Source organism: Misgurnus anguillicaudatus, chromosome 7 (assembly GCF_027580225.2).
Source record: "Misgurnus anguillicaudatus chromosome 7, ASM2758022v2, whole genome shotgun sequence".
Taxonomy (NCBI): domain Eukaryota; kingdom Metazoa; phylum Chordata; class Actinopteri; order Cypriniformes; family Cobitidae; genus Misgurnus; species Misgurnus anguillicaudatus.
Window position 1 is genome coordinate 15,623,952 of NC_073343.2, and position 144,179 is coordinate 15,768,130.

The window sequence follows — 144,179 nt, forward strand, 5'->3', positions numbered from 1 at the left end:
CGCTAATCGATAATTATTAACATTTCTCTCTGTTTCATCTCCCAGGTTGGCTGCAGCAATACCATGGAGACCGGAGAAGAAGGAAGTGTCTAGACCCATTTACATCAAGTTGGGTCAAAGGGTATCACTCACACACACGCTCTGGAATGTGGGAGATGGGTATGGAAATATACAAAGAGGCCATCCACATTTTTCAGTACACTTTCAACTAGAAAACTAGTTACATGGCCTCCCGGAGTAGCTCCGGAACCAAATTGCGCAACAAAAATCTACTGTAAAATAGGCTCTGACCATCTCCCTATAGTAAACATTTCAGGTGACACACCGGCACCCACATTTTTCCACAACATAACAGCCTGGTATCAACTTAAAAAGAACCAGGAGCAAATTGGGAGCATGCGCACTCTCTATGAAAAAACCAACAATGGATTAGATCCTAAAATTTGTTACTTAACCAAAGATTTAGAGCCCGCAATATATAGGTGCACACACACTGAGACAATCAACAATACACATATGAGTTATACCGAATATAAATTCGATGTAACTTCATATGTACCTGATAACAATCAACCCGAAGCCTTTGTCTGGACTAGCCGGAGAGAAGGCATGTATTGCGTGGGAAAATGTGTCAATGACCCAGATAATTACACTGGGCCACAGAATTGCACATGGACAATGAATCATTGCTTTAATTTAACCACCTGTGGATATAGCAAACCAAAGAAATGTCCGAAACTGTATCCTATTCCTCCTGGTGGATTGATAAAAGGGAATGTTAACAAGACATTATTTCATGATGTAAATCTAGTAATGACACATGTATCATACAATATTTCCAACATTTTATCTGCTTATGTTAATCACTGTGATAACAATGACAAGACATATGCATGGCTACAGTCACGAATCGATGATTTAATTTCTGATTACAAAAACAGACTTGCCGTGCAAATCTCACCTGCACGCTCGAAACGAGATCTGCTCGGAAACATAGCAGGTCTCTTCGGCTCAGTTAATTCCATTGCCAACAACTACAAAATAACTGAACAATCACAATATTCAACATGGTTGGCAAACCAGGTGGCCACTGGTTTTCAGCATATCACAAATAGCAATGAGAATATCATAAAGGCGGTTCGATCCGAAGCGCAGGCGCTTCTTGCGATCAGCCACACATTATTCAATCAGACCCGTACCATCGAACGTGACTTAGCCTGTAGGACATATGCACAAGATCTATTTACTGCTGCTAGACAAGAAATCCTTGATCTTCGTCTGTACAAGACACCTAGACATGTTTTGAATGACCTTGTAGAGATCTTAGATCTACATAGGTGGTATGAATCGGAACAAATGAAAAATTTAAGATATTCTGAATTACTATCCACCATAATGATGTTTACAGGAAATGAATGTAATGGATGTATTGGGTTCTTCGTCAGTTTTCCTTTAATACACCCAGATCAGGTTTTTCCAAATTCCACTACCATACGCTCTATGGGCGTGGTAGTGAAGGATCAGGTAATTAAATGGGATCACCTCACTGGATACATGACACAAAAGGGTAATGAGACCTTGTTTACCAGTCGCACATGTTGCCATGAAACGCACAATTATGTTATCTGTACATGTAACACATTGCAACCTTTCTTCCTCAATGACACCAAACTTATAAATGTTCAGTCGCTGCATGGTTACTCTGATGTTATCCAGGTGTCACACTCACAGTGGTGCGTGGTCAGTGAGATGAACTCTTTTACCTACGGAGGACTGACCTGCTCTGCTAATCACTCGTTCTGCTTGGAAGTGACAGAAGACCTTTCGATAGGTCAAGTCAACATTTTAGGAAGAGTGCCACTGGACACAGAGACTTCACCATGGTGGGATGACACTTTCTATGAGCAAGGTACCCAAGCTGTGGTTGACACGATGGAGCTAACACAGAGACTGATCCTGCAAACTGAATACCACCTCAGCCAAGCGCAGGTTGAGATCAACCTGGCACGAAAGACTGCACAACTGTTATCCAGTTCATCCACCCGGTCGGCACAGTACACATACACCTGGTGGGACTGGGTGTTCCGGGGTTGTGCCATTGGCAGTGCCCTGATCTTCACCTTCACTATGTTCCAGTGCTGCTACTTCAGGCACCTCATCAGATCTACACAGGAATCCACACACGCTGCCCTTGCCCTCAGCCCACTGCAAATACCCGTGTTCCAAAGACTGTAAAAAAAAAAAAAAAAAAAAAACTTTGATTGTCTGACCCCGTAGGTACCCTATCACAATTCGCCCACGGGGCCAAGCGGGGAAATACTGTAAGAATTTTGATTGATCCTGACCAAAAGGTCAGCCCTTCCTGAGAAACAGCATGGACGCCCGAGAATGCAGTGTGTGTGCCCTGTAGGTGCCCGAGGCAGCAGAACATCAAAAGAGAACCTTTTGCAACACAACAACTTTCCTCCAGGACTCACGGCAGGGGACCAAGACCCCCAAAACACCCCTCTCGGGAACCAGTACTTTATCTCGATTACAGGAGGCTCCCTGGAGAGTTACACCTGATTTTCAAACACCACATCTCCATACAAATGATGGACCTGCAGACAAATGTCTGACCCCTCTTCCCCTCCTTTCCTTGTTACCTCCTCAACACAGGACAGTTTACAGCACACCAGATGATTATGTGTAAGAAAGGTCATATCAAATGTAAATAACAGTGGAAAATATTCATGTTTCACTTCATTACAAAGGTTTTATCGCGACTGGTACACAGGTCTCATTCTCACATCAATAAAACAAATAGTAAAAGGTTTAATAGAGTTAAGAAAACTTAACTCTACCCAAGGGGCGTACACCCCACTTCAAATGTATCCAGGACGAGGTGCCTCCCATAGGTCTGTAAGAACCAATCACTGCAAACTTCCATTGATAAATAATGTTTACATAATGTTTATTCTATCTGGGTATATAAGGAGAGCTGACAAACATTTCAGGGAATCTGTAACCAGATATCCCGCACAATTACTGTGTGTCGTCTTTACCAGGTATGAAAGGTTTTTATATTTCCTGTTCTAATGTAAATACTATTGGTTTGTATTTGTATTATATTTTATTGAATTTTGAATTGGCTTGAATTGTGATTTTCTTACCTGGTTAATAAATTGTTATGTTTGGATTTATTCTGTGGCTACGAAAGTTATTGACATGATTAGTAAATTACGATGTATCCTTGTTTCCGCAACGTCTGGAAATCAGGCTAGTTTTTTACGGACTAAAATCCCAGACTAGATGGCATAGTAGTACATCAGCGGAGGATTTTAGAGATCCGACTAGCACTTGGCGCTAGTTTAAGTTAAATTAGATGCGTGGAGGCTAATTTCCTGTTTAGAGTAACATGTAAATGTTGTCTGACCACTCTAAATCAGACGAGCCTCAACCTCTGGTTATTTCAATATTAATCTATCTAAGCTGCATATTAAGTTATGTCACGATTATACAAAGCTATCATTGGAGAAGACGGTCAGTTTGTTTTATGATAGTGGTCGTGAGCCTCTGGTTAGAAACAAATATTGTAATAATTAAGTTGCACCTCTATGGGGACTAAATAAAGTATGTTCAGAGATGAGCACGCATGAAAGGCGGCCTTCTGAACATATGGTCTAACCTCTAGCAGCGACCAAGCCTGATCCGGTTGTGATCGTGGGCCCGCATGATTATTAAATATTAATAAACGGCCGGTGCGTGAGTCCAAAGCGACATGAGTAGCCGAATGAACGGATGCAATAACAAGTAGGGCAAAACAAGAGTAACCAAACATCTGAACAAATTATGATTAAGATTAAAAGGATAATAAATTAAACAACAACAAACACACTTTATTAAATTGGAGTCAGATTAAACGAAGGGTTTGTTAACTAAATTGAATGAATGTTTAAATCTATATCTTATTATCCAATGTGAAAGGAAAGACTGAAACGCGCGAGAATCCTTCGCCACGCCTCTGGAGACCGCCATTGGACCAGTGGGTGGTGCCTACCTTACAACATCCATAGATAATGTAGTCCATCAGGGTGATATTCTGTGGTAATTGGTGTCAAATTATCTATCCTGAAACTTTCAATCTAAACATGGACTCCACAAAAGCTATGCTTCAAGAGTAATGCAACAGTTACTTATCATTTTAAGCAGTTGTATCAACTGATAGTTTGATCTTTGTAATGAAATGAATACACACTCAACTCAGATGTAATGTGTGAGTTGCATTTTGAAATAGTGATCTTTTGATGTTAAGTTGTGTCATTTTGATCTGGTGATTTTAGTTCATTGAACAAATGATCTTTGGCTTATATGTATTGTATCCAAGCATTTGAAAAAAGTGCATTTTGATCATTGGTTGTGAATTTTGTGTCTAGAGTTTAGAAAAATTATATAAAGGTTCTGTTATTAGTGCAAAAATGATTGTAAAAAACTGTATAAAACATAAGACACACATCTTCGCCACCTGCTCACGTATTTATGTAAAATAAAGAAATGGTCACTGTACGAATCCGTGAACGAATCTGAACAAATCATTTTGGTGAACGAACTGAAAATGAACGAGTCACTTAGAAGAACGAAAATTTCCATCAGTATTGCACTCAGCACTCTGCTGCCCCTCCCCAAAGAGTATAGAAGAACAAGAGGCGAAACTCTGATTAGTTTTTGGCAACAGCCACTAGGAGGCGCTTCAGTAGCGCGGCCGCCATTTTGAAATGAAAATTCTCACAGCCAATTCATTCTCATTTCATTCTCAGCGAAACTCACGCAATAGTAAGTTTCTTAACCCTTTAACTGGCGCAGCCCTTTTTGAGTGGGGGGTTAGTGAAAAGGTGATATACACCTTTAAATTAATATAACTCTGGCATTTTTTTTTTTGGTCTAGAAGCCTAATTGTGGTTTTTATTTTGGTAATTTTTGGTTTTAAAGAAGACACTTCAACGTTTTTTAGGGAAGTGTCTGGAGGTGAAAATATTTTTTTAAGCAGTTTACATTTATTTGTAATAAATAAAAATGCAATATAGTATAATTTTTATACATAAAATTGTCAAAAAACTGAGGTTTGTGCTGGTTTGCTTTGAGGTTTGCTGCATACTTGTGTCACAAATGAATAAATTACAGTTACTGCATTATTATTACTGCTAAAAGGTTTTGAAATATGAAAATTACATTCTTAGACCTTTCCAACAATATATAGTTTGTCGTGATAGATTAACATTTACATAGAAAATATTGAAATAAACCTAGGTGTCCCGCTCACGGGACAGCGCCAATTAACGGGTTAAATTAAAATTTTGTTCACTTGCTATACCTACACGAAACGCTGTATTGTCTTGTATGTATGTGTTGTGCTGTTGTTATTATCAGTTGCGGAATCCAATTATTAAATAGATACACATTTGAGGTAGTTTATTTCTTGCTTTATTATGTAATTCTAATTTATGCTACTTTACACATTTACTATTATTATTAGTTACCAACTCCACTAGAAATATATTTTGTACATATTAATCCCCTGGATCCCGCTACAAACATTATAATCTTATAGAACATGATACATTGCTCTGTCTGTTATCCTATAATTGTCACTTTTGGACAGAGGCTGTTTTTTTACTTAATATTTTGGCTCCATATACATACACACATATACATCAGAATTGCTCGAAATGGATTATGTGTGGATGAGTTTATGTCGGTATGCATGTATGTAAAATTAGCCTATATAAAAGTGGAAGACTTGTCTAAATATCTTAAAATAAGCTGTAAAAAGGGATTAATGATCACTGGTCTGATTGTATGTTATTCTGTGTTATCATCATTCAGTTTGAATTTGATCTTTTAATGTACAAAGTAGCTGATATTGCCATCACTTCTAGTTGACTCCCGAATCGCTCTCATTCCAAAATGTCGGATTCGTATGGCTGCTGCTGGGCGCTGGTGTTGCAATGGAACGTTCTATTGACTTTCACTTCTTGTCAATATAAGTTATTTGCCCTACCCCACTAACAGAGCCACACAGAGGGTTGCCCCTCCCCCACTCTGCCAGCAACACAGAACCACCTGTGGACACCTGTCTGTAAATAATGCTGGGAAAAAACTATAATGTTTTTTATGTTTTTCATCCCCACATAGGAGTCCCAAGTACATGTACAAAGTTTGGTTTCAATACATGAAACCGTTCCGGAGATATGAACTACTTCCTGTTTTGGAGGCTTCAACGCACATTTCGTTTGGGCTGTGATGGGCAAACGCTTCCGAAAATTAAAAATCCTTCTACTAACTTTCGTGAGGCTTGGTCCAAGGATCATGTATGTCCAGTTTTGTGAAGTCCGGACAAAATTTGTGACCTGTGAATCTTTTTTTCTGTTCAATCCAATATGGCGGAAGAACGACATGGATCCATGACGTCATGTCCTCAAGCAACTTAGACCGCCACTGCCCGAAAGTTTTAAAGTTTGAACTGGGTCTCTGGCCAGCTCCTGCGACTATAACTTTTGACACAAAGATTAGGGCGGAATAATAATTAGGAAATGCATTTCATGAGAAACTGCAAAAATGTGCTTGCTGTGGTGCGGTCACTAACGTGATTTGTGAAATGATTTAAAATTTTAGAATGTTTTTTATCTTGTGCATTCCCACATTGGAGTCCCAAGTTCATGTACAAAGTTTGATTTCAATACGTGAAAGCATTCCTGAGACACACACATGCACGCACGCAGAAACACACACAGACAGACACACAAACACACAGACACACAAACAGCCGACTCGACGGCTTTGAGCCCCATGGTCCCTAATGAAAAAGTCTTTTTGCAGAATTTACACATTGCCTCGTTGTTGTTTCTGCCGGTGCCAACCACCTCCTAAATACATCCTCGTACATCCACTTGTCGTTAAATTTGCACTTCCCCATATTTGCATGTTGAACCTCACCTCGACAACCGCGTTACGCGTAATGGCGGCACGCAGCCTGACGTCAGCGTCTGTAGCCGACGTACCATAAAACACCTAACTGCAGAGACTCTCATTTCACACCATACTAAATTAATCAACTAATAGATGTTTTACGGTGGGCCACTGTGTTTTCCCATCAACATTAAGTGCACCGGCTGAAAATGTAAAACCTACAGCAACTTTATGGTCAATTTAAGACAATTTAAGACCTTAATTTCCCAGATTTTAATTTAAGACTTTTTAAGGACGCGCAGGAACTCTGCCAATTACAAACAAAATCACTCAGAATACAAATATTTTATGATTTATTGATTTTTAAAGTCAGTTTAAAATAAAGGGACATCATGTGCCTCCGCAAATGAAAACATCACCCGGTTTACATTATAAGTATGCTTACTAATCATTATACATGTATTAAAATAATTATTAGTCTTACCTATAGTACCTATAGTGAAGTATTTTTGTCTCTAAATCAGACAAGCATTTAGCAAGTCTATGTTTAAATCCTGTAAATCTTCTACCCAACCTGTCAATTTTAAAACAACCCTGCTGAATATGTAACAATTATGTAACAATTTCTATGTAAAATGTACAGATCAAATGCTCATGCCTTAAAATGTAACTTTATACTCAAGTAAATGATAGACCTTTTGATTAAAAAGGATATACCCTTAAACAAAATAAGCTTTAAACTATTATCACTTTTCAGAGTGCTATTTTCAAAGAAACAAAGTAAAACCAGTTGTACATTACATGCATACATGAGGTCAACTCTATGGGGTGATTTCCCAGACAGGGATGTGCTTAAGCCAGGACTAGGCCTTAGTTTAATTAGGAAATACAACTTGGTTTAACAAACATGCCTTACTAAAAACATTACTTGTGTGCACTTTGAGGCAATACGAAGGGCACTGGTGTATTTTAAGGTATGTCAGTGCAAGTTGTTTTCATTTTGGACAGCTCTTACATTTAATTTAGTCTATGACTGTCCAGGAAACCGCCCCTGTCCAGAAAACCGCCCCTATATGATTAAAATCAACTACAAGCAAGATAAGATAAAAATTATTTTTTTAAAGATTAAAAAGAAAAGACCTGACAAAAATTCTAAATCAAATTACCACTTTCAAAGCAAACAAGCAATACAATTAAACCTCCCTGTATCCAAATATTTTTACTACTTAGCTCTGCTGCTGCTGAAAACAAATCAAGCAAAATCAGAAACAGGGAAATTATAAGGATTTAAGCAATCTTTTTAAGTACATGAATGAAATAACAAGGTGTCTCTTCTTGTCCTGGGGTGTATTCCTTAAAGTCACCAAATACGCTGTGCTCACATTTTTCAAAAAAGGATCCTCTTAAAATCTTCTTAAAACTTTCCAGACGATGGGGATAATATGACAGTCGGAATTTACTACAAGATAAAAAGAAAAATTATACATATAAACCAGTTCCTGAAAAATACACACGCAAGTACATTTAATGGTTAAGAGTTTCACAACAAAGTTAATGTGAGGTATTGATGGAAGGCTAATGGATATTTCACACGGTACGCGACAAGCGGCCAAATCGCCGCACGGCTACAGGTTTTTTTGTGTAGTGTTAGAGTTTTGTGCAGCATTTAGTGCAAATATGTTTATCTTTTACGGCGCCTGCTGTGAAGAGCCGTGTCCGCGAAAGGGGTTTCACTCCTTCACTTCTGTAACCGTCCCATTTTGCCGCTTTTCGCACGTCATGTATTGACAATGAAATAAACACTCGCGTCTGCCGTGTACTGTGTGAAACTGCCATAAGGAGGGGTCCGTGTACTTTTGCGACCATGCATTTTTCTTTTTAACAAATAAAAAACAAAAATGTGCGTTTCTCTCTTTTTGTTCTCAAACGCGTGAAGAGATAATCCAAGGTTATTTTACTTATTTAAATTATTTTACAATTGAAAATCAAATAATAGGTAAACAATTTTTTTTCAGTTTTACAAAAATGCTAATTTTGGCCTTGTATTTTATTTACTTTGACGCGGAACATTTAGATGACTACGTCCCCGCAGTTCAATTCTGCTGTAAAGATGGTTTTGCTGTTTCACATTCAGGCTTTCTTTGGCTGTGAATTTGCAGAGCGCACCTTTATGCATGTGAACATCATCACAATCTATTCATTATGATTTGTAAATGTATATGACGCTGGTCCTTTTGCCCAATATCCCCCTTGATTATATTAAAACGTGTAGACTAGGCCCAGTGGCGGTTCTGCATGGAATTACACCCTGAGCGAGACTTCCTTCGAGCCCCCCCCCCAAAAAAAACCCCAAACTTCATATTTTGAGAAGTAATATTTTTATTTGATTGAAACAACATAGGTGAAAGAGAAAAATATACTATTACAAAAATCCTTCATTGGAACATTTGAAAAACACACTTTAAAAAATCCAGTTATTTAACTACTGCAATTACAACGAAAACACACTTTTTAAGATGCACAATCTCCACCTTCAACATTGCCAAAAGACAATGAACACAATTCTGCACAAAATATGACACCATAAGTTATCAGAACTTAAATAAATACACTAAATGCATAAATGTGCCAAATATATGTACAATCAGATACATACCAATGTAACAAGAGCGTTGAGCAAAAATTATATAAAATATTAAGAATAATATACAAATATAATATAGAATAAATATTCTAAGTAGCACAACTCCTTTATCACACAAATGTGAAAACACACTAGAAAGAATCTAATTATTACACTATTGCACTAAGAACAGAAAACACAACTAATACCTGACCTTTAACCTTAACAGATCTCGTGTTTGTTTAGTTAAAACTGAATTATTGTTGTATAAGCATAGCAAACAAAAAGGCTTACAAACTTCAGAGTTATAAGTTACTCTCCAATAGACATTAGCACTTCATTCATGACATGGATACCGTAGTTATCATACATGGTTGCCTTTATGTTTTGCTCATTTTTTCTCTTATTTTCTTTCTGAATTAAGCACTTGATGATTTTGACATTTTCCTGTCCCTCTCTGTGTTTATTTGGCACTCGATAATCAACCAATTTCCCATCCCCTCAACACTGTCACTCACGAGCAGAAGTCAAGACAGAACCAATTCCCCTTGGTGACCACATAAACACAAAAGGTTGACCAGATCACGCTTGTAGCGCTCTTTAAGCATATCCTTAAAAAGGGCCTTTTTACACCTGGTCACTTCATGTGATTGGATAACTATCTGATTTGTTAAAACTGTACCATTTACATTTGGCCACATAAATGCCTATTGGCAAAATGGATATGAATCCGATGTTTTACCCCCGCCCAAAATGCAAATATACTTTTTATTACTCCGCCTTAAAAAACTTAAGATGACGTTTATGCAACAATAGGCAGCACTTACTGTATGTTGTGTATGTTGGGCAGGGGCACGCGTCTCCTTGCTCGGCATGAGCTGAAGTTTGCAGTACAGCGCAGCAGGAGAGACAGCGTGGTAATTTCACGTACAGGTCCATGACGGGGAAAGCATTAACAAAACTCTCTCTTAAAGTTTTATTTCTTTGTTTAATATCATTTGAGTTTGTCATTAGACTCTTTTATTGATTCTAGGAAGCTTTTTTACCCGCTGTTGTGGCTCCATAAAGCAACGAGCGTGTCGTCTTTCTTTGTTTGCCTCTTTGACGGCTAACTTCTGGGTGACGTGCTTATGTTTGGGAGGAGTTATGCGCTGATAGATGTGGTTTCATCAACCAGATGTATTTACACTTGTCCAGTTTCATCTGAAATGCGTCCCAGACCCAAGTGGTTTGAGCGATCGGATTTTAGTCTGGCTTGAAAACGTTTCGGAGGGCATTTACACCTGGTCTTTTTACGATCAGATAGCTATCTGATCAGAGAAAACGCATGAAGGGCCAGGTGTAAAAAGCCCCAAAGATCTGTACCATACACATACCCCATCTTGCCATAGCGAAGATTTTCAAGTGACCTTTGTGCAATCTTTTTCAAGAATTCACAGTGTCATAGCCACCTTCGCAGAGTGTTTGTCCACAAGATTGTTTTTGAGTTCAGTCAGTTTCACATTTTTCACATTTTTTAGTAAAAATAATGTTGTTTACATAATCTATTTAATGTAAGTACTTGGTTTTAATATTATGTAAAGGTACAACCTAGATGAATAGAAAAAGATGTTCAAAGAACTCTTTATCTGCTTTGTGAAGCACAGCAGACATAAAGACGCACACATGCAATTCATGCAATTCACCGGCTTGGAGAAGTTAGTTGGGATAGATGTTTTTTGCTTTGTTTGTAATTCTTAACATTTATAGAAGAGCACAATCATGTCGCTCGTCTAACAAGAATTTAACAATAACTTATCTAGAGCTACGGGGGCCTTGGGGTTATCTTTGTTTTACCATTTTTGATTAATAGGATTTACAAATACATAGTTGTTGTGTTGTGTACATTTGTTTACACATTGACCCCATAATATAAAGAGACAGTAAAAAAAATACAAACGTTTGTTCTTATACTTTGTTAAATATTTAAACTTGTCTAGTATAACTATTAACGTAGGAACCAAAATGTTTGCCCCAAAAATATCATTTGTCTGCTGCGTGCTGCTGCTAAATAAACAAATAATTATATAAAAACATTGTAAACCTTAAATATAAAATTAAATAATCATGTTATTTTTCTACACACACACCCACACACACCTGTGCATGTGTGCACACACAGAGCAACGAATATCTGTGTCTGTTTTAGAAACTGTAACAAAAAAAAAAAACTAAAACTTTATTCTCAACACGGAATGGTTCCTGTGATATCAGATATATTAGGGCTGACCATACACTCCTAAATGCTTGATACTTTGACTTTAAAGAAAGTTTTGATGTTACAAACAAAAGTTTAGATGCGAACATGAAAATATGCATGGGCGCTTCACCTCAAAACATGCCTAGTCCCGTTTTAATCAGAGACCTGTGTGAGGACAGTTCATAAAACCTTTACTTTTGTCAGAGCAGACAGAATTACATTTATTTTAACCATCAATGTTTTAGAGAGACATACTCATTTACAAACACCCCCCTGTTGATCTGGAAGGAATGCGGACTTGGGGGGGGAGAAAGGAAACCAGCCATAAAAATCTCTGTACATCTTTTTAACTCACACCAAAAAATACAAAATCTTTTGATTGACACATTAATAAAAATGACAAACAAATGCATGACAACTAACAGATACAAAAGGAAAACCACGCTTTGATTCACATGTTATAAAATGAAGTGCATCCGGACGGTCAACTAAAAACCATAAAAACGTCACTCAAAAATGTTCAATTAGGCCATTTTTAGGAATTGAGTCAATTGAATCGGTATTGCTAAATCGCCAAGAAAACTCAGTACAGACCCACTTGTAACCAGCTGATTCACGCAACTCGAGACTCTCAGAGCCGGAAACACCGCAGACTCGCAGACCATGGGACTCATGAGACCTCACTCGCTCTACAGATCCACCAACCGGCTGATTCGCGTGGATCTATAGAGCGACCGAAGACTCCTCAAAAGCAAATCCACAACAAAAGCCTTTCACTTCTGAAATAACATGCTTATAGGTTTTAGGTTTGGTGTGTATGGTCAACCATTTAAAAAAAAGGCCTAATAATAATAGTAGAATTATATAGAGAAAATATAGAAAACACTGTGTCCTGATTATGTAGCCACCCGAGCCGGAGAGTCTGGAGTCTGCAAGGTTTCTGGCAGATCCGCGAATCTGCAGTGTTTCCGGCCCCGATTCGAGAGACAGTTTGCGCGGATCAGCCGGTTACGAGTTGAGAGATTCTCGAGTCAGAGCAGATTCACATGTCTCTTGAATCCGCATTGTTTCCGGCTACGAGTGAGAATCTCAGGTCAGTTCGTGGCTCACGCGGATCAGCAGGTCTCTCGAGTTTGCAATGTTTCCGGCTCTAAGTGAGAATCTCGGGTCAGTTCTCGCGCAGATCAGCTGGTTACGAGCAGGCGCGGAGCTATGGGCGGGCCTGCAGATTGACAGCTGGCCCGCCCAATCAAAAATGTAAAAAATACTACTCTGTATAGTTAGACATATATACTACTTTATGTGGTGTAATTTATCTATTGCATGTTATGTTAATAACAGTAAAATTATAAGTAAGCCTGATAACTATTTAAAAACTATTAAAGCAGTTGAATGTTGCGTTATAATGAAATATTCAAAAGCAACTTTCAGCCATGATCACTTTGAGAACTTTTTTTGCAAGCAAGTAGAAAAAGTATTTTGAATAACAACACGTTATAAATATGTGCTGCGAGCTTTCCTCTCAATAACATAAACACACAACAAATATGACAGCGGGGTAAAAAATAGAAAGAAAACATCTGATCATAGTGATGTTGTTTGATATAGCGATATAGCAGCACTATAAGTCACGCCTCGTTTATTGCTACACTTTATACATTATAGCCTATTGCTTTTAAGCAACAAATAGCCTATCATAACAACCTATAAGCCTACTGTGTAATTGAGACATTAATTTAAGAAATGCATTAAAGCAGAAAGACGTATGGCTGCGGAAATATAGTGGGTTCACTTCAATCCACACCACAGACGTTCTTGGTTTGCTTCCTATTTATTAAATCGAGGCAATTGTTTGATCAAACATTGATTAATATTAAGATACAATTTATACAAAACGAAATTCACTTTAAAGAGAGTCTTTCTACAAAACAAACCTCGCAAAATCGCTTGCCCGACGTCCATTACGGGCTTTGGCGAATTCCTGTCGGGCTAAAAAAAATGATGCGCCTTGGCCGTCGGGCGGAGGAAAAAATATTGTAATGTGTTTGCATTCTCTCAGATTTAGTTAGGTAATTATGTTGTATGTAATTCGGCGTCATCTTGTTAGCCATTACTATCCTCACTAACAAGTGAAACTGCCAGGAAATGAAGTGAAAGCATTAAATCCATTATTCCTTTCGTTCACGTCTGATATGCGCGCTCCTCGGCTCCGCTCTTCACGAGTAGGCTTGCTCTTATGCTCATCAAAAAGTATATTAAATGTTTATTTATTTGTCATTTCGTTTAACCCCAAGAGTCTAACATTATTCTAGCAATTCCCTTTTTCTTTCTTTATTTAGTAAGTTAACTTAAATATGTGAGAACGAAAATATATTTTTAGTGATTTGCATGAAGAGAATATGATGTTAGAAGCTTCATTTTAAGCATTTAGTAGCCGTATTTATTTAAACACTTTAATAGGTTATTTAAAAAAGTATAAGGTTTTTTTGGGTTCATTTATATTTCCTGTCACTGTGTGCAGGTTCTTTTTGTAGGCTATGAGAGCCCAATATTTTTTTTACCAAAAAGGCTTAATAAATGTCAAGTTGCATTACAATTTAAAGTATCAATAATGTCAAAAATGTGACGTGCAGTTCGGGTGTGTGTGTATGCTGTTTAAATTAGTGTTCTGAAGTTTTGACGAATTTTATAGACTTGTTATAGTTTCTTATTCAAAAGTGACACCCATAGATTCAGGCCCACCCGGACTTAATCCATGCCCACCCATATGTCACGTTCTGCATCCGCCACTGGTTACGAGTGGATCTGTAGAGCGAGCGAAGTCTCATTAATAATGTTGAAAGAGGTTTGTGTGTGTGGTGGCGCCGTTTATGGTTTTACATTGAATTGTAGTAGGACTCAACTGATCCGGATTAATGATACTAGAGACTTGCGAGTGAGTCACGACTCAAACAGGTCTACAACGCATACAATTTTTGAAAGATAGGGATGGGACCACCTGTCAAAGTATGATTGACAGGGGGTCATAAATTATATTTTTACAGAATGTAGTCTGCTATAAATATTTGCCTTGTTTTAGCCAAATTTGCTTGCTGGAAAGCTGGTGAATGCGGAAGACAGATACATAGTTTTTATAATTAACAGCTATTTTAATGAACATGCGGTGTTGCCAGGGCCAGATTAACACTTTGTTATACCCTGGGCAACAATATTCTAGGGCCCCATCATCACGACCCCAGGATCACCATAATATGGTCATATACAGCATATATTACTGTAAAATACAGTAAACTCAATACTTCAAATTCTAACTGTCATCAGGTGTATTTTGATTTACAAATATTTAAATGCTCATACAAATGCACTACCATTGTCTAAAAATGAAAATAGGCTTTTACTTAATTATTATTACAAGACCATCATATAGCCTAATATTAGACACCCAAACCAAAGTGAGGAAAATGATCTTTAATTTGCATGTCTGAACTGAACATCAACGCAGACATGAATTTCCTCACAGAAGTTTAAGATCATATAGCCCTGCTGAAAAAAACAGCATCAAACCAGCATGGACCAGCATGGGAATTATGCTGGTCTATGCTGGTTTAGCTGGTGGTCACTAGCATACCAGCACCAAAACACAACATATGCTGGTATGACCAGCATGGGATGCTGGTGCTAATGCTGGTTTAGCTGGTACTAATGCTGGTTTGCTGCTGGTTTAGCTTGTGCTAATGCTGGTGCTGGTTTGATGCTGGTTTAGCTGGTGTTCACTAGCAAACCAGCACCAAAACACAACATATGCTGGTCTTACTGGTATGCTGAAAAAAACAGCAGGGAGGCTACATCTTGAACGTAGATATACAAATGACAGGAAGTTTAACACTGTGAAGCACAAGCAAACATGCTGGAAGGCAGCTAAAAACCATCAGGACATAAACACCGGCTTATTTTATTTTATAGGAGCCTTACCTCCAGATAAAGTAATAAACTGGATTGATGATTTAAATGTTGTTTACTCGCATGTGTGTTGTGAACTCTCCAGATTTTATGTTGTGCACTGCTCCACTCGTTCACTGCTCCCCATGGTCGGTTTGTTTACAGTGTCGCGTGAGCAGCTACACTGCAGGTTTGACTTCATTTGGCGCTAAGCAGACCTCTTGGTGATGTCAAAGTACCGCGAGAGCGATTCAAAACAAATTCTCCATGTGATTACTGCAATCGCTCTCGCAGTACTTTGCTGTCACTCGCTTGTGGGTTCTTGTGGGGCCACACCAGTCTGCTCCCCAGTCACTTTCACGCCGCTATAGTAATTTGATTTCATATGCCGATCGGATCGCACAGATGCCTGCGTATCACGTAGACTACACCACCGTTTATACTTTACATTTTCTGTGTTTCTGATGTCATTTTCCTTTTTTAATTTCCGCTTTGCGCTCCCACTTAGCTTCTCCATGTCTCGTGTTTTTCTGTTGTTCCAACGCCTTGCGTCACGTAACGCTCGGCGAACCTTTGACCCACCTCATGCGGACTGACCAATGAGGAGAGGGTCTTAACTTGAAGCCCTCTCTTCATTGGTCAGTCCCCATGAGACTGACTCTCAACCGCTCTCAAATCACGTTCAAAGTCATAGGCAGCGCAGCGTCTCTCTTTGCAGCGCAAAAGCCCGTGTTGACAGTTTGTTTAATATAAAGCGGCCAGCGGGAGATTACCAGATACAGTTTTTTGCTTGTGCCCTTGCTGCCCTGGGCCCTTTGGAGGTCTTGGGCCCCTGGGCAATTGCCCAGTTTCCCGTATGGTTAATCCGGCCCTGGGTGTTGCAGTCAGAACCAATTTACTTGTTTTAGATTCAGCCTGTGTACGCGTCTGTCATTGCAACAAGAAGTTATGGTTCAGCTCTTTGACACAGATATCAACATTCACAACGAGAAAGTTGGCAAACTGGACTGAAGCAGATGTGCCATATTAGTGAATGGAAAGTGTGAAAAATTGCTATAGATTTCTGCAGTATAATACACAAAGTCTTTAGAACAGTAAAAGCAGTTCTTCTTCTTACATATATTCTAATAGTTGGAACTAAATCAAGGGTTAAAAAGCTAAATATATACTGTGAAATAATTTAAAAAATCACTTACCTGAAGATTTACCTGAATAGTCTTAGCCTAAATTAATAAGTGCATTTATGCAATGGCCTGGACTGTCATTGTTATAGAACATACAACATACTTGTAAGATTTGTTTTACTAGCCCGCCTGCGCATTCCGTCTAGTAAATAATGGTAAACGAACTTGGCTTGCTGTCCTTGGAGGAAGCTCGAACCTGATGCTCGTCTCAAGCCCCACGTTCAAACCTCCCCACGTGGTAAGACTGTGGGGAGAGCGGAAAGAGCAAAACAAGGGAAGAGATTGGGGAGGGGGAGGGATGCCGGATGAATCATCACTGGGAAGGAGTGAAAACTGACTCGCTTAAATAGGCTAAGGTGATTGACAGTACTGAATGTTTAGGCTCCTCCCAAACCTACATTTCGAACTTCATTTGTGAAAATTTTTACAAATCAGGCACTATCTGAAACAATTAAATTGGCATGAACACTGACTGCAAGTTCATTGAAAATAGCCATTAAATATAAAAAACCCTGCGTTTCATCTTCTGAATTCATCAACACAAATCGGCACTGCATAGCCGTCGGAAAGTAGTTCTATTATCTATCATTTTACTGTGTGGGGAAGCAAGCCCTGCTTGCTGTGAATTTGCGGCACACAGAAGCTGTACAAGACAGGGAAAGTGGGGTGCGATGTGACAGTTCACCTCTGGGTCTCTCCCAAATGGAACGGATTGAACTGTATAGTGGACAATGTCGAATTTCTTCCAAATAACGCACATTTCATTTATAATATTATAAATACAAGCCTATAGTTTCTGCACATTTTTTCTGTATAATGTGAAATGGCTGATAAAATAGGTAATGCAAAACGATACATTGGTCATCTCAACTTCAATGGGTTGGACTTATCTCAGGTTAAAAGGCCTGCATTTCAATTCATCGTTGCTCACAGCACACATACAGTACGCTGCTCAACCGGGAGACACACGGCTGCGGCACCCAGCCGGGCTTGCAGCTCGCTGTGAGACCTGCCCTCCCTTGGGAAAGTTTTCTCGCAGAGTAACATCAGTTTAATAAACCGGTTTTGCATTTCACAATTTAATTGTTTCTGTGTTCAATGCTCAGCAAATCAATGTCACTTAATCTGTACTCCCGCTGAATCACACAACGGCTTAATCTTAACCGCTGTACTCTGCTACTTTTGTTGTCCCCTGATTTTTCTGTGTTTTCTCCTTCTTTTATTCATGTAAAGCTGCTTTGAAACAATTAAACAATTGGAAAAAGCGCTATACAAATAAAATTGAATTCAATTGCAATATTACTACTAATTTATGTTTTATTAGTAAACTGTGTTTCTCAAAATTATTAAATAAATGTTTGTTCTAGTGTTAAAGATAATTACTACACTGCAAAAAATTCTTTTCAAGAAAAAATTCTTAGTATTTAGGGCCCGAGCACCGAGGAGCAGGCCAGAATAGCCTGCACCGAAAGGTGCGAAGCCCTATTGTTTTTGCTCTGATTATTATTTTTTTATTATTAGGGCCCGAGCACAGAGGAGCAGGCCAGAATGGCCTGCACCGAAAGGTGCGAAGCCCTATTGATTTTGCTCGGATTATTATTAGGGCCCGAGCACAGAGGAGCAGGCCAGAATGGCCTGCACCGAAAGGTGCGAAGCCCTATTGTTTTTGCTCGGATTTATTAGGGCCCGAGCACCGAGGAGCAGGCCAGAATGGCCTGCACCGAAAGGTGCGAAGCCCTATTGTTTTTGCTCGGATTATTATTTTTTTATTTTTATTTTTAGGGCCCGAGCACCGAGGAGCAGGCCAGAATGGCCTGCACCGAAAGGTGCGAAGCCCTATTGGTTTTGCTCGAATTTATTAGGGCCCGAGCACCGAGGAGCAGGCCAGAATGGCCTGCACCGAAAGGTGCGAAGCCCTATTGTTTTCCTTAGGATTATTATTTTTATTTTTTTATTTTTTATTTTTTTCAACACTTGACCTAATTTCGGTCCCTTAACATACTCGAAAACTCTTGAAACTTGGCACACATGTCAGAGTCCCGTACCACTAGGCTCATGCAAAGGCTGAAACACGGGCGTGGCACAGGGGCTCTGTAGCGCCCCCTGTAATGCAAAAACAAACATTGGGGCACAGATTCGGCAAAAATGTGCGCACATGTACGAGAGTTGATACGCATATAGATCTCATCGACCCAAACAACTTTTGCCCTCTAAAATTTAAGCTCCGCCCAACAGGAAGTCAGCCATTTTGGATTGTTTAAAAAATGCATGCGGTGAACTTTTAAATACTCCTCCTAGGGGATTCATGCAAATGACACCAAACGTGGTGATCATGAGGTCAAGACATTGGACTTGCTAAATTGCGAAGGGATTTTTGATATCTCGAACGGTGTTGCCATGGCGATGCGGCAAAGTCATGGCGAAATCAGAGAAACAGGAAGTGTCTAATATCTATGGCAAAAAATGTCTTATTGTGATGACACGCGGGGTGTTTGTTCGTCTGAAGATTCCAATCGCATCGATGTGCCTATTGTGACTCCCGGGTATAGCGCCACCACCAGGCGCCAGGAAGTGTGTCAGTCACAAAGGTGGATTTTTTTGACAGTTCCATCCGATGTTCTTTTAAATACTCCTTCTAGGATTTTCATGTGATTGACACCAAAAGTGGTCAACATGATGCCAAGGCATAGTAGATGATAAATTGTGAAGGGATTTTTGATATCTCGAACGCTGTTCCCATGGCAATGCCCCAACCTTTACTTTTATTTCAGGCATATTTAGGGCTCTTGGCGTGCTTAGATTAACCTAAAAGTTGGCACACACATCAGAGTTGTCGGCTGTTAAGTGTGCACAAAAAGGTCCGACATAGGCGTGTCTCTTAAGTGGCTCACTAGCGCCCCCGTTTGTCTAAAATGTGTGTTTTTTTTTACCTACAGTCCCCAAAAGGGTCAGTACCAAAATATAATAGCACTTTTGGGCATTTTGGGTGCCTTAACATACTCGAAAACTCTTGAAATTTGGCACAGACGTTAGAGTCGTCCGTCATTGCGAACAGACAAAGGCTGGAAGACGGGCGTGGCACAGGGGCTCTGTAGCGCCCCCTGTAATGAAAAAAAAAACATTGATGCACAGATCGTGCAAACATATACGCACATGTACAAGAGTTGGTACACATATAGATCTCATCGACCCGAACAACTTTCGCCCTCTAACATTTTGGCTCCGCCCAACAGGAAGTCCGCCATTTTGGATTGTTTAAAAAATGCATGCAGTGAACTTTTGAATACTCCTCCTAGGGGATTCATGCAAATGACACCAAACGTGGTGATCATGATGTCAAGACAGTGGACTTGCTAAATTGCGAAGGGATTTTTGATATCTCGAACGGTGTTGCCATGGCGAAGCGGCAAAGTCATGGCGAAATCAGAGAAACAGGAAGTGTCTAATATCTAAGGCAAAAAATGTCTTATAGTGATGACACGCAAGGTGTTTGTTCGTCTGAAGATTCCGATCGCATCGATGTGCCTATTGTGAGTCTCGGGTATAGCGCCACCACCAGGCGCCAGGACGTGTTGCAGTCTCAAAGGTTGATTTTTTGACAGTTCCATGTGATGTTCTTTTAAATACTCCTCCTAGAATGTTTATGCGATTGACACCAAAAGTGGTCAACATGATGCCAAGACATAGTAGATGAAAAATTGCGAAGGGATTTTTGATATCTCGAACGTTGTTCCCATGGCAACGCGTCAAACTTTACTTTCCTTTTAAAGGCATATTTAAGCCCTTCAGTTGCATGCAGTGAACTTTTCAATACTTCTTCTAGGATATTCATGCGATTGACACCAAACGTGGTCAACATGGTGCTGAGACATTGTAGATGATAAATTGCGAAGGGATTTTTGACATCTCGAACGCTGTTGCCATGGCAATGCATCAAAGTTTACTATTATTTCAGGAATATTTAAGCCTCTTGGCATGCTTAGATTAACTTCAAATTTGGCACACACATCAGAGTTGTCAACTGTTAAGTGTTGACAAACAGGTCAGACATAGGTGTGCCTCTTAAGTTGCTCACTAGTGCCCCCGTTTGTCCAAAATGTGTTTTTTTTTACCTACAGTCCCTAATTGGGTCAGTAACAACATAAATAGTCCACCGATATTTACCCACTTGATGCACTTGCCCACCGTGCATCGTTTTCTCGGAGGCACCGTGTAGCGGTAAAAATACGTGCGAGGGCCCGCCATCGCTGCTTGCAGCTATATTTAGGGCCCGAGCACCGAGGAGCAGGCCAGAATGGCCTGCACCGAAAGGTGCGAAGCCCTATTGTTTTCCTTAGGATTATTATTGTTTTTTTTTATTTTTATTTTTTTTAACACTTTTGGCCACTTTGGGTGCCTTAACATACTCGAAAACTCTTGAAATTTGGCACACATGTCAGAGTCGTCGGCCATCAGGTCCGGGCAAAGGCTGGACCACGGGCGTGGCAAGGGAGCTCTGTAGCGCCCCCTGCAATGCAAAAACAAACATTGGGGCACAGATCGTGCAAACATGTACGCACATGTACGAGAGTTGGTATGCTTATAGATCTCATCGACCCGAACAACTTTCGCCCTCTAACATTTAAGCTCTGCCCAACAGGAAGTCAGCTATTTTGGATTGTTTAAAAAATGCATGCGTTGAACTTTTGAATACTCCTCCTAGAGAATGCATGCGATTGACACCAAAAGTGGTGAACATGATGTCGAGACATTGGACTTGCTAAATTGCGAAGGGATTTTTGATATCTCGAACGGTTCTGCCATGGCGAGCCGACAAAGTTGTGGCGAAATCAGAGAAACAGGAAGTGTCTAATATCTAAGGCAAAAAATGTCTTATTGTGATGACACGCGGGGTGTTTGTTCGTCTGAAGATTCCGATCGCATCGATGTGCCTATTGTGACTCCCGGGTATAGCGCCACCAGCAGGCGCCAGGAAGTGTGTCAGTCACAAAGCTGGATTTTTTTGAAAGTTCCATGCAATGTTCTTTTAAATACTCCTTCTAGGATTTTCATGCGAATGACACCAAAAGTGGTCACCATGATGCCGAGACATTGTAGATGATAAATTGCGAAGGGATTTTTGATATCTCAAACGCTGTTCCCATGGCAACCTGTCAAACTTTACTTTCATTTTAAAGGCATATTTAAGCCTTTCAGTTGCATACAGTTAACTTTTAAATACTCCTTCTAGGATTTTCATGCAATTGACACGAGAAGTGGTCCACATAATGCAGAGACATTGTAGATGATAAATTGCGAAGGGATTTTGGATATCTCGAACGCTGTTCCCATGGCAATGCATCAAACTTTACTTTAATTTTTACACATATTTAAGGCTGACAGTAACATGCTGTGAACCTTTAAATACTCCTCGTATGGGATTCATGCGATTGACACCAGAAGTGGTCAACATGATGCCGAGACATTGTAGATGATAAATTGCGAAGGAATTTTTGACATCTCGAACGCTGTTCCCATGGCAATGCGTCAAACTTTACTTTAATTTCAGGCATGTTTAAGGCTCTTGGCGTGCTTAGTTGAACTTTAAATTTGGCACACACATCAGAGTTTTCGGCTGTTAAGTGTTGACAAAAAGGTCAGACATAGACGTGTCTCTTAAGTGGCTCACTAGTGCCCCTGTTTGTCTAAAATGTGGGGTTTCTTTTACCTACAGTACCCAAATGGCTCAGAAACAACACTAAATAGCCCACTGATATTTTACCCACTTGATGCCCTTGCCCACCGTGCGTCATTTTCTCGGACGCACCGTGTAGCGGTAAAAAAACGTGCGAGGGCCCGCCATTGCTGCTTGCAGCTATATTTATTATTATTATTTTTTATTTTTTTTTCAACACTTTTGGGAATTTTGAGTGCCTTAACATACTCGAAAACTCTTGAAATTTGGCACAGACGTCAGAGTCGTCCGTCATCGCAGAAAACCAAAGGCTGGAACACGGGCGTGGCAGGGGGGCTCTGTAGCGCCCCCTGTAATGAAAAAAAAACATTGGTGCACAGATCGGACAAACATGTACGCACATGTACGAAATTTGGTACGCATATAGATCTCATCGACCCGAACAACTTTCGTACTCTAACATATTAGCTCCGCCCAACAGGAAGTCGGCCATTTTGGATTGTTTAAAAAATGCATGCGGTGAACTTTTAAATACTCCTCCTAGTGGATTAATGGGATTGACACCAAACGTGGTGATCATGAAGCTGAGACATTGTACTTGCTAAATTGCGAAGGGATTTTTGATATCTCGAACGGTTTTGTCATGGCGAGGCGACAAATTCATGGCGAAATCAGAGAAACAGGAAGTGTCTAATATCTAAGGCAAAAAATGTCTTATTGTGATGACACGCGGGGTGTTTGTTCGTCTGAAGATTCCGATCGCATCGATGTGCCTATTGTAAATCTCGGGTATAGCGCCACCACCAGGCGCCAGGAAGTGTTGCAGTCACAAAGGTTGATTTTTTTACATTTCCATGTGATGTTCTTTTAAATACTCCTCCTAGAATGTTTATGCGATTGACACCAAAAGTGGTCAACATGATGCGAAGACATTGTAGATGATAAATTGCGAAGGGATTTTTGATATCTCGAACGTTGTTCCCATGGCAACGCGTCAAACTTTACTTTCATTTTAAAGGCATATTTAAGCCCTTCAGTTGCATCCAGTGAACTTTTCAATACTCCTTCAAGAATATTCATGCGATTGACACCAAACATGATGACCATGATGCCGAGACATTGTAGATGATAAATTGCGAAGGGAATTTTGATATCTCAAACGGTGTTCCCATGGCAAGGTGTCAAACTTTGCTTTCATTTTCCGGCATATTTAAGGCTTACAGTTACATGCAGTGAACTTTTCAATACTCCTTCTAGGACATTCATGCGATTGACACCAAACGTGGTCAACATGATGCTGAGACATTGGAGATGATAAAATGCGAAGGGATTTTTGACATTTCGAACGCTGTCACCATGGCAACGGATCAAAGTTTACTATTATTTCAGGAATATTTAAGCCTCTTGGCATGCTTAGATTAACTTCAAATTTGGCACACACATCAGAGTTGTCAACTGTTAAGTGTTGACAAACAGGTCAGACATAGGCGTGTCTCTTAAGTCGCTCACTAGCGCCCCCGTTTGTCCAAAATGTGGGGTTTCTTTTACCTACAGTCCCCAAATGGGTCAGTAACAACATAAATAGTCCACCGATATTTACCCATTTGATGCACTTGCCCACCGTGCATTGTTTTCTCGGAGGCACCGTGTAGCGGTAAAAATACGTGCGAGGGCCCGCCATCGCTGCTTGCAGCTATATTTATTATTATTATTTTTATTTAACACTTTTGGGCACTTTGGGTGCCTAAACATACTCGAAAACTCTTAAAATTTGGCACAGATGTCAGAGTCGTCGGCCATCAGGTCTGGGCTAAAGCTGGAACACGGGCGTGGCATGGGGGCTCTGTAGCGCCCCCTGTAATGCAAAAACAAACATTGGGGCACAGATCGGGCAAAAATGTTCGCACATGCACGAAAGTTGGTACGCATATAGATCTCATTGACCCGAACAACTTTCGCACTCTAACATTTTAGCTCCGCCCAACAGGAAGTCGGCCATTTTGGATTGTTTAAAAAATGCATGCCGTGAACTTTTAAATACTTTTCCTAGGGGATTCATGGGATTGACACCAAACGTGGTGATCATGATGTCGAGACATTGGACTTGCTAAATTGTGGCGGGATTTTTGATATCTCGAACGGTTCTGTCATGGCAAGGCGACAAACTTGTGGCAAAATCAGAGAAACAGGAAGTGTCTAATATCTAAGACAAAAAATTTCTTATTGTAATGACATGTGGGGTGTTTGTTCGTCTGAAGATTCCGATCGCATCTATGTGCCTATTGTGAGTCTCGGGTATAGCCCCACCACCAGGCGCCAGGAAGTGTGTCAGTCACAAAGGTGGATTTTTTTGACAGTTCCATCTGATGTTCTTTTAAATACTCCTCCTAGGATATTCATGCGATTGACATCAAAAGTGGTCAACATGATGCCGAGGCATAGTAGATGATAAATTGCTAAGGGATTTTTTACATCTTGAACGCTGTTCCCATGGCAACGCGTCAAACTTTACTTTCATTTTAAAGGCATATTTAAGCCTTACAGTTGCATGCAGTGGACTTTTAAATACTCCTTCTAGAATATTTATGCGATTGACACCAAAAGTGGTCAACATGATGCTGAGACATTGTAGACACTAAATTGCGAAGGAATTTTTGACATCTCGAACGCTGTTCCCATTGCAACGCGTCAAACTTTACTTTTATTTAAGGCTTTTTTAAGGCTCTTGGCGTGCTTGGATTAACTTCAAATTTGGCATACACATGAGAGTTGTCGGCTGTTAAGTGTTGACAAAAAGGTCAGATAAAGGCGTGTCTAATTAGTGGCTGACTAACCCCCTGTTTGTCAAAAATGTGGCGTTTCTTTTACCTACAGTCCCCAAATGGGTCAGTAACAACATTAAATAGCCCACCGATATTTACCCATTTGATGCACATGCCCACCGTGCATCGTTTTCTCGGAAAAAAAACGTGCGAGGGCCCGCCATCGCTGCTTGCAGCTATATTTTTGTCTTGTTTTCAGTAAAAATATCTAAAATTTCTTAAATAAAGATGCTTTTTCATGATGAGCAAAACAACCCAAGAAAATAAGTCTAGTTTTTTAGCAAAAAAATCTTGAACATTTTTCTTAAACACTAAATTCAAGAAAAATTTGCTTACCCCATCGGCAGACTTTTTTGCTTGTTTTATGCACAAAATCCCTTAAATGTAATATTTTTGGTCTAAAAACTAGACTTATTTTCTTGGGTCGTTTTGCTCATCAAGAAAAAGCATCTTAATTAAAGAATTTTTAGATATTTTTACTGAAAACAAGAAAAAAATACTAAGAGTTTTTTTCTTGAAAATCATTTTTTGCAATGCATACGTTTAAATGTTGCGGTTAAAATGACTACTGGTGGCCGCTCTAGTGTTAAAAGTGCATGATAAGGGAACTCAATTTTTTCCCCATGTTAGGTCAAGAAAACGCTGGAAAAAATAACAATACACAGTTTTAGTTAAACATTCAACACTGCAAAAAATGACTTTCTTACTTAGTATTTTTGTCTTGTTTTCAGTAGAAATATCAAAAAATTCTTAAATTAAGATGCTTTTTCTTGATGAGCAAAATGACCTTATTAAATGAGTCTAGTTTTAAGACAAATTAATATACAATTTAAGTGAAATCGTCCTTAAAACGAGCTAAATGATCTGCCAATGGGGTAAGAAAAAAATTGTGAAATAAGATTTCTTTTTTCTTAAACACTTAATTCAAGTAAAATTTTCTCACCCCATTGGTAGTCAAAATACCATAAAAGCGCATGATTTTATGTAAATTAATATGAAAAAAGTCTCAGCTGTGTTGGGGGCCCTGTCAAGATTCTTTTCATGGGGCCCAAATCCTTAGCAGCGCCCCTGCATAGCGCAAAGGAGGATTTTCAGCACTTTGTTTGAATAACACCTCAGCACAATAACAATACATTTTTCTTTTATCTTTTTATGTGGCTTTCTAAAATAATTCTGACATGCCATCATTAACCTTTAGGTTACCACCACCACCACCCAAAAAAACTGACCTCAGCAGGAAGCTAAAGTCTCAGTACCTTGTCTCAGGCGGAGTCTGAACACCTTCTGGCTGAGGCAGTTCCAGTGTGTAATCCAGTGTGATCATGTGAGGTTTGTTATTAACCCACAGCACAGAGGTGGAGATGTCCTGTTTCAGGTCACTCTAAAACACAAACAGTTTAATTTCGATAGAGAATTTTTTTCAATGTCTTTTGCAAAGCTGTTTTAAGACGGTTTATCACAGAAAAAACAGACCATCCAACCAGTTACGCAAGTGAATTATGTATATTTAACTTAGAATTTATGTAATATAGTAATTCTGAATGCATGTTTAATGTGCTTCTAATGAAAAGGACACAGTACCCAGTCTTTAATCTATATATAATTTTTAAATATATGAGCAGTAAAATAATTAGTAGGACAGAAACATAACTACCCCATAATTATATAAAGAAAGTCAAATACAGACCATAGAACAAAACACTTTTATGGGGGGATATTGTACAGGTAATCTGTTTAACTCTTTCACCCCCAGCGTTTTTTAAAAAAGTTGCCTGCCAGCGCCAGCGTTTTTCATGATTTTCACCGAAGTTTAATGCCTTCCAGAAAATGTTCTTCTTTAAATATATAAACATACAATATACCAAATGAAAGAACAGACCCTCTGCTTTCAAACAAAAAAAACCCTACCTTTAGTGGTTCTTTTGTAATCAGCTTTTGAATATGGGTAGGTTTCTGCAAAAACACCACATTTTGAGCAAAAAGCTGAGATAATTCCATTTTTGTGACAGACTTTTCATAGAGATCCCATTCAGAGCGATCTTTAAAACAGACACGGACATGCAGCAGCTTGCCATAGGGCAATACTTCCGGGTTTAAAGAGTTGCGGAAGGGGGCCACCTGGTGGATAATAGCGGTATTGCGGAAAGACGGAAAATCTCGTCATTGGCGGGGAAGCGTTTTCTCTTAATTGACGAGAGACCTTGTCAATGGCGGTGAAAGAGTTAAAAGGGATGGGGTAATCTAATGTCTTTTTTTGCTGTAATAAAGATAAGAGTAATACGCTAATGCAGAATAAAAAGTCTGAAATTAAATCCTTAAGACAAACAAAGCAGACTTCCTAGACTTACAAAAAGACACAATCTCGGCAGTCTCTACAACTGAAGACAAACATTTTATATGTTAGTAAAAACTAGGGGTGTAACGATTCATCGTGCAAATGCGCGTTTTCTCAATGAATGAATTTGAATGAATTACGGTGAAATCTTGGCACATCCGAACGCCAGGGGGCGCTCCCGTGCAGAAACTCCCTTTGTGCCACACAAGAAGTAGCATTTCAAACGCTATTCCAGGAAATGTCTACACATGAATATTTATACGCTGTTCTTCAGATTGTTTCAGGTATTTTCATGATAATAAAGAATATTTTGAATGATTTTGTTTAACGAGTGTTGCTTTTTTAAATGCACGTTATAAACGACTCCGACTCATAATGATTTTAGATTGATAAGGACTTCCTACTGACCAAATGCCGTAATACAGGCACAAGCCGTGCATAAAACAAAGAATCGCAGCCTTGCGATTCAGAATCGATTTCAGACAGGCATTTTTAATGAGGACCGCGATTGAATCGTGATTGAATCGTTACATCCCTAGTAAAAACAGATTAAGATTTGAAAAAATAATAGTACCTTATAGTAAATATTCTTTCCTTGGGGTGCTTGGCCAGTCTCAAGGATGTAATCATAGTTACGATGATCAATAATCAGAATCCCACCAGGTTTTACCATGCTGGCTATGTTTTGTAAGGCAAGCTTATGATCACTTTGGTCTGACAAATTTATCCTTTGAAGTCTGGCAAATGAGCAAACGAATTTCCCAGGCAAATAACAGCATCAAACCCATCTCCAGGTTTTTGGATATCTTCTGGTAATGTAAGCCAATTGGCCTCTTCAATTACTAAAAGGGGAAAGTTCATACTAAAACATTTATTTTTAAACAAAACGGGGGGGGGGGGGGGGGAAATCACATGATTTATATTGTCATTAAAACATAAAAACGGGATAATTTCTCACTCCAGTTATCAAAGAATGGCTCTTTTCTTCTCTCCCATCTCTTTTTAAGTGCATATTTCAGCATTTTGTCACTGGCGTCCACACTAACCAAGTTGAATCCCTCCTCCACCAACATGATGGAATCCACCCTTAAAAAAACAGCATAAACAGAGGATAACAGTTTTTTTGTAGTGTGATGACAAACACAACTTTGGTTATGGGTTTTGGGAATGCCTCATCCATTTTTGTTATATGTTTTTAATATTAAAGTTTAGGCAATATGTAAGTGTTCATGTGTGTGGCTATGTTGAGGGACGTATCGGGGGACAGGGGCTAATCAGCGGGACTTAGGCACAATCTTTAATAAAACCAACAAAATAATTATTTTGCAGACAATTCAGATTTTATTTTAATACATAACGATTGTAGTCTTTCTTGTAGCAGTTTAAAAAAAAAAATACTGGCTAGGGCTGAGATTTGATCTAATCTTAAAAAATATGTGGGATTAGTCTTTAAAAAGACTGTTGGGGTTTTGTTGTAAAGGACGGGAACGGCGGCGGCCATACGCGATTCATTTGCCGCCTGGACGCGGAGTAGGGTGACCACCTGCTAATAAGCCCAAGGGGGGACAAGGGGTGTGTTTCTGAGGGACAATGTGGGACACTCCCTGGCCCGGCGGTGCACCCGACCCACCAGGCGCGGAGCTATGGGCGGGCCTGGGCGGGCCTGGGCCCGCCCAGATTGACAGCTGGCCCGCCCAATCAAAAATGTAAAAAATACTACTCTGTATAGTTAGACATGTATACTACTTTATGTGGTGTAATTTATCTATTGCATGTTATGTTAATAACAGTAAAATTATAAGTAAGCCTGATAACTATTTAAAAACTATTAAAGCAGTTGAATGTTGCGTTATAATGAAATATTCCAAAGCAACTTTCAGCCATGATCACTTTGAGAACTTTTTTTGCAAGCAAGTAGAAAACGTATTTTGAATAACAACACGTTATAAATATGTGCTGCGCGCTTTCCTCTCAATAACATAAACACACAACAAATATGACAGCGGGGTAAAAAATAGAAAGAAAACATCTGATCATAGTGATGTTGTTTGATATAGCGATATAGCAGCACTATAAGTCACGCCACGTTTATTGCTACACTTTATACAATATAGCCTATTGCTTTTAAGCAACAAATAGCCTATCATAACAACCTATAAGCCTACTGTGTAATTGAGACATTAATTTAAGAAATGCATTAAAGCAGAAAGACGTATGGCTGCGGAAATATAGTGGGTTCACTTCAATCCACACCACACAGACGTTCTTGGTTTGCTTCCTATTTATTAAATCGAGGCAATTGTTTGATCAAACATTGATTAATATTAAGATACAATTTATACAAAACGAAATTCACTTTAAAGAGAGTCTTTCTACAAAACAAACCTCGCAAAATCGCTTGCCCGACGTCCATTACGGGCTTTGGCGAATTCCTGTCGGGCTAAAAAAAAATGATGCGCCTTGGCCGTCGGGCGGAGGAAAAAATATTGTAATGTGTTTGCATTCTCTCAGATTTAGTTAGGTAATTAAGTTGTATGTAATTCGGCGTCATCTTGTTAGCCATTACTATCCTTACTAACAAGTGAAACTGCCAGGAAATGAAGTGAAAGCATTAAATCCATTATTCCTTTCGTTCACGTCTGTTATGCGCGCTCCTCGGCTCCGCTCTTCACGAGTAGGCTTGCTCTTATGCTCATCAAAAAGTATATTAAATGTTTATTTATTTGTCATTTCGTTTAACCCCAAGAGTCTAACATTATTCTAGCAATTCCCTTTTTCTTTCTTTATTTAGTAAGTTAACTTAAATATGTGAGAACGAAAATATATTTTTAGTGATTTGCATGAAGAGAATATGATGTTAGAAGCTTCATTTTAAGCATTTAGTAGCCGTATTTATTTAAACACTTTAATAGGTTATTTAAAAAAGTATAAGGTTTTTTTGGGTTCATTTATATTTCCTGTCACTGTGTGCAGGTTCTTTTTGTAGGCTATGAGAGCCCAATATTTTTTTTACCAAAAAGGCTTAATAAATGTCACGTTGCATTACAATTTAAAGTATCAATAATGTCAAAAATGTGACGTGCAGTTCGGGTGTGTGTGTATGCTGTTTAAATTAGTGTTCTGAAGTTTTGACGAATTTTATAGACTTGTTATAGTTTCTTATTCAAAAGTGACACCCATAGATTCAGGCCCACCCGGACTTAATCCATGCCCACCCATATGTCACGTTCTGCATCCGCCACTGCGACCCACGGGCCGACTTATTGATAGTGGTTTTCCCATTTCTAGCACATACCACCTTACACTGCAAAAAATTTATTTTCTAGAAAAATTTTTTTTTTATTTTGTCTTGTTTTCAGTAAAAATATCCAAAAATTCTCAAATCAAGATGCTGTTTCACGATGAGCAAAACGACCCAAGAAAATAAGTCTAGTTTTTAGACCAAAAATATCAAATGTAAGTGATTTTGTGCACAAAACAAAAAAATCTGCCAATGGGGTAAGCAAAAAAATCTTGAACATTTTTCTAAAACACTAAATTCAAGATTTTTTCCTTGTTTTATGCACAAATGCACAAAATCACTTTGATCTAGAAACTAGACTTATTTTCTTGGGTCATTTTGCTCCTTAAGAAAAAGCATCTCAATTTAAGAACTTCCAGACACCCCTACTGAAAACAAGACAAAAATACAAAGACATTTTTTCTTGAAAATAATTTTTTGCAGTGTACATGGCATATTTATAATGCCCTATTCCCCTAAACATGTGTAATTGCTGATGTATGCTCATGAATAGGCCAACCAATGTGAATTTTTTTAAAATAAAGATTCATAATATTTTGAACATTCAATGAATTGACAGATGCACTTCCACTTACAATTTATTTTAGCTATTTAATTTATTTTTCATTATAATTTATTCACTTTAAATAAATTATTATATAAAATTATAGAATTACCGGAAATGAAGTTGCTCAACAACACAGAAACAGTTAAAAAAAACTCTTAACTCACAACTCCGGAGGTTCACAGAACGAGAAGGGGGAGGAAGGATGGTGAACTTGCATGTTAGTAAAGGCAGGCGCAGGAAAAAAACTGTTCAGTGTTCTGGAGACATCTTTAGGACTTTCAGCCACAAATATTTATTTTCCCAGTCTTTCTTGTACCCACACCTTCTCTTTATAATTGATGATGGCGGTGCAGAGTCAGACTCAGTCTCTTTCTCAATTTTTCGAATTGGAAAGCGCGGATCTAAAATGGATGCACGTGCGTGGCTGCGTGCGGACTGCGCTGTCATGACAACAACGAAAAGTTGACAACAACCTAGTCAGCAGTTCAGCTGAGGGGCAACAGTAGCGTGGGAGTAGCGAGTGGCGAGCCTGAACTGTCTAGTATAATGTTCGTCTGGCTGCCTGGGGCTCAAGGATATAGAGCGACCAACTTTTTTTACGCAAGCATTGATTATGCGTGACACAGTCTCAATTTGCGGGACGCATGAATTGGGCTTCAAACGCTGTGCGTTCACGCGCTACGCGGGACGGGTGGTCACCCTAACGCGGAGGGGTGTGTGTCTCCTCTCTGCTCTGACTGCAGCTTTCCAACTATACTCCCCGCGGCTACACGTGGATGGACGCGTTCGCCAATATACGCAATACAAATGAATTCTTATTCAAATGAAATGGGGGGGAAGGTGGCGGTACTCTCTTTGCATTGTCAAATCAATTCAATTCAATTCAATTCAATTCAATTCAATTTTATTTTTATAGCACTTTTCACAATAGTTAATTGTTTCAAAGCAGCTTTACATTAATATAAACAGTGAAAGCGACAGATAGCACAACATAATACACGATAGCATAAGCAGTTAAATTTGCTGTGGCTATGACTCAACATTATAAGTGAGCGTATTACTAATGTAACGTAAAGAAGAGGGTGCTAAGTTAAGCCCAAGAGGGCTGCCTCCCCGGGTTGAAAAACCCCCTAGGAGAAAAAAAACCTGGGCTATTTAGCCGAGGAAATAAAAAAAAGTCCTAGGAGGGAAAAACCCTTGGGATATATATATATATATATATATATATATATATATATATATATATATATATATATATATATATATATATATATATATATATATATATATATATATATATATATATATATATATATATATATACACATATACACACACACACATATGAACGGATAAGGAGATTAAGCGGAGATTAAGCTGGTTCTGCCAGTGATCGTTGGTCAGGCATCAGCTGGGCATTACGTTGAAGGACGGCCAGTAGATCAGAGGTGTGCTGAGTTTCACATTTACCGGAACTGGGTCTGTTTGTCTCATTGTCCTCGGGGTCGAGGACGAGACAGGGAGAGAAAAACAAAATCATATTAGCGTAGGGGCCGTTCACATGTAATGCAAGTGTCACACAATGATGTGGTTTAAATCAGCTTAGTTCCAGACAGACTAACAATTGCGGCATAATTATGTTATCCACAGTTGAGGATATTGCAAATTGGGTCACCTTCCGATATTTAAGAGAAAATGATACCTGTCGACCCGTTTGACTAAGGCCTGAAGCCCCACTGTCGTCGTTAATGCAGGTTCAGTAGCAAACGAGTCTATATTGCATACCATTTACAAGACCACAAGAAAACGCCAACATCACTACCTGACCATACGTGTCAACCCGTTTGACTAAGGCTGGAGGCCCCACTGTCGTCATTAATGCAGGTTCAGTGGCAAATGGGTCTGTATGGCATACTATGCATAGGACACACGAAAGCGCAAAAATCGCAACCCGACCATACGTGCCAACACTGTTGAATCATCCCTCTATCATCTGTGTGTGTGCACGTAAGCGCTGGAGCGCGCTGCGACGCTACGATAGCATTTAGCTTAGCCCCATTCATTCAATGCTGCCATTTAGAGATAAAGTTAGAAGTGACCAAACACATCAACGTTTTTCCTATTTAAGACGAGTAGTTTTACGAGCAAGTTTGGTGGTACAAAATAAAACATAGCGCTTTTCTAAGCGTATTTAAAAGAGTAACTATATTTTATGGCCTAATAGCACTTTTGGGAGTACTTCGACTCGGCGCAGTAACACCCTCCCTCTCCCATTATGAGAGTGAGATGGGGAGCGGACTTTTCAGGTGGTTGTTGGTCATGCATCAGCTGGGCATCACGTTGAAGGTGTGCCGGTGGGTCAGAGGTGTGCCGACTTTCAAATTTACCGGAACTGGGTCTGTTTGTCTCATTGTCCTCGGAGAGAAGGACGAGACATAAAGAAAGAAAAACAAAACCCAATTAGCGTAGGGGCCATTCATATGTATACACATGTACATATACACAAACATATATCCATATATAGCTATATATATCCACACATATCTATACATACACATATACACATATATATACATACACACACATACACACATATATACATATATATACATATACATATACACACATATACATATACATACATACATACATACACATATATATATATATATATATACATACACATACATACACACACATGTACACATACGTTTTGAAGATACAACGTCATCCTAGTGAAAGACTCTGCACAGTTTGGTTTAAGGAGAACGAAAAAAATGCACGGGACGGCGAATGTTTTGGAAATGGGTGCAGTGACACCCTTTTAAGGACTGAAGTCCCGCCCCCGACTAGTGGGCTTAACACCACAAATCTATACCCATCGTGCTTTATTGAAATCCGGACGAGCAAGGGAGTAAAGGGGAGACGGGGACGTGACTGCGCCAGCCATCTCCCTGATGCCTGTCTGGGCTTCACAGTACTCCCCTACTCGACTCAGAAACCTCAGGAGAAGGGCCGAGCAAGTGATAACATAATGCCATACATAACTTTCAATCACTCCTCTGCGCTTGGCAATTAATGGCCCGATTCGGGGATTTATTGGTGTAGGTTTGAAGTTTTGGCCTTGTATTGTGGTTTGTATGTGCACAGAGTAGCGTTTCTTTTCCTTGTATGTAGCCTTTTCTATTTTATACGTGACATTTGTTTTTAAAAGTTTATGCCCGGCTCATGGTTTGCCGCACATATGTAAACGAGTAAGGAGAGATTAAACATTTTTCTTAAGAATATTAATAGCATTTACCATGCTTTGAACTGTTGACGAAAATGAGGATTTAGTTCATTTATTTATTAGGTTGTTCAAGCTATCTATTGTGAGATGAGTACCATTACTAAAACAATTATGTGAATGCCTTGTTAAAGAGAAAAGTTTTAAGTCTAGATTTAAAGGTATCTATTGTGTCTGATTCTCGGACATCGGTTGGCAAATCATCCCAGAGCTTAGGGGCTAAGTAGGAAAAGGATCTTCCACCTTTAGACACTTTTGATATTTTAGGGATAACTAAGAGACCAGAATTTTGCGAACGCAGTGCACGTGATGGATTGTATTCTGATAGTAATTCTCTAAGATATGAGGGTGCTAGGCCATTTAAGGCTTTGTAGGTGATAAGTGATATTTTAAATTGTATGTGATAATTAACTGGTAGCCAGTGTAAAGATGCCAGAATTGGACTTATGTGGTCATACTTCTTAGATCGAGTAAGCAGTCTTGCAGAAGCGTTTTGAACTAGCTGCAGCTTGTTTACCTGATTTGCATGGCATCCCCCAAGTAGCGAGTTACAATAGTCTATTCTAGAGGTCATAAAAGCATGGATAAGCTTCTCTGCGTCAGATGTAGACAGCATGTGGCGAATTTTTGAGATATTTCTAAGATGGAAGAATGCTGTGCGGCAGACGTTGCCGATATGACTATCGAAGGATAAGTTGCTGTCGAACATCACACCTAAGTTCCTAACCGAGGAATATGGCACCACAGTGCAGCCATCTATGTGCAACTTGTAATCTGACATATTATGTTTGTAGCGATTCGGTTCAATAATAAGCATCTCTGTCTTATTGGAGTTGAGCTTAAGAAAGTTATGTGCCATCCAGTCACTAACATCGCTAATGCAGTCTGCTAGCTTAGAAAACGTGTGGGTTTCGCTGGGATGTGAGGAGATGTAAAGCTGGGTATCATCCGCATAGCAGTGAAAACTTATGTTATGTTTCCTGATAATGTCTCCTAGGGGTAACATATATAACGAGAACAGGATAGGACCTAAAACTGATCCCTGCGGTACACCATATTTGACCACGGAGTGATATGACTCTTCCTCATTTACATAAACAAAGTGATAGCGATTGGTTAGATACGACCTAAACCAGGCTAACGCCTGACCACTGATACCAACATAGTTTTCAAGTCTATTGAGTAAGATTGTGTGATCTATTGTGTCAAAGGCTGCGCTAAGGTCTAGTAATATAAGGATTGAGATTTCACCACGATCGGATGTTAACATGAGGTCATTTGTAACTCTAAGCAGCGCTGTCTCTGTGCTATGGTGGGGCCTGAATCCTGATTGGAACTTTTCATACGTACTATTATTTGTCAAGAATGTGCGTAACTGGCTTGCCACTACTTTTTCTAATATTTTCGAAAGAAAAGGGAGATTTGAGATTGGTCTAAAGTTATTAAGCTCTCCCTGATCAAGCTGTGGTTTTTTAATCAGCGGTTTAATAACTGCTAGCTTGAAAGCTGTTGGAACGTATCCTATTTCTAGCGATGAGTTAAAGATTTGTAGTACCGGGGTTGACACTACAGGGAATACCTCTTTAAGCAGTTTTGTGGGAACGGGGTCTAATATACAGGATGATGATTTGGAGGATGTAACTAGTTTAGAGAGCTCATCTATTGTAGTAGGTTTAAATGAATCAAGGTGTTAATATGGTAAGCTAGTGTTTAGTGAACTAATGGGTAGAGTGATGGCTGCTTGGGTAGTTACGATGTTTTCCCTAATAGCCGTAATTTTGTTAGAAAAGAAGTTCATGAAATCGTTACTATTGTGTTGAAGTTTACTATTGGTTTCTGTTTGTTCTTTGTTTCTTGTCAGTTTTGCGACTGTGCTAAAGAGCAAGCGAGGGTTGTTATGATTTTCTTTAATAAGCGTACTGAGATAGGTTGATCTGGCCGTTTTTATAGCCTGTCTGTAGTGTTTAACACTATCTGTCCATGCTGCACGCCATACCTCTAACTTTGTGCTTCTATAATTTCTTTCCATTTTTCTAGCTGCCTTTTTAAGAGCAGCGGTGTGATGGTCATACCATGGAGCTGGCGGTTTTTCTTTGATTCTCTTTTTTCGAATGGGAGCAACGGCATCCAGTGTGTTAGAACAGACATTGTTCAGGTTTTCTATTACAGTATCTAGATCGTCACAGTTATCTGCTACATGTTTCATTTGGGACAGGTCTGGAATAGTGCTAATAAAGCTATCTTTAGTGGTGGAAATTATTGTTCTGGCTAGTCGGTAGGATGTTGTGGATTGAGTGATCCTATCTAGAAGTACAGTGTATGACACAAGGTAATGGTCAGAAACTGCATCACTCTGAGGTGATATTTCGATGTCATTAATATTGAGTCCGAGTGACAGAATTAAGTTTAATGTGTGCTTACGAGTATGCGTGGGCCCTGACACGTTTTGTTTAATACCAAGAGAATTTAGAACATCCATAAACGCACGTCCTAATGCATCTTTTGAGTTATCCACATGAATATTAAAATCACCAACGATAAGAGCTTTATCTACAGTGAATACAAGCTCAGACAGGAAATCTGCTATTTCTTTAAGGAAATCTGCATGGTGGCCCGGAGGTCTATAGATTGTAGCTAAGACAAAAGAAAGCTGTTTGTTGTTACGATCAGTTATTTCCATATTTAATAACATTAGTTCAAATGAATTAAATTTTAGTTCAGATTTTTGGTTAACTTTAAAAATGTTGTTGTATATTGTAGCTACACCGCCCCCTCTCCCCTTTAATCGAGGTTTGTGTTTATAATAATAGTCTTGTGGGGTGGATTCGTTTAAACTAATGTAGTCGTCTGCTTTAAGCCAGGTTTCTGTTAAACAGAGTGCATCTAAGTTTTGGTCATTAATTATTTCATTAACAATAGGTTCTTTATTGGTAAGCGATCTAATGTTAAGAAGGCCGAATTTTAACATTTGAGGTTCATCTGGTAATGTATTGTTTTCTAATTTTATGTTAATCAAATTTGTACGTGATGTGGCAAGCGGTGCTCTGTATTTGCTTCTTCGGGGAACAGATACAGTTGAAATGTGTTGAGTTTCTGGTGAGATCGACTCGAAGTGCTGGGATATATGTGATCTTGACATATCATGCCAGCTGACAGACGGACGGTTAAGCTCATCCGTCTTTTTTCTGACCTGGGCCCTGGATAGTCAGACTATATCAGAATTAAGACTATTAATCAGATTTTTGGTAAGTATAGCACTTCCTTCTGATGTCGGATGAAGGCCATCTCGGGTTAGGAGGAATGGTCTCCCCCAGAAATGTTTCCAATTGTCTATAAACCCTACATTATGCTGAGGGCACCACTTTGACATCCAGCCATTTAGAGACACTAATCTACTATGTGTTTCATCTCCCCGGTTGGCGGGGAGGGGACCAGAGCATATTACATTGTCTGACATTGTTTTTGCAATTTCACACATCTCTTTAATAGTATCTTTGGTGATTTCCGACTGTTGGAGTCTGGTGTCATTTGTGCCTGCGTGAATAACAATCTTAGAAAACTTCCGCTTAGCATTAGCCAGCACTTTAAGTTTGGATCTAATGTCAGACGTTCTGGCTCCCGGTATACAGTCGACTAGGGTGTTTGGTGCCTCAATGTTAGTGTTCCTAAGTATAGAATCTCCAATGACCAGGGCACTTTTAACAGGTGTTTCAGCTGATGTACTCCTTAGGGGATCGAATCTGTTAGAAATTACCGTAACGTTATGGGTCTTAGATGGACCCCGTATATAACTATGCCGCCTGACAGTCACCCAGTTAGACCGCCGATTTGACTCTGATGTCGGAACCGAGCCCTGTGTATTTTGATAAACACTATGCGCGCTCGATACAGTATTTGTAGTGTTTACATTAGCATCTGATGTCGGAACCGAGCCATTAGTCTTTTCGCTCGATACAGTATTTACAACAGTAACATTAGCGGTTTTGCTATCCTCAACTAGCGCTCGGATGCGCAATTCTAGTTCAGCAACTTTCTCAGTTAATCTTAATACTTCAATACACTTAGTGCATGTAAACCCCTCTATGCTAACAGCAGAAGCTAAACTATACATGTGGCAAGTAGTACATGTTACAATAACAAGCGGAGTCTTACCGCTTTCATGCTGGGCGATGGCGTCTTCGTTTACCCGAGCGCGCTCCGCGGAGCTGCGTCGCGTGGGGTGTTCGGTTGTGACACGCCTCCTTAGTCGCCTGCGAACATCTGGGTCCAAGGTGATGTGGGGCATGCTGAATCTGCGAAACCCGGGCAGCGGCTCCTCCACAGCTTCCCAATCGCTTTCATGTTGGGCAATGGCGTCTCCGTTCACTCGTTCATGGTCCATGAAGCTGCATCGCGTGGAGTGCTTGTTTGCTGCACGCCTGGGTCGCGTGTGGACATCTGGAGACAGGGTGAGGTGGGCGCGGTAGCTCGCGTTGGATCTGCTCAAACCGATCAACTCCTCCACAGCTTCCCGCTCAGGCGAGGACAGGTCAGAAAAGCATATATCAGATGAATCCGCCATTAGATCGGAAAATGCTAGCTTCAGTCGGCAGCGTTTGTTGACGCTAGCGGGCTATATGCTAACACTGGGTGTTTATTAGTGATAAATAGTTTCATGTGGTAGTACTGCTCAATAATCGTCACGGTAAAGTATTCCTAGGTAAAACTAATAAGTTATATTATATAAATAGGAATAAGATAGTAAAAAAAAGGTTTTTAGATGAAGAACTCGACGGAGCTCCGATGCACGACCTGTTCAGCGTGATCTGTTCAGCGTGACGTCTTTAACACTCTCTTTCCATGCTGCACGCCATACCTCTAACTTTGTGCTTCTATAATTTCTTTCCATTTTTCTAGCTGCCTTTTTAAGGGCTGCGGTGTGATGGTCATACCATGGAGCTGGCGGTTTTTCTTTGATTCTCTTTTTTCGAATGGGAGCAACGGCATCCAATGTGTTAGAACAGACATTGTTCAGGTTTTCTATTACAATATCTAGATCGTCACAGTTATCTGCTACATGTTTCATTTGGGACAGGTCTGGAAGAGTGCTAATAAAGCTATCTTTAGTGGTGGAAATTATTGTTCTGGCTAGTCGGTAGCATGTTGTGGATTGAGTGATCCTATCTAGAAGTACAGTGTATGACACAAGGTAATGGTACAGTATGACATTTTTACAGTGAAAAACAAAACTTGGATATATTGCTGTTACAACAACAATTTATTGTTATTAATTAACAATATAAATGTATTTAAACATGTTTGTTTGAGCGTGGTTGCGTGTGTGCGTATTCTTTACAAAGACATTTTCTTTTTAGACGTTGGTCATTAATAAACTTAATAGTCTTTAAGTTTGTTAAGATGGTGTACAACAATTGCATCTAGATGTTAAACAACCAAGAAAACAGCCTTGATCTTGTCTTTTCAGTCATATTTCGATATGGTTACAAGACAGCAAACATAGTAAATAACTTCATAAGAAGTAGGCCTACACTTGGGTTTTACAGTTCAAATCACTTACATTTTAGAGGAAATATTGACTGTTTTGGTCAATTTTAGCAGCGAAAATAGATCTGATGAATCCAAACAAAAAAAATCACAGCATAGCGCGTCTCACAGCAACACTCAATCGTGGTTTGTATTATTCAGTGATTTGAACGACTCGGTTGAGTCAAAGATTAAATGACCCATTCACAAACATCCGTCTTATTCTTGATGAATCGGCCGTTTGAACGAATAGCTTGAATAAACGACTCAATGACTCGTTTAATAAAACCGCTTATCACCTGTATTTCCGCGCTCACCAGTCCAAACACATTTTAATTTTTTTCAGGAGTTATGTATATACAAAATGATAACTTTTGATGACAGTAGTTTAGTGATAAAAAAGTAAAAAATTTTTCAGATTTTATTTTTTGCCTCCCATCCTGTAGTTACTCGTGCCCCCCGCGATAGTGTCGGCACCCCCCCATGGGGGCGGGCCCCATCGGTTGAGAACCACTCCACTATATAATGAAGATGAAACTTTTGATACTCTTAACTAGTTTGTTGAAGAAAATCACTTGAGTCATGAATGAGAAAGCCTTGGTAATTCAAAAATATGCATGTGTAATTCAATATAACCAGTATAATTTCTAAACTGACTTTGCCGAGTAGGCAATCCTCCACCCAGACATTCCAAACAGCAGAAGGATATTATTAGTAAAGGTTGGTGTGCCAGTGTTTCGTTGGCTGGGAGCAGGAGCTCACTGCGTCGTAACCTCTTAAGACAGAGCTATTTGTCACTACTAGCATGTTCACAATAAAAAAGTCATGTGTATTAGTATAACTACTTTGTGCCACACAGGTAAAATCGCTAGGAATGGTTTAATATGCCTGTAATACAGACTAAAGTGACTCCTCCAGAGTTGATCAGCAAAAGTTTTTTTTTTGACAATATTTTGGTAATACAAAGTAAGGTTGTATTAGTAAACATTAGTACATGCATTAACTAAAATGAACAAACAATGAACAATATATTTTTTCAGCATTTCTAATCCTTGTTAATGTTAGCAGCGCTGCCGCTCCAACCACGCGCTGTGCGTAGGGCACCAAGTGCTGAGGGGGCCCCCCAAAATAACCTAATGAAAAAAATTATAATGCTGACATTATTTCATTAGCCTATACAAATATTATTAGGCACTTTTTAGCCATGTATATGTAACAAAAAAGGGGGAACAAAATAATTTAATTGCTCTAGTCTAGAAAGTATGCCCCCCTCGCATTGGATGGTCCATGCTGGTTGATCTCGCTGTTGCCTGATGAAATTTGACAGACAGTAGGAAACTTTTAATGGAAATGGCCCCGAAAAGACAGCAGGATTCATGATTCAGGATCTGATTTAGGCAAGCTAAATTCTACTGTTAAACATTACCTATGCATTTACAAATAATTGAAGCCAGCTAGCTGTTACTTTCTTTACTACATTTCTTTAGATATTGAGCAGTAGTGAGTGCACATGGTAGGCTAACAATTGCTGTTAAATTTTACATACAGTGGCAAGAAAAGTATGTGAACCCCTAGAAATGAACTGGTTTTCTACAGTGATTTGCCATAAAATGTTATCTGATCCTCATCTAGGTCACGACAATAAACAAACACGATGTGCATAATAAGCTCACAAGACATAAATAATTCCAGTTTCTTGTGTCTTTTTTGGAAACACCCATTAAACTGGCAAACTCCAATTAATAAAATTAGTTTAAATGTGTGGTTTAGTGCAACTTTGGATTTGGATTGGATTGGATTGGATTCTTTATTGTCATTCCAAAACATTTACATGAACTGGAACGAAATTAGTTTCTGAGGTCCGGTTAAAAAACATTCACAATAAAAATAACTACTACACATTAATAAATACAATAAATATAAATACATTATAAATAGGACAGCAAGTTCAGTTTGTCAGATTCTAGCATTGGCAGTATTAAAAAGTCCCACAGCGTCTGGATAGAAGCTGTTTTTTAACCTTGATGTTCTAGTTCTGATGCTACGCAACCTCTGTCCCGAAGGAAGAGGGTCAAACAGTCCATTAGCAGGGTGAGAGAAGTCTTTCATAATGTTTACAGCCCTGATCTTACACGCATTGGTGTATCTTCAATTTCAGGCAGACCGCAACCGATGACTTTCTCTGCCATCTTAACCACACGCTGTAGGGCCTTCCTATCTGTTACAGAGCAGTTTCCATACCACACTGTAATGCAAGATGTTAAGGTGCTCTCCACCACACACTTATAAAAAGATGTAAGAACTGCAGTTCCCAGGCCAGCCTTTTTAAGCTTCCTCAGAAAATACAGTCTTTGATGAGCCTTTTTTACCAGGCTGCTGCAGTTGAGTTTCCACTTAAGATCATCGGTTATGTGTACTCCTAGATATTTGTAGCTTGAGACAATTTCCACCTCAACCCCTCCAATACAGATGGGAGGGGGGTGGGTCCTATTGATTTTCCTGAAATCCACAATAATTTCTTTGGTTTTCTTCACATTAATGCAAAGATTGTTATCCTTGCACCAAGCCACCATTTGTTCCACCTCTGATCTGTAGGCTGACTCGTCATTGACTGATATTAAGACACTCACACATTTTAAGATTGCTGTCCTTAACTCATTCACCGCCAGCGTTTAAAAAAAAAGTTGCCAGCCAGCGCCAGCGTTTTTCATGATTTTCACAAAAGTTTAATGCCTTCCAGAAAATGTTCTTCTTCAAATATATAAACATACAATATACCAAATGAAAGAACAGACCCTCTGCTTTCAAACAACAAAAAAAAAAACGTTTCATCCTACCTTCAGTAGTTCTTTTGTAATCAGCTTTTGAATATGGGTAGGTTTCTGCAAAAACACCACATTTTGAGCAAAAAGCTGAGATAATTCCATTTTTGTGACGGACTTTTCATACAGAACCCATTCAGAGCGATCTTTAAAACAGACACGGACATGCAGCAGCTTGCCATAGGGCAATACTTCCGGTTTTAAAAAGTTGCCGAAGGGCGCCACCTAGTGGATAATAGCGGTATTGCGGAAAGACGGAAATACTCGTCATTGGCGGGGAAGCGTTTTCTCTTGATTGACGAGATATCTCGTCAATGGCGGGGAAAGAGTTAAGGAGCATCAGCTCTTCTGAACCATGCTCTTATAAAGATATCTGATCAAGAGATGTTGCACTCCATAAGGCTGAAAAGGGATACAAAACAATCTCAAAATGTTTAGATCTCCATCAGTATACACTTAGACAAATTGTCTATAAATGGAGACAGTTAAATACTGTAGCTACCCTTCCTAGAAATGGGATCACAGTCAAGATGACTCCTAAGGGTGTTTTCACATATACACTGTTTAGGTCGGCCCAAATGACGTGTCACTCCAAGTACGGTTCGTTTGGGTCAGTGTGAACACAACAGCCGCACTCGGGTGCGCACTAAACGGCCGAACTCTGGTATATATATATATATATATATATATATATATATATATATATATATATATATATATATATATATATATATATATATATATATATATATATATATATATATATATATATATATATATATATAGAAGAGTTTGGTTCCAAAAAATGCGATAAACTGCATTTTTGAAAAAAATGGAGTTACTGCCAAAGTCAGCATTATATCAGGTCAGTATTTAAAAGTAAATTCTTAATTTTACGCAAAATCCAATATCCGTTGTGTTATTCTGTCATCTTTTCTCTCTTTTTTCACCAAAAGCAATAAATGCCACTCCTCCTTTTCTACAGAACGCAATAAAAATGGTGGCGCGTTGAGTACACAGAATCCTAGTTTTCTTCATCTATTTTGTACTTCGTGATCAACAAACAAACAAAAACAAAATAATACTTTACTTTAATTGCATTGATAAACCTGTGATGGTTTTCTGTGACGGGAAAGAAACATAAGGCATCAACATCTAATAATTTACGCGAGGGGCACTCGGCAGACGGGTGCTTGTTCTCCCGACAGCATCAAGCTTCTCATGCTAACACATTGACCCCAGGGGATCTTATGAAAAACTTTACATTATTTTAATCAAAGTCAACGAAAATCGAGCAGGACCAAAACATTTTACAGCTGATCGCAGTGAAAAATGTTAAGCAACGACATCAAGTATAACCGCAGCAATAACAGTGATCTTAATATGACATAAATTTAATCAGTGTGTACAGCTGTTCAACTAAACGAATATAAAATGGCAAAGATGAATACACATTTATACATTGATTGAATAGATTTATAGCATTTTGAAAAAAAAATCTGTCATGGACATATTGCATTCTGTGGAAAAAAGAATTCGTTTTTATAGTAAATTTTTGAAAATCAAGTTATGGATTTGAATTTTTATGTTTTTATAACCTAAAGATGCTATGTCAAAGTTTGTAACAGAAAATAGTGGTTTTCATCTTGTCACTTTCTTGGTATAGAAAACACGTTTTTACCGAAATTTGTCAAAATGGATTTATTGCCTTTTGGAACCAAACTCTTCATATTTATATGTATATATGTATACATACATATATACATACATATATAAATATATAAATTGCGAAGCGATTTTTGACATCTCGAAAGCTGTTGCCATGGCAATGCATCAAAGTTTACTATAATTTCAGGCATATTTAAGGCTCTTGGCGTGCTTAGATGAACTTCAAATTTGGCACACACATCACAGTTGTTGGCTGTTAAGTGTGGACAAAAAGGTCAGACAAAGGCGTGTCTCTTAAGTCGCTCACTAGCACCCCCGTTTGTTTAAAATGTGGGGTTTCTTTTACCTACAGTCCCCAAATGGGTCAGTAACAACATTAAATAGCCCACTGATATTTACCCACCGTAATATTGACCAACCAGAGTACACTGAACGTTTTGGTGACGGGTTTTAAAGAGACAGGAACTAAATCCGAGCGTTTTACAGACAGGGCAAAATCGGTGAGGTATGTAGACAATTTATAAGAATAATAATGCATTAGTTCAAGTTTTAATCACATATATTTACTATGGGAGACAAATATATTACAATAAGGTGCTAATTTATTAACAAAATAGGTGCTCTTTAATTATATTTCTGTATGAGATTTTTGATGTGTTGTTGAAATCTTTTTAACACTCCACTTTGAGCTCAGTAAAATGTTCTATGACTGGTTGTTAATAATATGCTCAATGATTGGTTAAAGCTCCACTGTGTAGGATCTACTCCCATCTAGCGGTGAAAGTCTATATGGCAACCAACTGAATATTACTTTCTAGCCCCCCCATTCGGAACGCGTACGGTGGCCCGGCCGTGTCATGCCAAGGTTAACATGGCTTCCAGTAGCTACAAAGCAAAAGCAATGAAAACAAAATGAACAATTTGCAATGTCCTTTGCCTGTGATCCATCAAAGCACACAGATTTATGTTTAACATGGAAAAAGTCTAATTGTCATGATATGTCCGATTAAAATCACATACAAAAAGCAACCATAAACGTAGCTTAGACACTCCTTTTTCATCGACGCGAGGAAAAATATCACAGGGGCTGTTAAATTTGGTATTAAGATGTGTTTTCGTCGATCAGATCACAAGTGGACGAGAGAAACACATTACGTTTACACTTGGTGTTTAAATCCATCTTTTTTTGTCCATTTTCGACCGCTTCTCTCCAGATTACTGAGGAGATGGTCAGTGGACGAGTCCCTTTCCTGTCATTTAAACATGAGCGGGAGTAATGACGGGTTTAAATGGACGCAAACTAATATTATGTCAGAGTCCAATGCTTATGTTTTAAGTAAACGTTACATGTCCATGTATATGTAAGAGCTTTCTCTGATATTGGTGAAATATGATCGCTCAACTTTCACACGCTTGTAAAATGAAACAAAAGACGCGCAGATCAGACGCTTTTATCAATGAAAGGCTAAAAATAGCGCTGTACACCGTGTGTTTGTGCTAGAGGTCAGAAAAGATGAAAAACAATTATCTCAGTACCTCAGATTACATAAATAGGCGGAGAGACGGCGTGTGGCTGTTCGAACACATTAAACACACGTTATGCATAACCATGCTATAGTTAGCCAAAGAACTATAAAACTTCAAGTTTACAACATAGACTGTATATAGATGTAAACGAATATGCTGAATTACCTGTGGTGAAGATAGAAAGTATGCAACTTCTGTGTCCCTTGAGCCTCATGATCTTGGTAAACTAACATTAACTTACTCCAATATTGAATACTTTGGTCTTGATGTTTTTCCTGTCGCGTTGTCGTTTTAAATCCCAGTTTAGCTTCCTTGGCCACGTGTTTTAATGTCCTCGAGAATAGTTCTTCAACAGGCTTTCAAATCTGCCTCAAATCAAAGCATTAGATCGCGGGATCATCACGGTGTGCGGCTGTTGTAAAATCCGAAGGATTCAGTCTACGCAGGTCGCATATCCGGGCTGCATACGTCATCAAGCCTGGTTTATTTAAATTAACTGAGCATTACATTCGCAAGTCATAAGCATATTACATCAATTTACAATTAACTTAGAATAATTGTCAGCTTTATAATTGTTAATATTCTGAAATAAGACTGTCTCGATGACGTTTAACGCCTACACATGCAACCTCCGGAGGCTTCAGTTAGCAGCCAGCGTGAGTGTATTCTGAAAGCGCGAAAGGCGGAGCTTGAATTTCAGGAATGTCCCTCGTCAGCGAATGTATTTCAAAGATGGAGGCACAACATGGATTCAGCCAGTCGAGCGACTCGACCGTATGTATTTTAAATAGCAGATTCTACACTTACGAGAATACTTTGATTAGTGGGGTGGAAGTAATTACACATGAATGAGCACATACTTTTGAAAGAAAACATGGGTTTTTGCTAAGAATTAACTCAAAAAAGTACACAGTGGAGCTTTAAAGCCTATGTGGCTGCCGCTCACAAAAAAGATAAAGGGCGAGTCGAAAAGTGATCATCCAAATGTGCTATTCCCTTCAAAGATTAGGGCCGGGTTCCCCAAAACGTTCTTATCGCCAAGTAGTTCTTAACCTATTCCTTAACCTCTCTCTTAACTCTATGGCACGATTCCCAAAACGTTCGTATGCCAAGTATATCCTCTGTAAGTCACACTTTGGTAAGGTTGGTCTGAACCATTTGTACTATGGTATGTTGACAATGATTTTATGTTATGGATATTTTAAGATTTATAATAAAATATGTTTACAATGGATACAGGACTATTTATGCAGTTGACTTTCTTTAGTATCAGAAGAACTAATGAATCAAAGACAGCGCCAGTGTTCTGTCAAAGTTTGTTCCCCATCGAAGTCTGTTCCCTATGTTTAAAGCGTTTTCATCAGGTTACATTTATAATTTATTAAGAAAGATTAAAGATTTTAATTGGTTATACTAAAAAGCAATAATATCATGCATTCTTTAATACAATTTATTAAATATTTCATACATTTGTCAGTTTTATATTAGGGTATCTATTTTTAACCTGTTATTACATTATACTGTTTGTTTTAAAAAAGTTATGTTAGCATACATAATAAATATGTATTATACATAAAATATGATTCATACTGTAAAAATAATTGACTTACCATTAAGAACAATATTACATAAATCCACACATACATCTCAATAGCCATTAAAACTTTCAATGTATATAAAGAATAAACATATAATGTGATAAAACGCTATAAAAAACACTATACAAAGGGGAAACATGGGAAAACAGACTTCGACACAACACCGGCCGCGGAGCCGTTTAGTCTATGCCAATTTTTTTATTCGGCAACACTTAAACCCTTTTGACGTTTTACCTGACGTGGCTAAATTAAAAAAAAAAATCGCCTCCCAAGACAACTCATTATGGAGCTGCTGGATCTTCTCAGACCATCTTTTGTATCTAACTTACTCTCTCTGTTCATTGTAGATAGGTTGTTTTTATTGAAAACATTAAACAATGGCAAGCAATACCGCATTAAACAGAAGTAACTGCAGCTGCTTGCCAATCAATTCTGATTGTAAAGTACCTTAACATTAGCAGAGGTGGGTAGTAACGAATTACATTTACTTCGTTACATGTACTTGAGTACATTTTTTGGGTAACTAGTACTTTTAAAGTAAATTTAAGGATAGGTACTTTTTACTCTTACTCAAGTACATTTCTAGTGAAAAAACTGTACTTTTACTTCGCTACATTCGGCGGCGTTACTGCGCTACTGTTAAATGGTAATAATTAATGAATATATATATTTTTTTAAAGTTTATAGGGCGTGTTCGACCGCGCGGTCACCCTTTAGCGCACGTGACCGCGTGTAGATGATAGGAGAAGCAGATGACGGCGCGTGTGCGTTGTGCGAGATATCGGAGGCAGATCATGCGTGGCTTCAAGTTCGGTCTATGTTTTCACTCCAAGAGGTCAAAAAGAATAGTTTCACAATGCGATGCATGCTTTGTTCAATAAACGAGCTGACGTCTCAGTGTACAGGAATTCAAGATCCAACCTGAAGTGGTAAGTCACAGTTATGTCTATTTGAACACTATTAATGGTCATTTCACACACTGTCCGAGTTTTTTTGCCGTATGCACTCTTGTGCAAGCGATGACCAAACCCAGTGTAAGTTAAACCGTACAAACAGCACGTTCACATCTGCACATTTCCATATAATTTCCCCAAAACTAAACAAACTGAACAGCATAATGTAACGACGTCTTGCATTATACAGAAATCCGTACACTGTGTAGAAAATACATTCAAATAAAAACGGGATTGTATTTTTTTTAAATCCTTCCTTAAGAATGAATGAATAAAAATAAAAGAATAAAGTTTGATTTTAAAGAAACATGCATTATATATTATAATAAATGTAGAGTTGATTTGCACAAACAGATAAGTTCCATATGAAATTCTAAAATTATAATTTTTATTAAGCTCCTGTTTATGTTCAGTAATTGCACTTTAATGGCAATGAGAATAACCTATTCATATAAAAACATGATAACAAACAGACACACGCGTTCTTTTTTGTTTACTGTTTGCATGTTTAAAGGCAGATGCTGACAAGTTTGTGTTGTGAACATGAAAATAAATACAGAGTTAACCGTCAGAAAAACATCTGTGTGTGTGTTTGAGATTTTTTCTCAAATAACACGTTATGTGATGTTAATGTACCCATTGTAGGACTGAGAAAGGCTGCTTTACTTGTATATAAGCAGAACAATGAGACTTTTAAGGAGAGGTTTGTGAAAACCCTCCAAGTAGTCTGAAATTCAGTGCTTTTGCGCTACTTCTCTATCAGATCGGAAGTAACGAGTAACTAACTACTTGAGTAGTTTTTTCATCTAATACTTTTTTACTCTTACTCAAGTAAATAATTAGATTTGATACTTTTACTTTTACTTGAGTACAGATTTTGGGTACTCTACCCACCTCTGAAGATTAGTATAAAAGTGTATTAAATAATTTTTAAAAGACGTTAAACCCATGTCAAGATGCAGCACAAGTGGCACAACGGGATAAGGAGGGTGGATGATTAGCGAGCAGGCCCGGATTGGCCATAGGGAGAACCGGGAGGATTCCCGGTGGGCCGGTCTGTTTTTTTTTTGGCCACGAGGGCCGGTGTTGTCATGCCACCGGGATGACGCGTATTTGCGGGTGAGAGATGTCCCCGCCGCTTTATGCACAAGTTGATTGTGTCCCGAATCCCGACCACTTATTGGAAGAATTCTTGCATTAGGGTTCATTGACATCTAAAACGCATGGGAAACGAGGACGTGCCCCTGTCTTCTGGTTTTCAAAGCGCTTACTTGAACACGAGTTTTGTTTCAGACGCGTCTATATTGATTGCGCTTGCCGGCCGCGCGTCTATATTTAAAATAAACTTGAGCACGTCTTTTGAGTGCGCTTGCCGGCCGCGCGTCTATTATATTTTAAATAAACTTGAGCGCGTCTTTTGAGTGCGCTTGCCGGCCGCGCGTCTATATTTTAAATAAACTTGAGCGCGTCTTTTGAGTGCGCTTGCCTGCCGCGCGTCTATTATATTTTAAATAAACTTGAGCGTGTCTTAATACAAACGGGCTGGCCTCTAAACGTATTTTTTTATCCAAGTCATAGATGAATTCTCTATGAATAGTCATTATTCATCGTTTATTGCAAGAGGAACAAAAATCTATTTGATGCAAAACTCATTAGTTTCAAAAGTATATCCATGATGTTTTCTTTTTTTAACACAATGTAGGCCTACGTTATTTAGCAATAGACATGATCTAAGTACTAAAAAAAAGATACAGATTATTTCCATTTGTTTCCAATGCATAGGCCTACTTGATAAATCTTGCTGGTGTATTGTATATCAGGGGTTTCCAAACGTTATCAACCCAACAGTTAATCTCAAGACTCACCATTTTTTAGAAATAGAAATATAGAGGAAAATACAAACACATTTGTTTCCTTTAGTTTTTGAATAAGTTTACTTTAGTAATATTATGGTCTTATGGTAGGGCTGCATAATTATGGCAAAAATTATAATTGTTTACTGCATTTGCACGGAATATGAAATTATATATTTGAAAAATACAGTGAATTGCAAGGCTGCAGAGAACAGTGCACTACTGCAGACTTACTACTGAGGGTTTAAAGATATTATTTTAATAGTCAGTCGTGAACTAAAGTGGGCCGGTCTAAGGCATGAAACTCCAGGGCTGAAAATGAGTCCCACTCCGGCCCTGTTAGCGAGGGATACCCGGTTCATCTACCCCTATTACTGACAATGTGATAATTTAATAAATAGTCTATATTTTACAGATAACTTAAACTATGATAAAATAAATTATACTGATATAAATTGAGTAATGTTCCATTTGTATAGAGCGTGCTGTCTTTCTTAACGGCGTAATGCACCTTCGCGTGAAGTGGAAAATCGATCCCTGAGCGATCGATCACAAATAATTCAGCACCTTCACTTGGGACAGCGCCATTGTTACGTCGAACTTAAGAGGCAGCATGTTAAGAAGCTTCCTAAGAGACACTTCGGGGAACACACTTAGGAACATAAACAAGTTTGGTAATATATATCTTTTTGAGTCTTCTTAGCACGCTAAGAGTGAGCGTTATCGGGGAACCGGGCCCTGATCTCTTGATGTATGAACTCTAGAGAAAGTTGCGCAATTGTGTCTCATAGTGTGGCCAATTAAAATACACTTTGCGAAAAGAGCAAAAAAACATCTATTTGGATCGAATGTTTATGTGACATCCATTTGGAATTCACCCCAAATATTTTTGTTATCCCCTGTGAAACCAACAACGTTTTGCATGTATCTGATTAAATGAACTTGGCACTTGTGACTGCCGCGTCCCATCTCAAAGGCCCATAAAAGCCATGGTAGCCTTCTAATAAAAGCATCAGTAAAGTATTAAGTTTCAGCAATTTCTCTAAAAAAAAAAGTTACCATATTAACGTTTTCTGGCAAAATAAGCTGCTGTCAAAGCAAGTGTAATTGCAGCATTTACGCGCTCCTCTGATGATCTCATTTTCCAAATTGTTCTTTTAATGAAGTTAATTTTAACCAAGTTCAAGAGGAGCATGGTCATGTGATCAAACCAATCAGCGCAAAGAGGTACTTATAAATATCAGTCCCTCACCTCTGTCTCCTGACAGTTTTTTGCAGAATCCCTTCTCCACCCCATCAACTCACTCTCATCTAGTCTCATTTAAATGTTAATTTTAAATGTTTGTTCATTATTATTCATTATATTACTCATAACTTCGCTGTCCGATGAAAACCAATCTCCATCCTGGAGATTTGCAGCTAGAACTCTGCGAACTTCAGTCCGACCCCTTCTGACAGTCAAGACGCAACAAGAGCGGGCTTGAATTTTAGAAACCAGAGTCCTGTTTTCCCCTCCTCAGAGATTTTGCACTGTTGATGCTTAGCATGTTTGGCAGCACTTACATTTGTGAAAGTAGTTTTTCAACTATGAAGCACATCAAATCCAAAGAGAGAAACAGGCTGACAGATGACATTCTCTTTCAGCTGCAAGTTGGCTGTACAAATCTTGAGATTGATTCAATTGTGCACCAGCAGGAAAGACCACAGGTTTCCCACTGAAACTTTTTGATAGTGGGAACTGAACAGTAAGTGCATTGTGGGTTGGTCTGTTATGAAAAGTGATGCACTAAATTGTTCTATTATTTTAAAAAGTAATAATACTAAATAAATTTTGTTTTTAATTTTTTTACTATTCATTTTTAATAGTTTTGTCCTTTGAGGGTGGGTTTAAAGGGCCTTGCTTTTTACAGATTTTAGCAAAGCAGTAAAGGTTTATCTGAAATAAGCATAAATTATATAAAGGGTTTTCACGACGCATCATCAGAGCGGAAGTCGCCATGTTGGAGGCACTCCGCATCACAACAGAGCACAGGCACTGAAGTATATCCCGAACGTCGTCAAGGAAAATGCTTAATTATTGCCATGTTTGAGGTTGTATCATTAGGACAGTTTGAGAAAAACATTTGGAATATTATCGACTTCCAAAAGTTATTAAAAACCAAGAAATTATCAGAGGAGGCAATTGTGGTTGGCAAAGCTCAAGAAAAAGAGTAGCATTGTATTAAAAATATGATTGAAGTATATAAAGTATAAAACAAGAATGCTTCTACTTGTTGTGCTTTATTTAAAGAGTATTTAATATGTACTTTATAAAAGTATACATTGTGTATGCACAAAATGTACTTAAACACAACTAAAATTTGCGCTGCAATGCCTTAATGCCAGTGTGCTGAATTGCTGATAACAAATTTTCTATTGTAATGATAATAATATGTTTAATAGTAAATGGTAAAAACAATTATTGCTTTTATTGGTTTACCGTGTGCTTTATGTTACTGTAAAGCACTTTTGTAGGACAATGACTATTTTAAATTTGCTATATAAATGAAACTGACATTGATATATGGGCTCGGCATGAAAACCAGACAGTTGACTATATCGCGATCGGGATATGCAACTGAAGGAAGAATCGCCGGGTCGTCACGGATCCAAGAAGAAAGAGATAACTCGTAAGGATCTGCACCGCCTATAAATTGTAATTTCTCGAAATATCGTGCCTTTTCTTGTGGTCCAAGTCATATCCTATATGCCTTTGCATCTTGGACGCGTTTTCTGTTGTTTAGACATGTCTACATTCACTTAAAGTATCCAAAGCGCACTGGAGCTGCAACTAACGACTATTTCTTCTGTCGAATAATCTAGCGTTTATTTTTCCGATGAGTCGACTACTCTAACGACTATTTTTATTATTAATATAGTGTTCTTTTTTTGATTAGCTATTTAATCTGTTGGATAATCTGTTTTTCTACTCTCTGTCTGATCTGACAGTCATTGTTTGTTTTATTGTATTTTAACACAACTGAATGCTATTTTCACATATTATCTGTTCTGTTGTCAGACATATAGGGGCGCTTTCCCCAACAGGAATTAGACTAGTCCTAGACTAAAATAAATATAAGAGCTGTCCAAACTGAAAACATTTTGCACTGACATATCTTAAAATACATCAGTGCCCTTAGTTTGGCCTCAAAATGCACACAAGTAATGTTTTAGTAAGGCATGTTTGTTTAAACTAATTATATTTCCTAATTAAACGAAGGTCTAGTCCTGGCTTAAGCTAATCTCTGTCCAGGAAACCACCCCAAAGACTATTAAAATAGTGACTAAACATGACCCAATAACCTTGTTATAATATAACCTTGTGTAATCCAACCAGCTGTTACTTTAACTAATAAGCAGTGGTGGACGAATTAAACAAATCGTGTACTTGAGTAAATGTAAAGATACCCAGGGTAAAATATTACTCAAGTAAAAGTAGAAGTACTTGCTTAAAATTTTTACTTGAGTAAAGGTACAAAAGTATCTGCCTCAAAATGTACTTAAGTACAAAAGTACTGTGATTTATTATGGCCGTATCATTTTTGTCACAAAACTCAAATTATGTGAAATAACTCTCTTGGCTAACCAGTCAATTAATAAAAGGACATTAATAAATCAGACACTGATGTCTATTAAAATTATCATAAGCCTAAAACCTTAAAAACAAAAAATTTCCTTTAGCATCAAATGAAATAACAGGATTTGAGAGCAGTAAGTCTCATTTCAAGATTTTTTTGTTAAATCATTTATCAGTTTAAGTGTAATAAAAACTTGACTTAAGCACAGAATCACAAAAGTTTTCAAAACATTAAATACATAACGTTATCTAGAAATCAGTCTCCCTTTCTTTGACAAATAAAACAAGCCTTACAGAATATAATTTCAGAAACATTTCATGTGCTTTAGCATGTCATATGTATATTGTAATGCATAATTAAATGTATTTATATATTTTGGAAGCAAAACTTTTGAAAATATTAATAACAATCTCAGTTAATAGGGAGCACTCCAATCCACCTGCCTTTTTAAGCATCATACACTGCATGGCTAGTCAAAATACCATTTATATTTTACAACAGTGTTGATAGTGATTATTATCATTTCAAAATAACAGAGCACTGAGCTTCAAATACAATGAACTTAAGTGAAACAGCTAACTATACGGCCAAAAATAGCTTCAGCCTGCATAGCTTAAAGTTCATTCATGATAACGTCGTATATATTTTAGCAACACAATTAACAGTTTTCTGCAAGCTACTGTTAAGACTGCTCATTTAAAAATATAACCAGAATAAAAATGGCTTACCTCTACGCGTTTCCTTAGATTTGAAAGAGTATTCTTTTAAAACGAAATAGCAGTTTCAAGGCAGGCAGAGAAGACACGAAGGACTCGTTCTTTTATTCAAGGACTTAAAAAAAACTCGCGTAAATAAGGCCATTGTTGTTGTGACGGGTCAGTTATCTCCTCCGTTGTTTTTGAATGCAGTTTCATTCTCCAAACGATGCATTGGCTGGCTGCTGCACTCGCGTGACTCGCGTAGCTTACGTGAAACAGCGCGGCAACCAAAACAAGTTCAAAACGAAGCGCATGCTGTACCCTGATTGGTGGTTTGACGCATCACGTGTGCATCTTAGTTTTTTTGTGCAGCTTTAGTTTGCCCCGTTACGTTTTTTATCCACTGATAAATAAAAAGGAACAACCGATTTTTTTAAATGTAGTGGAGTAAAAAGTAAGATATTTGACTTTAAAATGTAGTAAAGAAAAAGTAAAAGTCTCCCAAAATAAAAGTACTTGAGTAAAGTACAGATACGCGAAAAAACTACTTAAGTACAGTAACGAATTACATTTATTCGTTACTGTCCACCACTGCTAATAAGTTACTTAAATCTTGATTTATAAACGCGACATCGCAGACAATTCGGCGCAAATTAAAAAATTGCCATTACACAGAGTTACTACAGAAGGCATGCGCGGGCATAGGAGAGAGAGAGCTCGCGCACAAGCACATAGAGAACCAGTGTGTGTGGGAAAACACTGCTAACCTTTCATGATAAACTCGAATCAGTCGTCTTCTCTGCCAGTAACATCTGACGTTTACGTGAAAATGCAAGTACACAGAGGAATCCGCATGGAAAACAAAGCCAACTTTTAATTCTTTCACTCAGTGTCATGTATGAGAGGCACTGTCTAGGGGCTTCACGCAGAGAAAGAGAGAGAGCGCGCGTGCACAAGAGAAGCACCACCGAGCACTCACAACAATAAATGAAGCCGTTTTAAATGAAAATAAAAAATGTAAATGTTGCGGCCATTGTTGATTTTGTGGCGCACACAAACAAATCAATGTATGGATATCACTGCCAGGAGCAGAAGCCGCCATTACGCGAGATGAATGTAAACAGCGATGCGTCAACGCATTTTACCCATGTCGACGTATTTTCATAGTCGACGTAATCAATGACGTCTACGCGTCGTTGCAGCACTAAAGCGTACAATAATCCACTCCGTTCAGTTCTTTACACCGAGTGCCTCCACAATGGCTGCGCATACGGGTTACCGCCCAGAACGTGACGTTGGTGAGTTACCTCTATAGTTAAAAGTCTTAAAAGAGAGATTAATTGTACATTACTGTTTCTAAATAAAGAAAATAAGAATGATGTAAAATGTGTGAGTGTGGTTCAGCAATCTGGTCTGGCCCCCTTGATATAAAGGAGAAAAATGTTGGCCCTCGTCATAGTCAAAGTCGCCTATCCCTGATACATAAACTAAATTCAGAACATCTCAGAAAAACATCTGCAGTGTTTCTATTTTTAACCATGTTTTAATGCGTTTCTGTAAGCGCGTATGAACTTTAAAAACACATTGCATATGGCGTCCATGTGCTCGAGCTCGCGTCTGGCGCTCATCAAAAACGGTGTCGCATGTAAAGCGCATTGTATGGAATTGCGTTGCATGTAAACAGTATATAGAATCATATTACAGGACACACTTAAAAGATCCTGCAGTGCAGCCTTACTGAAAGTTGCCATGACGGATACGAAAGTGAATTCCCAGCAAACACAGAACGTTCCCCTAACGTTAGTTTTGGTTAGTTTAAAACTGTACACCATGTAACAGTTATCCGCCATTACGTGAGTTCACGCGTCCTCGTTTGTAAACAATGCAAAGGTTTTCAATCCGAAGTGTGCAGTCTGCTGAGGTCGCTTATGTAGGACAATCTGCACAAGCCATAAGCATTTTACATGATAGCAATTATAAATGAAATGAATTACTTAGTTACTTCAGGAATATATCCTCCTCCATTGCGTCTTCCATTGTTGTTCTTCTTAGGTAACGTTAAAGATAAACGCTTCTCTTCCTCAATGTCCAGACATAAATGAAGATATTCCTCACGTGTGTATAAAGTTTATCATCCAAACATGCGGTAAAGTCTTTAAATCTGATAAAACTTTACGCTTTGTTTGTCATTGTTTGAACTGTTCATTACCATGTGAACAGCGGGTACCGCCTGTGGGCGTGACCGCATTAGAGATAATGAAGTCAGCCAGGAAAAACTGTACTCTCTTTACTTCAATGCAGATTATATAAACAGGCAATATTTGTTTTTGATTATAATTAGCTTGTTTAAAAGTAGATTTCAGGCTTTCTTTGGATATGTGTATCATGTTTGTGTGACGAGTATTCGCGGAGTTTCAATTGATTTTTGCAACGTGTTTTAAGAGACAGCTGGCGGAGACAGAAATGTCTGAATGCGCACCTTGTTCATTTTATTTATTTGACAAAAACACAAAGATCTGTTGTTATTGTGAATGAACACAAATTAAAGAAGACCCTTCACAGTTTTAAATGATGTCAAACACGTAAGTGTATGATTATTAATGATGGAGTATTTTAAGTTGATTCTGCCATGATAAGGGAAAAAAGGTCAAAACGCGGTGCTGCGTTTTTGGACCCCAGGGGCCGGGGGTAAGCCAATGTTTGCCTTTGTACCTTAATGTCAAAAATAAAGGTACAAAGCTGCCTGGGGGCAGTACCCTTTAAAAAGGTACAAATAAGTATCTTTAAACTACTACTACTACTACAATTTACCTTTGAAGTACTAATATGCACTTTTGGGGTACAAAGGTGTACCTTTTTGAAAGGGTTATGTCCCAGTGACAACTTGTGTACCCTTATTTCTGAGAGTGTAAGTTAAGCCAATGTTTGCCGAGTCCCTAGGAGTTGATATACCATTAGTACTGATTAAATATTGTTTACTGCAGTACACTCCCTGACAAAAGTCTTGTCGCTTATCTATTTTGTAGAAACACCTGCTATTAACCTGACTTTTAATTAATCAATTGGTGTTAAAAATAGCTCATAAGAAAAGCTAAACCCCCCCAAATTATGTTTAATGCACTAAAATAAATTAGTTTCATTGAAAAAAGATTTATCATTTAATCAAGACAGAAAGGTCAACTTTTGGCAGGACAAAAGTTTTGTCGCCTATACAGAAATTGAACAAATTTACTGCAAACACAATATTATATCAGCAAATTAAGTAGTGGTGATGTGAGATCCAAATTTAATGTCTTGTATGACTTCCATGAGCTTGAAGGACTGCATCCATGTGGTTTAGCAAGGATTCATACAATGTATTGATGAAGTCATCCGGAATGGCAAAGAAAGCAGTCTTGCATGCCTTCCAGAATTCATGAGTATTCTTTGGTTTCGTCTTCCATGCTTCCTCTTTCATCCTACCCCACATGTGCTCAATGATGTTCATGTCTGGTGACTGGGCTGGCCCATCCTGAAGCATCTTGATCTTCTTCGCCTTAAGGAACTTTGATGTGGAGATGGAAGTATGTGATGGAGCACCATCCTGCTGCAGAATTTGGCCTCTTTTATGGTTGGGAATATAAGAGGTAGCTAAGATTTCTTGGTATTTTAGACTATTGATGTTGCCTTTCACCATGCAGATTTCTTGCACACCCCCATTCTGGATGTAACCAGACCATGATTTTTCCACCACCAAACTTTACTGTTTTCTGGGTAAATCTTGGATCCATGTGGGCTCCAGTAGGTTTCCTGCAATATTTGAGGCGACTGTGGTGTAATTCAACAGAAGATTCATCTGAAAAATCCACCTTCTGCTTTTCCAGCGTCCATCCTTTAAGCAGGCTGTGGGCCTTGGCAAATGCCACACGGTTTTTCAATTGTCTTTTGTTTTGTGCAGGCTTCTGGGCACTGATTCGACCATGGAGGCCATTTCCAGACAAAATCAGACAAACTGTTCTGGTTGACACAAGGTCTCGTGGAGCTCTGCTGCAGTGGAAAATGGGCTGGCCTTGGATTTTCAAGCCAACAAACGGTCCTCTCAAGCAGTTGTCTTGCGGGGTCTGCCTGACCTGGGCTTGTCAAAAACGTCTCCAGTCTCTTCAAATCTTTTTTTATCCTCTGTACTTGACTCTGAGACACACTGAAAGGGTCTGCCACATCAGCAGTGGATCTGGGCCCGTATTCATAAAGAATCTTAATGCAAAATAGCTCCTAGTGACGCAATTCTAAGAAAATTCGTAGAAATGTGGGCGTCTTCTCTTAAAATTAAAGAAAAAATCTTAGTAAAGAAAAAAGTAATTCAGAAAGCATCTTAACCCTTACAAGAGGTCTTAAGGTCAAAATTGTTAGGAGCACGAATGAGGACTTTTAAGAGGCTTAAGAGTTTTTTTAGCAACCGGAAAAGTGGACAAAACACTAAGAGGGAGACATAAAATGTTGCACACAATGCATGACAGTAAGTTAATAACATGCAACACATTAGATCGTGCAGGAATCATGTTTGTGACCGATCTTATTAGAGATATAATAATATAATATAGCGCCAGAAATAAAAGTAATCACTACATTAACTACAGTAACAGAACGCAACTATGCAGCAAAGATGATTTGGTCTGTTACAAACGTCTATAAGCAGAGTAATCACACAAACGTACAGAATCATTGTGTCACTGTTTATTTCCTATGAAATAAGTATGAAATTAACAGCATGTACAGTATTGTTCAAAATAATAGCAGTACAATGTGACTAACCAGAATAATCAAGGTTTTTAGTATATTTTTTTATTGCTACGTGGCAAACAAGTTACCAGTAGGTTCAGTAGATTCTCAGAAAACAAATGAGACCCAGCATTCATGACACGCACGCTCCCAAGGCTGTGCAATTGGGCAATTAGTTGAATTAGTTGAAAGGGGTGTGTTCAAAAAAATAGCAGTGTGGCATTCAATCACTGAGGTCATCAATTTTGTGAGGAAACAGGTGTGAATCAGGTGGCCCCTATTTAAGGATGAAGCCAACACTTGTTGAACATGCATTTGAAAGCTGAGGAAAATGGGTCGTTCAAGACATTGTTCAGAAGAACAGCGTACTTTGATTAAAAAGTTGATTGGAGAGGGGAAAACCTATAAAGAGGTGCAAAAAATGATAGGCTGTTCAGCTAAAATGATCTCCAACGCCTTAAAATGGAGAGCAAAACCAGAGAGACGTGGAAGAAAACGGAAGACAACCATCAAAATGGATAGAAGAATAACCAGAACGGCAAAGGCTCAGCCAATGATCACCTCCAGGATGATCAAAGACAGTCTGGAGTTACCTGTAAGTACTGTGACAGTTAGAAGACATCTGTGTGAAGCTAATCTATTTTCAAGAATCCCCCGCAAAGTCCCTCTGTTAAAAAAAAGGCATGTGCAGAAGAGGTTACAATTTGCCAAAGAACACATCAACTGGCCTAAAGAGAAATGGAGGAACATTTTGTGGACTAATGAGAGTAAAATTTTTCTTTTTGGGTCCAAGGGCCACAGGCAGTTTGTGAGACGACCCCCAAACTCTGAATTCAAGCCACAGTACACAGTGAAGACAGTGAAGCATGGAGGTGCAAGCATCATGATATGGGCATGTTTCTCCTACTATGGTGTTGGGCCTATTTATCGCATACCAGGGACCATGGATCAGTTTGGATATGTTAAAATACTTGAAGAGGTCATGTTGCCCTATGCTGAAGAGGACATGCCCTTGAAATGGTTGTTTCAACAAGACAATGACCCAAAACACACTAGTAAACGGGCAAAGTCTTGGTTCCAAACCAACAAAATTAATGTTATGGAGTGACCAGCCCAATCTCCAGACCTTAATCCAATTGATATCAAAAATGCTGTTTCTGAAGCAAAACCAAGAAATGTGAATGAATTGTGGAATGTTGTTAAAGAATCATGGAGTGGAATAACAGCTGAGAGGTGCCACAAGTTGGTTGACTCCATGCCACACAGATGTCAAGCAGTTTTAAAAAACTAAATATTAGTTTAGTGATTCACACACTCTAAAAATGGTTGGGTTAAAAACAACCCAATTGGCAACCCAGCGCTGGGTAAATATTGGACAGAACACATGCTGGGTTAAAGTAACCCAACACGTTGGGTAACACATTTTAACCCAGCAGGTTGGGTTGTTGAGAAAACCCAACATGTAGTCATTTTAACCATTTATGGGATTAATATTCTGGGTTTTGGGTTATTCTTGCTGGGTTATTTTTATCATGTGCTTTATTGTAAATCAAGACCATTGTTAACAGCAAATAAATGTTTATTTGATTGCAAAATAACTACAAACTCTTACATTTTTACAGTTGTAAGTTGCAAAATCATTTAAAGGACTGCTTACTGACCCAAGTATAAATATATTTATAAAATATCATAAATTATGCACATTGAAGTAACAATGTAACAGGTTGAATCAATTCGTTTGAATTTAAGACAGAATTTGTAATTTTACAGTATATATATGAAATACTGAAATGTACATAAACAAAACTACAGCAGTGTAAACAAGAAACAATGTAATTGTTAAATTAAAAGTAAAATCATTCATAGATGTGTAAAGTTTTTTTAAAGAACAAATGTTTTAAGTTTTACAGAATGGAATGTATTTGACTAAAAATACTTCATTTATTAAAGTTACTTGTCGCGAACAAAGATGTACAAAGGAATCGAACAGCAGGGGATTCATCCATTTGAAAAATGACAGACTACAGGAATTCCCATAGAAGCACATTGCCTGGGGTATTTATTTTTTTAAGCACTTAAAATGCCTTTAAACCAGAGACTGTAAAAAATATGCAAGTAGTGTCCGTGACGTCACCTATTGGTTTGTGAAGAGCATTTTTGAAGCTTAAAGTAGGCGGTGCGTGCCGTCGCCATCTTGGCCGAATTGCAGTTTAAGTCACTTCCGTATTCAGAGAGACTGATTGAGAAAAAAGATTGAGAGATCTGCTGCATGTTTCCCATGGCCAGGAAGAAAGGAAAGGGTTTCGAGGATTCTGTCCAGAGAAGAAATTCCACCACATTTGTTGCAATCTACAAAAGAGGAAAACACTTTTAGTGGTCTGAACTGAATGATCAGATTGAAGTGTTCAGAAAGCCATGTGGGCCAAGTGAATTATATATTTTATAAAAATTATGGGGGTTTCATTGGCGTCCCTGGCCGCATTGTCGCCACGTGTGAGATTTTTTTTCCAAAAGTGCAGTGGCCTGTTTACAGTTTGCATAGGACTTTGGTGTTACACTCCTTTAGCTGTTTTGCCGGCAGCGGGGGCTGCAGGCCACACGGACTGACAGATATGATGATCTGATCTGACTATAAAGAATAAAGTACTGCAGATCTAAAATTTAGCAGATAATTAAGACATTCTAAATATATTTTAAATAGGAATTATTAAATGTTATACTTACTGGCTAAAGTTGTTTGAAGGTCTTGCTAGCCTCATCAATGGATGGACATAAAAACTCTGCACACTCTAAAAAAAAAAGAATTGGAAAACAACATCACATCTGATCTCTGCTAAAAACATAATATCTCTGATACAGTATCAGCCACAGATCAGAGGGTTGGTCAATATACATTTGAAATCACAGGAGACAACCCAAAAATATTATGAAATGAATATAAAATAGTAACTAAATACGACTCAATAACACATCTAAATTCATATAACAGTACACATATACATGTTTGTTAAGCGATAGTCACTTCCACGCAGCCTCCGTCTTGGTGACAAATACGTTTATGTTTTCAAGTTCATGTACAAACACTTAAATTATTGTTTCATTTTAAAAGAGAGGAACAAGCATACATATAAGACACCAGTTCTTGGAAACGCTGTTTCGTTTTAATTTATCGACGCGTTACCTGCCGTACCGACTGTGAAGTGAATGTGCTTCTTGTCTTTGCCTCAGTGACAGCGTAGACGACGGCTCCGTGATCCTCCGCCGCGGCGCCGCCGGTAAAGTTAACATGTGCTTCTGCTCGCGCCTCGCCCTTTGCGGTCTGTCTTTACATATCGAATGACAAGAAAGCAATTCGTTTGTCGCTAAATTTAATTTAACAGCGTCGCTATCGCTTGTTAAGCTGGGAAAGGGAAAACTATGCGCGTGTGTGACACAAAAAGCCGAAGTGGGTTGCGGAGGTCCACCGGTTTTGACTCGCTTTGTTAAAGGCTTACAGAAATTGTCATGAGTTAACGTAATCAATCGTGTGATGGGGATTTTGTAACATCTGTTTTATTAATTTTATTAATATGCCATATCAAACATCTTAGAACGATTATTCGAGTCAATTTGTGTAAATGGCGACAGTCGTCATTCCTCTAAATTACACCCGTCGTCTTAGTCAGTATAAATTAACACGTTGCTGTCTCGCAAAATGTTATAATCTTGTTTATATTCATGAAATGTTCACAAAAACATGTAAACTTACCTTGAAACAACTGCTTCAGTGACTCTGTCCTTTCACGACGACCATTGCTGAGCACATTCAAACATCAAGGGCGCGAAGCACGTGAGCCTCTTCAAACAACCCAACATAATAACCCAGCAGTTTTAACCCAACACCTAGAAAACTGAAACTACCCAAAAAGTGTTTAAAATGTAAAAAAAATAACCCAGCAAAACAACCCAACAGACTCAACCCAGCATTTTGGGTTAAAAAATAACCCAGCCATTTTTAGAGTGCAGGGTTGCTAAATCCCAGAAAAAAAAAAGGTAGACACTGCTATTTTTTTAACACACCCCTTTCAACTAATTGCCCAATTGCACAGCCTTAAGAGCGTGCCTATCATGAATGCTGGGTCTCATTTGTTTTCTGAGAATCTACTGAACCTACTGGTTACTTGTTTGCCACGTAGCAATAAAAAATATACTAAAAACCTTGATTATTCTGGTTAGTCACATTGTACTGCTATTATTTTGAACAATACTGTACCAAAAATATATATTAATAAGTATATACTATATACTCAAATTGATGGTCAGGGCCAAACGGACTTCACGCCCGCAGATTTCCGCTGAGAACTCTGAGGACTTCTGCGGATTTTATGCCCGTGATTGACAAACTTACAGTTTGCGTTAAGATGATCTTGTCTCTCGTCTACATGACGCGACAGTGAGCACTCAGCACATCATATAATTCAAATCCGTTTACAAGACGAATGCTCTTTTAATATAAAGTTTACATTGGGTTGTAAAAATGCTGAAATGCATGCTTAATTCATAATGGGAACGTTTTAACACAAACTTTTTTATTCTGCTATATAACACTATAAACATTAATATGTCATTTTATATACAAACTATCATTCTATCTTGACATGCACATTATCTGGTTCATGTTGGTCCAGTTTAATTCAGAGAACTCATTGGTTTGGTGTATTCATTTTCATTGTAAGCCTTAAAAAGTCATTATTTTAGATGCAATTTTGTAATATTTATAGCTTTAATTCTCCAATTTCTTCTAAAAACATTTAAAATCATTCCGCAGATTAAAAAAAAAATGTGTTGATCCTATACTTAAAGCACTCTTTTTCTTCCTTCTTGGACAACCAATCAATCACAGTCTTCAAAAGATTGTGTCACACGTAGCAACAGGGTCAACCCCGCCTCCTCACTAAGATAAAAGTTTTTGTCTTTTTCTTACTCAGAGTTGCTCTCAGGTCAGTCCCGAATAGCTCTTAAGCTAAGACTCCTACGTAAAAGTTTTTAAGCTAAATTAAGAGTTTTCTGAGAGGACTTTTAGAATCTTTATGAATATGGGCCCTGGGCCCGTATGTATAAAGCCGCTCAGAGTAAAATTTTAGTCTTAAGTGTGTCAAAATTCTAAGAATGACGTCATTTTACTCTTCTTTCTAGACTTCAGAATAAGTCTGATTTATAAATAGAGCCCGACCGATTTATCGTTTTGCCGATTTTATCGGCCGATATGAGCATTTCGCAGATATATCTGTATCTGCGTATAAGCCGCAGATATGCAGCCGATATGAACGTTCCTTACAGAAAACATTAAATGCTTTTGAAAGATGTAGGTACTTGTTTGTCCAGCAGAGCACGCCCTATTGGTTGCTAATGGCGACCCAGGTCACTCACTGTAGTCAGGGATGGGCAGTATTTCAAATACATGTATTTAAAATACGTATTTAAAGCCTTTGAAAAAAATGAAATGTAATTTGTATTTAAATACATTTAAGATGAGTATTTTTGCATTTTTAAAATACTCAAAATACTTCGAGCCAGTCAACCAGCCAGGGTGCTGTTTTCATGCATCAACTAGTTCAGACCAGACACCAGAGTTCAGGTAAGCAAATATATCTGTGCAGCTTTTAGTGGGCAATATTTGAAATGTTGGAGTTGGGAAAAAAGCAAGGGCGATTAATTTATGGGTGTGATGTGATTTGTGTTATTATAACTGTCGCGAAAGGAAATTTCATTTTATTTTGTGCCACCATACTTACTCGTGTAACTACTCATGTAACAGTCTTTAAATGGAGAAAACATGGAAGTGTTTGGTGGCTTCTAAATTCTTCCCTGTTTAGATCCTAAGGAATGAATGGGACTAGGCTAAATGCTAACACATTCATGACACGCTGTGCAAAGAAGAAGTGCACATATTGAAAAAAGATAGGCATGTATTCATTCATCTAAGTTGAGGTAAGAACATAGTAAAATATTGAAAAACTGGTATTTTCCCTTAAAGGCCCTTTCACATGTGAAACAACAATTGGTGGAATCAGCACACAGTTGCTGATTTCTTTTTAGCTTTGTGCAGTTGAAGCCTTGTTTAGAACTTTTGCAATTCGCATGGCTCTACTCTAAGGCTTGAACCTGCGGGCTCCTCAGTACTACAAGACTTTTAGGCTTGACGTGCTGTATAATTATGTAAATGACAGAGGGCGACTCGTGAGTAATTGTTCTCAAAACCATCAAAAAGCAGCGTTGAGAGAAAGTAGTTTGCCGAATAATTTGTCAAACACTTGTCTCATGAGAAGTAAATACGTGGATTTCTTCACATATAAACTGTTTAGGTTGTGGGTCGACGACACATGAAAAAGTTTTTACTTTACTTGAATGGGTGTTCATAAGGCTGACATGACACGTGTCATGAATATGAAGGAGATTTTATGGACGTTTATGACAACTGTCATTAAGTGTCATTTGTTCAATTTTGTAATTTTTATTGCAAAGATGACATTGTTTGAGATGTCTTTGTTATGATAACTTGACATTAACCCATACATCATAACTTGTCATGACAACTTGACATTAACCAAGACAACATAACTGACCACTTTTTATCAGTTATACAAATTTAATTTGTTATTAAAATGTCATTAAGTGTTAATACTCTGTTAAATAGTTTTATAACAGCATCATGAATATTCTTCAGTTCATAATGTTTATTTGACCGAGTATTAATAATATTTGACATAGTATTAACACTTAATGACATTTAAATGACAGTTTAATGTAATGTTAACCCACAAAGCTAGGTAGTTTCTTAAGTTTGATAATTATTGTTTATGACAGATTTATAACAAGTTTTGTTGTATTGGTGTATGTATGTCAAGTTGTCATAAAGATTTCTCAAACAATATCATCTTTGCATTAAAAATTACATTGAGTAAATGACACTTAATGGCAGTTGTCATAAATGTGCATAAAATCTTCTTCATGTTCATGACAAGTGTCATGTCATGATTATGAAGGTGTCATGGTTTTTTTCTAGTTTTTTTATTTCCTACAAGGGGAAAGCAAGAGGTACGTAAAATAAAATGAAAGTTTCTAAGCAGTTGCACAGATCTAAATGCTTTTTGGCATTCAGAAATAGACCCAGATAGATTTCAGCCTAATAGGGATACTTGCACTGAATCACCAATTTCACGTGTATTTTGTGTATTTTCAAAATACTGTATTTGTATTTAAATAAATTTTTCCTCACAGTATCTTGTATTTGTATTTAAATACATTTTTCGACACAGTATTTTGTATTTGAAATACATTTCCATGTATTTATGCCCATCTCTGACTGTAGTGACACCAGCCAATCCCCCACCCCCTTCACTTCAGTCAGTCTCTCAGTTCAGGTTGTGGCAGTCACGCGGTTTCTTCACAACATTTTACACCTGGTATTAAGACGCGCTTTGGTCAATTGGATTATAAGTGTACGAGAGAGACACATTCCTGTTTAAATTTGGTGTTTTTAATCCATCTCTTTGGTCCACTTGCGAGTTGTTAAAAACGCAAGCGGGAGAAATGAAGCAAGACGGAGAAAGGACACGCTTAAAGGGAAATTCCGCCTTGAAATGATCCTAGGGTTAATAACAAACGTGTACCGAGTTCGACCGTTCACTGGAGTTTGTTTTCATGCTAGTCTAACGTGACCAGTGTTATTGCTAAACGCAAATTAGCATGTTATGGTAGCCTTCGGGGCATCAGTGCATTAAAAACTAAATCGCTATGTCTATACTACTAATAATGCTCAAAATAACCCCACACTTACACTGTAGCACAATGAGGGTCTCTATATGTAAACCGAAGCATTGAGAACTTTGCAAGTGTACAGGCAGTTTATTAAAAAGAAACATTTACCGTTCACGTCTGGATCACATATCCATGCGGGCGCCATCTTGGGAAAACTAAACTCTCGCGTGAAACGTTGTTGCCCTGAACAGGTGTTGTGCTTTCACGCGAGAGTTCAGTTTTCCCAAGATGGCGCCCGCATGGATATGTGATCCAGACGTGAACGGTAAATGTTTCTTTTTAATAAACTACCTGTACACTTGCAAAGTTCTCAATGCTTCGGTTTACATATAGAGACTACAGTGTAAGTGTGGGGTTATTTTGAGCATTATTAGTAGTATAGACATAGCGATTTCGTTTTTAATGCACTGATGCCCCGAAGGCTACCATAACATGCTAATTTGCGTTTAGCAATAACACTGGTCACGTTAGACTAGCATGAAAACAAACTCCAGTGAACGGTCGAACTCGGTACACGTTTGTTATTAACCCTAGGATCATTTCAAGGCGGAATTTCCCTTTAAACTGACGCGCAGTCTGTGGGAGTACAGCTGCTTGTGTTGTTACTGAACATGCTCATTTCAAAGCAATTGATTTAATAAGCTTGCACAACTTTACACCCTCGCTAAATAAAAGAGGCGGAGAGCAGGCGCTTTATGTTTATAAAGTTTAAAGTCCTGGCAGAACACTGTGGGTTCGTGTTATAAAAACATTGTGCAGTACATTAAACATAAGCCTACATCAGTATGTTGTCAGTAAGTCAAGCATTGTCGTCTTAACTCTAAGTTTCTAATTAATTTGTGAAGTACATAACTTACTATAAAGCTAATAAACAATGACTTTATAAGTTTCCATTTTTTAAAATAAGCCCAATATTACATTGTTCTCATCAAAACTGACAATGATTTAAATTATATGTATTTTTTTGTTTGTGTTTTAAAGTTATTTATAATAAGTCAAGTTTACTGTTTTGTGCACTTATATCAGAATCATTTTGGATAATAAAGTTTATTGTTAACTTGTAAAACACACCTGCTTATATTACATATCTTTGTCACGTCATTTTAAGTGTTTGAGTGATCATTGCAAAAAAAGTATTTATATATAGTATATTCTGTTAATGTATATAGTGTATTCTATGTACAGTACTGTAGTAGTATAATATACTGTAGTATATGTGTACTATACTATAATATGCACATAAAGAATATCGGCCGATATATCGTTATCAGTCTTTTTTTCTCCCTAATATCTGTATCGGCCCCCAAAAAATGCATATCGGTCGGGTTCTATTTATAAAGCATCCTAAGTGTTAAGACTAGGTCTCAGCTCCTAAATTATTTAAGAGAGCTGGAGAGGTCTCTTAACCTAGTTAAGAGTAAAAAGAGGGCAGCAGAGAGGCGGAGATCATGCACTTTACAACAAAGAATGTGTTAGAAATACTTTAATTTAAATGTATTTCAATTAGGGTTGTAACGGTATACCGGTATGGCGGTATACCTTGATATTAACTTTCACGGTTATCATACCATAAACATTTGCTTTTACACGGTTTTGGGGGAAAAATAAGCGGATCTGACCTGCGCTACTACACACATGCAAGTTCATTCGGCATGACTGCTAGACTCCATTCGTTTATGTACAGCAGAGAAAATGCCAGAGACTACAAATTTTAACCTCTATCCCCTACCAGAAAAAAAATAAAATCTACAGTATGGGAATACTTTGGTTATACAGAAAACAAATGCGAGGTTGTCCTTTAAGATGGATATCCAGTTTGCAAAAAATGTGGAGGAAGAGTGGCTGCAAAAGAGGCACTAAAGCCTATTTAAGTAATTTATATTACAGATCAATTTAAGTTGATTATACTTAGGCCATATAATAAAAACTATACATTTCACTCACTATATGACAATGTAAACAAATAAATATATCCAGAGCAGCTCTGAGAGAATTTGTGTGGGTATTATATCATTTTATTTAAAATAATAACATTAAAATGAGTAAAAAAATTAAGAATCAAGTTTATTTATTTCAAAAGTTTGATATAATAAACCATATGTTCAACCCAAACCCCCTATCTGTTTTTTATTAATTTAAGGGTCATTGTAGCTAATAATAATAATAATAAATATAATAATAATAATAATAATAATAATAATAAATATAGCTGCAAGCAGCGATGGCGGGCCCTCGCACGTTTTTTTACCGCTACACGGTGCCTCCGAGAAAACGATGCAAAGTGGGCATGTGCATCAAGTGGGTAAATATCAGTGGACTATTTCATGTTGCTACTGACCAATTTGGGAACTGTAGGTAAAAGAAACCCCACATTTTGGACAAACGGGGGCGCTAGTGAGCCACTAAATAGACACGCCTTTATCTGACCTTTTTGTCAACACTTGACAGCCGACAACTCTAATGTGCGTGCCAACTTTTAGGTTAATCTAAGCATGCCAAGAGCCCTAAATATGCCTGAAATAAAAGTAAAGTTTGGGGCGTTGCCATGGGAACAGCGTTCAAGATATCAAAAATCCCTTCGCAATTCATCATCTACTATGCCTTGGCATCATGTTGACTACTTTTGGTGTCAATTGCATGATTTTTCTAGAAGGAGTATTTAAAAGAACATTGCATGGAACTGTCAAAAAAATCCAGCTTTGTAACTGACACACTTCCTGCCGCCTGGTGGTGGCGCTATACCCGAGACTCACAATAGGCACATCGATGCAATCAGAATCTTCAGACGAACAAACACCCCGTGTGTCATCACAATAAGACATTTTTACCTTAGATATTAGACACTTCCTGTTTCTCTGATTTCGCCATGAATTTGTCGCCTCGCCATGGCAGAACCGTTCGAGATATCAAAAATCCCTTCGCAATTTAGCAAGTACAATGTCTCGGCATCATGATCACCACGTTTGGTGTCAATCCCATGAATTCCCTAGAAGGAGTATTCAAAAGTTCACCGTATACATTTTTGAAACCATCCAAAATGGCCGACTTCCTGTTGGGCGGAGCTAATAGGTTTGATGGTGAAAGTTGTTCGGGTCGATGGGATCTATATACATACCAACTCTCGTACATGTGCGTACATGTTTGCCCGATTTGTGCACCAATATTTATTTTTCATTACAGGCGGGGCTACAGCGCCCTACTGCCATGCCCGTGTTCCAGCGTTTGCCCAGTCCTAATGGCCGATGACTTTGAGGTCTGTGCCAAATTCCCGGTGTTTTCGAGCATGTTAAGGCACCCAAAGTGCATGTCAAGTGCTTAAGTATGCCTGGAAGTGAAAGTAAAGTTTGACGTGTTGCCATGGGAGCAGCATTCGAGATATCAAAAATCCCTTCGCAATTTATCATCTACCATGCCTCAGCATCATGTTGACCACTTTTGGTGTCAATCGCATGAAAATCCTAGGAGGAGTATTTAAAAGAACATCGCATGGAACTGTCAAAAAAATCCACCTTTGTGACTGACACACTTCCTGGCGCCTGGTGGTGGCGCTATACCCGAGACTCACAATAGGCACATCGATGCGATCGGAATCTTCAGACGAACAAACAACCCGCATGTCATCACAATAAGACATTCTTTGGCTTAGATATTACACACTTCCTGTTTCGTTGATTTTGCCATGAATTTGTCGCTTCGCCATGGCAGAACCGTTCGAGATATTAAAAATCCCTTCGTAATTTAGCAAGTCCAATGTCTTGGCATCATGATCACCACGTTTGGTGTCAATCGCATAACTCCCCTAGGAGGAGTATTTAAAAGTTCATTGCATGCATTTTTTAAACAATCCAAAATGGCCGACATCCTGTTGGGCGGAGCTATTAGCTTTGGTGCGAAAGTTGTTCGGGTCGATGAGATCTATATGTGTACCAACTTTCGTACATGTGTGTACATGTTTGCTCGATCTGTGCCCCAATGTTTGTTTTTGCATTACAGGGGGCGCTACAGAGCTCCCCTGCCACGCCTGTGTTCCAGCCTTTGCCCAGTCCTAATGGCCGACGACTGATATCTGTGCCAAATTTCAAGAGTTTTCGAGTATGTTAAGGCACCCAAATTGCTCCAAAATGTAAAAATATATACAGTCTTGTTCAAAATAATAGCAGTACAATGTGACTAACCAGAATAATCAAGGTTTTTAGTATATTTTTTATTGCTACGTGGCAAACAAGTTACCAGTAGGTTCAGCAGACTCCCAGAAAACAAACAAGACCCAGCATTCATGATATGCACGCTCCCAAGGCTGTGCAATTGGGCAACCAGCCGAAAGGGGTGTGTTCAAAAAAACAGCAGTGTGGCATTCAATCGCTGAGGTCATCAATTTTGTGAAGAAACAGGTGTGAATCAGGTGGCCCCTATTTAAGGATGAAGCCAACACTTGTTGAACATGCATTTGAAAGCTGAGAAAATGGGTCGTTCAAGACATTGTTCAGAAGAACAGCGTACTTTGATTAAAAAGTTTATTGTTGAGGTTAAAACATTTAAAGATGTTCAATAAATTATAGGCTTTTCAGCTAAAATGATCTCCAATGCATTAATATGGAGTGCAAAACCAGAGAGACGTGGAAGAAAACGGTAGAAAACCATCAAAATGGATAGAAGAATAACCAGAATGGCAAAGGCTCAGCCAATGATCACTTCCAGGATGATCAAAGACAGTCTGGAGTTACCTGTAAGTACTGTGACAGTTAGAAGACATCTGTGTGAAGCTAATCTATTTTCAAGAATCCCTCGCAAAGTCCCTCTGTTAAAAAAAAGGCATGTGCAGAAGAGGTTACAATTTGCCAAAGAACACATCAACTGGCCTAAAGAGAAATGGAGGAACATTTTGTGGACTGATGAGAGTAAAATTGTTCTTTTTGGGTCCAAGGGCCACAGGCAGTTTGTGAGACGACCCCCAAACTCTGAATTCAAGCCACAGTACACAGTGAAGCATGGAGGTGCAAGCATCATGATATGGGGATGTTTCTCCTACTATGGTGTTGGGCCTATTTATCGCATACCAGGGATCATGGATCAGTTTGCATATGTTAAAATACTTGAAGAGGTCATGTTGCCCTATGCTGAAGAGGACATGCCCTTGAAATGGTTGTTTCAACAAGACAATGACCCAAAACACACTAGTAAACGGGCAAAGTCTTGGTTCCAAACCAACAAAATTAATGTTATGGAGTGGCCAGCCCAATCTCCAGACCTTAATCCAATTGAGAACTTGTGGGGTGATATCAAAAATGCTGTAAAACCAAGAAATGTGAATGAATTGTGGAATGTTGTTAAAGAATCATGGAGTGGAATAACAGCTGAGAGGTGCCACAAGTTGGTTGACTCCATGCCACACAGATGTCAAGCAGTTTTAAAAAACTGTGGTCATACAACTAAATATTAGTTTAGTGATTCACAGGATTGCTAAATCCCAGAAAAAAAATGTTTGTACAAAATAGTTTTGAGTTTGTACAGTCAAAGGTAGACACTGCTGTTTTTTTGAACACACCCCTTTCGGCTGGTTGCCCGGTTGCGCGGCCTTGGGAGCGTGCGTGTCGTGGGTGCTGGGTCTTGTTTGTTTTCTGGGAATCTGCTGAACCTGCTGGTGGCTTGTTTGCCATGTAGCAATGGAAGGTGTACTAGGAGCCTTGATTGTTCTGGTTGGTCACATTGTGCTGCTGTTATTTTGAACAAGACTGTATATATATATATTAATAATAATAATAATAATAATAATAAAAATCCGAGCAAAAACAATAGGGCTTCGCACCTTTCGGTGCAGGCCATTCTGGCCTGCTCCTCAGTGCTCGGGCCCTAAATATAGCTGCAAGCAGCAATGGCGGGCCCTCGCACGTTTTTTTCCCGCTACACGGTGCGTCCGAGAAAATGATGCACGGTGGGCAAGGGCCTCAAGTGGGTAAATATCAGTGGGGTATTTAATGTTGTTTCTGACCCATTTGGGGACTGTAGGTAAAACAAACGCCACATTTTAGACAAACGGGGGGGCTAGTCAGCCACTAAATAGACACGCCTTTATCTGACCTTTATGTCAACACTTCACAGCCGACAACTCTGATGTGTGTGCCAAATTTAAAGTTAATCCAAGCACGCCAAGAGCCTTAAAAAAGCCTTAAATAAACGTAAAGTTTGACACGTTGCCATGGGAACCGCATTCGATATGTCAAAAATTCCTTCGCAATTTAGCGTCTACAATGTCTCAGCATCATGTTGACCACTTCTGGTGTCAATCGCATGAATACTCTAGAAGTAGTATTTAAAAGTTCACTGCATGCAACTGAAAGGCTTCGATATGCCTTTTAAATGAAAGTAAAGTTTGACACGTTGCCATGGGAACAGCGTTCAAGATATCAAAAATCCCTTCACAATTTATCATCTACAATGTCTCGGCATCATGTTGACCACTTTTTGTGTCAATCAAATGAAAATCCTAGGAGTATTTAAAAGAACATCGGATGGAACTGTCAAAAAAATCCACCTTTGTGACTGACACACTTCCTGGCGTCTGGTGGTGGCGCTATACCCGGGAGTCACAATAGGCACATCGATGCAATCGGAATCTTCAGATGAACAAACACCCCGCGTGTCATCACAATAAGACATTTTTTGCTTTAGATATTAGACACTTCCTGTTTCTCTGATTTCACCATGAATTTGTCGCCTCGCCATGACAGAACCGTTTGAGATATCAAAAATCCCTTCGCAATTTAGCAAGTACAATGTCTCAGCTTCATGATCACCACGTTTGGTGTCAATCCCATTAATCAACTAGAAGGAGTGTTTAAAAGTTCACAGCATGCATTTTTTAAACAATCCAAAATGTCCGACTTCCTGTTGGGCGGAGCTAAAAGGTTAGAGTGCGAAAGTTGTTTGGGTCGATGAGATCTATATGCGTACCAACTTTCGTACATGTGCAAACATTTTTGCTCGTTCTGTGCTCCAATGTTTGTTTTTGCATTACAGGGGGCGCTAAAGAGCTCCCTTGCCACACCCGTGGTCTAGCCTTTGCCTGGACCTGATGGCCGACGACTCTAACGTTTGTGCCAAATTTCAAGAGTTTTCGAGTATGTTAAGGCACCCAAAGTGCCCAAAAGTGTAAAAAAATAATAATAAATATAGCTGCAAGCAGCAATGGCGGGCCCTCGCACGTTTTTTTACCGCTACATGGTGCGTCCGAGAAAACGATGCACGGTGGGCAAGGGCATCAAGTGGGTAAAATATCAGTGGGCTATTTAATATTGTTTCTGAGCCATTTGGGGACTGTAGGTAAAAGAAACCCCACATTTTAGACAAACAGGTGCACTAGTGAGCCACTTAAGAGACACGCCTATGTCTGACCTTTTTGTCAACACTTAACAGCCGAAAACTCTGATGTGTGCAGAGATGTATAGTAACGAAGTAGAACTACTTCACTACTGTACTTAAGTACTAATAGGCAGTATCTGTACTCTACTGAAGTATTATTTTTTTCTCCTACTTTCACTTTTACTTCAGTACATATTTTCGATGAGTTTAATACTTTTACTCCAATACATTTTTTATGTGCTGCATAGTTACTCGTTACACTCAAATGTTACAAATCATTCCAAACCTACATTATCACTGCCGGAGCGGTGATACACATTAGAAACACACACAGATTGTGGTCTAAACCAATAGGAGATAGTGAAGAGCGGACCCCTCCCTCCCTCTCACTCACAAATATGAGCCGCAGTTGTGGACAAATGTGAAGTGAAGAGAGAACCAAAGTGCACGAGAGAGACCGATAGAGAGAGAGAATTCGCGAAAAAGGGCGAGTGTGCGCGAAAGAAGGAAACCTAAATACATTGAAACATCTTGTACCTTTACCTATTACCATTACATCGACTAATATTTTATTAATTCTGAATTCTCTATTGCCATATTAGTTAAATTAATCTGAACATTCCTGTCCTTGTACTCCTGCTACAGCCAAAGCAATTGTGCGTGTCCTTTAGCTTAAACATTTGAAATAATATAAACAATATTATATTCAAACTTTTGACTGTTTTCTTTAATAACTACATTACACAATACTTGTACTTTTACTTTCAGTACTTGAGTAGTATATTTTAAAATAAACTACTTGCAATACTTAAGTACAAAACATGTTTAATACTTCAGTACTTCCACTTAAGTGGTGTGCTCACTTTTTTGATAGAGCACTTATACTTTTACTTAAGTCTGGGTCCCTAGTACTTTATACATCTCTGGATGTGTGTGCCAAATTTAAAGTTCAACTAAGCCTTAAACATGCCTGAAATTAAAGTAAAGTTTGACGCGTTGCCATGAGAACAGCGTTCGAGATGTCTAAAATTCCTTCGCAATTTATCATCTACAATGTCTCGGCATCATGTTGACCACTTCTGGTGTCAATCGCATGAATCCCATACGAGGAGTATTTAAAGGTTCACAGCATGTAACTGTCAGCCTTAAATATGTGTAAAAATGAAAGTAAAGTTTGATGCATTGCCATGACAACAGCGTTTGAGATATCATAATCCCTTCGCAATTTATCATCTACAATGTCTCGGAATCATGTTGACCACTTCTCGTGTCAATCGCATGAAAATCCTAGAAGGAGTATTTAAAAGTTAACTGTATGAAAGGCTTAAATATGCCTTTAAAATGAAAGTAAAGTTTGACAGGTTGCCATGGGAACAGCGTTTGAGATATCAAAAATCCCTTCGCAATTTATCATCTACAATGTCTCGGCATCATGGTGACCACTTTTGGTGTCAATCGCATGAAAATCCTAGAAGGAGTATTTAAAAGAACATTGCAAGGAACTTTCAAAAAAATCCAGCTTTGTGACTGACACACTTCCTGGCGCCTGGTGGTGGCGCTATACCCGAGACTCACAATAGGCACATCGATGCGATCGGAATCTTCAGACGAACAAACACCCCGCGTGTCATTACAATAAGACATTTTTTGCTTTAGATATTAGACACTTCCTGTTTCTCTGATTTCGCCACAACTTTGTCGGCTCGCCATGGCAGAACCGTTCGAGATATCAAAAATCCCTTCGCAATTTAGCAAGTCCAATGTCTCGACATCATGTTCACCACTTTTGGTGTCAATCGCATGCATCCTCTAGGAGGAGTATTCAAAAGTTCAACGCATGCATTTTTTAAACAATCCAAAATAGCTGACTTCCTGTTGGGCGGAGCTTAAATGTTAGAGGGCGAAAGTTGTTCGGGTCGATGAGATCTATATGCGTACCAACTCTCGTACATGTGCATACATGTTTGCACAATCTGTGCATCAATGTTTTATTTTGCATTACAGGGGGCGCTACAGAGCCCCCGTGCCACGCCCGTGTTCCAGCCTTTGCCCGTTTGCAATGACGGACGACTCTGACGTCTGTGCCAAATTTCAAGAGTTTTCGAGTATGTTAAGGCACCCAAAATGCCCAAAAGTGTTAAAAAAAAAATAAATAAAAAAAAAAAATATAGCTGCAAGCAGCAATGGCGGGCCCTCGCACGTTTTTTTTACCGCGACACGGTGCCTTCGAGAAAACGATGCACGGTGGGCAAGTGCATCAAGTGGGTAAATATCGGTGGACTATTATATTTTGGTACTGACCCTTTTGGGGACTGTAGGTAAAAAAAACACACATTTTAGACAAACGGGGGCGCTAGTGAGCCACTTAAGAGACACGCCTATGTCGGACCTTTTTGTGCACACTTAACAGCCGACAACTCTGATGTGTGTGCCAACTTTTAGGTTAATCTAAGCACGCCAAGAGCCCTAAATATGCCTGAAATAAAAGTAAAGGTTGGGGCATTGCCATGGGAACAGCGTTCGAGATATCAAAAATCCCTTCGCAATTTATCATCTACTATGCCTTGGCATCATGTTGACCACTTTTGGTGTCAATCACATGAAAATCCTAGAAGGAGTATTTAAAAGAACATCGAATGGAACTGTCAAAAAAATTCCACCTTTGTGACTGACACACTTCCTGGCGCCTGGTGGTGGCGCTATACCCGAGACTCACAATAGGCACATCGATGCGATCGGAATCTTCAGACGAACAAACACTCCGCATGGCATCAAAATAAGATATTTTTTGCCATAGATATTAGACACTTCCTGTTTCTCTGATTTCGCCATGACTTTGCCGCATCGCCATGGCAACACCGTTCGAGATATCAAAAATCCCTTCGCAATTTAGCAAGTCCAATGTCTTGACCTCATGATCACCACGTTTGGTGTCATTTGCATGAATCCCCTAGGAGGAGTATTTAAAAGTTCACCACATGCATTTTTTAAACAATCCAAAATGGCTGACTTCCTGTTGGGCGGAGCTTAAATTTTAGAGGGCGAAAGTTGTTTGGGTCGATGAGATCTATATGCGTATCAACTCTCGTACATGTGCGTACATTTTTGCCGAATCTGTGCCCCAATGTTTGTTTTTGCATTACAGGGGGCGCTACAGAGCTCCCTTGCCACGCCCGTGTTCCAGCCTTTGCCCAGTCCTAATGGCCGACGACTCTGACGTCTGTGCCAAATTTCAAGAGTTTTCGAGTATGTTTAGGCACCCAAAATGCCCAAAAATGTTAAAAAAAAATAATAATAAAAAATATAGCTGCAAGCAGCGATGGCGGGCCCTCGCACGTTTTTTTACCGCTACACGGTGCCTCCGAGAAAACGATGCACGGTGGGCAAGTGCATCAAGTGGGTAAATATCGGTGGACTATTTATGTTGTTACTGACCCAATTAGGGACTGTAGGTAAAAGAAACCCCACATTTTGGACAAACTGTCGCTAATGTGAGCGACTTAAGAGGCACACCTATGTCTGACCTGTTTGTCAACACTTAACAGTTGACAACGCTGATGTGTGTGCCAAATTTGAAGTTAATCTAAGCATGCCAAGAGGCTTAAATATTCCTGAAATAATAGTAAACTTTGATGCGTTGCCATGGCAACAGCGTTCGAGATGTCAAAAATCCCTTCGCAATTTATCATCTACAATGTCTCAGCATCATGTTGACCACTTTTGGTGTCAATCGCATGAATATCCTAGAAGGAGTATTTAAAAGTTCACTGCATGAAACTGTAAGGCTTAAATATGCCTTTAAAATGAAAGTAAAGTTTGACACGTTGCCATGGGAACAGCGTTCGAGATATCAAAAATCCCTTCGCAATTTATCATCTACTATGCCTCGTCATCATGTTGACCACTTTTGGTGTCAATTGCATGATTTTTCTAGAAGGAGTATTTAAAAGAACATTGCATGGAACTGTCAAAAAAATCCAGCTTTGTAACTGACACACTTCCTGCCGCCTGGTGGTGGCGCTATACCTGGGAGTCACAATAGGCGCATCGATGCGATCGGAATCATCAGACGAACAAACACCCCGCATGGCATCACAATAAGATATTTTTTGCCATAGATATTAGACACTTCCTGTTTCTCTGATTTCGCCATGACTTTGCCGCTTCGCCATGGCAACACCGTTCGAGATATCAAAAATCCCTTCGCAATTTAGCAAGTCCAATGTCTTGACATCATGATCACCACTTTTGGTGTCATTTGCATGAATCCCCTAGGAGGAGTATTCAAAAGTTCACCGCATGCATTTTTTAAACAATCCAAAATGGCGGACTTCCTGTTGGGCGGAGCTAAAATGTTAGAGGGCGAAAGTTGTTCGGGTCGATGAGATCTATATGCGTACCAACTTTCGTACATGTGCGTACATGCTTGCCCAATCTGTGCACCAATGTTTGTTTTTGCATTACAGGGGGCGCTACAGAGCCCCAGTGCCACGCCCGTGTTTCAGCCTTTGCATGAGCCTAGTGGTACGGGACTCTGACATGTGTGCCAAGTTTCAAGAGTTTTCGAGTATGTTAAGGGACCCAAATTAGGTCAAGTGTTGAAAAAAAAAAAAAAAAAATAAAAATAATAATCCTAAGGAAAACAATAGGGCTTCGCACCTTTCGGTGCAGGCCATTCTGGCCTGCTCCTCGGTGCTCGGGCCCTAATAATAAATCCGAGCAAAAACAATAGGGCTTCGCACCTTTCGGTGCAGGCCATTCTGGCCTGCTCCTCGGTGCTCGGGCCCTAATAATAAATCCGAGCAAAAACAATAGGGCTTCGCACCTTTCGGTGCAGGCCATTCTGGCCTGCTCCTCGGTGCTCGGGCCCTAAATATAGCTGCAAGCAGCAATGGCGGGCCCTCGCACGTTTTTTTACCGCTACATGGTGCGTCCGAGAAAACGATGCACGGTGGGCAAGGGCATCAAGTGGGTAAAATATCAGTGGGCTATTTAATGTTGTTTCTGAGCCATTTGGGGACTGTAGGTAAAAGAAACCCCACATTTTAGACAAACAGGTGCACTAGTGAGCCACTTAAGAGACACGCCTATGTCTGACCTTTTTGTCAACACTTAACAGCCGAAAACTCTGATGTGTGCAGAGATGTATAGTAACGAAGTAGAACTACTTCACTACTGTACTTAAGTACTAATAGGCAGTATCTGTACTCTACTGAAGTATTATTTTTTTCTCCTACTTCCACTTTTACTTCAGTACATATTTTCGATGAGTTTAATACTTTTACTCCAATACATTTTTTATGTGCTGCATAGTTACTCCTTACACTCAAATGTTACGAATCATTCCAAACCTACATTATCACTGCCGGAGCGGTGATACACATTAGAAACACACACAGATTGTGGTCTAAACCAATAGGAGATAGTGAAGAGCGGACCCCTCCCTCCCTCTCACTCACAAATATGAGCCGCAGTTGTGGACAAATGTGAAGTGAAGAGAGAACCAAAGTGCACGAGAGAGACCGATAGAGAGAAAGAATTTGCGAGAAAGGGCGAGTGTGCGCGAAAGAAGAAAACCTAAATACATTGAAACATCTTGTACCTTTACCTAATACCATTACATCGACTAATATTTTATTAATTCTGAATTCTCTATTGCCATATTAGTTAAATTAATCTGAACATTCCTGTCCTTGTACTCCTGCTACAGCCAAAGCAATTGTGAGTGTCCTTTAGCTTAAACATTTGAAATAATATAAACAATATTATATTCAAACTTTTGACTGTTTTCTTTAATAACTACATTACACAATACTTGTACTTTTACTTTCAGTACTTGAGTAGTATATTTTAAAATAAACTACTTGCAATACTCAAGTACAAAACATGTTTAATACTTCAGTACTTCCACTTAAGTGGTGTGCTCACTTTTTTGATAGAGCACTTGTACTTTTACTCAAGTCTGGGTCCCTAGTACATCTCTGGATGTGTGTGCCAAATTTAAAGTTCAACTAAGCACGCCAAGAGCCTTAAACATGCCTGAAATTAAAGTAAAGTTTGACGCGTTGCCATGAGAACAGCGTTCGAGATGTCTAAAATTCCTTCGCAATTTATCATCTACAATGTCTCGGCATCATGTTGACCACTTCTGGTGTCAATCGCATGAATCCCATACGAGGAGTATTTAAAGGTTCACAGCATGTAACTGTCAGCCTTAAATATGTGTAAAAATGAAAGTAAAGTTTGATGCATTGCCATGGGAACAGCGTTTGAGATATCATAATCCCTTCGCAATTTATCATCTACAATGTCTCGGCATCATGTTGACCACTTCTCGTGTAAATCGCATAAAAAACCTAGAAGGAGTATTTAAAAGTTAACTGTATGGAACTGAAAGGCTTAAATATGCCTTTAAAATGAAAGTAAAGTTTGACAGGTTGCCATGGGAACAGCGTTTGAGATATCAAAAATCCCTTCGCAATTTATCATCTACAATGTCTCGGCATCATGTTGACCACTTCTCGTGTAAATCGCATGAAAATCCTAGAAGGAGTATTTAAAAGTTAACTGTATGGAACTGAAAGGCTTAAATATGCCTTTAAAATGAAAGTAAAGTTTGACGCGTTGCCATGGGAACAGCGTTTGAGATATCAAAAATCCCTTCGCAATTTATCATCTACAATGTCTTGGCATCATGGTGACCACTTTTGGTGTCAATCGTATGAAAATCCTAGAAGGAGTATTTAAAAGAACATTGCATGGAACTTTCAAAAAAATCCAGCTTTGTGACTGACACACTTCCTGGCGCCTGCTGGTGGCGCTATACCCGGGAGTCACAATAGGCACATCGATGCGATCGAAATCTTCAGATGAACAAACACCCCGCGTGTCATTACAATAAGACATTTTTTGCCTTAGATATTAGACACTTCCTGTTTCTCTGATTTCGCCACAACTTTGTCGGCTCGCCATGGCAGAACCGTTCGAGATATCAAAAATCCCTTTGCAATTTAGCAAGTCCAATGTCTCGACATCATGTTCTCCACTTTTGGTGTCAATCGCATGATTCCTCTAGGAGGAGTATTCAAAAGTTCAACGCATGCATTTTTTAAACAATCCAAAATAGCTGACTTCCTGTTGGGCGGAGCTTAAATGTTAGAGGGCGAAAGTTGTTCGGGTCGATGAGATCTATATGCGTACCAACTCTCGTACATGTGCGTACATGTTTGCACGATCTGTGCATCAATGTTTTTTTTTGCATTACAGGGGGCGCTACAGAGCCCCCGTGCCACGCCCGTGTTCCAGCCTTTGCCCGTTCGCAATGACGGACGACTCTGACATCTGTGCCAAATTTCAAGAGTTTTCGAGTATGTTAAGGCCCCCAAAATGTCCAAAAGTGTTGAAAAAAAAATAAAAAAAATAAATAAATAAATAAATATAGCTGCAAGCAGCAATGGCGGGCCCTCGCACATTTTTTTACCGCTACACGGTGCGTCCGAGAAAACGATGCACGGTGGGCAAGGGCATCAAGTGGGTAAAATATCAGTGGGCTATTTAATGTTGTTTCTGAGCCATTTCGGGACTGTAGGTAAAAGAAACCCCACATTTTAGACAAACAGGGGCACTAGTGAGCCATTTAACAGACACGCCTATGTCTGACCTTTTTGTCAACACTTAACAGCCGAAAACTCTGATGTGTGTGCCAAATATAAAGTTCAACTAAGCACGCCAAGAGCCTTAAATATGCCTGAAATAAAAGTAAAGTTTGACGTGTTGCCATGGAAACAGCGTTCGAGATGTCAAAAATCCTTCGCAATTTAGCATCTACAATGTCTCAGCATCATGTTGACCACTTCTGGTGTCAATCGCATAAACATTCTAGGAGGAGTATTTAAAAAAACATCGCATGCAACTGTAATGCTTAAATAAGCCTTTAAAATGAAAGTAAAATTTGTCGCGTTGCCATAGGAACAACATTCGAGATATCAAAAATCCCTTCGCAATTTAGCAAGAACAATGTCTCAGCATCATGTTGACCACTTTTGGTGTCAATCCCATGAATCCCCTAGAAGGAGTATTTAAAAGTTCACTGCATGAAACTGTAAGGCTTAAATATGCCTGAAAATGAAAGTAAAGTTTGACAGGTTGCCATGGAAACAGCGTTCGAGATATCAAAAATCCCTTCGCAATTTATCATCTACTATGCCTCAGCATCATGTTGACCACTTTTGGTGTCAATTGCATGATTTTTCTAGAAGGAGTACTTAAAAGTTCACCGCATGCAACTGTCAAAAAATCCAGCTTTGTAAATGACACACTTCCTGCCGCCTGGTGGTGGCGCTATACCCGGGAGTCACAATAGGCGCATCGATGCGATCGGAATCTTCAGACGAACAAACACCCCGCGTGTCATCACAATAAGACATTTTTTGCCATAGATATTAGACACTTCCTGTTTCTCTGATTTCACCATGACTTTGCCGCTTCGCCATGGCAACACCGTTCGAGATATCAAAAATCCCTTCGCAATTTAGCAAGTCCAATGTCTTGACATCATGATCACCACGTTTGGTGTCATTTGCATGAATCCCCTAGGAGGAGTATTCAAAAGTTCACGGCATGCATTTTTTAAACAATCCAAAATGGCGGACTTCCTGTTGGGCGGAGCTAAAATGTTAGAGGGCGAAAGTTGTTCGGGTCGATGAGATCTATATGTGTACCAACTTTCGTAAATGTGCGTACATGTTTGCCCGATCTGTGCACTCCTGTTTGTTTTTGCATTACAGGGGGCGCTACAGAGCCCCCGTGCCACGCCCGTGTTCCAGCCTTTGCCCGTTCGCAATGACGGACGACTCTGACGTCTGTGCCAAATTTCAAGAGTTTTCGAGTATGTTAAGGCACCCAAAATGCCCAAAAGTGTTAAAAAAAATAAAAATAATAATAAAAAAAAAAAAAAAATAATAAATCCTAAGAAAAACAATAGGGCTTCGCACCTTTCGGTGCAGGCCATTCTGGCCTGCTCCTCGGTGCTCGGGCCCTAATAAATCCGAGCAAAAACAATAGGGCTTCGCACCTTTCGGTGCAGGCCATTCTGGCCTGCTCCTCGGTGCTCGGGCCCTAATAAATTCGAGCAAAACCAATAGGGCTTCGCACCTTTCGGTGCAGGCCATTCTGGCCTGCTCCTCGGTGCTCGGGCCCTAATAATAACTTCGAGCAAAACCAATCGGGCTTCGCACCTTTCGGTGCAGGCCATTCTGGCCTGCTCCTCGGTGCTCGGGCCCTAATAATAATCTGAGCAAAAACAATAGGGCTTTGCACCTTTCGGTGCTCGGGCCCTAAAAAAAAAATATATAGCTGCAAGCAGCGATGGCGGGCCCTCGCACGTTTTTTTACCGCTACACGGTGCGTCCGAGAAAACGATGCACGGTGGGCAAGTGCATCAAATGGGTAAATATCAGTGGACTATTTCATGTTGTTACTGACCCATTTGGGGACTGTAGATAAAAGAAACCCCACATTTTGGACAAACGGGTGCGCTAGTGGGCCACTAAATAGACACGCCTTTATCTGACCTGTTTGTCAACACTTAACAGTTGACAACTCTGACGTGTGTGCCAAATTTGAAGTTAATCTAAGCATGCCAAGAGGCTTAAATATTCCTGAACAACCACCCCACGTGTCATCACAATAAGAAATTTTTTGCCTTAGATATTAGACACTTCCTGTTTCTCTGATTTCGCCATGACTTTGTCGCTTCGCCATGGCAGAACCGTTCGAGATATCAAAAATCCCTTCGCAATTTAGCATCTCCAATGTCTCTGCATCATGATCACCACGTTTGGTGTCAATCCCATGTTTTCCCTCGGAGGAGTATTCAAAAGTTCTTCCTGTTTGGCGGAGCTAAAAGGTTAGAGTGCGAAAGTTGTTCGGGTCGATGAGATCTATATGTGTACCAACTTTCGTACATGTGCGTACAAGATTGCCCGATCTGCGCACTCCTGTTTGTTTTTGCACTACAGGGGGCGCTACAGAGCCCCCGTGCCACGCCCGTGTTCCAGCCTTTGGCCTTCTGTGAAGAGGCACAACTCTGACGTCTGTGCCAAATTTCAAGAGTTTTCGAGTATGTTAAGGCACCGAAAATGTCCAAAAGTGTTGAAAAAAAATAATAATAAATAAATAAAAAAAATAATAAAAATAATAATTTGAGCAAAAACAATAGGGCTTCGCACCTTTCGGTGCAGGCCATTCTGGCCTGCTCCTCGGTGCTCGGGCCTTATAATAATCCGAGCAAAAACAATAGGGCTTCGCACCTTTCGGTGCAGGCCATTCTGGCCTGCTCCTCGGTGCTCAGGCCCTAAATATAGCTGCAAGCAGCGATGGCGGGGCCTCGCACGTTTTTTACCGCTACACGGTGCCTCCGAGAAAACGATGCACGGTGGGCAAGGGCATTAAGTGGGTAAATATCAGTGGGCTATTTAATGTTGATACTGACCAATTTGGGGACTGTAGGTAAAAGAAACCCCACATTTTAGACAAATGGGGGGGTAATGAGGCACTAAATAGACACACCTTTATCTGACCTTTTTGTCAACACTGAACAGCCGACAACTCTGATGTGTGTTCCAAATTTAAAGTTAATCTAAGCACGCCAAGAGCCATATGCCTGAAATAAAAGTAAAGTTTGACGCGTTGCCATGGGAACAGCGTTCAAGATTTCAAAAATCCCTTCGCAATTGGTAATCTCCAATGTCTCGGCATCATGTTGACCACTTCTGGTGTCAATCGCATTAAATCCCTAGAAGGAGTATTTAAAAGTTCACTGCATGCAACTGTAAGGCTTAAATATGCCATTAAAATGAAAGTAAAGTTTGACGTGTTGCCATGGGAACAATGTTCGAGATATCAAAAATTCCTTCGCAATTTATCATCTACAATGTCTTGGCATCATGATCACCACGTTTGGTGTCAATCGCATGATTATTCTTGAAGGAGTATTTAAAAGTTCACTGCATGCAACTGAGAGGCTTAAATATGCCTTTAAAATGAAAGTAAAGTTTGACGCGTTGCCATGGGAACAGCGTTTAAGATATCAAAAATCCCTTCACAATTTAGCAAGTCCAATGTCTCAACATCATGTTCACCACTTTTGGTGTCAATCGCATGCATCCTCTAGGAGGAGTATTCAAAAGTTCAACGTATGCATTTTTTAAATAATCCAAAATAGCTGACTTCCTGTTGGGTGGAGCTTAAATGTTAGAGGGCGAAAGTTGTTCGGGTCGATGAGATCTATATGCATACCAACTCTCGTACATGTGCGTACATGTTTGCATGATCTGTGCATCAATGGTTTTTTTGCATTACAGGGGGCGCTAAAGAGCCCCCGTGCCAGGCCCGTGTTCCAGCCTTTGCCCGTTCGCAATGACGGACGACTGTGACGTCTGTGCCAAATTTCAAGAGTTTTCGAGTATGTTAAGGCACCCAAAATGCCCAAAAGTGTGAAAAAAAATAAAAAATAAATTTGAGCAAAACCAATAGGGCTTCGCACTTTTCGGTGCAGGCCATTTTGGCCTGCTCCTCGGTGCTCGGGCCCTAAAAATATAGCTGCAAGCAGCGATGGCGGGCCCTCGCACGTTTATTTACCGCTACACGGTGCCTCCGAGAAAACGATGCACGGTGGGCAAGTGCATCAAGTGGGTAAATATCAGTGGACTATTTTATGTTGTTACTGACCCATTTGGGGACTGTAGGTAAAAGAAACCCCACATTTTAGACAAACGGGGGCACTAGTGAGCCACGCCTATGTCTGACCTTTTTGTCCACACTTAAAAGCCGACAACTCTGATGTGTGTGCCAACTTTTAGGTTAATCTAAGCATGCCAAGAGCCCTAAATATGCCTGAAATAAAAGTAAAGTTTGGGGCGTTGCCATGGGAACAGCGTTTGAGATATCAAAAATCCCTTCGCAATTTGTCATCAACAATGTCTCATCATCATGTTGACCACTTTTGGTGTCAATCGCATGAAAATCCTTGGAGGAGTATTTAAAAGAACATCACATGGAACTGTTAAAAAAATCAACCTTTGTGACTGCAACACTTCCTGGGGCCTTGGTGGCGCTATACCCGAGACTCACAATAGGCACATCGATGCGATCGGAATCTTCAGACGAACAAACACCCCAGGAGTATTAAAAGAACATCACATGGAACTGTCAAAAAAAATCAACCTTTGTGACTGCAACACTTCCTGGCGCCTGGTGGTGGTGCTATACCCGAGACTCACAATAGGCACATCGATGCAATCAGAATCTTCAGACGAACAAACACCCCGTGTGTCATCACAATAAGACATTTTTTACCTTAGATATTAGACACTTCCTGTTTCTCTGATTTCGCCATGAATTTGTCGCCTCGCCATGGCAGAACCGTTCGAGATATCAAAAATCCCTTTGCAATTTAGCAAGTACAATGTCTCGGCATCATGATCACCGCGTTTGGTGTCAATCCCATGAATCCCCTAGAAGGAGTATTCAAAAGTTCACCGTATGCATTTTTGAAACCATCCAAAATGGCGACTTCCTGTTGGGCGGAGCTAATAGGTTTGATTGTGAAAGTTGTTCGGGTGGATGGGATCTATATACTTACCAACTCTCGTACATGTGCGTACATGTTTGCCCGATTTGTGCACTAATATTTTTTGCATTACAGGGGGCGCTACAGAGCCCTACTGCCACACCCGTGTTCCAGCGTTTGCCCAGTCCAAATGGCCGACGACTTTGAGGTCCGTGCCAAATTCCTGGTGTTTTCAAGCATGTTAAGGCACCCAAAGTGCATGCCAAGTGCTTAAATATGCCTGAAAATGAAAGTAAAGTTTGACGCATTGCCATGGGAACAGCGTTTGAAATATCAAAAATCCCTTCGCAATTTATCATCTACAATGGCATCGAATTCTTGCGATATGTTTGAGATGATAGTATGCTGATTTAGTTATTGCTTTGACATGACTACTGAAACTAAGGTCAGACTCCAGAATCACACATTGTTTGACCTCTAGCGTCAAGGTATGCATTCACCTTGAGAACTTCATCTTCGTTTCCAAACGCAATGACTTCAGTTTTCTCTTTGTTTAACTGAAGAAAGTTTTGGCACATCCAACTATTAACTTCATCAATGCATTTGCAAAGGGAGTCAATGGGGCTGTAGTCATTAGGGGATAGAGCTAAGTAGATCTGAGTGTCATTTGCATAACTGTGATAGGCAATTTTGTTCCCTCTCATTATTTGGCTTAGTGGGAGCATATACAGGTTGAACAGGAGTGGCGCAAGAATTGAGCCTCGCGGGACTCCGCATGTCATGGATGTCCACTCAGATTTATGGCCACCTATACTAACATAATAACCTTTCCCTTCTAAGTATGACTTGAACCATTTCAGGACCACCCCAGAAAGGCCGACCCAGTTTTCCAGCCTGTCAAGAAGTATGTTGTGATCGACAGTGTCAAAAGCAGCACTGAGGTCGAGTAGCACCAGCACTGATAGTTTGCCTGTGTCTGTATTGAGGCGAATATCATTTATTATCTTTATGAGTGCTGACTCTGACATTTTTCAATCTGGTTTCCGACCACGCCACAGTACAAAGTAACCATTAGAAATTAAGAATTTGTTTAGCTGATTGAAAACAACTTTTTCAATGATCTTGCCTATGAAAGGAAGATTTGAGATTGGTCTGTAGTTTTGTGTCTCTGATGCTCCCACACGCATACAAACTTGGAAAAAAATCCATCCATGCTGTTTTGAGTGAGATACACGTTTCTGAATGTCCTCTGCCTTGAGTCTCAAATTGCGCGAGTTCAAACTCAGCTCCGTTGTTACGTAACTAACCGTTTCGTCACCTCCAGTTTGAATTTTCCCACCCACCAGGGAGCTAGAGTGAGTGCACAGAGCAGTCAGTCACTTCGCTGGTACCCTGCTGTTATCATGTCTCACTGAAATAACAGCGCTATTTGGATATTATGGATTATACTCCCGCCTACATCACGCGTTGTTCATACAAAATTAAGAAACGCGAATGTTAAAGTGATTTTCAGACGCGTTTCAAACGCAATATTCAATATGCTTGTGGGCATCAGTGAAAGTGTTTTTTCTCCTTATCGTGCACAAACCTCGTTGACATCAAGCTCTATCAATGATCTATCAGCTGCATATGGCGTTTATTATATGATCAGTGTATTTCATGTGCACACCCTATCGTGTCTCACTGTCTGTTACCAGACCTGTTAAAGACTTGGTTTCTGTAATGTGTGCAAGAATCCCGAACGGATGTTTGTAACGCGATGTTCGGGGTAAAGAATATGCAAGCTTATCCTGTAAATACATACAGAAACAGTGATATTAAATTACTTAAACTGTGATTTTTGCCATTTCGCCCACCTCTCTCAACATTCATTTCACTTGCACTACACTCAAAATCACGTCCACGCTCTTCTCTTGCGTGTCATTTTGTAAGAGCAAAAGATGTGACTGTTTTGGCCTCAGAACACGTGTGTATACACTACTGTAGCATTGCCACCCTGTGCTCCATTGCTACGGCTGAATAAAAACACGCCCCCTCCTCATTAACATATTAGGCACATAAATGTAGAAATAAATACGTGTGGAAATAAATACATGTAGAAATAAATACATGTGGAAAAAATAAATGTAGAAATAAATAAATGTTTAAATAAATAAATGTAGAAATAAATAAATGTAAAAAAATAATTAAAATGTTCACATAAATACATAAATTAATACATAAATGTGGAAATGAATAAAAGAATAAATAAAAATGTATAATTAAATACAGAAATAAATAAAAGTTTTAAAAATATTTTAATACAAAAATAAAGAAATCAAAGTTGCAATACTCATTTATGTTTGTTTTTTATATTTCTCTGCATATTTATTTTTGTATTTATTTATTTATGTTTGTTTTATATATTTCTTTGTACATGTATTTATTTATTTATTTATTTTTAATTTTTGCACTCCTCGTCCTCCATAAAAGATTGCGCTGTCACTCTCTGCCCAGCATAAATGAATCCTCTATCTATCATTATCTTAATAATCTTCAGAGAAACAGATTTGTGCCATGGGCTTTTAATGTCTATAATTGTGTCTATATCTGTCATTACACGGACCAGAACAGCACAAAAACAATGTGGATTAAAAAGCGTCTTGAAGAGGTTTTGCTCATAAATGCATGTAAAATAAGGTAATGTGAACTTGAGATTGTTACTGTTATTAAACTGCGATATATGCGCTGCAAACGCAGCCGCTGTAAAAGCACCATAGCCACGCGCGGCAAACGTTCTCCGCATACGCGCTGCTCAGTGCTCATGCTTGCGATGTGAAACCAGCATTTGAATAAACTAGACACTGATTAGCTACTTGCTCTACGTTTATTTACAATTAACAGCAAGACAACTAGCAGTGAATGTGCTTTCAGGAGAGTTAGTAGATAACATGGGAGGACTTGAACTTGAAAAGCGGGGGGAGCCTTTCCGCGGTTAAAACATCTTATGGGCGTTCATGTTTATTTGATTCTATAAATTAAATAGAAGGAAGAGATGATTTGAAAGGTGAGATTTTGTTTAATATGTTTAATCTCAAAAGTAACCAAAAAGTGCCCTGGTCTCTCCTGTATGTCAGCGCGTTGTCAGTGACTGGTCTGCTCCGCTCTGTATTTTTTATTCCGTGACGTGATAACATGGTGGGGCGTGTAACACAGACTGTTGACAAGTGTTTTTAATTAGTATTTTAACATTCTTTATGATATATATTTTTTAATATTTTAATAACACGGTTTTGTCGGTTTTAGAGTTCTAATGACGGTGTTCAACTATAACCGTCGGTCTCACGGTTATATAATAACCGTCACACCCCTAGTTAAAACTAGTTATATTTCCTAATTAAACTAAGGTCTAGTCCTGGCTTAAGCTAATCCCTGTCCGGGAAACCACCCCAAAATTGCAATTCATCGACTGGCCGCTTGAGGCTAGCTCCAAAAGGGAGTCAATTCCCTTAGACAACCATTTTAAAATTGCCCAACTTTACAGTAAAAAATAATGTTTACAGCCTGTTACAAAAAGTGTTTTTGGTCTGTTTAGCTAATTTTGCCATTCATGACAACTGTGAATTTTTTTGTAACTCATCTGTTTAAAGTATATTAAGCCTTAAACTTCTGCATAATTAGGGGCGTGGCCACTTGAGTAAGGGGTGAACGGCCACTGTTGTCACTCGAATCGAGCTAGGCGGGCGTGGTTTTCCTCACCCATGTCCAGCCTCTTTACCCATTTTCGATTTTCTGTGAGTGATTCACGGTGACGCGCGGCCAAGATGGTGACGACAGGCAACGCCTACTTTAAGCTTAAAAAACATCTTCACAAACCAAATGGGTGAAGTCATGGACACTACGTCCATATTTTTTACGGCCTATGCAAAATATAGATAAGTAAATTGTGTCAAAAAAATTTTTACACGTGAAACATGAACACGTTATATTGCGCACTGTAAACAAATCAAATCTTTGAAAACACAGAAAGAACGGGACCTTTAAGAACAAAAGTTTACAATGCTGTATTTGGGGAATTCAAACTATTATCTTTTTAACACTGAATTTAATGAATTTAAATTTAAAATGAACTCAAATCAATCCGTTGTTACATGTAGTCTTATTAAAAATGTAGTCTTATTAAGCAAAATCTATAGATGTTAGGAACAACACTGACGGTTCTTAAAACCATAAACTACAGAAAACATGCACAGATACTGTAAGATGACCAATAATATAAAGTTGTGGATTGTAAAGAAACAAGATTCATGAACTTTAACCATTAACTCTTTCCCCGTCATGGACAAGTTATCTCGTCAATCTGGAACACCGTTATTATCCACCAGGTGGCGCGCTTCCGGAACTTATAGAACCCAGAAGTATCACGGATTAAACTTTTTTTTTTAAAGCAGAGGGTCTGTTATTTCATATATTTAAAGAAGAGCATTTTCTGGGAGGCATTCAACTTTTGTGAAAATCATGAAAAATGCTGGCGGGAAAAGAGTTAACTACGGATTAATCTAATGTTCGGGAACCAGAATTATTCGTTCCGCCGAACAAATGAAAAGGCCGAATAAATTTTGCCAAACAATAAGTGTCTTTGATGACGCCATCAAATAGTCCCCAGGGCAGAGTGAGAGATGCGCAAATGCAGCAAACAAGTTGGTAAAAGCATTGTTAAGTGTCTAAGAAAGATACATAAAACGTGGCGATTTTTTAAGTGGATAAAAATGAGAACTATATTGTACGGCGAAAAAGCACTTAATTTGCAGCACTTCGACCTCGGGCGCAGTAATGTTGACGGACATTTTTCCGCCATACAATATAGTTCTCAATTTAGGGCTGCACGATTCATGCTAAAATGTGAATCATGGGAATTAAAATCCCGATTCTCTCACCCGATTCCCTTTTTAATTTTTACAAAAACATTTATTATGCACTTTAAAAAAATGTGTTACAGGACTTTCAGTTATAATAACGTCTCTTTTAAAAGTCTATTCTCCTTATTTTAGACCCCTTAAAATTTAGAGTAATTTAAAATATATTAGCTGTTAAATAGCACCTGTGCTTTTTGTACTATTGATCTAGTCAACCTTAAAACTTTAAAAACACTAAACCTTTAAAAGACAAAACAATCAACATTTTGAGGCATCAGACAGAAACGCAGATATGTTACAATGTTCCCTTTGTGTTAAAAACCCTTTCTAATTGGGAACTTGTGGTGGTGACACAGAGTCTGTTTCTCAATCTGAAGGCTGCAGCCTCTGGAGGTCGCATTTCTAAGCTGCGCATCATAATTTCAGTATATTAACAATTAACGTTATAAAGTTGACTACTTTTTATTTTTTATTTTTAGTTAAATATATTGTTGTAGTATGTTCATAATTTGCAAATGTAATGCTCCGTTAACTTGAAAGAACCAGGCTTGATGACGTATGCAGCCTGCAGATGCGACCTCCGGAGGCTGCAGCCTTCTGATTTAGAAACGTACGGAGGTAACGAATTTCCTTGCCTTCTTTCGAAACCAATGTTGTTGCATCGTCACTTTCTCCGTCACCACCATGATTTTCCACAGTGACGCTTGTTTATCCCCTTTTTTTTTTTGTGAAAATTGCCGCTCCAAATCCACCAAGTAAAAGACTGTTGCTGCGTCCCAAGCCACCTACTTCCATACTATATAGTATGTAAAAAGCACTACTTCACCTACTATATAGTATGTGGAGGCGGTTGGGGACGCAGCGTGTGTTTAGGTCTGCCCCCTTGTTATACGTCACGCGAGTGACAGCGGAACGCCGCAAATGAGATGAGAGAGGAGAGAAACGATCGGGTCTGATTGGTGAATGAATAGGGTTTAGTTTTACCTTGTATGAGTGTGTGTTAGCAAGTTTGACTGATATTATAGCATCTTGGATTGTAATGTAAATACTGAACATGTGAACGCAGCATCTGAATACAGGGAAATACTGTATGCAAGTAAATCGATGCCATTTAAAATGAAGATCGCATTTATGTATAAATCGAGATCGTGATTCTTTTTCGATGAATCGTGCAGCCCTAGTTCTCATTTTTATCATCTTAAAAAAAAATTTATTTTGTGCCGTAGTGTTGCACAATGCACCGATATTTCAAAGGCACCGCGATTCTCAGAAATTAAAAACGTTACGGTTCCTACATTAATAGTATCGATTTGTAAGTGACGCATTTCAAGTTGGTGTGCAACGCACGCTTCCAGTGCCTCACGTGGACGTCTGTGTTTTTTCTCCTTACGCAGGTCATACTGTGGCCCCCGTAGGGCTTTGACGGTTGTCATAACGATGCTTATGGCTTGCAAATGTAACTCAGTTAACTGAAATAAACTAGGCTTGATGACATTTGCGACCTCCGGAGGCTGCAGCCTTCGGAGTGAGAAACGGCCGTTCTCAAAGTTGCGAAAAAGTAACAATCTGCGCTACCAGTAAACCATCAGAACACGTTTTCAGCGCGGCTGGAAACATTATAACCCCAAAAAGGTTCCTCACTTGTTTCACGGATGGAAGTGCTACAATAAAACGCAAATAGGCGGCGATGGAATGAGTGCTCCAGAAGAGCCCCGGTGGCCGAGCACATATACAGTTGCATCACATTTACTTCACAAGTCGCATCTAATGGTGCTTTTCCATTGCATAATACCCCACGGTTTAGTTTAGTTTGGGTCAGGTCAGCTCACCTCACTTTGGCGTGGTTAGCTTTTCCATCGAGTTTGGTATCACTTCGCAGTGGGAGGGATTATAGGCGTTTTGTTATATTTGCGATGCCTAATGATGTGACATCAAACAAGTGAGAGCATCCTTGTACATTCCCATACATTTATTTATTTATCAGTCCGCCACAAAATTAAAATTGGCCACCACAAATAGATGTTTGCACATCGCGTTTATCACTAACGTAACCTCTATCTCTCATGACAGTTTCTGTTAAACCCCTGTGGCGTCAGTAGTTGTATACATGTATTCGTTTCGAACCGAATCGGTACGGGGTCATGGTTCGGTGCATGAATTTAAACGGAGAATACACGGTATGAAAATAAAAAAAACTTGTGTGCAAAATAATTAATGTAATGCGGAACTACTGTTAGATCCGCGGGTTCTTTATGGACAGCTAATCTGTTGCCCCGGTTTAGCTCTGAAGCTCTGATTGGCGCCGATGCAGCCGAGCTCTGCCCATGCATGCGCTCTATCAGAGCCCGTCTACATTCTGGCACTCTGCAGTTTTTTGTCAGGTCGACGCCGGTCCAGTCAGTTAGTGACCAGCGATAGCGAGGATGGCAAGTGGTGTTCCACAAGAGTTAGACGCTCCACCAGCCTCTTTAAGATCGCAAGATTGGCAAACCTTCAGTTTTCCAGTCAGTTACAATAGTACAGGCGAGAGAGTGGTGGAAAAGACGAGGACTGTGCGTCGGCGTTGTTCATACAGTTAGGTATGTGAGTGGAAATACATCTAATCGGGGCTCTCAAGTCTCACGCATTCACCTTGACACACACGCATTTCAGTCAGTTCACACGCTCACACGCCACACTTTGTATTTCTCATGCTGAGAAGTAGGAGATAAATTGTCCTGCTAATATACAATTAATGGACGAGGCGCAGTTCTGTCGAGTTCAGCTGCTTTTTTAAATTGTGCTCAACTTTACGCAGCACCATCAGGGTCAGAGTACCGCGAGAAATCTTGCGGAGGAAGCTGATTTCAAATCGCTCTCGCTTTACTCTGACGTCATCCACTTGTCGTTTCTTGCAGCGACTCGTGAAGTCGTACACACCTATTAATTCATCCTACAAGCCTATTTTTTGTTCTTTAGTACATTAACCCCCAGGGGTCCAAAAACGCGGGGACGCGTTTTGACGTGTTTTCTCCTTATCATAGCAGAATCAACTTAAAATACTCCATCATTAATAATCAAACACTTACGTGTTTGACATCATTTGAAACTCTGAAGGGTCCTCTTAAATTAGTGTACATTCACAATAACAACAGATCTTTGTGTTTTTGTCAAATAAAGAAAATAAACAGGGTGCTCATTCAGACATTTCTGTCTCCGCCAGCTGTCTCTCAAATCACGTTACAAAAATTAGTTGAAACTCCGCGAATACTCGTCACACAAACATAATACACATATCCAAAGAAAGCCTGAAATGTCTACTTTTAAACAAGCTAATTATTATCAAAAACAAATATTTCCTGTTTATATAATCTGCATTGAAGTAAAGAGAGTACCGTTTTTCCTAGCTGAGCTCATTATCTCTAATGCGGTCACGCCCACACGCTGTTGACATGGTAATGAAGAGACGAGCTGTTCAAACCAGCAGAGCAAAGCGTAATGTTTGATAAGATTTAAAGACTTTAGCGCATGTTTGGATTATAAACTTTATACACACACGTGAGGAATATCTTCATTTATGTCTGGACATTGAGGAAGAGAAGCGTTTATCTTTAAAGTTACCTAAGAAGAAGAACAATGGAAGGCGCAATGGAGGCGGATATATTCCTGAAGAAACTGTAAGTCATTTGTCTTCATTTATATTTGCTATCATGTAATATGTTATGGCTTGTGCGGTTCAGCCTACATAAGCAACCTCAACAGACTGCACGCCTCGGATTGAAAAACGTTCGCATTGTTTACAAACGAGTAACTTACGCGTGATCACGTAATGGCGGACTTCATTGTTTGCTGTACAGTGTTAGACACAGTTATTCACTTTCGTATCCTTCATGGCAACTTTGAGTTATGCTGCACTGCTGTGTCTTTTAAGTGTGTGCTGTAAGATTCCATGTTTACATGCTTATTTACAAACGAGTACGCGTGATCACGTAATGGCGGATTTCATTGTTACATGCTGTACAGTAGACACTTTCGTATCCTTCATGGCAACTTTGAGTAATGCTGCACTGGGGGGGGTCTACTGTAATATGATATTGTTTACATGCAACGCATTCCATACATTGCGTTTTACACGCGACACCGTTTTATTATGAGCTCCGCGTTGTTTACACGGAGACTCGCCTTTTTTTTTTTAATTATAAATTTACCTTGGCCAGTCTACCTAGGTGTGTGAAAGACACTAATCACGTGACCAAATGGTGGCGCAGCGGTAGTGCGTTAGGCCGCCACGCGGTAGACCCGGGTTCGAAACCCGCCTAGGCCAAGTTTTTTTTATACAGTATATTGAGTTTAGGCGACCACCGTTACAAGTGCTATCATTTACCCATCAGTTATGTATGTAAGGGTATTTCTGTGGACAATTTATGCTAACAGCTGTTCATAACTCTCTTACAGGTCTGCATCCCTCTCATCAGTAAACTATGAAGTGGAAAAACATATTCACACTCTTTGGACATAAAGTTGTATGGTAACATGAGCCACATGAAGTTTACAGCTCTGTTGTTTATCAGTTTCTTATACAAGTTAAGTTTTTGAATAGGGTCCTACTGACCTTCATTTCTATTTTGATTATATTGTTAACTTCTTAATAAACCTCAAACAAACATGTTCATTTGTCCTCACATTCTTTACTGTAGTTCCCTCCTCCCTCATTATGCAGCTCATTATGCAGCTCATTATGCGAGCCTTTGTTTGCTAGCTGTCAATCAATCCTTCTCGCATACGGCCCCTCTAAACAAAAAGTGTCTTACAATTTCTAAATAAATATACTGGTTTATGTGAATGAGTAGGCAGGATGATTTTCACATCATTTTAAAGAAAAAACTCTAGACTACTAGATTCTGTTTAGGAAAGTCTTGTTAAAACATGTTTAGTATGGGTTTTGTGGACTTATATCAGTGACTCAAAATTTTAGCTTTTTAAAAAACCACGCATAAACCTTTTTCTCTCAAAAATACAAACATGTACATACATGTAGCTCATATAATATTTTAGCCCAGTTTGTGCTGAACACAGTGGTATGAGACACTTGCCATTATTATGTTTTAAAGCAACTGAAAAAAGACCAAATGTAAGAGCATGTCAGAACCTCTGACAGTGTCCCAAAATGGTCGGACCCCAGAGGGTTAATATGAAATAAGGCCAAAATGTAATTTTAAAATGTATTTAGGTAACATTTGTAATACATTTGAACCCATATTTGTATGAAAGATGAGTACAAGATTACTTAAAGTGGTATACATTTTTGAAATACGAGATAGTATGTTAAATGCATTTCAGTTCATATTCATGACATCTCAAAATAACACTGATAAGGACACCTATGTTTTTAAGATTATCTTAAGTACTAAAAAAATGCCGCCTTCATTTTTGTTTTGCTTTTCCCTCCATTGTACCGAAAGTGAATTGAACCGTGGCCCCTGAACCGAGGTACGAACCGAACCGGGACTTCTGTGTACCGTTCCACCCCTAGTAGTTGACGCACTCCGCTGAGCCTCATTGAAGTTGCATTTAAGCATATAATGCTGACGTGCTCGTCGTGAATGTTCCGCCACAAACTGCAAGTTTGGAAGAAACTGGTATGGTGTTCCTGATTCTCAACCTGTGGTTTGGGAACTTATAGCAGAGCACAGATGACAACATGTTTGGTCGAGACACCGCAAGCTAGCAGTAAAGGTAAAGCTAATCTTTTACATTATAGCGATGACACTAGTAGTGACGATTCTCTCAGACCAATCAGTGATCTACTGTGTTTTCGCGTCACGTTTGGTATCAGGTCGGGTCGCTTGGAACCCCAACCGAGGTGGTACGAAAAAAAAGTATCGGGAACTACGTACTGCACCCAATGGAAAAGCTCCTAAAAGTAAGCTGACCCGACCCAAACTAAACCAAACCGTGGGGTACTATGCAATGGAAAAGCACCATAAAACCACACGGAAAACGTGACAGCGCAGTGTTCCTCATCTTCAAAGCGTGTGGGCGCTGTCCAGAGCGTCTTTCGTTGCTAAGCATGCATGCACCACCGCATAAATAACTTTCATAAATAACGTTAATAATTTGCAAGCTGCTTACATAAAGCATACAAAACATCAGATAAATATGATTATAATCAGAGCATGTGCATGTTTGTCAGTGATTTATTTATATTAGGTTATTATATTACAGCATTTAAAGAGCACAGACCTACGCAAAGGATTTGTATTTGTGAAAAGCCTTGTAAGAAATTATGGACTCAAATATAATTATAATATAAAAAATATAATATATAATACAAAGCACTCACGGTCATAACACAGACCAACCAAATAAATAAATAAAAACCTTATCTGCATGAACACTACAAAATGAATTTCATTAAATAGTTTGCAACCGTTTGCCACTGAACCTGCATTAACGACGACAGTGGGGCCTCTGGCCTTAGTCGAACGGGTTGGCACGTATGGTCGGGTTGCCATTTTGGCACTTTCGTGTGTCTTGTGAATAGGATGCCATACAGACCCGTTTGCCACTGAACCTGCATTAACGACGACAATGGGGCTTCAGGCCTTAGTCAAACGGGTTGGCATGTATGGTCGGGTTGCGATTTTGGTGTTTTCGTGTGTCTTGTGAATAGTATGCCATACAGACCCGTTTGCCACTGAACCTGCATTAACGACGACAGTGGGGCCTCCAGCCTTAGTCAAACGGGTTGACACGTATGGTCAGGTTGCGATGTTGGCGTTTTCTCGTGGTCTTGTAAATAGTATGCAATATAGACCCGTTTGCCACTGAACCTACTGAACCCCTACGCTAATATGATTTTGTTTTTCTCTCCCTGTCTCGTCCTCGACCCCGAGGACAATGAGACAAACAGACCCAGTTCCGGTAGATGTGAAAGTTGGCACACCTCTGATCTACTGGCCGTCCTTCAACGTGATGCCCAGCTGATGCCTGACCAACGATCACCGGCAGAACCCGCTTAATCTCCTTATCCGTTTATATGTGTGTATATACATATATATCTCCCAAGGGTTTTCCCTCCTAGGACTTTTTTTATTTCCCCGGGGAGCCAGCCTTCTTGGGCTTTTCTAGATGTTACATTAGTAATACGCTCGCTTATAATGTCGAGTCATAGCCGCAGCAAATTTTACTGCTTATGCTATCGTGTATTATGTTGTGCTATCTGTCGTTTTTCTGTGCTTTTCACTGCTTCTATTAATGTAAAGCTGCTTTGAAACAATTTAACTATTGTGAAAAGCGTTGTATAAATAAAATTGAATTGAATTGAATAAAGTTAACCACAGATAAATCAGACATTGAAGTACAGGAAACATTAGCCTATATTTATCCATATATCACAACTTGATAACATTAGGTTATTATTTAGGCTCATTATTTCCTATTAATTATGGTAATGTTATGGTTGAATGTTAGCAGTTAACACTATAACCACTGCATAGAGATGTTTTTCACATTTCGTTTAAATGTTTAATATATCTGCTGTCCATATGTTCATTTATTAGTGTGTTATATGATTAGAATGTTGTCCCTGTTTTAAAATAAAGCACAGCAATGAGATTTGAGAATGTTTCTCCCTTTTTAGGAAAAGTACTGAAAAAGTATCAGCACCAAAACAAAAATTTTGGTATCGTGACAACACTATTGTGCCACCATACTTACTTGTGTAACTACTCATGTAACATTCTTTATTAAATAGAGAACACATGGAAGTGTTTGGTGGCTTTTAAATTCATCCCTGTTTGAATCCTAAGGAATGAATGGGTAGCCGTATTTCACCGAGAAGCTAGGCAAAATCGCATACAATATTGGAGGCGATTTCCCAGCAAACACAGAACGTTCCCCTAACGTTAGTTTTTGGTTATATTTTTTTGGGAACCAAAAAATAACGTTCTGGGAACGTTATTTTTAGGTTTTATTTTTTGCAACCATAAAATAACGTTCCCATAACGTTGCAGGGTGGTTATTTTTAAATAACCTAAAAATAACTTATACAGAACGTTATTTTTTGGGTATTTTTTTGGAACCATAAAATAACGTTCCCATAACGTTGCAGGGTGGTTATTTTTAAAACAACCTAAAAATAACTTATACAGAACGTTATTTTTTGGTTATTTTTGGTTATTTTCTGGAACCAAAAAATAACCATTAGAGAACCTTATGTATAAGTTATTTTTTGGTTATGTTTTTTTTTAGAAAATGAAGTGAATGGATAATTAAACCCATTATTCCTTTAGTGTGCACGTCTAATATGCGCGTGCTTGTCTGCACAAGCTTACTGCCGCCTTCACGAGTACCGGCTTTATCTTGTGCTCAGGAAGATTTTTTAAATTAACGGTCCTTTCGTTTTTACCTCAGAGACTAACATTATTTTAGCGGTTCTTTTGTCTCTTTCTTGATTTAGTAAATTAAATATGTGAGAAGAAATATATATACGAGTGATTTCCAATCGATTTGAGAAGAATTTGAGGAGAATATAATGTTAGAAACTTTTTATTGTTGTAAAAACGGATAGCCGACTAACTGTGGTAAGATCTTTTAACCTAGTGACTGATTTATTTGTCATTGCGTTTTAACTTCAGAGTATAACATTCTAGCGATTTCTTTTTTGTTTCTTCATTAGTAGCTTAAATATGTGAAAACGAAAATATATTTTAATTATTTCCATGAAGAGAATATGAAGTTAGAAGCTTTTGATTATTGTAAAAACTGAGAAAGAGATGCTGATTGTTGTTACTTAATAATGGAGAGGCGGCTGCTGTAAGGTCTGTTAAACTAAAGTGAATTCAATGTTTATATATTTTCAATAAATATCTGTTTTAAGTCTTCTTTATTGTGTTGAAGTCACTGGTTATTTATATATTTGATAAAATAGAATGTTATCTAAATACATAATATGTGATGTGTTGAGGTATTTTTAAATAAAATAACCTGTGTTATATAATGGTATAATATTTTAATAGACATTTTTTCCAGTAATAGCATAATTTAATTATTATAGATTTTGTATTAAATAAATTATTTTATTCCTCCTTATATGTGTTTTACTTATTTTAGATAGATATGATAGATAAAAACACAGCATGGGATGTACTTATAGACGTGCCGTACTTTTGTAAGCCTTCACTTCTTCACTGAGGCTGGAGTCTTGAACTCTGTGCGCTCTGTCAGTGCGTGCACGGAGCCGCGGCAACGCGCCCTTGCGCCCTTGGTGGTAGATCATTTTTCACTCCATGTCAACTGTGCATTTTCCAAGGTTTGTTTTTGGTTAGCCAGGAAAGTTTTCTTTACAGAAATAGAACGTTATTTTTAGGTTATTTTAACGTTTTCCTAACGTTAGTTTTTGGTTCCCATAATGTTATTTTCCAAGGTTTGTTTTTGGTTAGCCAGGAAAGTTTTCTTTACATAAATAGAACGTTATTTTTAGGTTATTGTAACGTTTTCCTAACGTTATTGTAACGTTTTCCTAACGTTATTGTAACGTTTTCCTAACGTTATTTTAACGTTTTCCTAACGTTAGGAAAACGTTAAAATAACCTAAAAATAACGTTCTATTTCTGTAAAGAAAACTTTCCTGGCTAACCAAAAACAAACCTTGGAAAATAACGTTATGGGAACCAAAAACTAACGTTAGGGGAACGTTTTGAGAACCAAAAACTAACGTTAGGGGAACGTTTTGGGAACCAAAAATTGTTTGCTGGGTTACCACAATGAAATACGGCTATGTGTAGTAAATGCTGCTCCATCTGAAAGCAGGTAATGGCGATTTACTACTAATCACCGAACCGGCTTTACTGATGAGACACATACATGCCCAGCTCTAATAGGTATTAAATTGTCTAAGTTTAGGTAAGAACTAGGGATGCATATCAATTAATCGCGATTAATCTATAGCAGAATAAAAGTTTTTGTTTACATCATATATGTGTGTGTACTGTGTATAATAACTTTGTATAGTTAAATGCACACACATGCATGTATATATTTAAGCAATGTTTACATGTGTATATACATTTGTATATGTGTGTATAATTTATATTATATATAAAAATAAATACTTAATATATAAATATATTTTTTTCTTAAAATTATACATGCATGTGTGCATATTTATATTTACATAATTATTATACACAGTGCACACACATATATGATGTACACAGGGGCTTTTATTCTGCTATAGATTAATCGCGATTAATTGATATGCATCCCTAGTAAGAACATAGTAAATATTGAAAAATGGTGATGAAAGAATAGCTATGCTGCAAACAAAGGTCAAAATACAGCTGTAGGTAGCAAGGAAAAACAAGAATGGTTTCAACATTTAGAATCTAACTGGCAAACACAACCTTTGTGCTTCACATCAGAGATTATAGAAGTTGGAGTTACTGCAGAGTAAACAGAGCTACCAATCTATAACTTAATGGATTATCTGTTCCTGTGGCCACTGAGCACAACGTCAGGGATCACTGTCTTGTTTGCTTTAAAGTTAAACTGTAGTGTTTTTTTAGGATTTTAAGCAAATGGAAACAATTCACAAAACCCATAAGCCTGAGTGCTCTTATATTACAGTTTTTTTCGATTGATAAACGACAGTGAGCACAACTGGAGCTACATGTGCAAAACTCTAACTACAGTCTGCACTACCAAAAGTAACCTGAGCACAACTCTTAACACATGGCTCAAAACAGCTCAGTGCAGCCAAACACTATGCACAACCCTCACTGAGATAACACACTGAGAGGAAAAACACTAGTATCAAACACCAATACAGAAAATACTAATTTTTTATCTTTACAGTTTCAACAATTTCAGTGACTTCATACATAGTAATGTTTTCTTAAAATAATGATTTATTTATTGATTGATTTATCACATGATTTATTAATTTTTTTAGAACATTATAATTCTTTAAGGTTAATGAAAATTAGCAGTTTGCTTCAATTCAATTCAATTCAATTTCATTTATATAGCGCTTTTCACAATACTTAATTGTTTCAAAGCAGCTTTACATTAATAGAAGCAGTAAAAGCACAGAAAAGCGACAGATAGCTTCTGTAGTCTGTAGTAATTTACGGAATTACAGTAATGAGAAAAAAGGTAGAAACTAAAAGTACATACTGTAATTCAAACAAATAATTGAGGGGCTAATCCTATATATAAAATATTTATATGAAAGGTAATATTTTATATATATATATATATATATATATATATATATATATATATATATGACACATATATATGAAATTGAAATTTATATTTATATGAAATTGCAATCAGCAGTGTTTGAAAGGCACAAGGCTGAAATCAATTCTGTTTTGAATGTTGGGTTCACAGTTTTGACAGCAGTGTGTTAGCATTTGCACAAAGTGCTGTAAATCCACAGTGATGTGCAGGTTGTGTTTAAAGTCATGGGATAATGTGTAGAGTTTTGAAAACTGTGTTCAAGCAATGAAAAACGAACTAGAGTTTGGTCCACATGAACTGCGGCTGTGCAGACTGTAGTTAGAGTTTTGCACATGTGACTCCACTTGTGCCACTGTCGTTTAGCAATCGAAAAAAACTGTAATAGCATCACAAATGCAATTACATACAGACATTATAGCCCTTGTTCATCATCAGACTAGGGTAATTCATTGTCTATGTGGCATGGTTAATATACATTTACCAGTTTTTCAAGCAAGATATCATATATTGTTAAATACATTAGGTATTTTATGTATATACAATTGTTACTTCTGTAAAAAGACAGTTAATCAAATTAGCTTGAAAGAGTTTTTTTCTGCAAAAACGTATAAGTTTAAGGTATAAGTTAATTCCATAGACTATTCATTCAGACGCGCTAACAAGTTTTATAAAGGTCGTACCCTGTGCCGCAGGCTACATCCAGCACTCTCTGAACCCCGTGTTTTCTGAGCAGGGACAGCACCCAGGTCTTGTACTCCTCCGTCCTGCTCCTAGTGTCTCCGATGTACAGCTGCCACACTTTTGCTGCTTTTCCGTCTGCATACTGGTCAGGAAGACCGACTGCAGCTACACCAAGAGATCGCGTGCGGTAAACACTATCCACCATGATGAAATGTAACACGATGTTGATTAAAGACGCTCTGCTTTGGTATTTTAAATACACAGGTCCGTATTGGTTTGTTTGATTGACTGTTATTTACTCGTACTTTCGACGGTTTTCGATGACATCTATATCGCGTCTGGGTTAAAGGGAAACTTTTGACCAATCAGACGTGCTTATATTCTCACGTATTACGTTTGGGTGAGACGTGTGATAACTTGAACCAGTGGTTTAACCTAGACTGTATGACACGCCCACGGACCTGTATTTCATCATATTTTTACATAGCTTGATATGATCATATGAAAATTATGTAGAAAATTATACATTTGTAAATTTTAAAAGTAGGCTACCCTGACTAAGTTAATCTTAAATTGTTTATCACAACAACAAAAAACCCTGTAGGCTATCGTTTCCGGAAATGTTTGAGACTGCAACGGGGTTCCTAGAACATTGCGCTGGAGACGCAGGTCATGCTTTGCAGTCAGTGGACAGAGAGGAATTAATCAAAAAAAAAAGAAAAAAGAGAGGAATTAATCGATGTATTGGTGTATCTCCGCAATGATGTTTATGGCAGAGCGAGCGGGTTCTATGTCAGGTCATCTCAAGTTCTCACTACGAACCACTCCCTTCAACTTTTAAATCTTCCCTGACATTACTCGCACTCAAAATAAGCTACCCAGTCTCACAAAGTTTCACACATACCATAGTTTTTCTTATTTCAGTTATTTTGCCGTAGCCTACTTATTCATGACTTTTTTGTATTTAGGGGAAGTTATTGCCCGTTTCATTCTATTTTGATTATTGAAATTCTTCTTTTCTTTTGATTTCAAGTAACAAACTTTTAAACCCATGGACTAATAATTATTTGTGGTGAATGACACACCATATAAAGAATTTATTTGTCTAATTGATCTTTGTGTGAAGTTGTTTTTGTTTGTTTGTTGTTTACGGTAAAACTGCACATAAGGGGCTATGTTTGTTATGACTACCCTGCTGGAAAAAACAGCTAATACCCAGCTAACAATTTTTGGTTCCCAAAACGTTCCCCTAACGTTAGTTTTTGGTTCTCAAAACGTTCCCCTAACGTTAGTTTTTGGTTCCCATAACGTTATTTTCCAAGGTTTGTTTTTGGTTAGCCAGGAAAGTTTTCTTTACAGAAATAGAACGTTATTTTTAGGTTATTTTAACGTTTTCCTAACATTAGGAAAATGTTAGAATAACGTTAAGAAAACGTTACAATAACGTTAGGAAAACGTTACAATAACGTTAGGAAAACGTTAAAATAACCTAAAAATAACGTTCTATTTCTGTAAAGAAAACTTTCCTGGCTAACCAAAAACAAACCTTGGAAAATAACGTTATGGGAACCAAAAACTAACGTTAGGAAAACGTTAAAATAACATAAAAATAACGTTCTATTTCTGTAAAGAAAACTTTCCTAGCTAAACAAAAACAAACCTTGGAAAATGCACAGTTGACATGGAGTGAAAAATGATCTCCCAGGGCGCGAGGGCGCGTTGCCGCGGCTCCGTGCACGCACTGACAGAGCGCGCAGAGCTCAAGACTCCAGCCTCAGTGAAGAAGTGAAGGCTTACAAAAGTACGGCACGTCTATTAGTACATCCCATGCTGTGTTTTTATCTATAATATCTATCTAAAATAAGTAAAACACATTTCCGTATAAGGAGGAATAAAATAATTTATTTAATACAAAATCTATAATAATTAAATTATGCTATTACTGGAAAAAATGTCTATTAAAATACACTAGTCAACATTCGAAGTGGATCAAAACCTTTAATAAAAGTTTACATAAAACCAATCCCTAATACCCATTCTTGTCTTAGGACAACTTTGATAAACCTTTTGGATCCACTTCAAATGTTGACTAGTATATTATACCATTATATAACACAGGTTATTTTATATAAAAATACCTCAACACATCACATATTATGTATTTAGATAACATTCTATTTTATCAAATATATAAATAACCAGTGACTTCAACACAATAAAGAAGACTTAAAACAGATATTTATTGAAAATATATAAACATTTAATTCACTTTAGTTTAACAGACCTTACAGCAGCCGCCTCTCCATTATTAAGTAACAACAATCAGCATCTCTCTCTCAGTTTTTACAATAATCAAAAGCTTCTAACTTCATATTGTCTTCATGGAAATAATTAAAATATATTTTCGTTTTCACATATTTAAGCTACTAATGAAGAAACAAAAAAGAAATCGCTAGAATGTTATACTCTGAAGTTAAAACGCAATGACAAATAAATCAGTCACTTTAGGTTAAAAGATCTTACCACAGTTAGTCGGCTATCCGTTTTTACAACAATAAAAAGTTTCTAACATTATATTCTCCTCAAATTCTCCTCAAATCGATTGGAAATCACTCGTATATATATTTCTTCTCACATATTTAAGTTACTAAATCAAGAAAGAGACAAAAGAACCGCTAAAATAATGTTAGTCTCTCAGGTAAAAACGAAAGGACCGTTATTTTTTAAATTAACGACTTTTCCTGAGCACAAGATAAAGCGGGTACTCGTGAAGAAGGCGGTAAGCTCGTGCAGACAAGCACGCGCATATTAGACGTGCACACTAAAGGAATGATGGGTTTAATTATGCATTCACTTAATTTCCTAAAAAAAAAACATAACCAAAAAATAACCATTAGAGAACGTTATGAATAAGTTTCTTTTTGGGTTATTTTATGGTTCCAGAAAATAACCAAAAAATAACGTTCTGTATAAGTTATTTTTAGGTTATTTAAAAATAACCACCCTGCAACGTTATGGGAACGTTATTTTATGGTTCCAAAAAAATAACCAAAAAATAACCAAAAAATAACGTTCTGTATAAGTTATTTTTAGGTTATTTTAAAAATAACCACCCTGCAACGTTATGGGAACGTTATTTTATGGTTCCAAAAAAATAACCAAAAAATAACGTTCTGTATAAGTTATTTTTAGGTTATTTTAAAAATAACCACCCTGCAACGTTATGGGAACGTTATTTTATGGTTCCAAAAAAATAACCAAAAAATAACGTTCTTGTTGCCCCCCTGGACAATGATCACAACAGTTTCTTCTTTTTGTGAAGTTTATTTGCCCCGGTTATTTTCTTTTGTTTGTTTTTTTATAACAGATTTAGGACTGAACGTTTCAACAGTGAACAACATACATACAACTGCACTTCTTCTCTCTCTCTCTTTACTTACACGCATTTCTTCCCACAGCGCCCCCTATAACCCTATACATATTTTTCTTATGTTTTCTTCACGTTATATTAGTGTAGATTTATAAACAAAAATATGAAACAAATTTAACAATTATTAACTACAATAAATAAAGATATAAATCAAATTAAACAATTATTTGAGGTCATTACACCCTCCCCCACAAAAAAATTAAATGTTACAAAACATTTTCTCTTTACTTTGAGTAAGTACTTCACATGTAAGTTCCAATCACAGTGTAATGTGCATGCTCTCTCACGGTTTAACAATATAATCAATATTTTCTACTTCTTTATCCAACTGTGACATTACTACAATCATCTAAACTTTTAGACTTGATGCATGTTGAGAGGTGCCTTGTCTTTAGGTTCGCTGGTGGGCCCCCCAGAACATCCTGTAATGACAAGTGGACACAACCACATACACCTCCACAATGTATTAACACATTTTAAATGTCACTTCAGTAATACATTAATCTCTTAATGTTTAATTCAACCCTTCAACTATGTCTTAAACTGGCAAAACTAATAATCTGTGATATAGCATTATTACAACTATAGCCTTACAATTTTCCTTTTTTATATGTAACTATGAACTTAACTATTTCAATTCTTACTTAGATTGCTTAGTTTGAAGGATACAGATTCAGGTGGTCGATGCTCAATTGTGGTAATGCATAGCAGGTTGCTACATCTGTATTTCCTTCACAAACACTCCAGTTCACTGGTCGAAGTGTGGGCTCACCCAGGGTGTCATACGTGTATAGATTCTTTGGTCGTCTGGTTCTGGCAGAAGTTCTCCTTACAGGTTCTGATGCTAAGTCACCATCTTCAGACTCTGCTTCTCCAATAGATCCCTCCTCCAGCTCCCGCTCACCTTGGAGACCTCCCAGCACTTCCTCATCGGACTCTGAGTCAGGTAAGTTCTCAGGTTTGTCAACAATTTCTTCAATTTCAGGTTCCTTTTCAGGTTTTCTGTTTCTCTCCTCTCTTCTAGGGCGGAATTCTGCTGCACATGGATCCAGAACTGTTTACTGCATTGGCACCCACAAATCAATCTCGTCATCACTGGAACTGTCAGTGCTGTTATGGTAAGTATTTTGATGTGGTTGTTTTTCCTGTTTTGACCAGTTCCTTTGGCACCCTTTTCTTTTCAGATGCACATCGGCTGTTCTCCGTTCATCAGGCGGGTAAGGGCAAGGTAACAAAAGGTTCCGATGCAGTACTTTTTTCTTTCCGATTCCATCCAATGGTTCTACTACATACACACCGGGCCATCTCCTCTCCTTTTCTTCACCACATACGTTTGCTTTTCCCAGTACGCACGCAGTTTTCCTGGGCCACCTCTTTCTGACAGATTCCTCACCAACACATGATCACCTGGTTCCAAGACAGAACTCCATGCCTTCTGATTGTAATTCCTCTGTCCCTTTGCAGCAGCCTTCTTCATGTTCTTTTTTGCAATCTCATACGCTTCTTGCATAGACTTTTTCCACCTTTCAGCATAGTCGGCATGGGACTGAATGTTCTTGGCTTGCTTTGTGGGGAACACCAGATCAACTGGCAGGACTGGCTCTCGACCAAAGAGGAGAAAGAACGGAGAAAATCCTGTTGACTCGTGCACCGTAGAATTATAGGCGTGGACAACTGTGTTCAGGTGGTCTGCCCAATTTGACTTCTCTGTCTCCTCTAGGGTCCTCAGCATCCCCAGCAATGTTCGATTAAACCTCTCTGCCGGGTTAGCTTGGGGGTGGTAGGGAGTTGTACGTGAATGTTTTATCCCACTGTAACTCTGGAGCTTTTGAAACAGGCTGTTCTCGAACTCCCTCCCCTGGTCATGGTGGATTTTTGCGGGAAAACCAAAACGCATAATGAAATCGTCAAAGATCTTTTTGGCTGCTGTCTTTCCAGATTTGTTTCTGGTGGCATATGCCTGGGCAAACTTAGAAAAATGGTCTATGACCACGAGGATATACTCTGCTCCTCCTCTACTTTTCTCCAGGTGCAGGTAATCGATCGAGATCATCTCCAAAGGGGCTGTTGTCTCAATGCTCTAAATTGGGGTTTTGGTGTTCCGGTTTGGTTTCTTCTGTCTTAAGCACCGATACACTCTTGTGACATAATGCTCTATTTCCTCTCTCATTTTCGGCCAGAAGAAACGTGCACGAGCTGCTGCCACCATACGGTCTGCACCAAGATGAGCCATATCTTCATGTAGGTACTTGTATATCATACTTTTCCAGTTTTCTGGGACAACTAACTGGGTTCTGGACATTATTTTCCTTTGCAAGATACCATCCTCATCAATCTGCAGATGATGCCATTCTCGCAGAAGTCGTCTCACAGCCTCTGGTTCCTTCAATTTGTCTTTGTGTTTGAGGTAGGTTTGTTTCTGTTTTAACTCAAGTACTCGGCTGATAACTGAATCACTCAGCTGGGCGTTTCTAATATCCTGGGTTGTTAACCGTTGACTGATCTCTAATCCACCCTTCAGCTCTTCAGGTAAGGCATCTGTGTTGCAGGTGATTGCAGATATCCAGTCCACCTCTCCCCGTCGTTGTGCTTTTAGGACTTCCTCAGTTGATCCTAGGACTTCCGGACAACACTCCTGAGTACACTCTCTGACTGTGATTTCCATGGGCACAGGTCTCCGTGACAAGAAATCTGCATCACGATTTGCTGTTCCTGGTCTATACTTCACTGTAAACCGGTAGTCTGCCAGCTCGGAAACCCACCGTTGCCCCGCTGCATTGAGCTTTGCAGTCTTCATGACGTACATCAAGGGGTTATTATCACTATAAACAGTGAAATGTGGTGCATAAAACAGATAATCACGGAAACGTTCTGTGATTGCCCATTTGAGCTCAAGGAACTCCAACTTCCCAGAATGGAGCTTGTAGTTCTTTTCGGCGGGGGTCAGAGTCCGGGATCCGTAACCCACAACTCGAAGTTTGCCTCCCTGTCGTTGGTACAACACAGCTCCGAGCCCTTCTTCTGACGCGTCAACATGAAGTACAAAAGACTTTTCGAAGTCTGGGTAAGCCATAATTGGCGGGCTTGACAACTCCGTAATCAGCGTCTCCAATGCCTCCTGATGTCTCCCAGTCCACTCCACTGGCTGTGATGGAGGTGCTTGTGAGGAAGAACTCCCTCTCTTTCCTGAGCCTTTAGTCTTGCACTTATCGGATTTTGTCAACAGGTCATATAGAGGCTTGGCTATTCTGGCGAAGTCAGCAATGTATGACCTGTAGTAACCAAGGAAACCCATGAGCTTCCTCACCTCACGAACGGTACTGGGTATTTCCCTCCTTAGAGCTTGTATGGCCTCTATTTCTTTGGGGTTCATGCTATATCCATGTTCAGAAATTATGCGTCCCATATAACAGACTTCCCTCTTGAAAAAGTCAAATTTTTCTGGTTTTAGCTTTATACCACACTGTGCCTGTTTCTGTAGTACTCTCCTCACATCCTCTAGATGTCGTTCAAAGTCCTTGCTGAAGACCAACACGTCATCCAGGTAGGGAACACATATATCATCCCTCACTTCTCCGAGACACTCTTCCATGTACCTCTGAAAGGCGGCAGGTGCATTTGTAAGGCCGAAAGAGATCCGGACCCATTCGTCGAGTCCCCAGGGTGTTATGAATGCTGTATAAGCCCTACTGTCTTCACTCATAAAGCCCTGATGATAGGCTTTACCCTGGTCCAGCACCGTGAACCAGGAGTTTCCCCCTAGATTTTCCAGGATCTCTTGAATTCGTGGGATGGGGTGGCGGTCAGGGTGTGTCTTCTTGTTGAGCCGCCAGTAGTCCACACAAAGACGTAAGCTTCCGTCCTTCTTCCTCACACACACCACCGGCGAGGAATAGGAAGACTTTGACTTTTGGATCCACCCCTGACTCAGCAAGTTCTGTATGTGGGTCTTCACCTCTTGATATAAAGGTCGTGGGATCGCATTGTATGTTTTCTGGACAGGTATGTCGTTTTTTTAAACAAATCTCCATTCAAAGGTCCTGGATACATCCAGTGTCCCAGTCATCCTTAGCAAACACCCCGCTATTCTCCCTCAATAACTGTTTCACACGTTCCTGTTGTTCTACAGGTAAGTGACTGAGGTTCACTGGAGGGTCCCATTGTCACGGTAGGATAAGTCCATCGTGACTTTCTGTGTTGTGTTTGTCTGTATGACTGAAGTGTGTGTGTGCGTGTCTGATCGCTAATGATCTGAGTGAGTGCAGGTGTGCGTGATTGCTTTGCTCCAGCTGGTGGTAGTTACCCAAACGGCATATATACTCAACCATTCTCTCTTCCCACTGCCAGATGATTATGCTACGTTGTCTTACCTGTGTTATTGTGTCGTGTGTTCCTGTGGTCTCGTCTTCGCTTGGAGTTCTGCCTGTCTGTGAATCCGGTTTCATCCGTCATCTTGACTTCACCCACGAGCACAAGGATTTGTCACCGCAGCCTTTGTCTGTCTTACATTACTATCATATCATCTGTGTCATCTGTTTAATAAAACCGTTTTTCATCTTAACTGCAATTGCTTCCTGATCTTTACATCCAGTCTTCACAGAATCATCTGGCCACTATGGAAGCAGCAGGTAAAGGATCCCCGGCTCGGTTTGAAGAGTTTATCTCCGCTGCCATACATCGCTTCACCACCCAGGACAGCCGGATTGAGGAACTGAGCCGGGGAATGAAGGATATGACAGACAAAGTGTCCGAGCTCACCCAGGTGATCCAACAGCTGACACTACCCACTGCGCCACCCGCACCGTCTGTTCCTCCTACACCACCCGCGAGCGCGTCCCGTCAGGAACCTAGACTTTCTACGCCCGAGAAATACGCAGGTGATCCAGAATGTTGTAGACCATTTCTATCTCAATGCTCTCTCCATTTCTTTCTTCAGCCCCAGACTTACATCACGGAGGAGAGTAAAGTGGGATTTGTGTTATCCCTCCTGACGGGAAAGGCGGCGCGTTGGGGAACAGCGGTGTGGGAAAATCACGACCCGTGTACCCTGAGTTTCGAGGCGCTGTCAGCTATGATGAGGAAGTTGTTCGATCGATCTGCAGTTGGTAGAGATGCGGCTAGGAAGTTGGCCGATCTGCGTCAGGGTACACGGTCCGTTTCTGACTACGCCATTGATTTTCGCACATTAGCGGCGGACACGAATTGGAACGAGGAAGCGCAGTGGGATATTTTCCTGCATGGGTTAACCGGCCGCATCCAGCGCGAACTTCAACATGGGGAGATTCCAGCTTCTCTCAATGGACTTATTGACGCGGCTATTCGAGCGGACATCCGTCTGAGGAGTATTCCTACCTATGACGATGATGGTTGTTCTCACGCTGTTTCTGAGGGAAGACCGTCGTCGAGGGAGAGTGCAGCCGGTTCCTCCATGTCCGATCCGGAGCCCATGCAGGTGGGTCGAGCTCGGCTTTCCCGGGAGGAGAGGATTCGCCGTCGATCACTGGGGCTTTGCTTGTACTGCGTAGAGGCCGGGCACCTCCTCCATCGGTGTCCGGTAAAAGGCAACGCCCGGGAGTAGTACTGGGGTTACTTTCGGGCGGAATCTCTTCAGCAAAGACCCCTTTAACATCTACCCTCCTCCCGGCGAAGCTGCGGTGGCGCAACACACATCTCACCTGTGACACACTACTGGACTCCGGAGCCGAGGGGAATTTAATCGATCACCACTTTGCACGTAAGCTCCAGGTTCCGTTGACAGCTCTCTCCAAACCCATTTCATCCTTCGCACTCAATGGTAGCGAATTATCTGTCATCACTCACATCACGGCCCCGTTCACCATCTGTATTTCTGGCAATCATTCTGAGACTTTGCAGTTTTATGTCACTATTTCCCCTCTGGCTCCCATAGTACTTGGACATCCTTGGCTGCTTAAACACAACCCATCTGTCAACTGGAGATTAGGAACTATCACCGGTTGGAGTGAAGCTTGTCATAAGTCTTGTCTTGTCTCTGCTTGTGTATCTGTCTCAGCGTCTGTGTTTCAGGAGGAGACGGTGGACTTAACTAACGTGCCCGTGGAGTATCAGGACCTGAAGGGAGTGTTCAGTAAGTCTCGGGCCGATTCTCTACCTCCTCATCGTCCCTATGACTGTGCCATAGAGTTATTGCCAGGTACGTCTCCGCCTAAGGGCAAGCTTTACTCTCTATCTGTTCCTGAGATGAAGGCCTTGGAGAAATACATTTCTGATTCTTTAGCAACCGGGTTCATCCGCCCTTCCTCATCTCCAGCGGGGGCGGGGATCTTTTTTGTTAGTAAGAAGGATGGATCTTTGCGACCTTGTATTGATTACCGAGGGTTGAATAACATTACGGTAAAGAATACTTATCCTTTGCCGTTAATGTCTTCAGCTTTCGAGAGGTTGCAAGGAGCATCCGTTTTCACAAAATTGGGTTTACGCAATGCTTATAATTTGGTTCGCATAAGGGAGGGGGACGAATGGAAAACTGCTTTTAACACCCCTCGTGGCCATTTTGAGTACTGCGTGATGCCTTTCGGTCTATCTAACTCGTCGGCAGTTTTCCAAGCACTCGTTAATGACGTGTTGCGAGACATGGTAGACCAGTTTCTGTATGTTTACCTGGATGACATACTGATTTTTTCTTCGTCTCTCCAGGAACATGTGCAACACGTACGACGAGTGCTTCTTAGGTTGCTAGAGAATGGGCTTTTTGTCAAGGCGGAGAAATGCGAATTTCATGCACAGTCTGTTTCTTTCCTAGGGCACATAATTTCGACTGAGGGCGTCCGTATGGATCCGGAGAAGGTTAAGGCTGTGGTTGATTGGCCATCCCCAGAGTCTCGCAAGGCCCTGCAGAGACTTCTGGGGTTCGCCAATTTTTACCGGCGTTTCATTCGCAATTTCAGCCAACTAGCCGCACCTCTGACTGCCTTGACCTCCGCTAGTACTGCGTTCAGGTGGTCGGAGGCAGCCCAGACTGCTTTTACCAAACTGAAAGGCTGCTTTGTTTCAGCCCCAATTCTTGTGGCCCCTGATCGTAAGCGTCAGTTCATAGTGGAGGTCGATGCGTCAGATGTGGGGGTAGGGGCCGTGTTATCTCAACGCACATCCTCAGACGGAAAGGTGAATCCCTGCGCGTTTTATTCCCATCGTTTATCGCCTGCCGAACGTAATTACGACATTGGTAATCGGGAATTGTTGGCTGTTAAACTAGCACTGGAAGAATGGCGTCATTGGCTTGAGGGGTCGGGTGTGCCTTTCATAGTTTACACTGATCACAAGAATCTCAAATACATCAAATCTGCTAAACGGTTGAACTCTAGGCAGGCTCGGTGGGCTTTATTTTTCGGTCGTTTCGATGTCACTTTGTCCTACCGTCCAGGTTCTAAAAACACCAAACCTGATGCTTTGTCCCGCATTTTTGAGCGTTCCGATCATGCCTCCTCTCCCGAGCCCATTTTACCGGAGACTATATTCATCTCCGCGCTCTCATGGGAGATCGAATCGAAGGTGACCAAAGCCTTAGAAGGGGTAACGCCCCCGGCCCGTTGCCCACCAAACCGGTTATTTGTGCCAGAGGGACTGAGATCAGAGGTACTTAAATGGAGCCATAATTCCAGTATAGCTTGCCATCCAGGGGTCAGTCGAACCAAGTTTTTGGTTAAGCAACGATTTTGGTGGCCAGGGATGGCTCGTGACACACACGATTTTGTATTGGCTTGTTCGGTTTGTGCTGTGGGTAAGTCGTCTAATCGTCCTCCTGACGGATTACTTAGACCGCTGCCGGTCCCTTCGAGACCCTGGTCCCATATTTCGCTCGATTTCATTACCGCCCTCCCACCCTCCCAGGGTAATACAGTGATTTTAACCGTAGTGGACCGATTCTCGAAGGCGGCTCATTTTATTCCCTTGCCCAAATTGCCTTCAGCCAAGGAGACAGCGGTCGCTATCGTTGACCACGTATTCCGGTTACATGGCCTTCCGACAGATGTGGTCTCCGATAGGGGTCCCCAATTTATATCTAATTTTTGGCGTGAGTTTTGCAGGTTGCTAGGGGCTACGGTTAGTCTGTCTTCGGGGTTTCATCCTCAAACCAATGGTCAAACCGAGCGAGCCAATCAGGATGTGGAAAGAGTGTTGCGATGTTTGGTCTCCAAGAATCCTTCCTCCTGGAGCCAACAACTCTCTATGGTGGAGTACACGCACAATTCATTACCAGTGTCAGCTACGGGCCTATCTCCGTTTAATTGTAGTTTAGGGTACCAACCACCATTATTTCCCAGTCTGGAGTCCGAGGTCGCGGTCCCCTCCGCGCACGCTTTCGTCCAGAGGTGTCGTCACACTTGGAGTAGGGCACGTGAGGTCATACTCCAAGTGAGACAACGCACCAAGGCCAAGGCCGATCGCCACCGGTCGAAGCCTCCCGTTTACGTCGTGGGTCAAAAAGTGTGGCTTTCTACTCAGAATATTTCGATGCGTTCCGTCTCGAATAAGTTGACTCCCAAATTTATAGGTCCATTTTCTGTTGCTAAAATCATTAATCCAGTAACAGTCCGCATTAATCTCCCTCCTGTGTACAGACGAATTCATCCGGTTTTCCACATTTCCAAAATCAAACCCGTGTTTAAATCTCGTCTTAATCCGCCTGTCCCGGTTCCCCCCCGCCTCGTATCGTAGATGGGGAACCAACCTATTCGATTAATCGTATTCTGGACTCTAGACGGAGGGGACGCGGATTTCAGTACTTGGTGGATTGGGAAGGTTACGGTCCGGAGGAGAGAAGTTGGGTTCCGGCTCGGGACATATTGGATCACTCCCTTATTGATGATTTCCATCGCAGGTCAAGGAGCCCGGGAACGTCAGGTGACGTCCGTGGGGAAGGGGGTACTGTCACGGTAGGATAAGTCCATCGTGACTTTCTGTGTTGTGTTTGTCTGTATGACTGAAGTGTGTGTGTGCGTGTCTGATCGCTAATGATCTGAGTGAGTGCAGGTGTGCGTGATTGCTTTGCTCCAGCTGGTGGTAGTTACCCAAACGGCATATATACTCACCCATTCTCTCTTCCCACTGCCAGATGATTATGCTACGTTGTCTTACCTGTGTTATCGTGTCGTGTGTTCCTGTGGTCTCGTCTTCGCTTGGAGTTCTGCCTGTCTGTGTATCCGGTTTCATCCGTCATCTTGACTTCACCCACGAGCACAAGGATTTGTCACTGCAGCCTTTGTCTGTCTTACATTACTATCATATCATCTGTGTCATCTGTTTAATAAACCGTTTTTCATCTTAACTGCAATTGCTTCCTGATCTTTACATCCAGTCATCACACCCATCCTTCACTTTCCTGAACCTTGGGCAGCGTCTCTGGAGGTAAGTCATTGCGGTGTTGTGATGGCTGAGGTTGGAGTCCAGTCGGTGATAGTGGTTTCACTTCCAACTGATGTATGGCATCCACTGTGTTCAGACACACCAGGACAGTCCCTGATTTTAGGGTCACATCTTCACCTGTGATATTTTCCACCATCACTGTGATGTTATCATCATCTTTCAGCGGCATCTGGATGAGCTGTTTGTTTACCCTTATTGCTGCAGGCCAGGGTGCCTCTGGGTTGGGCTCCAGCATCACATGTTCTCCCAAGTGAACTGCCTTATTCAGTTTGCCACAACTGACATTCACCCTTGCACACCTTGACAGAATTATGGGTTTTCGTCCCAGTCTTACAACATGACTGTCGCTGCTGGTTCTGCGTCTCTTCCGAAGTGATAGAATGGTTTTTGCTTTCCTAGGGCTAACTTCCAGAGAGGAACTAAGTGTGTTTTCGAGGAGACTTGAAGGAATCTGCTGGGCGGTATTTGCTTGAACTAGCTCCTCGATCACATTAAAGCCGATTATTGGTTTTTCCAATTCACTGGATGTAATGAGAATTGGCGCTAGCAGGTGTCTGCCCCTCCCTTCAATTTCTGAATTTCCAGACAGACAGAACTCCACTTTCATCCAACCTTCATATGGGATATTCGTCCCATTTGCCGCTGTCAGGTTGAGTTCTCCCTCCTCGAGTAGCTCTCTCACTGGTCTCACTTTTGTGCTTCTTCCACTCTGAGCCCACAATTGAAACCTGTGATCCCGTGTCCCAGAGCACCGATGTATTAACTCCTCCTAGAGAACACTGCACCAAGCATCTGCGTCCCACTAAACTGGCTGTTCTCTCTTGTATGTTCGACCATAGCCCTTGAGGTAAGCAAGCATTTGGTAAGCTTTCCACGATGTTTGAGTTAATCTCGATCTTATTTGATGTCACATTGGTCACAGCTCGTTTTCGACATCCCGCTGCCCAGTGCTCGTTGCTGCCGCACTTGTAGCAGTGTTCACATCTCCCCTCTGGGTTGGACTGTTCACACTGAGCACAACGTCTGGTGTTTGCTCGAGCAGGTAGGGGTTGGTTTCGAGTGAATCTCTGGTTGCTGGTTCTGGCTGTCTGAGGTCTTGATGTCTGAGCAAGGCTCGCTACTTGAGAAGTAAGATTTTGGATGGCTTCACAGATCACTTTGTCTCGCGCGTCCAGCGTTTCCATAAGCGTGTTAGACTTTGGGGCTTTCTCTTTCTTCATTCTGTCACCATTATCTTCTCTGGCATGTTCCTGTTGTTCTTCACTAACCATAGCGACCTCGGCGATTTTTGGTCGTGTGGTTGAAAACTTTGCCCTCCTTTCAAGATCCAGACTATATGACATATTCATCCTCTCCAGAAGTACCTCATCTTCCACCAGCGGGTTTTCCAGGTAGGGTTTTAGATCTGTGCGTATGCTGTCATCATGAAGGCCAGTCAGAACTGTCTGCAAAAACTGACTCTGGATTAGTTCTTGATTGTATCTTAAACCTGTTTTTACATTTTCAGATGCTGACAAAATCCTCTGCCTGGGATCCATGGCTCGAACTAAAAACTGGATGGGAGTTTCTTTGGGTTCTTGAACTGCATGTGTGAGTGAGTGATACAATTCAGTGGCATCCTTTTCAATAAAATGTGCTCTGAGAATTTGTTTAAGGACAGGCAATGTTAGATCTGTTCTACTCTCCAGATAACTTCTCAAGCTGACACCTGGGATTATGGCCTGAATGACCGCCTCAATTATTTCTCCCTCATTATAACCTCTTTTGCATGCCCTGTGGATCTGTCTGTCAAGGCTGGAAAAATTGAATTGGTCTCTCTGGCCCGGTTCACCAATTTGTCCAGTTATTTTTTAGCTTTTTTCTATACACTGGATGCATTAATGTGACATTTTCTCCTGAAACAGGTGAATTTGGCATTTTTCTGACTGTTCTCACACATTGTGATCCTGTTGTAGTGTTTATTACAGGTTTTGCTGGTGCAATTCCGCTAACGCCCTCAGGGTGGCGCCCCTGGTCAACTTTTTGCTCCATTTCACTATTTGTTTCATGCTCTACACTGGGTGAGCTATCAGTTTCCTCTCCGTCATCATTTCTCAAGCTGTCAATCTTTTCCTTTGTATCTAATAATATAGATAGCCCTTCATCTTCAAGTAAAACAACATCATCTCCCTCTAAATGCTGCAGAATGCGTCTTATCAGCTCACGAGGTGTGTGTGTCTCACCCTCCTCCACATTTAACTTGAGCATATCACACAAACTTCTCAGTTGTAAAGCAGATAACTCGAGTAATTTGCTCTCTATTTCATCCAATGTAGCTTCCCACACAGGCAACATTATTGTCATTCAGTGAACACTGTGACTTACAATTTTTTGTTATCTTTCATCCGTTTTCAATTCTCCTCTCCGTGATTCGCTGCTCATTTCTCAAGTCACGCTGTACTCGTTGTTTTTTTCATCGCTGGCTGGCTGCTCCGTTGTCCACACTTGCTTTCTTCCTCCCGAAATCCATCAAGACCGGGCGGAAACACCAGTTTTATGTTGCCCCCCTGGACAATGATCACAATAGTTTCTTCTTTTTGTGAAGTTTATTTGCCCCGGTTATTTTCTTTTGTTTGTTTTTTTATAACAGATTTGGGACTGAACGTTTCAACAGTGAACAACATACACCAACTGCACTTCTTCTCTCCCTCTTTACTTACACGCATTTCTTCCCACAGCGCCCCCTATAACCCTATACATATTTTTCTTATGTTTTCTTCACGTTATATTAGTGTAGATTTATAAACAAAAATATGAAACAAATTTAACAATTATTAACTACAATAAATAAAGATATAAATCAAATTAAACAATTATTTGAGGTAATTACACCCTGTATAAGTTATTTTTAGGTTATTTTAAAAATAACCACCCTGCAACGTTATGGAAACGTTATTTTATGGTTCCAAAAAAATAACCAAAAAATAACGTTCTGTATACGTTTTTTTTAGGTTATTTTAAAAATAACCACCCTGCAACGTTATGGGAACGTTATTTTACGGTTCCAAAAAAATAACCAAAAAATAACCAAAAAATAACGTTCTGTATAAGTTATTTTTAGGTTATTTTAAAAATAACCACCCTGCAACGTTATGGGAACGTTATTTTATGGTTCCAAAAAAATAACCAAAAAATAACGTTCTGTATAAGTTATTTTTAGGTTATTTAAAAATAACCACCCTACAACGTTATGGGAACGTTATTTTATGGTTGCAAAAAATAAAACCTAAAAATAACGTTCCCAGAACGTTATTTTTTGTTCCCAAAAAAATAACCAAAATATAACCAAAAACTAACATTAGGGGAACGTTCTGTGTTTGCTGGGTACCAGCTTAAGCTGGTAGCTGGTTTAAGCTGGTCCAAGCTGGTCATTAGCTGGTCCAAGCTGTTCATTAGCTGGTCCAAGCTGGTCATCAGCTGGTCCAAGCTGGTAATTAGCTGGTCCACCAGCTCAGCCAAGCTGGTCCACCAGCTCGAACAGGTCCCCACCAGCTCAGCAAGCTGGTCCACCAGCTCAGAAAGCTGGTCCACCAGCTCAGAAAGCTGGTCCACCAGCTCAGAAAGCTGGTCCACCAGCTCGAACAGGTCCCCACCAGCTCAGCAAGCTGGTCCACCAGCTCAGCAAGCTGGCCCACCAGCTCGACCTGGTCCCCACCAGCACACCCAAGCTGGTCCATGTCCCCACCATATATAATAGGTCGCCGAGATGTAAGATGTGATCCCGGATCAACATTTTTTTGTTGATCCTGGATCAACGTTTTAATCAAAGATACCCCAAGCTACCCTTAACTCAAACCCTAAACATTTTTAAGCCCTCAAATTAGTGTAAAATAATAGTTTGAGGAGTATTTCTTAAAAGCCCCTAACCCAATCCTAAACCAAAATCTAACATGCACACTAATCTTATGCCTACAATCTGATTGGTTATGAAAATGTTGATCCCGGACCAACAATGGTTTTGATCCAGGATCACATCTTATGCAGGGTTTACACCAAACGCGTTTTGGGCGTCAAAATCGCGTCTACTGCGCCTAGTTTGCCGCTTGAACACTTTGAATCCATTCGCACGTGTAGAGCGGAGTAGACGCGCGGAAAAAGCAAGCATTTGACGCGCGTCCGAGGCAAAATCCGCTTCTTGTGGGAGGGGCAACTGCTGTGCGAGTGTCTGTTTGCAAGATGACTGATGTTGATTGTGCATTTATCAAGAGAGTTACCAGTTTGTATTGGGTAACCTTACTATAGGGGGAAAATAAACGGCGCGGGTCGATAAACGTCACGTGACTCAAAAGTGAAGTGTGTTTTACAACTTACCAGGTTGCCCAAAGTCCTTACTGACACTCTTCCAAGCGAGGTCCTTTTTATTCCTGTCTACTAATAGAAATAACTTGTGTCATATAGCTCCGAGTGACTGCTTGAGTGAGTGACTCCGGGCGGGGCTGCCACCACAGCAGCAGGCAGGCTCCTGATTGGTTAACGCGGCGCGAAATTCCGCCAAAGTTCACATTTTTCAACTCGGGCGTCAGCCGCAAATTCGCGTGAAACGCAAAATGCCCCATAGCACCATTCGCGCGTACCGCGCACAACGCTCAATTCGCGCCTTTCGCGCGAGCTTCACGCGCGAATGAGGCGGAAACGCGGCTTCCGCTCCGCGCCGAACGCCTCTTCCGCGCCGCGGGACCTCCTGACGCGCGTCAACGCGTCTGCACATTGACTTAACATTGAAATCACTCGCGCTTCACGCCTCTACCGTGGTTGGTGTAAACGTACCATTACTTGGTGAAATCACGTCCATCATATAGAATATATGTATATATAGCCATAGGTCAAAACAAAACATGCAGAATAAACAGGCAACTTTTAATATGTTACAATATATTGTGGTCCACCAGCTCACCAGGACCCCACCAGCTCAGCAAGGTGTCCATGTCCCCACCATATATAATAGGTCGCCGTGATTTCACCAAGTATGATGTGATCTCAGTTTCAAGACATCAACAACAGGAAAAAAAAGTTTAAAAAAGTCAAGACAGCAACAAAAAATAAGTTTAATAATTCTGTTACTGTAACTTATTTCTGTTTGCTCTGCTACACTATAAAACCCAACAGTGTAAGTCACTAAACGAAATGAGTTTATTTAAGTTTTAGTTTTTTAAAAAGTTAATTTCACTTAATAAAAACTGTGATATGAACTCAAAAACTGCAAATGATTAACCATAACTTAAACCGAATAAGAACTACATTAAAAATGAACTTAAACTGAATACCAGAATCACACATTCTCCCTCTCTCACACACCTGAAGTAAATAATGGCTTTAATTTTGACAAGCGCCCATCCCCCACATCTCTCACAGAGTTTCACAGAGCAACAGCAGCTAGGACACAGACAGCTAACAGGTAAACTCTTTCAACTTTTTTAAAGCATCTTTAAACTTTAAAATCATGTTACCACGTTTTAGTGGTGGGCGATACTGCAAATTTTGGTATCGATCCGATACCAAATACATATAGGGTCAGTATTGCCGATTCCGATACCAATCCGATACTTTTTACTTAAAAAATACTTTTGTGTAGGGGAGAGCAGTATGTCATTATTTCTGAGGTGAATGAATGATAAATTCTTTAGGCTTTTTTATTAAAGTATTGAAGTCCACAAAATTATTAGTTATTAGGAACTGTAGAATTAATTTGTTACAACCTTTTTTTTTAAATAAAGAATAACAAAATTCTCTCCCTTTTTTCTGGTTTTAAAAGCAAATGAAAAAAAGTGCACACAATTATTACTTTTTACACGTATCAAGTTACAGTATTATTATTTAGAGCCGTAAAATAGCTCCACACAACGCTTCTCTTCCTCTCGGCCATCCTGATCTCTCACTCAGTTCGCTGCTCCTTGGCGCATTGTGTCAGTGAGTCACGTGACGACACAACAACAAATCGCAGCAGGAGGGGGAGGAGTAGCAAAGTGGGCCAGGACGTGAAAGAAGCATTTGCTCAGGATTGTAGAGGTAGAAGACACGAGCAAAGTATAATGAACGTAGAGGAGGGATATTTAAATTGAAGTATCGGTTCAATTACAATTGTATCGATCTGATACCAATACCAGTGTTGGCATCGATACTATCGATATTTAGATCGATCTGCCCACCCCTACCACGTTTATTCATTCGTTTATTTTGTTGTGATTACACCACAGTTATGTAAGTGAAAAATTAATTCATATTTTTGTGTTTTCCCTCTCAGTAAGGACTAACGTTAACTGACTGTCTGTCTGTCTGTCTGTCTGTCTGTCTGTCTGTTTGTTTGGTCTCAACCAAAAGGTCAGTCAAGACGTTTAAAGGTAATGTTACCACGTTTATTCATTCATTTATTTTGTTGTGATTACACCACAGTTATGTAAGTGAAAAAATAATTCATATTTGTGTGTTTTCTCACAGGTAAGTACGAACACGTCTTTACCATTGAGGAGGCTGACTGACTTTCATCTACCAACCGTTAATAACACAACAAAAATTAAAGAAATGTTACTACAAGTGGACCTATTTATTTACTCATCATGCTGTAAGTACACCACAGTTTTGTCAGTGTAAATATAATATTTGAGTTTTCTCACTGCTTGGCGTAGACAAATGTGACCATGTGTAACGTTAATTTGGAAAATACATGGAAATAATGTTTAAATGTTGTTTGGATTAAGGGACAGTACATTGATTTTGTTTTAAGATATTCCTGTTTGGACAGTCTATTAAAGTCATAAAGGAATACTTGATTTATTTCATAAGGACTGTGTAAATCTAATATTAGTTTTAATGTGAATTTGGACTGAACAGCTCACTTTTGTTTTATGTCTAAAAAATTTTTGTAAAATAAATGATTGTTCAATAAACTGTAATAATTTCACCCTTTTCTGTCATTATTGTTTATACTAATGTTTTTCTGATCTTGTGTAACTTAATTCATTTGAGTTAAATCAACACTTATGTAACACTTAAGATTCATAAAAAAAAAATATATAGAAAATATTAATACTAACATTACAATGTTAGTTGTGTATAAATATATAATATAGCTATATATATAGCTAATATTTCATTACCTTATAAATCAAATAATTAATATATGTTAATTTATAAATAAATTAATTTATCTTGAATGCATGTCCATGCTTCATTGTTTTATCATATGGTTTACTACTGAAAATAACCAGCTTGCTACACCAGCTAAAGCCAGGCTGGGAGACCAGCTAAAACCAGCTAACCAGCTTAAGCTGGTTTTAGCTGGTCTCCCAGCCTGCCTTTAGCTGGTGTAGCAAGCTGGTCAATCTGAAGGACCAGCTGAGCCACCAGCTACCAGCAAATGCTGGTTTTAGACCTGCTACCATGTTCCAAAACACAGCTTGAGCTGGTCAAGCTGGAGGACCAGCTGAGCCACCAGCTACCAGCAAATGCTGGTTTTAGACCAGCTACCATGTTCCAAAACACAGCTTGAGCTGGTCAAGCTGGAGGACTAGCTGAGCCACCAGCTACCAGCAAATGCTGGTTTTAGACCAGCCACCACGTTCCAAAACAGAGCTTGAGCTGGTCAAGCTGGTTGACCAGCTTGAGCTGGTCAAGCTGGTTTTTCCAGCAGGGTACACTTCATTACATTTTTGTTATTTGTATGTAATTTGTGGTTTGAGTTCCCTTACGAAAATTAACCATGGTTTTACTACAGTTAAAACCAAAAAACCATGGTTACTGTAGTAAAACCATAGTAAGTACAAAATAACCATGGTTTTGACAATCGTGGTTTTCAAAAACCATAGTTAAACCATAGTTAGTGTAGTAAAAAAGATGATTTATGATTGTGCAAATGTAAATTTATAGTAAAATACAGTACAGTAATTAAATATTTAGAGAAAATGCAACATTCTTAAAGATTAAACATACATGATATGGTGTGTATGAACCTTAACCCAAAAACCTTTAGCTTCATCATATTTGTGACCCTGCCTGTGAAAACCTAGCTGGAATATTTATTTTTGATTTCCTATTTTACATAAAATCATCCTACATAATGTAAAAAACATTCTGCGAAAATATAAACCTTATATGTTTAATTCTGTCTGAGTTCATGTCAGCAATTGCAATCATAGTAAAATAAATGCTTGAAATCAAACTGTGATGTGCAAACAAACTCAAAAGCAAACTTTTGCAGGACTGTAAATAGCCATTTATCAGGTGATGAGTATCATTACTGCTTAGCTAAAATGCTGAAAATGTTATAGTTGAAGTCAACTGTTAAAACGCGAAATAAATGTACTATGAATCTGTAATGAACTAATCAAGGTAATCATTCTCACACACACACACACACACACACACACCAGAGGTTGCAATAGACTTTTTCAATCTCCGTCATTTTTTTGATGAACAGCTTTGTAAAGAGTCCGTCACAGTCAGTTATTTATTACCCGTCATTTCATGTTTTAATTGTTTTCGTTCACATGTCCATTTCTAATTATAAACTTACAAGACGAGCATACAAGTCAAAATGTGTTTATTTATTTGTTAAGACAACAGATAAATGGAGACTGTGCATCACTTTACATGTTTAACATCACATGAAGCAGATGAATGAATTATTTTTCTTACAGTGACAGCGGAGGCGATAAAACATGCAAACTTTACGCTGAACAGGCAAATATGTACAACTCAAATAACAAAATACTACTGCGATTAAAATATCAAACATGTAAAAATCTTAATTGAACTAAACTCATCTGAAACCATCTTGTGTAATAAATGCATGAAGGCAGATTAATGCAGACTCTTTTCACTAGATTTTGTGTCTTTACCTTAGACAGGCGTCTTGTTGCAGCTCCTGAAGTGTTTAACTTCAGCAGCGCTGCGCAGACCTATCAGTGTATGACATCAAAATATCTCGAGAAAGTTTTGAAACTAGGACTTCATTAGAGAAACACACTGCCACAAACAGGACATGACTAGGAATTACATTTAGTCAAGGGCTGTTTCTCAATATGCATACTTCTGCAATCTTGCGTACTTGTGTTCTCGCTCTACGATATCATTAACCGTCGAAGTTCAATTCCAATTCTCAAGAACGCAAGAAAATACCTGGATGTGTTCAAATTGGCGTTCAAATTATTTTTTTTCCTGCTTAAAAAAAATGTAAATGACTTTTAGCTCAACGCAAAAAGAGATCCTAAAGTTGCCTAATCACAGGCTCGTACGTATAATTTTGCTTTAATAGCAATGGCACAAGCACATTTTTCGCTTACAACAGACTACATACAGTCCAACAGCTTGTTCTGCACGCTTCTTGAAGTTCCCTTAAAAACAGTGGTTCCCTTTCTGTCGATCACTCGACGTTGTGTCGATGACAACAGTATGGGGTGTGCTCTTGAGAGCCAATCTGGTCTCAATTGTACATAAAAAGCCAATGAAATGGTATGGATGGTATTTGCATACCAGTCTCTGCCCACATTTACGTGTATAAAAGGAGATGAATGCATTCATTCATTTGCTCTTGTTCTTCGGAGCTCGCTGGTGTGATTTCTCTTCCAGTAAATACAAAGAAGTTTACTGTTGGCATGGTGGCGTAGCAGCAGATTCGTCTTGAAACATCCCCTGGGTGCTTCAGCAGATTGTTAGAGCATTATCTACAAAAGCAATTTCCGCACAGAATGAACGTCCTTTTAAGGACAGGTTTTTTATTTCTATGCTTCTTGGAGCGTAAGATTTCTCTCACCCGCTGACAGGCACATTCACTCTCTCAACTCTCTGGAACGCCAGATACGCTCTTATTGCGAGGCACGCCCCGTCCTACTACCATTCCCTTCTGAACTACACGGGGAGTTTACTATCTCAGAAGGTACCATTTGGTGCCATTCGGGGTTGTGAGTTCGGTCGCTCTCACCTCCCTCGATGGTGTGGCAGCTAAGGGATATGTCGGTGTACCCAGATGAGCATGCTGTTGCGGTGCATATGTGCCTGCATACGGCTGCCATCTGACCACACTGACCAAGTCTCCCTTCCAAACCCTGTAAGCTTTTCGGCACCTGTGTTGAATGCTTGCATGGCTATGAGTAAGCTGTCTCCGCCCTGCACGCCATGGTCATCCTACATCAGACCAAGGCATTTAAAACATCTGCACAAGGGTAGGTCAGACTGCGTGTGCTGAACAGATATATTCATCGCATGTCATTAAAGGTTCTCTAAGCGAATTCACGCGTTTTAGACCATAAAACATTTTTTGTTACATACAGCAAACATCTCCTCACTATCTGCTTGCTTCCTGTCCGCTGATCAAACTGTAAAAAAATGTGATCTCTGTAGACAGCCCAGCCTCCACAAACTGCAATGATAACAAACTGGCCAAACCTACACCAGAAACCATAACAAAGCATTCTAACCAATAAACGCCAAGAAGGATTTGGGGGTTGGGTTTGGGCGCGTTCATGAAAGCACGGAAGGGAGGGGGAGGAGTTAACTACGCTTAGTTTGTTTAAGAAACACAATTCAAAAATCAACACACAGATTCGCTTAGAACGCCTTTAAAGATGCTAACATAGAGATGCATCCTGGCGGAGGTTCAGCACCAGGATTGGTTCATAGCAATCGACCTGAAGGGCGCATACTTTTTATGTCTCTATTCTATCTCGACACAGACCGTTTCTTAGATTTGCTTTCGAGGGGAGGGCATATCAGTAAAGGGTCATCCCATTCGGTCTGTATCTGTCCCCCGTGTCTTTACCAAAGTCGGGGGGGGGGGGGGGCTAGTGCCTCTCAGGCAACAAGGGATTCGCATTCTCAATTATCTCTATGACTGGCTGATTCTATCTAGCTCACTGATTCTAGCAGGAATTGGTTTGCACTCACAGGGACCTGGTGTTACAACATCTAGACCGTCTGGGCCTTCGGGTCAACAGGGAAAAGAGCAATCTCTCCCCTGTGCAGAGCATCTCTTTTCTCGGAATCAGGTTGGACTAGGTGTCAATGGTAAAGCGTCTCACTGAGGAACACGCTCAGTCATTGTTGACGTATCTGAAGTCTGTCAGACACAGCACAGCGGTCTCGCTCAAGCTCTTTCAGAGGCTCCTGGGGCACATGGCATCCTCATCTGTGGTTATTTCCCTCGGGTTGATGCACATGAGACCGCTTCAACATTGACTGTACCCCTGAGTCCCCAGAGAGGCGTGGCACACTGGGACCCATCTTGTCCCTCTGACACCGTGGGGCTGACGAACCTTCAACCCCTGGAGAGACTTTTTTTAAATTCAATTTTATTTATATAGTGCTTTTCACAATTGTTAATTGTTTCAAAGAAGCTTTACATGAGTAGATGTAGGGGAGAACACAGAATAATCAATAGATAATATAAGAAGTAACAGGGGCGTGTCTAGAGGGGGGGCATGGGGTGGCACCGGCCCCCCTTGGAATATGATTGGCCCCCCCTGGTGCCCCCCTCCAATCTCATTGGGCCAGCTAGATTTACTGTCAACCTGAAAATTCCCACCGCATCATTGGACCAGAGAGCTGTCAATCACTGTTTGATTTGAGACTCGCGCGAACGCGAAGACGAAGCGAGAACAGTAGTTGCGCATTTTTAAAACAGGAGGAAAGAGATACCATGACACCCACCACACCACCACACCATTGGACCAGTTGTCAGACACCCACCACACCATTGGACCAGTTGTCAATCACTGTTTGATTTGAGACTCGCGCGAACGCGAAGCGAGCACAGTAGTTGCGCATTTTTAAAACAGGAGGAAAGAGATACCATGACACCCACCACACCATTGGACCAGTTGTCAGACACCCACCACACCATTGGACCAGTTGTCAATCACTGTTTGATTTGAGACTCGCGCGAACGCGAAGACGAAGCGAGTACAGTAGTTGCGCGTTTTTAAAACAGGAGGAAAGAGACACCACGACACCCACCGCACAATTGGACCAGTTGTCAATCACTGTTTGATTTGAGACTCGTGCAAACGAGAAGAAGGAGGGCGCCCCGCCACAGACTCAACACTGGCACAAATCAAATAGATTTTCCATGATTACCATTTACATTTTATTTTACTATTTAAAACGGCTTCATGTGCTTTTGCAAGCGCTCAGCAGCGCCTCTCTCTCTCTTGTGCGTGCACGCTTTCTCATTGCTGCGTGCGGAACCTCGACAGTGCCTCTCTGACACTGAGTGAAGGAGTTAAAAGTTGGCGGTGTTTTTCACCTGGGTTCCTCCGTTGTCTTTCCACGTTAAAGTTAACAGATGTTACTGACGGTGATCGAGTATTATGACTTAACGAAAGGTTAGTGTTTCCCACACACACACCAGTTCTCTGTGCACGAGCTCTCTCTCTCCCTCCCTATGGTGCGGTATGCGCGCGCACGCTTAACAGTATTCTCTGATATTTTTGAATTTGCACTGAATTGTCTGCGCTATACGCGATCTACAATAAAACTATCACTCGCATTTAAAATTAAAAGCACTCATAAACACAATCAGATGAGAAGAGCAACAGGCTCTGCCCTGCATGAGACACACAGGTAATCCGAAATCACCTCGTATCAGCTCTTCAATGTAAATTGTATCAGACAATGTCGCATTTAAATTAGGATTTTAGCAGTATAAAGTAACAGCAGGTTGGATTAAACACGAGGTGTTATTGGGTCGTGTTTAGTCACTAGCTTAAACTCTTTTTTGTTGTCTGACAACATATCAGATATGTAAAAAATAGCATTCAGTTTTGTTAAAATACAATATGGGCTAATAAACAATGAAAGTCAGATCAGACAGAGTAGAAAAACAAATTTTTAAGTAGGCTAATATTTTCCCAAAATCCTGATATGTCAGAATGTTAACTAATACCAGCTACACGCAATGCAGATAGCCTACTTAAAGGAACAGTTCACTTAATTTAAATGGTCATATACCTAAACTTGTTTCAAACCTGTATGAGTTTCTTTCTTCTGCTGAACACAAAAAAGAAAAGAGTTAAGAATGTCGGTAACCAAAATCAGTTGATGGATCCCATTGACTTCATATGTAGGTACAAAATAACATGCAGTCAATGGGGTTCATCAACTTTCTGGCTACTAAGATTCTTCAAAATATTTTATTTTGTGTTCAGCCGAAGAAAAACTCATACAGGTTTGAAATAACTTTAGGATGAGTAAATTATGACAATTTATTTAAAGTTAACTATTCTGGAACAGAACTGTTGTTTAATGAAAAAAAAAATGAATACCATCTAGAACATGTGGCATTGCACAAGATTTTGGGAACCATGCTTTATATTTTCTAAACCAGTATTTATTTTCATTTGAATTTTTTGATTGGCCCCCCCTGACTGGTTCTTGGTCCCCCCTGTGCCCCCCCATTTATAAAATCCTGGAATCGCCCCTGAGAAGTAAATGGTAAATGGTAAATGGACTGCATTTATATAGCGCTTTTAACAGACCTATGGCCATCCAAAGCTCTTTACATATTGCCTCACATTCACCCATTAACTCTCTCATTCATACACCGACGGTAGAATATAGCGGCTAAGAATAAACCCTACAAGCGAGCGTAGCAGTAATGTAACGTATACAGTAAAGTGCTAAGTTAAGCCAAAGTTGGCTGGCTCTCCCGAGGATGAAAAAACCCCTAGGAGAAAACCCCAGTGGGAAAACTCCTAGAACAGGGGTCGGCAACAGGCGGCCCGCGGGCCAAAAGTGGCCCGCCAGCAATATTTTCTGGCCCGCCGGATTAATTTGAAGTCCGTTTTTTAATTTTTTTTTTAATCAGACTTTTTTATTTTACAATAACAGTTTACAAAAATGGCCCCGTGTATCATTCCTTCATTCGTTTTTTCAAATCAAAACCAAAAAGAAAATAAAGAAAAACGACTTGTTTTTCTATTATTTATTTCCTGAACTAAAATCAAACGACTCGTTTTCTGAATGTGCGCTCAGATCAAAAATAAAAAAATGAATGAAAACGGGTTCGGACAAATTTTAATTGAACACCTTAGCAGACATATACCAATGAAATAAATTTAAACAGATCAGGTACTAACAGATTAGGGGAGACCGGGGCTGGTTGTCTCACGGGTTGGTTGTCACACTGCTTATTCCAGACATACTACATGGCACTGTGGTACAATTTTGATATCAATTTGTTAGCCTTTAATAGCTTACTCATTTGCACTGGAAATTTTGCTGAACAGACACAAAACATTGAGGTTAGGAGACAATTTTTTATTTTTATGGGTCAGAGTAAATTTTCATGTTGGTGTTGTTTTTGTGTTGAGAGCTTGTAAGATATTAGTCATTCAAAAACAAAACACTCATTAAAAAGCTAAAAGTAGTAGCTTTATTTTGAATCATCTTTTAGCGATCAAGTTAAAGCCGTGTGGCAGCTAGCTTAGCATGTTCGTCAAGAAGTCAGTTGGGGATGGTTGTCACATAGCTTGCGGGGTTGGTTGTCACATAAGAATATTAGACATGTAGACCTTTTAAGACTGTTTGTCTGATTGTTTGTTTGTTTTTGTTTGCTGTTAAAATAAAATAAAGCATTAAATAAAGAGGTTTTAACACTAAAAATTATTTCATTTTATTTCTCAACACAGTAGACAATAGGCTTTATGCCCAGCTGCACTACTTCCTGAACTTCAGCCAGCTTCTTGTTTCCTGTCTGCCATTATTGGACAAACTGATTAATCCAGGTGTGCCTGACCTCAGTAGTCACATCAACAATAATCAGACACACCTGGATTAATCAGTTTGTCCAATAATGGCAGACAGGAAACAAGGAGCTGGCTGAAGTTCATAGTGCAGCGGGGCATAAAGCCTATTCAAGTAACTGATCACCCACTTTAATCTCATTGTTTAAACATAAGGGGCATTAATAACAACTATCATAGGGGTTGGATTCATATTAAAACTTATTTGCAGTTTCTAGCTTAAAAAACTAAAAAGTTACACATCATCTTTTCAGATCCCAATTTATCACTGAAATCCTATTGAACCTCTATAGGGACAACCAACCCCATACCCTGTGACACAGGGTTGGTTGTCACATTGTGTCAGAGTGTCTTTGATGGTTAATTACTTCCTGTTACAATACATTCGAAAAGTAAAAAGTATACACATTTAAAGCCAAGACTCCAAAGTTTCATTTCATGTAGGAATTATTGCTGAAAGATTTTTTGAAGATAAGCAATTCATGCATGAGTAAAAATTGTGACAACCAACCCCGGTCTCACCTACATTTTAATAAGGGTTTTAATAAGGGTTTTAATAAGGGTTTGAATAGCAACCATGCTTTCCTGTAAGTCTCATTCGCTTACAGTCCGACTTTTGAACTTTTTTCATTATTATTTATTCGCGTATAACACACTGACAAATAGCAAGAATGTCCTGAAAAAAATGCGTATAAGCTATCTTAACGGGCCGCTTTTTCTCGTTCTCTTTCTCTACCAGCGCATCCGCGATCATAACTGTCATTAGAGTTTGAGCATACTTCTAAAACACAATTGATCAAATAATTGCAGAGGTATGACTTCATGAATCATTTGGAAATTTACCTCGTAAATCATGTCAATTCATCACGCGTGAAGACGTTAAACTCCGTGACATTGCAAATTACTGAAAAGTAATTGCTGGCTTTTAGAAACCACTACAAAATATGATAAAAATAAACTCTTTTACTGCAGTAATATTTTAACTAATACACTTTTAAAGTAGATTTGAAAGGAATACTGTTGTGTTCTGCTACTTGAACTTGGGGCTCGAGCCCGACCTAAGGTTCGACCTGCCTTCGAAAACAGCAAGTCAAGTTCGTTTACCGTTAATTATTAAGACTAAATGGGCAGGTAAATTCGTTAAAAAAAAATGAAATTAATCCGCCAAAATATGGTTTTACATGTCTATTAAAATAAAGCCATTATTAATTTTCCAAACGCATAGTTCTTTGATCTTTACCTCCGTTTAAAACGTTATAAATTTGGCAAAGGAGGATGTTCAGCAATTTGAACAGCAACTCCGCAACCAACTCGGTTTATGATGGTGAGAAATTTGAGTGAGAGGCTTTGTCCTATTTAATTTATTATTTATATTTCATTATAAATACAATGAAAACAATGTTAAAATAATATTTTTATTGGCACAAACACAATTTTTGTATAACATTTAAAATTATCTGTCTCTTTTCGTTAGAGACATTTGAATGTGAGATTCTGGAAACGTGACGTTAAGTTTTGCGGACCCGTCAGGTCGGGAAATAAAGCGGGTGAACACAAAGTGTATGAATGTATGAATAGAACCTTGTCGGAGCTGGACAAAAAACAGTCCAGCGGAGACCTCCTTAAACCTTAGGTGTGTATGTGTGTGTCCCGGATAAATATTAATAAAAAAAGGAATAGTTCAAAAGTCGGACTGTAAGAGTATTTCATGGGAGCATAAATGCCTATAATATTACCACTATAGTACTTGATCTGTTTAAAATGATTTCATTGATATATTATGCCTATAAAGGAGTTAAATAAAAAAGTCTAATCCAGTAATTAATTTTTTTATCTGAGCACACAATCAGAAAACCTGTGGTGGTTAATTTTTTCATTTTTGTTTTTAATTTGAAAAAAAAAAAACGATTGAACGAATGATACACAGACCCATTACCATGTTTTTAGCAATTTTTAATGCCGTCTTTCGGCTTTTAAATAGGAAATAAAGACAATGTTTCTTGACAAAAGATCAGATAGCCTGGCTAATTCAAAATAAGACGTAAGTGTGCCAACAACAGTTGGCCCGCCATCTACTGGCTAAAAAAAATATTGGCCCGCGGCCAAAGTTACTTGCCGACCCCTGTCCTAGAAGGACAAAAACCCTTGGAAGAGATTAATATATATTTATATATATAAACACGGTAGGGATATGAAGCGTGTAAGCGGATTAAACTGGTTCAGCCGGTGGTCGTTGGTCGCGTATCGGCTGGGCATCACGTTGAAGGACAGCCAGTAGATCAGTGGTGTGATGACCTTCACAGCAGCAGGAACTGGGTCTGTTTGTCTCATTGTCCTCAGGGTCAAGGACGAGACAGGGACAGAAAAACAGAATTCTATTAGCATAGGGGCCATTCGCATGCAAGTGTCATACAGTATTCTGGTTTAAAATCCGCTCAGTTCCAGACAGGCTACCTATTGCGGCATAAGTATATTACCCATATGAGGTATGTGAGTTCTTTGTTCTAGACAAACAAACTATTGTGAGATAAGTACATTTACTGGACATTTTATGTGAATGCTTTGTTAAAGAAGAATTTCTTAAGTTTAGATTTAAATTAAGACCTTTTGTTACTGATAGCAGGAGTGTCTATGGGACGGGTTTCAAGGGGTTGGGGTGCAGTGTGCAATGGACATGCAGTGTTGGGGCGCTGGATGGGCCTCTGCCTGCAATGGCACATCAACTGCCTAGAGTTGTTGGCTGTCCTGCTAGTGCCACTGTCGCTGTGCTGTCCAACCAGACGAGCACATGTTTGTCCTGCAAGATGGGGAGAAAGCGCCTCCACGTCTGGCTTTTGGACGGGACGAAGACACTCTAGCAGGCGTCTCTATGCCTTTAAGTGGCATCTTTTCTTATCCTGGTGTTTCTCTCAAGTCTCAATTTATTAATAAAGCACGATTAAAAACAACTCCAGTTGACCAATGTGCTATACAATAATATAATGACTAATTAAAAAAAACACAAATATACAAACCACATCAACATCATCACGAGTCATAGGCCTTAGTAAAAAAGTATGTTTTTAACTTTGATTTAAAAATATGTAATGTTGGTGATATTCTTATATAAAGCAGTAACATGTTCCAAAGTTTAGGTGCGGCTATGGCAAAAGCTCGCAAAAAGCTCGCGGAGAGGACCCACACAGGTGCGCTGTCAGTGTAGTGTTGTCCTTTTTACAGGAGGGTTTGGAGAAACATCTCTCTCTTTCTACCCTCAAGGTGATTTGTAGGTTCCTGAGAGGCGTGAGGAGGATAAATCCTGGATCACACACGAAACATAGAACTTCCGACCAGCTCTTTGTCTGTTTTAGAGGACAGCAAAGGGGGAATGCTGTCTCTAAACAGAGGTTGGTGCACTGGATTGTGGCTGCCATCACTTTGGTATACCACTCCCAGGAGCTGCCGTGCCCATTTGGAGTGAGGGCTCACTCCACTAGAGATGTTGCCTCCTCTTGAGCTGGCACAGGACGGCACCCTGACAGACATTTGTAGAGCTGCGAGTTGGGCGACACCTTACAACCTCAGGGTGGAACCACTGTCAGCTCGGGTCCTCCAGGATAACAACTAGCCCGGTGACTGACTAGGCGTCTCACTTGAATAGCACCCTCTCCCTTCCTTAAGTGAGTAGGGTCCTATACCAACTAACCCTTTTATTGAATGAGTTGGTACCTTTTCCATCATCAGCTTTTCCGATATAGACTGAGTGGAAAAACTGCACCTTTTTTCTATGAGTTTATTTTTTGGCACATTCCCATTATACCTCAGTACCCTGCAGCCAAAGCGATGCTTTAAAACGTCCCGGTGGTGTTACTCGGATGAGGACCCCCTTGCACCTTACTGGAATGTTTTGATGTCATTTAGCAACAGTACAGCACATAGTACTGGCCTATGATTGCTTTTTGAGGTCAAGACATGACGCAGTTGTGGCGTTTTACAAAGGGATGACAGAATGCATTCATCTCCTTTTATACATGTAAGTGTGAGCAGAGACTGGTATGCAAATACCATTCACACAATTTTATTGCAATTTCATTGTTGTTTTACACACAAGTCAGACCAGATTGGCTCTCAAGAGCACACCCCATACTGTCTTCATTGACACAATGTCTCGTTCCCTCCATCAGGGAACTGTGGTTACACACGTAACCGAGATGTTTTCTCGTGGGTTCTTTCCTAAACTCTTTAACAGCAAAACTCTAACATCAAAGTTGACAAAGCCACAGAATATACCGGATTATATGAGCTCTCATTATGTCCATGTAACATCAGCTCTAACGTGCCACAAAATTTAGTGTCCTGCGGTCTATCATGCAGACTTTAAAACAAAAAATAGGAAAAAAATTAAACTCAGGACTTATATGTTATCCAGCTAGCCAACTCCATTTGCCATGAGAAATGGTGGCGCACATTGACTGCAATCATTTGACACAGTTGGTCGATCTGGTCCAAGCTTCTTAATCTTTTATTTATTTATCAATTAAATGCCTTGTAAAGGGTGATTTTGTAAAGATAAAATCATATTTTCCTTTTATCTCGAGATATTTCACTTGCTTTCACTGATCAGTACTGTAGTTAACACACTTAACACACCAATCTACAACGCGGTTATGAGACTCTGAGAATGATCCAATCACAGGTCGTCAAAAACGTGAAAATTATAATTATTATTACAACATAAGTGGGAGGGTTTGGGGCGCACAGTCCTGCGCCCCAGGTCGGATCCAAAAACAGCCAATTAGAGGTAAGCCTCAGGTCACGTTTTTACCCTTTTTACTGACCTACATAGACACTTGTTTGGGATGCGCCCCAGACACACAAACATGACACACACACACACACACACACACACACAACAAACTCAGTTTTGATTTAGATTTTTTTGAATAAATTATAACATGACTAACAGTGAAACAGTGAAGTACAGCTAAGGGTGTATTCACACCAAGAAAGTCTGCAAGTTAACTTGCTTTTCAATTCAATTCAATTCAATTTTATTTATATAGCGCTTTTCACAATTTGGTAATTGTATCAAAGCAGCTTTACATACTAGATGCAGTGAAGAGCACAGAAAATCGACAGATAGCACAACATAATAAACGATAGCACAAGCAGTTAAATTTGCTACGGCTATAAATCAACATTATAAGCAAACATATTACTAATGTAACGTATAGAAGTTAAGCCCAAAAAGGCTGCCTCCCCGGGTTGAAAAACCCCCTAGGAGAAAAAAAAACACGGAATTTTAGCCGGGGAAGTAAAAAAAGTCATAGGAGGAAAAAACCCTTGGGAGTTATATATATATATATATATATATATATATATATATATATATATATATATATATATATATATATATATATATATATATATATATTTACACATTGAAACGGAAGGAGATTAAGCGGAGATTAAGCAGAGATTAAGCGGGTTCTGACGGAGGTCTTTGGTCAGGCATCAGCTGGACATCACGTTGAAGAACAGCTAGTAGATCAGTTGTGTGCCGACTTTCACATGTACCGGAACTGGATCTGTTTGTCTCGTCCTCGGGATCAAGGACGAGACAGGGAGAGAGAAAAAAATCTTATTAGCGTAGGGGCCGTTCACATAGAAAACAAGTGTCACACAGTAATGTGGTTTTAGTCAGCTCGGTTCCGGACAGGCTAACTATTGCTGGTTAAGTGTATTACATATAGTTGATGATTTTAGAAACGGAAACAGAACTCGTTTGACTAAGGCCAGAGGCCCCACTGTCGTCGTTAATACTAACGTACAGTGGCAAACGGTTCTGTATGACATACTATTTTAAGGTCATGGGAAAAGGCCAAAATTGCAAGCCGGCCATATTTGGCAGTAAAGACTCAATCGAAAACCAATTCAAAGTTTCAGCATATTACTAAAGAGTATTAATGAGATTTACCATGCTTTGGAGTGTTGACGAAAAAAAGGTTTTAATTTATTGGTAAATCATTCCATAGCTTAGGGGCTAAGTAGGAAAAGGATCTGCCACCTTTAGACACTTTTGATATTTTAGGGATAATTAAGGGTGTTTTCACATATACACTGTTTAGGTCGGCCCAAATGACGTGTCGCTCCGAGTACGGTGCGTTTGGGTCAGTGTGAACACAACAGCCGCACTCGGGTGCGCACTAAACGGCCGCTCCGAGACCGCTCTAAACAGGTGGTCTCGGAGCGGCTGTTGCCGAACTCTGGGGCGACCCACCTGTGGTGTGAACACTGCCGGACCTCGGACCGAACCAAATACAGGAAGTTCTCCACCTGTTTGAGCCACTGGGCTTCCGTTGTGACGTGAGCCGGGTGTTATATTGTGGGTTAACAACAAACAAGCCAATCTGGTCCGTTGCAGAGAGATTCGCTGTCTCCTTTACGTTTGAGCTGATGATTTTATAAATCATAGCTGTCCTCCACACACAAATAGTGACATTACGGGCTTTTTAGCAAACGGCTCCATGAGAAAGGCTTTAATAGAACAGCTACGCAATTTCGCGTTAAAGCAAAGAAACTTCGCAAAGACGTGCATCGTTTATCTCCACATCTTGATAGCTGCGCTCTCCCTGTCAGGCTGGTTGTTGTGGAAACGTGGGGGTGGTCATGAGACGGTAAGAGCTGTCAGAGACCAATGACAGCGCTGACCGTTGTCACATGGCGTACGGTGCGGCATTTCGAGTAAAGTAAAAAATATATATATGTGAACACAGACCGCACTAACTGAAAAATTATACATGTATTTTGGTGCGCTCCGAGGCCGCACCACGGTGCGCACCAACATATGTGAAAACAACCTAAGAGGCCAGAATTTTGTGACCGCAATGCACATGATGGATTGTATTTTGATAATAATTCTCTAAGATATGAGGGTGCTAGGCCATTTAAGGCTTTGTAGGTGATTAGTAATATTTTAAATTGTATACGATATTTAACTGGTAGCCAGTGTAAAGATGCCAGAATTGGGCTTATGCGGTCATACTTCTTAGTTCGAGTAAGAACTCTTGCAGAAGCGTTTTGAACTAGCTGAAGCTTGTTGACCTGTTTTGCATGGCATCCTCCGAGTAACGAGTTACAATAGTCTATTCTAGAGGTCATAAAAGCGTGGATAAGCTTCTCTGCATCTGATGCAGACAACATATGGCGTATTTTTGAGATATTTCTAAGATGGAAGAATGCTGTGCGGCAGACATTGAAGATATGGCTGTCGAAGGATAAACTGCTGTCGAACATCGCACCTAAATTCTTAACCGTGGAGGTTGGCACCACAGTGCAGCCATCTATGGGCAACTTGTAATCTGTCATATTATATTTGTAGCGATTCGGTTCGATAACAAGTATCTCTGTCTTATTGGAGTTTAGCATAATAAAGTTATGTGACATCCAGTCACTTATATCGCTGATGCAGTCTGATAGCTTAGAAACATTTTGTGTTTCGCTAGGATGCGAGGAGATGTAAAGCTGTGTGTCATCTGCATAGCAGTGAAACTGTATGTTATGATTTCTGATAATATCTCCCAGAGGTAACATATATAACGAGAACAGGATAGGACCTAAAACTGATCCCTGCGGTACGCCGTATTTAACCAGGGAGTGATGTGACTCCTCCTCATTTACATAGACAAAGTGATAGCGATTGGTTAGATACGATCTGAACCAAGCTAGCGCCTGACCACTGATGCCAACATAGTTTTCTAGCCTATTAAGTAAGATTGTGTGATCTATTGTGTCAAAGGCTGCACTAAGGTCTAATAATATAAGGAGTGATATTTCGCCACGGTCGGATGTTAGGAGAAGGTCATTTGTAACTCTAAGCAGCGCTGTCTCTGTGCTATGGTGGGGCCTGAATCCTGATTGGAACTTTTCATACGTACTATTATTTGCTAAGAATGTGCGTAGCTGGCTTGCCACTACCTTTTCTAATATTTTGGAAAGAAAAGGGAGATTTGAGATTGGTCTAAAGTTATTTAGATCTCCCTGGTCAAGGTTTGGTTTTTTAATGAGCGGTCTAATAACTGCTAGTTTGAAAGCTGTTGGAACGTAGCCTAATTCTAATGATGAGTTAAAGACATTTAGTACTGGGTTAGACACTATAGGGAATACCTCTTTGAGTAATTTTGTGGGAACAGGGTCCAATATACAGGACGATGATTTGGATGACGCTACTAATTTAGATAGCTCTTCTATTGTAGTAGGTTTAAAAGACTCAAGATGTTCGTATGGTAGGCAAGCATTAAATGTATTACTGGGTAGAGTGGTGGCTGCTTGGGTACCTACAATGTTTTCCCTAATAAGCATAATTTTCTTAGTAAAGAAGTTCATGAAGTCGTTACTATTGTGTGGGAGTTTATTAGTGGGTTCTGTTTGTTCTTTATTTCTAGTCAGTTTCGCAACTGTGCTAAAGAGGAAGCGAGGGTTATTATGATTTTCTTTAATAAGATTGCTGAGATACGTAGATCTGGCGTTTTTTATAGCCTGTCTGTAGTGTTTAACACTCTCTTTCTATGCTGCACGCCATACCTCTAACTTTTTGCTTCTATAATTTCTTTCCATTTTTCTAGCAGCCTTTTTAAGGGCAGCAGTATGATGGTCGTACCATGGAGCTGGCGTTTTTTCTTTGATTCTCTTTTTTCGAATTGGAGCTACGGCATCCAATGTGTTAGAACAAATACTGTTCAGGTTTTCTGTTGCGGTATCTGGATCTTCGGGGTTGTCTGCTGCATGTTTCGTTTGGGACGGGTCTGGAAGGGTGCTGGTGGGGTTATCTTTGGTGGTGGAGATTGTTGTTCTGGCTGGTCGGTGGCGTGTTGTGGATCGAGTGGTCATATCTAGAAGTACCTTGTATGAGACAAGGCAATGGTCTGAAACTGCATCGCTCTGAGGTGATATCTCGATTTCATTAATATTGAGCCCGAGTGACAGAATTAAGTCTAATGTGTGCCTGTGAGTGTGCGTGGGCCCTGTCACGTTTTGTCTTATATTGAGAGAATTTAGAATATCCATAAATGCTAATCCTAATGTATCTGTTGGGTTATCAACATGTATATTAAAGTCACCAACGATAAGAGCTTTATCTACAGTGACTACGAGGTCAGACAGGAAATTTGATATTTCTTTAAGAAAATCTACATGATGGCCCGGAGGTCTATAGATTGTAGCAAGGACAAAAGAGAGCTGTTTATGGTTACGATCAGTTATTTCCATATTTAATAGCATTATTTCAAATTAATTAAATTTTAGTTCGGATTTATGGTTTACTTTAAAAAAAATTGTATATTGTAGCTACACCACCCCCTCTCCCCTTTAAACGCGGTTCATGTTTATAATAGTAGTCTTGTGGGGTGGATTCGTTTAAACTAATGTAATCGTCTGCTTTAAGCCAGGTTTCTGTTAAAGAGAGTGCATCTAAGTTTTGGTCAGTAATTATTTCATTGACAATGGGTTCTTTATTGGTAAGCGATCTAATGTTAAGAAGGCCGAATTTTAATATTCGAGGTTCATCTGTAAACGTATTGTTTTCTAATTTTATGTTAGTAAGATTTGTACGAGACGAGGTAAACGGTGCTCTGTATTCGTTTGTTCGAGGAACGCACACAGTTGAAATGTGTTGATACTCTGGTAAGATAGACTCTAAGTTCTGGGATATATGTGATCTTGACATGTCAGAGCAACTAACAGATGGACGGGTAGGCCGATCTATCTGTTTCCTGACCTGGGCCCTGGGTAGTCAAAATGTATTAGAATTTAGAGTATTGGTCAGATTTCTAGAGAGTATAGCATTTCCTTCCGATGACGGATGAAGGCCATCTCTCTTTAGCAGGTCAGGTCTCCCCCTGAAGTGTTTCCAATTATCTATAAACGGATATATACCGTCGCAGTGGGCCCCCAATTTGCAAAATCCTCAACTGTGGATAATATAATTATGCCGCAATAGTTAGTCTGTCTGAAACTAAGCTGATTAAACCACATCACTGTGTGACACTTGCATTACATGTGAACGGCCCCTACGCTAATATGATTTTGTTTTTCTCTCCCTGTCCTGTCCTCGACCCTGAGGACAATGGGACAAACAGACCCAGTTCCGGTAGATGTGAAAGTCGACTCACCTATGATCTACTGGTCGTCCATCACTGTGATGCCCAGCTGATGCCTGACCAACGACCACCGGCAGAACCCGCTTAAACCCCGCTTAATCTCCGCTTAATCTCCTTATCCGTTTATATGTGTTTATATACATATATATCTCCCAAGGGTTTTTCCCTCCTAGGACTTTTTATTTTTTTTTCCTCGGCTCAACAACCCGGGGTTTTTGTTTTTTTTCTCCTAGGGGGTTTTTTACCCCGGGGAGGTAGCCTGCTTAGGCTTAATTTAGCTTCTTCTCCTAGACGTTACATTAGTAATACGCTCGTTCATAATGTCGAGTCATAGCCTCAGCAAATTTGACAGCTTATGCTATTGTGTATTATGTTGTGCTATCTGTCATTTTTCTGTGCTTTTACTGCTTCTATTAATGTAAAGCTGCTTTGAAACAATTGAGTATTGTGAAAAGCGCTATATAAATAAAATTGAATTGAATTGAATTGAATTATAAACCCTACGTTATGCTGAGGGCACCATTTTGACATCCAGTGGTGAAGAGACACTAATCTGCTATAAGTTTCATCACCCCGGTAGGCGGGGAGGGGACCAGAGCAAATTACATTATCTGACATTGTTTTTGCAATTTCACACACCTCTTTAATAGTATCTTTGGTGATCTCTGACTGGCGGAGTCTGGGGTCATTTGCGCCGGCATGAATAACAATTTTAGAAAACTTACGCTTAGCATTAGCCAGTACTTTAAGTTTGGATCTAATGTCTGACAATCTGGCTCCCGGTATACAGTCAACTATGGTGGCTGGTGCCTCAATGTTCACGTTCTTAAGTATCGAGTCTCCAATAACAAGGGCACCTTTAACAGATGTCTCAGCCGGTGTATTGTTTAGAATGTCGAATCTGTTAGAAATTACTAGGGGGGACTTCGATGGGCATCGAATATGACTACGCCGCCTGACAGTCACCCAGTTAGTCGGCCGTGTTAACTCAGTTGCCGGAACCGAGCTATGTGTACTACGCGTTACCGTAGGCACACCCGAAACAGTGTTTGAAACATTAACATTAGCATTAGCGATCTAACTGTCCTCAACGAGCGTTCGGATGTGCGCTTCTAGTTCTGCAACCTTCTCCGTCAGCCTTACTACTTCAATACACTTAACACATGTAAACCCCTCTGTGCTGACGGAGGAAGCTAAACTGTACATGTGGCAAGCAGTGCAGGTTACAATGACAAGTCTTACCGTTTTCATTTTGGGCGATGGCGTCTCTGTTCGCCTGAACGTGGTCCGTGAAGCTGCATCGGGACCGGTGCTCGCTCGCTGGCTGCCTCGGTCGTCTCCGGGTGTCTGGAGCCAGGGTGATGTGAGGCACGCTGTACCGACTGTTGCGAATGCCGGGCCACAACTCCTCCACAGCTTCCCGCTCTGGTGAGAAAAGGTCTGAAAAGCATACATCGGATGAGTCCGCCATTAGACCGAAAAGGAAGGCAGATTTACAGTAAACAAACAGTGAGGAAACGGTAAACAAACTTCAGCCGGCACGTTTGTTGATGCTAGCGGGCTATATGCTAACACTAAGTGTTTACCAGTGATAAATCGATTTAGTTATAAATACTGTTGAATAATCGTCACGCTAAAGTATTCATAAGATGAACTAGTATGGTCCGGACCAAATAAAATGTTTGGGTTTTTTGGTGCGGTTTACATTCACACTGTCCTTTTTGCAAGTGAACCAAAATTTGTAAACATAACCACTAGTATATTAAGGTGATTCATTCATTGGGCAGAAATTGTCAGGTGGGGGAAAGCAGGAAGAGCAAAATCATGGACATAATTCATAATGCAATATTTGTTCTATTACTGATTTGGTGTTATTCAATTCAATTCAATTCAATTTTATTTATATAGCGCTTTTTACAATACTTAATTGTTTCAAAGCAGCTTTACATTAATAGAAGCAGTAAAAGCACAGAAAAACGACAGATAGCACAAC

At 39.6% G+C, this 144,179-nt stretch overlaps 2 protein-coding genes and 2 long non-coding RNA genes across 6 annotated transcripts; 2 read left to right on the forward strand and 2 right to left on the reverse strand.

The window, feature by feature from the left end:
- Positions 1-391: 391 nt before the first annotated feature.
- Positions 392-3,459, forward strand: LOC141365281 (uncharacterized). Its single transcript, XM_073869469.1, has one exon. The coding sequence runs from the start codon at positions 397-399 to the stop codon at positions 2,233-2,235; it is 1,839 nt and encodes a 612-aa protein (XP_073725570.1). The 5' UTR covers positions 392-396; the 3' UTR covers positions 2,236-3,459.
- A 3,822-nt stretch (positions 3,460-7,281) lies between these two features.
- Positions 7,282-104,799, reverse strand: gnmt (glycine N-methyltransferase). The gene is given in 6 exon segments (XM_073869470.1): positions 7,282-8,404; positions 26,683-26,807; positions 28,336-28,476; positions 28,479-28,603; positions 28,720-28,847; positions 104,444-104,799. Coding segments are annotated over 6 exon segments (897 nt in total). The 5' UTR covers positions 104,650-104,799; the 3' UTR covers positions 7,282-8,232.
- Positions 59,673-67,570, reverse strand: LOC141365280 (uncharacterized). 3 transcript variants are annotated; one of them, XR_012370517.1, is made up of 3 exons: positions 63,661-67,570; positions 62,637-62,701; positions 59,673-62,261 (listed from the first exon to the last, which is right to left on the reverse strand). It is a non-coding gene; the product is annotated as an uncharacterized lncRNA (long non-coding RNA). The 3 variants fall into 3 exon arrangements; XR_012370518.1 differs by lacking the exon at positions 63,661-67,570 and adding an exon at positions 63,094-63,548; XR_012370519.1 differs by lacking the exon at positions 63,661-67,570 and adding an exon at positions 63,103-63,547.
- On the forward strand, positions 95,514-97,184 carry LOC129442095 (uncharacterized). The gene is made up of 2 exons (XR_012370520.1): positions 95,514-96,193; positions 96,972-97,184. It is a non-coding gene; the product is annotated as an uncharacterized lncRNA (long non-coding RNA).
- Positions 104,800-144,179: the final 39,380 nt, after the last annotated feature.

Excerpts from the sequence above, each read along its gene's own strand:
- LOC141365281 (XM_073869469.1), top strand. The coding sequence starts at position 397 with ATGCGCACTCTCTATGAAAAAACCAACAATGGATTAGATCCTAAAATT.